This window comes from Notolabrus celidotus, chromosome 7, assembly GCF_009762535.1.
Source record: "Notolabrus celidotus isolate fNotCel1 chromosome 7, fNotCel1.pri, whole genome shotgun sequence".
NCBI classification, from domain to species: domain Eukaryota; kingdom Metazoa; phylum Chordata; class Actinopteri; order Labriformes; family Labridae; genus Notolabrus; species Notolabrus celidotus.
Genome location: NC_048278.1, coordinates 18250233 through 18392961, shown reverse-complemented (window position 1 = coordinate 18392961; position 142729 = coordinate 18250233). Strand labels below are relative to the sequence as shown.

The following is a 142729-nucleotide window of genomic DNA, read 5'->3' as shown; positions in this document are numbered from 1 at the left end:
TCTCATTAGGGACCTTCACCAGTCTTTTTGAAAAGTCCTGTTGTGAGGGTTAACAACAACTTGCTATGCGTTTGTTGCTCTGCTCCTCTTTCTTCTCGTGCAGAAACACAAAATGGCCACCAGCGCTGCTGCAAGCAGCATGCTGAGCACAGACATGAGCAGATCCTTCAACAAACCCCGCCTCCTAAAAGAAAAAAAGATCAGACTATCTGCAGAAATCTCCATACTCGCATAGATCTTGAGGGAAAACTGAAAAAAAGCTCACTAAACTAGCTCATTTCAATGTTAAATCCATATGGACAAGTTTAACAGCCAAACCCTGGTTTAGTGTCACTGCTGTTGTAAAGAGCTCACACCTTGTGGTCACCGTGAGCACTGTGGCCGTAGAGTCCACAGAGCAAATCAGATCCCACACCTCAAGAGTTCCAAGATGAGCTGCTTAATATTATTTGAACACAAGTTAAGATTACAAGGTGAACAAGGCTTTTCCTCCTTCAGGCTGTTCTTTGTGCTTCGGCCAAATGCCAGTAAACCTGATACTCAGTTGACAGTCAGTCAGAGGGTGCTATTGGTCTTTCTTTATGAACAACCAAACCTGAACATTTTGTCTATTTAAACACATCCTCTGTGGACGCTAAAAACGAAGTGGACAAACAGATTTCTGCTAGAGAGAGCAAAGGCTGCATTCCAACATTACTGCGCACAGTGCGCAGTCTTCCCCTCCCCCACCCTCACTGCCCTGCATCTGGATCTGGATCCACTGAAACTCAAAATGGCCACCTAGTCTGCTGCGCACAGCCACACAGAGTCCTTACAGCCTGTTGTATCTTGTTGCTGCACATAGTTGTATTTAATTATTTCAAATGTACATACTTCTTTTAAAGATATTTTCTATCTTTTGTTCCATCTACCATATTTAGCTCGGGGAAAAAGGAGAAAATGTTGTACAGCTCTAAAAAAAACCCCAGTAATTTACTTAATGCGGCTTCTGTACCGGCCCAGGTTTCATTCTATTTAAGCTTCACAGTCGAGTAATGTGTGAGCTGCTGAGTAGCTGTTCTATCTTTATTGTATTTATTAACAATATTTCCTCACTGTTCTAGCAGATCTAGAATCATGCTGACCAACATTATTGGGGTCAGTCCTGTTTCCATTGAAATCCTTCCAAACTAATCCTATCTAGATCTTCTTGTTTAAGCAGCAACTGTGTGACCACAAAGGTGTCTGTGTTCAAATTGTGCTGCTCCTCTAGCAAATCAACTTCGGCTCCACACCTAAGATGATCATATGTTTTGAGTGATCAGGACACAAGTGGACTGGTCCATGCACAAGTATGATCTCACAAGCTGCAATATGTGTGCAGTGAGGTCTGAGATCCCAAACCACATTTGGAGGTGACTCTGGGTATTCATGCCCAGCTTTCTTAGCAGTGTGTAGCCAAATGTGTCCTGTGCTACGAGAAAGGGCAATCTGGTCACTATATCCAGGACAAGTATGATGTTTAGTTAAGATGTATCGTAATACAAGGTGAGAAGTGATGCACATTACCGAGAGCTGTCTACTTCTGATCAAGTCATCACAGAGCCTTAGATTTAAACAGAACAACTCTCTCTCGATAATGTTTACACCTTTGTTTAGTGCAAAGTTCATCTTGAGGGCTTCAGTTGCTGATCACAGTCCAAGGAAACTCTAAGCTGTGGCAGGGGGCGCCCTGTTCTCATAATGTTGAAGGAGACACAGGTTTCTCCTGATCATTAAAGGGTTAGAGGCGTAGAAAATGTTTTGATGGATGCATTTAAATTAAAAATTCCATTAGCAGAGTCAGAGACTAAATCAAAGATTAATTTAGACCTACTGCAAATAAATTCAAACAAAGACGCAGTGCCATTGGTATGTGGCTGTTTCTGTGGTTCTGGAGGAGTGTGCTGTGGGTCTGTTAAAAGTGAAGATCTATTCCAGCAGACATAATCCTTCAGTATTTCAAGGGAACAGGCTATCTAAATTGGACCTTTACTGTGATAGTGTAGTCTTTACATGCCAGATCAAGTCTCATTTGTGCTAAACGCAGGTTGTCTGAATCGTTACCTTTATCAATTCAAATTCTAACCACACATTTAAATATGCTAGCAGAGGAGAATTGTCAACATTGCAATTCATAGCAATCTTATATACAGCTGGAAAACTAAAAGCAATCAAATGTACATCATGTATCATCTACCTGAATCTTTTTTCAAAATTTTCCCATATGACATCATGTTGGTTGTTGGAGTTACTTTGCATGACAGCTGATAGGTGATATTTCCTGTTGCATTCCCTTATGTATTCCTTTTTTTTTTTTTACATAATCAGCATACATGAGATGCAGTAAGATGTCAAAGTTTACACTAGATAAATGACATATGGACAAAGCTGATACAGAGCAATACAGATATGCCCATTTTTTTGTCTAAACACATTTTCTTATAAAATATACCGAAACTGTGAAGCACCAGTCTAAAAGCACAGCTTCTTTTCCTACAATTGCCGAGATCCTACGTGTGATTTGTTTTAAATTTTTGTCTCTGTTCTCTTCAATGAGTGGAGACTAGCAAGAGCTTGATAGAAGGAAAAAAGGGAAGAAAAACAGGGAGGGGGTGGAAGTGGGTAAAACCAGGAGTTTCCATGTGAATACAGCAAGCACATGGTGATTATTCTTTAGCCATGCGCTCCTGAGGAATGCTCATGTCATGGCTACTAAAAGGCTTTATATTGACTTGCAGACTTTAAAACACAAAAAAACCCACGTGAAAAATAAATGTACTTTACAGGAGTTCCACTGTAGACATGGTAATAAAAACATTTTGGTTAATTGCAGAGCTGATGTGTCTGCATGCAGTGGCTCTCTTTTGTATTTATTGATACTCTGAAAACCTCTGGAACAGGTTTTGGAGTAACTACAGAGGAAGTCAGATCGTATGAGCATAGCTAGCACACAGACTCAAGTCTCAAGCCTCTCAGAGAGCGCCAACACCCATCCCCCACACCAGCAGTCAGCCCCAGTCTGGAGTTTAACAGCCAAGCACGGACTGAACCATTGCAAAAGGGGGGGGGGGTTCTGTTTCACCAACAAGTGAGGGAGCTAAAGAGGTGAATGTCAAATTTAATGCTCTCTTAACAGGTCAACATCTGTAGATAGAAGTAAAACACTTGATAAGCCTGCCTGAAACTGGATTTTTTATAAGTGAATTATTCTTGTTGTGTTTTTAGTAGAAAACAGTGGCCCTGTAAGAGTAACACACTCTCCTTTAGCTGTTTGAATAATTGTATGTCTTTGCAGAAAGATCTTATTTAGTTTATATATGGAAATGTCTAATTCCTCTGAAGATAGGTAAAAAAAAGTGCTTTACATGAAAAGGAGAAGTTCAATGCTGTGAGCTGCACACACGGGTATGAGAAAAGCTATAGCTATAAAAATACTGTTGAGATTAGAAAGACTACCATCACAAACAACTCACACTCATACTCAATGATTTAGATTAACCACCTAGCTTACACTACACTTGCCCCTCCCCCACTTGTTCCCCTTAGATAGATTTCTTGCAGAGACTGTTACAGCACAAAATGGCTGCTACTGCTGCACGCACTCACAGCAGGAAGAAACCTTTCATCAACTCTGCAGAAAAACAGGGTTCTTGACTGTACCAAAATACTCACTCTAAAATTACTACTACTGCTCCTCTTTTCCCTCGGGGCTGTTGACTTCTTTTGATTCACAACCAAGCTGCAACCTCCGGTCTAAAAATATGAATCAATGCGGAAGTGTTAAAAGCTGCAGTTCATCGAGGATCCGCTTGAGGCTGGCTCCGGAAGTACCGGAAGTCACATACACATGAATCGGGAAAAGACAATCTTTGCAGCATTAATAAACATGTTTACAGCCTGGTACAAAAGACGAGTGTAGTCTGAATAGCTAATTTCTCGATGTCCTCTCACTGTGAGGGGGGTGAATTTTTTTCTAATTCGGCAATTTCGAAGATATTGAGATTACCAGTCTTCCAATGAGAGGCACAGCTGCCTGTGGGAACACTGTAGCTGTTGGCTAGGAGGCTCAAAGCCCGCCTCTTTACGTCACACTGGCTCGACAGAAGCAATATGGCTGCCGCAGCCGATTGGTCTCAAAACAGCTCTTCAGAAACAGATGGGTGACGTCACGGATACTACGTCCATATTTTTTACAGTCTATGTTCACAACACATTTTGTATCTAATACTTAATCTACAACAGTTCATTTATGTATTTGTCATCTGTGTTTAAGGGGGGCGTATTTCCTCCAAGCAGCAACCTCTGTCCACGAGAATTGAAGTTAATGCGGAAGTGTTAAAAACTGCAGTTTCTCGAGTGTCCACTTGAGGCTGGCTCCGGAAGTACAGGACATCACATACACACAAATTCAAAAGAGCCAATTTTTACAGCAGAAATAAACATGTTTACAGCCTGGTACATAAAACAACTATAGTCTGGATAGCTCATTTCTCGATCGGCTCACTGTACGGGGGGTAAATATTTCATAACGCGGCAATTTCGAAGATATTAAGATTACGAGTTTTACACTATGAGAGGCACAGCTGACTTGATTTACAGGTGGGAACAGTATAGCTGTTGGCTAGGAGGCTCAAAGCCCGGCTCTTTACATCACATGAGCTCGATAGCAGTTAGGTTGGGTTCAGCATTTCCAACATGGCTTCTGCTGACAATCGGTTTCAGAAACAGATGGGTGACATCACGGAAACTACAACCATTATTTATACAGTCTATGAAATCCTTACATAGTATTCGTACATCTAAAATAGTAATCAAAGTAGAACACGAAAAAAGCTGCATTTCTTATCTGTGGATATTACCACTGATTCACAGTGAATTATTTCTGACATCCATCTAAAGCTAGCCACACACTAGTTGATTTTAAGCTTGATTTAGGTCACGATTTGCCACCACTGACGAAAGTGATTCATCGCAACCGATTATTTATCCAAATTATTCAAGTTTTTGGTGGTAATACAACTACTTCACTGCCCCCAACAGTGTTGGATCATTCCTGATCTGAAATTGTAAATAGCAAACATGTTTAATATTCACTATTCTGGGTCAGACTGCCTAGGATGGAATACCCACAATAACCGATGAGAGGAGCAGACCTGGAAGCCTCACCAACCGTATGTTGCGTTCTTTGACAGCTCACGAGCATGTTTATCTTCTGAAGTTACGTTTGATCTCGTAAGCATCTTTGAGATCTCATGTCTGTGCAATCACCAATTACCACAAACATTAGGTGCCGTGTCCTGTCCACTACCGGCGGTGTTCCAGAAGTTCAGCTGTTTGACACTGAGGGCGTTTGAGCACTGAGAGCGCTGAAAATGCGGAATCACATTGAGTTTGAATAGAAAATAGCCGCTGCCAGTGAAAAAAAAACGGCGGAAGTGGAGATGGCACCTTAATCGTGCGGTCTAGCATGCTTAAGGAAACATCTAGCATGTAGCTAGCTTAAGTTTATCCTTTGCGCTTACTACTGTAGCCTTGGCCACATTTGTTGTGCTTCCTACTTGAGTCCGCCTGCTTCCAGCTTGGCTGTTGTTCTGTTCCAAGTGACAATCCACAGAGGGTGAGCTCGGCCATCCTCAAGGTTCTCCCAACAAACAGGATTTCTGATCAGAAATTATGTTTTCTATTACTAATATAACGAATTCAAGTCAGGATGGCCCCAATTGTCCTCTGAGCAGAACGGGGGGATGGAAATTCATTCTTAACACACCTCACTCTATCTACCACGATAATCTTTAGAACCACAGCATAATTGGGCCTTTGCTGACTTTTGTCGGAAGGGGGAAATCAGTGCCAAAAAGGCCTATTTATCTTGTAGTGTGTACACCTCAAAGTGTCTTTTGTCTTCTGTGTGCTCTTAGCCATTTTTTGACAGATTGCTGAATGACTTTTGAAACTGCCCACATGCATTTATTGGGGCTGGCTGGGGTTTAGAGGCATGGGGGTACGATTTGACGTCTTCAACTTTCCAAACCTAAAACCAAAGTAGCTTGGTGTTGGTTGGATTTGTATGATGATTCAATAATACAATCTCACTAGATCTGTGTTTGTCCTTTTCCGCTCTGTCATGGCACAGTAGCAGATAGGTTTCAATTCAAGTCCATGTGTTGACTTCCACTGACTCCGCTCTGTTGCGTTCTAGCGCTGTTTCAACTCTGTTATTTTAAGGCCCTTTGCAACAGTGCAAAATATTTCTACTTTTGCCTGATGCTGGAGCCATCACGTCAATCAGCACAGAGCAGATCCAGCAGCACAGGAAGTCAGGCATCGAAACAGCTTTAAAACATCTGGTTGATTTTCAGGATTTAAGGCGCTGTTTTAAAGCCAGATTGCTTATCACCTAACTACAACCTGTCATAAAGAGTACAGCTATGCCAGGAGGTATAAACCACAGGTAAGAGGTTTTCAGAGGCGAATAAAGACAGCATGAATGAGGAGAGGCTCATTGTGGAGGCAGAAAACCATTGATTAAGTAATTGCCTTGGGGAAATCCTCAATCAAGGGTCCCCTGCTGTCCGTTGGTCCTGCTCCTTGCTGCATTCTGAAAATGCACCCAGTGTGTGTGGATGGTCGAGGGAGCATAGAGCCGAACTGCAGCTGAGTGGAGACAGACTGGTCAAGGATTTTGGTTTGATGCTAGACTACCTGTCATGCTCCATCTTCTCGGTGCTGATGCATCGTGCTAAGGCATGTGGCAAAAGTAGAAGCCTTTCATATCGGCTGTGGAGGGCTCCAGCCTGCCAGATCTGAAAATGAGCCGGAATGCAATGGAGTGGAGACAGTGGAAGTAAACACACTGACCAGAAGTGACACCTCAGCTCCGGTGCATTGACAAAGCCGACACAGATCTGGTGGAATTTAGCCATTAAGGCACTGTTTGCAGTGCAGTATACAAGAGGGAAGGGCAGACTTGTGAACCACAAATACCTTTGACCTTCCTTGCATAAAGTGAAAAACAGTGCCACTGACAGTGCCAAGGCAACACAACACTTCCCAGTTGTGACAGCACAGCAATCAAGTTGGCGATGCAAAACCCAACCTTGAAAATTCAGCTACCCTTTTTCCTGATCTCTCTACTAAACCACATACCATACTGATGAGCCATGGCTGCAAACCAGTCAGGGTTACTGTGCCGACCCTTGTGCACTTCCAATGGTGTCTCTCTGGTGGGCCAGTGAGCACCAGAACTGGACTACAAAGCAATGGAAGAAGGTTGCCTGGAAAAACACGATGAGTTCAAGGCGCTGACTTGGCCTCCAAATTCCCTAGATCTCAACACAATTGAGCTTCTGTGGTCTTAATGTTAAATCTACTTAAGCCTTCTTTACGTACGCACTCCTGTATATTTCTAGAAATTTACAAGAACTCTGACACATTTTCTTCTCAAAGTTGCTTGTTGTTAAGCTCCTGTTGTTCAGCATCCAATCCCTCCTTGTGACAGTACAACTATGCCCCACAATCATGCCTACCTGAAGGTGTGGTAGAACAGTCCCAGGCAACATAGGGTATGAGAGTTTCTGCTCCAAGCAACTGAAATAAACTTTTTAGCTGACCCCTGTCAGTAACCAAGCAGAAAGAACCATGGGGTTTTGTAAGAGTTGAACCAAATAAGCACCAAAACCAACTGTTTTTGTATAATGAGATGGATAGTAGAAAACTTGAGCAAAAGCATCACCCTATGTAGACTTGGAAGTTATCTGTGGATCTTTATGGATTTCATTTGTTTGGTTTAAATATGTTAACTGAAATGGGATCGTTGGGAAACTTTCTGATGCAGCAGGAGGAACTGTCAGACTTTTAATCTGGAAAAGGGTTCGCCAACTCCAAGCTGTTGGATAGCACAGGCATAAGCTGCTTTGTTACTTTATGCTGAAGGGGGCAGAAGTGCCATGATAGCCGAAATGTAACTTGCTAGGTGAGACCTCAAATTCTATGTTTACTTGCATCACATGGATCTTTGTAGGGAAGATTTCACCTTAAGCCTCTTCTTATTGAGCTGGTTCACCTTTTTAATGCCCCACGGTTTGCTTAATATCACTGCATTTCCTTTTTGCTGTTACTGCAAAAGCCCTACACCTAAGAAACTCTGCTCAGCATCCAAGAATAGAGTCAGGTCAACTATCATTCCAACCCCAATGCTTGGATTTGCCATATATTCAGTACATAGGATGCAGTCAGTTTTGAGATTCGCTCAGACGGACGGTTCCCCTTGTGTAACAATTCATATTAGGCTCAGCAAAGTCTAAAACATGCAGTTCATATGCAGCTGTATAGCTCTTTCTAGTACCACTTGTTTTTTCTATGTGGAGTTAGCAACCCTGCTACCTACCAGTATTGTAGTTGGGCTGTGCCTAGGGTGACTTTGCAGGCAGTGGGCCTTCTACCTCACAACTATCAACCAATTTGCCCCAAATTCTGCCATCCATCTCCACTGGTCACTTTTTTCAATACAATTCCAGCACACTATCACTTTCTTTATATGCATGAATATGACCTAATGAGGAAGAGAAACTTAACAACGTTAACACCTTAATGCCACACTTCACATTGACATAGCAGCACAGATAAGAACAATATTATGCATCCGTAGAGCCGGAGGTTGCAGTTACAAGACCACAATTCTGCACGCGCATACCTAGTTCTCTTGTGTTGTGGTATTGTGGAGTATGGGTTTGGGATGGTTTGACTCTGGAAATAGAGTCATTGGCAATTCAATGCACTAGGTGGTCCTGTCCCAAACAACAATGGTCTTGACTGATAATAATTGCAGCCCCTCAAAAATGTGGTGCTGAATTTGCTGTCTTTTACCCCTTTTCGAACGAGGCAGTTTCAGGGCTGGTTCGGAGTCGGCGCTCAATTGAGAACCGTTTTTCGTGTTTCGACTGCGGGTGAACCAGCTCCTGGCCGGCAAAACTGGTTCCAAAGTGGCTCCATCTCTTTGCTGGTCTAGAACTGCAAACCGCTAACGTAAGGGGCGAGGTTGCCGCAATCCAAAACATAAACCAAACGTGTTTCCCCCATTGTCCTGCAGTGAAAAAATGAAAGAGACCAATGGATTCCAAGGCAAAGCAGTGGTTGGCCGAGGAGACAAGCTGCTGTTGTCCGCCAACGTTGTTGTTGTGAGGGAAAGTTTGCACTAGCAGAAAAGCAGTCCCGTAAATCTGACGTGCTGAGGTGCCTCTTCCATTGGCTCGAGCGGGCGCAAAAAACGGGTGTTGGTTCGTGGGTTCAACCAGCTCCAAACCAGCACGAGCACCAGCCCAGAAATACAAACCGGTTCGCGTTGGTCGAAAAGAGGTACATGGGTCACCAAACACATGCTACTCAAATATACAGTAGGACCAGACCGCCAAGTTCGCTCATCAAGAGCAGCACGAAGGCATGTCTACTTCTACTGAAAAGAATGAGAGGAAACATCACATGAACTTCTGTCAGAGAAAGACTGTTAATATGGTAATGTCTATACTAGCGGAAGTGAGGGATTAACAGTCAGCAGGGGCGCAACATGCAAAAGAGAATCCACATTTTGCAGCACTGATCGGCTTTATAGTCTCCCAGGTCAGGATGAAGTCTAGAGAGATATAACACCCCACTGAGTGACAGGAGGGACGGGGAGGACTCTGCTGCTTGTGCTGGCTTTACAGATGGAAATACAAGAAGAAACAACAAGGAAAAGGAACGTCTGTTTTTTTTCCTTCACTTACAGGATTTTATATGGTTCAACTAATACATTTTAACAACAAATAACACACATGGTTAACGTTTGGCAAGCTCCATAGCCTTTCATGTCTTGACAGTCTAGTCTAGGAGGCAAATTTCTAAATGCATCTGTTCACTTTCAATGGATACTCAAGGTCAAGGGCTGCTATAGCAGTCATGGTGACCTTTGTCTGTGGCAATGCTTACTATTACAGCAAGAGAGTCAGATGGTGGCGCACACAGAAGCAGCAGCTCGTGCCTATCTGTTGCTGTGTTACTGTTCTATTCTCAACCTGGTAAAAATACCTCTATCTGCATTTTATTCTGGTATATTAATCGCACAAATGTATCGGCACAGCACAGTTTTACTAAAAGGTGGACAAAGAGGACACCTATTAGGAGCTGCCTGATCCAAATACTGGAATAATATTTTATGTCTGTAGCATGATTAAAAGCTAAGATGGTTTGAATGCTAAAATGCAGGGTTTAAATAGACAAGATATTACCAACTTTAGAGTTGTAACATATATATATGCTATCCGATAAATCACCTAGTCAACCCTACTGTAGAGCTGTCACATAGGGCGCCGTTTCTCTTTAAGAAGCAGCTAACAACATATTTTGTCATACTCTGCTCAGAAAGAGAGAAGGGGTAATGGATGATAGTGTTCAAATTTGTTATTTCCGTATTCTGTCATCCTTGGTGACTTAACTCAGTAACTCAAACCAATGCTTGAAAATATCTTTTCATGCACACAGTAATTTTCATTTGCATAAGAAGACTATTAGGGTAATGACTACATGTAACTCACACGTAGGTGTTCCATAAGCTTTGTTCAGACATGATTGGTTTTTCCCAATGCCTACACAATATTTAGAAATGTGTCTTCAATATTATCAAGATAGACATTAGACATTCAGAGAAGGTGAGTTTTGGACCTCTTGTTCTTATTCATGTAAACCATCTGCAGAAACTGAAATTGAAAAAAGGGAGTGAAACTGTTCTCAATGATACTGTGATTTTAAAAGGGTGTTTTTGTCCTGCTCTCCCTCACAGTGCAAATGACTTTTTTAAAATGATCCAACACAAAGGATGTTTTAAAACAATTTAAACTTGCTATAGATGCCTTGTGATTTATCGTATTCCCTTTGTGCAAGAAAGAGAGGACAGCTGGGTAATAATTTATAAAAGTGCTCTTGACTGGGGGACCAGGGGACGTGCGTTGTATTTCTGTCTGGCCATTTTCTACCTTTTGCTGCTATTGCCCTACTGTTTTAAAAACAGCAGTTGAGACACATAAGAGACATTGTTTGAGATACAACCTTGTAAGATTGCCTCTATGTCTCAGGTACTTCCTGAGACATGTGATAGATATTAAATTGGTCCCTCATCAATATAACATGGTGCTTATCTAAAAAGGGGCTCAGTAGTGATAAGTAGGGCAATATTGCGCAGAGGGAACCTTAGCACTGAAAATTTGGCCTGTGTACTTGCACGACTAGATGAATGGATCACACACATTGAGACATAATGCACAAGGCAACGTGAGAGGGAGGAGAAGATTTATCTATGTGCAAGTCTGAACATATACCTGAGACAACTAATCCTGCCCAGATCTCTCTGATATTATTCAATCTAAAAACTCACCAATAACATCCTCAGGCTGACTGCTAGATTTTTTGAGCCACATGCGCTTCACATATAATCAGTTCAAATGTAGTAAAAATAAATAAATAAATACAAATAAGTATAAGAATGTTTATTATGATTAGTTTGTCCTTTTTCATGGTTATAAGCACAGCAAAGTATAAATAATAGCAAGAACGGGGTATTGTAAGGCTTTAGCCTGACCATATTTCTATAACTCTCATCATCAGCCTTCAGCAAAGAAACCAGCTGAAACTGGTTTGAACCAGTTCCTACCGACTAAGGAAGGTCTAAAAGAAATTGAAAACCTAGATAATGCGATTTATCAACACAATGACATCATGACGGGCAGGAAATCACTCAACAAGGTTTTTTAAAATAAATAAATATGTTTTTAATGTAATTACAGAAACATGTCACTCTATTTAAGAATAACAATAGTTAAGCCTAAGATATTTCTAATGGTACCCACACACCTTAGCAATGAAAAGTTGTTCTTATCATTTTGAGAGAAAACTGCTTTCTGTCTCACCTGCTCACCTGCTGTCCGCATGTCAGAGCTTTGCAGGGTCAGTCTGGTGCATGTAAAAATATTATGAGTATCACTGTACACTAATGGATGTAAGCCAGCCACTGTGCGCCACTGTTTTCTGCCGGGGACTTCAGCTAACCTACTGCAAACAACTTTTTTTGTGATTAAGAATTAAACAAGACTATTGAACTCTTAGCCTGCTGGTTGACTAATGATTTTTTTAATAATTACTATTATATTTACTAGCATCACAAGAGGCTTGATATTGACCATATTCCTAAAAGATTACACAATGTGCGCTTAATTAATGATTTCACCTTCTGCTCACTCTGCTCTTTCAGCTCAACACTATAACAGACATGCACGCTGTGCTGAATATCATCACATGACTTCACTGTTGTCGTAACTGTCCTGTAAAACAACAACTTGTGATTCAGTGCCATCAGCACTCTCAGTTGAAAACAGTTCAACTTTTGGAACACCACCGCGACTATCAATGTCACTTCTCGATCACTGACCAATCAGAATGAAGAAGTGCCGGGACCTCCTAAATCAACTTTGTCTACTACAATGGCAGAGGTCCAGAGGAGTAAAGTTATCACACTCGGAATTTCGAGGTATAATTTCCGAGTTTCCATGAATGAAAGCAAGTAAACAGACCCAATGTGACCATTTAGGTAAGCCGAGTTGCCGCGGGAATACTTTTGTGACCTAGCAACAGTAAACACTGGTGAGAGGCGCACTGAAACTGAGGTTGTAGGCACTCCCAGCGCAAAAATGGCGGCAGTGGACATAGCACCTTATGTTGCGTTCACACCAGACACAAGCGATCGCACTATTCGCTGGAATACAGACATGAGAATGTTTTGTGTTTACTCGCTCCATTCCCGCGAATGACTCGCTCAATTTGTGTGTACACGACTGCTCAAGGCCCAAATATTTGCGAGAAGGGGGGGTACCTACATGACACTAGTCTGTTTTTATCGCAGACATTGAATGGGGAAGCCAGTTATGCTAAAGGGGCAGAGCTAACTTCCTACTACAACCCATAGCGGGATTCATGTGACAAAGTTTTTCACAACTCACCACATAATCCTCCTGCCTCTCTGTCCTCACAGTGAGCCCCTGTTTATTCCTGATCCCATAAAAAGTTGGAGTCACAGAGTTTGGGGAAACTGCACAGAGATTGAATCGAAGTGTCCCATATAGTCCAGATGAGTGAATCTCCGCTGGTCCATACGTCACACCTCCATCACTGGGTGATCTGCAGGCTGATTGGCTATTGCGCTGTGAATCATTTGCTGGAGTTCAGATATTTCAACTCTCGCAAGTGAATTCGCTTCATTCGCGTCGCCCAATTCGGGCGATTCAAGCCGCCAGACCTCTACTTGCGCCTATTCACGGCTCCACATTGACTTTACATGTAATTCATTCGCACAAATGATTTTATTCGGGTCTCGTGTTAACACAACATTACACTGTTGTTTCGAAGGTGTAGCTAGTTGTACTGTGGATGTGACCCGGTAATATTACCACATTGGTTTCAATCATTTTGATACGCCACGTAATTCACATCAAGATTCCTCCTCACACAGCCGTGCTAGTGTAAAATCAGATCACAGGTGAAAACAATGTATTTAAATGCTTTCGGAAGGGTTGCAGGTATTTGCGAGTATGTTGGTGTAGCATCTTATGTACAGCATTTCTGCATCAGCACTAAAACAAAGTTGTGCCATCAATACGCATTTGAACATACACATTGCACCCCAAAACAGCGTAATCCAAGTGTGTGATTTCACATGCCATTAGGGTGTTGCAGGAATGCAAGAGGCACGATGTATAAACACAGCGAGATAGCTACATACAGAGTGCTGCTCCGCCCTGCCAAATCCTACGCTACGTATCGACACCCTTTTCACGTAATTCCGCCCCCCCGTAACAACTTCTGAGGGAGGATCAGAGGCAGAACAACTTTGCCCCACCATTACACCTGCACAAACATTACACATAAGACATAGCAGGAGCTTAAATATCTCATTTTGAAATATGTAAGAGCTCTGTGTGTGTGTGTGTGTGTGTGTGTGTGTGTGTGTGTGTGTGTGTGTGTGTGTGTGTGTGTGTGTGTGAGGGAGTCAGAGGCAATTCATGGCCTCCTCTTCAAGTTTGTATTCAACACATTACCTTTATAAATAAATGAAATGTACTGAAACAGATGTGTATGTCAAATAAAAAAGCCAATCATAATTTTGTCTTGTAAAAATATGACTGGTTGGTGGATTTCTCCGTCTGTCCACAAGCTTGGCCGGTGAGTTAAAGTAGAAAATGCAAGACCCTGGGTGGAATTCATAAAGACTTCTTGGTTCATTTACAAAAAATGAAGCAAGCAAAATTTGCTCCCTAACATCCTCAACAATCAAATATGAGTTACCAGGTGATGGTTATAAAACAACCATTTTAATATTGCTTAATTTAAGTAAAATTAAGACTAAAATTTGTCGTAACTGTATAGAAGAAATAATCTACGATCGGTCAGTGACCATCAGCTACAGCTGACTCACATTTAACAATTGATCTTTTTAAAGCCAAAATGTGGAAGTTGCTTCTCCTTTCTTGACATGAAGGGCATTTAGAGGTCTACCTATTTCAACAATATCAAGGCAGAGCCTTGAATGGTTCAGTATTCTTAGATAGTATGAATTATCATTTGCTCTGAAAATTGTTGCAGCAGTTACACAATTCAACATCATTTTCATTGATTTACTTTAATGAGAGGCAAATAAAGAATAAAATTAGCTTAGCAGAAATGAACAAACTTCAAACATATTAAGGAAGGCTTTGGAAAATGTAGGTGGAGCCTTTTGAGGCTGCTTCCTCTTCAGCGGAAAAAACAGCTTGTGTAATGAGTTGCAAATGCACCATGTGTGCACAGCCACTGGGTGCAGTGGGGGAGGTGAAAAAAAACAGGGCTGTACCATGTGCCCAGAAGGAGAAAAGCTGAATAAGCTTGTTTTATGTAAAATAAACTAAGTAACTAAATATGAAAAAAAAACATAATGAAAATGACAACCCCTCTTCAGAATGTTAAATTCCCTAACTGTAATTGACTTTTGGTTGTGAGATGATGAGGCAGAGCAGCTATAAAAAGCTGGTCAGTGTTGTGTACATGACTTCATGTACATCAAAAAAAGATACTGATTTTTTTCTGATTTACAAACTCACTCAACAGGGCAAAGAGGAGAACTGCTAAACTGCTGTTACCATTGACATTAAGCCCCACCCACATTCTAGGCCAATGTGGTGCATGGAAAATTACTGGGCTGAACCATTTTTGACAGAGAGGGGGGGACATGCAGGAGTTTTTTCTTCACTACATCTGCATTTTGCAGTATGTTGTTTTTTGCACCAAGTTTTAGTTGGCACCCAAAATAGGTGTAGTCTTCAATAATTTCCTTCAATCTTCAGGAGTGTTTAATAGATGACCAAAATAAATCCCTACAAAGAGCACAATAATTTTCTTTATTTACTTAAATTATGTAAGCTCTCTGTGCAGACAACTTCTCACTACAATCCCTCTTTGTTTACGCCTTACTCAAAATGCTAAACTCCCGAGTATGCTTGATGTGCTTGTCGCAGCTTTAGCATCCAAACATAATAGTCGCCATGAAAACATTGTCGGTAAACAACGCCAAGGCTCAAATGTTGTTTCAAAAGGTTATGGTCAAAAGTGATGAAATTACAATACATTTTATTTTACTACCTTTGTCACTTTACCAGGAGTGTAAGGAGCAGGCTATCCAAGAATCGGAAAAAAATCTATGTGTGTGTCCATATATGTTTGCTAGCATTTTTCGATTTAACGTGGCTGCGCGGTATCACATGCACTGATAAACATATAGGAGTTGTAGTTCTCAAATTAAAACCAGTGGTGATATCAAGAGTCTTTAAAAATGTCTTATTTGATTTAAAACATGTATAAAAAAAATCAGAATCTGTTCGCTCTTCAGTACTTCTACGGTAAAATTGTATGCTCAAATGACTTCTTCTTTAAAGTGCAATATTTAAATAAATAAGTAATATCCTCATTATGAAGACATCATTCATGTTGCATTCATTCAACAAGTGCTAGCTAGGTACTGCGCTTGCAATGAAGGCAACTAAGCAGGGCTAACTGCCACCAAGATTTAGAAAAAGTGTGCTATTATCAAACCAAGAGACAAAGTAATCCTAACCATATTAAAAGCAATTCAGTACAAGGTTTATCAATCAAAAGCCCAAGGATCAGTTTGTACATATCCATCATTTTGCACATGAGCAAAAAGCTAGCATGCTAGCTGCAGTACCTCGACTCACCGACTATTCACGTCGTCGAACGTTGTTCCCGCGACTTTCGGCGTTGGTGTGTAGCAGACTCTCCGCTCCGCCTCCTGCCGCTTTAAAACTCTTCCGTACCCTCTTCTACACAACCGTTTAGGTTGGGATGGGGTGTCAATCCACAAGATTGGACATAAAATGGAGAAAAGAAAAACTAAAGAGCTGTGCCACAGAAACGATACTGATCGTTTGCGGACTATACCGACTGGTCTCCTCCTTCGCTCTCCAACAGGCCCCTCCTCTTTTCGTGCTCAGAGATGATACGTCACCTACAGGCTCCTCCTCTTTTCGTGCTCAAAGATCCACCATGAGCTACGTCACCGGCAGGAGGCGGCCGCGGTTGGTAGTCGGTCTCAAACGCGTTGAACAGCAGTCGCGATTTCAACGCTAGTTTTCTTCTCGGTCTCTCTGTCTGATGCTCTGGGCTGCAGGGTTCAGGTCTAAAGGTAGGTAAGAGAAGCCCCAGGACCTGAGATCTCAGCTAGTGTGAATGACAAGACCAACACGAGACGTTCATAGAGCAGCAGCACCTCTGCTTGGAGTGACCAAACAGGAGTGTGGTGAAAACTACCGCACAGAGTCCACGGCTGGATCGAGGGACAACGGGGAGCAGAACATTAGCATGTGAAGGGGGGGGGGGGGTCTGCCCGCCACGGACAGAAACCGCGGGACTGAGGGGGAGGGGTTAAGTCCAGGAGGAGGAGGAGTCCAGAGAACAGTCTGAAAAAATAGTCTGTAAACTACTGTAAATAGTGTGGTTGTGTGTAAATTAATAGTACAGTACAGGACAGTAGTTGTGTTTGAGAGTTCTGTTTTGTATTCAATAGCCTATAATTTGAGGGACTCTCAATCCTAATTATCCTAATTTTACTCTAGAAAAATTAAGAAAAGATAAATAAAATCATTACTTTTTAGTTAAAACTTGGAGGATTGACTAAGATCATTTTTCTTACCTGCAAAAGACTATTAAGCCTTTGGTATATATAAATTATACACGTTTTTGGCCCATTTTTTTTGCAGGCTTACTATGATTAATTTGGTTCTCAAACAAGACAAAAAGGTAAAAGCATTTCCATTATTTTCAGTATAAAAACGAAAACCTAGTACATAAATGAGAAGCATGTGCTTTTTGGCTGTTAGTAGTCCTCTGACATTATACTGCATAATCATATGTCAGCCATTTTGTTGACTCACTTGTGTATGACACTTGTAGTTCTCAAGAAGGCCAACAGAGGGCGGGTCATGCTTTTTTTCATTTTAGGACTGGAAATGTTTTTGTTCATACACCCTTCCACTGACTGTAGACTCTCATAGCTTGTTCCCATGGTTGATGGTTAGCTGTGCTCTCACTTACATTGTGCTTTGCTCCCTTTCTCTCTTACACTTTGCACACCAGAGAGATACTGCTGTGCTAGTCCAAAAGAGAGAGGCCCGAAGGCTAGGCAAGTCCCTTTTGTAATCCAAAGGTTGAACAGATACAGCTAGGCTACACTTGATATGTTTAAAGCTGTTGTGCTTAGGGAACACTACAAGCAAATAATAGGCAGTACATGTAGCCTGATGATTAAATAATACATATTTTTACCCAGACACTGTGTAGTCATATAACCACTTAAAGCTCCTCAGGAGCAGTTGTGCAAGTGTATGTCCATGTTTTAGTTTTAGTTTGTTTGTATTCATTTTGGTCTCTTTTTGACAGATAAAAAATGACCTGTGAGCAAGATGCAGGGGATGTTTTGTTGTGGTTGGCATACATTTCTTGTTATTGTTCGCCCCCTTTCTTCTTGTGAATGGGAAATAAAATGAATGAGAAAGAATAAGCAGAAACTAAACATCAAATACAGCTAACATATAGTCCACCTCTTAACCCAGATTAACACGCGTGGAGAATTTGTCTCTGTGCTAAATGCTTTAAACATGTAGCTGTCTCCCAAGCATTTATAAAAATAAACCCGTAATTTGTACACAAGCGTAATAATGGTATGCAATAGAGGCAGACAAACAAGACAGTGTTGCACAGCTGAGGGCGGCATAGGCTTAAAAAAATGACTATAGTCTTAACGATGAGAAGGACGTTATGATAGAGAAAGCTTAAAAAAAGAACAATTTGTTCAGCAGGAATCTTGTCTGACTTTGCTCAAAAAGGGCCAGCACCCACCTCTACTGCACAGCCGCAAAATAGGCGGTGAAAAACAGGAGAACAAACAAACACCAGTGACCTTATCTCTGTCTGCTAACAAACGCACTGATGGTAAACAACATGCCTCAATACAACACAATGCACAGTTTCTTTTACTTGATTGGTTTCTGCAAAGCTATGTAGCGTTGACATAAAGACCATACAGTCGTATAATCTTCATATTTAAGTGCAACCCCAATTCTGGTTTCTCCATTTTAATTAAATGGTGGAAAATGTTCAACACAGAGCTACTTAGCAGACTTTTTAAATACACATTAGCAAAACTTTTTCCTGTTAAAACATAATAAGATGCAATGTATGTGGAAGAAAAGCGTTCAAGTATATCTTTTACAAGCTCGTTAATGCCACATTGTACAGGAGGGTCATGGCTAAAATCCTGGATATCACTTTTTGATTATGACTAGGGGCCCTTTGGCCAAGAGGAAAGTAAATTAAAGTGACACATTATAAGTAATGTGAACTGCAGATGAAACAGAACAGTGGAAAATTTTAACGCGCTTAACGTTCTCATTTTCTTGAAGCATCATATATGGACAATAAAAAGAGGAATAAAAAACACGTAGAGGTCCTTGTTCTACTGACATCTAGGGGTAGTGTTGAGCATTTAATATTGTACCGTCTGAGTGTGTTGCTTTCTTTGGCAGAACTCAACCTTAAAGTTTCAGTTATTTCTAAAACATTAATATTATGCACACTGATTAACATATATCTTTCCACCGATGATGTATGATTTTCAAGTCACAATGCGAAACATTCATTATCTGCAACAACATATACATTTACAGGGGTTGAGTATGTGAAGTATCACCTGGAGGCATGGGTGTGTCACAGCAAAAATGGGGATTAAGTGGTTAAAATAACAAAAGGTTTGTCCTCCTTGATCTGAAACTGACCAGCTACTGTGTTAACAATTTACATTTCAGTACAAGAAACAGTATACAATTTTAGCTTCTGTATGGCAGCAGGCTGAAAGTGATGAAAATGAAAATGAAAATGATCTGTCACATGAGGTACATGAATCTGCTAAAGGGGATTCATGTAAATTATTTTCTGTACACAAAAACAAACAAAAAACCTTGCCATGACTTATACATAGCCTGGTCAACTCAAAACACATAGGCCACATTCATACACAGAGCATAGCAATTCAAATATTGAATTTATTCAGCTGTCCATCACTGCTGTTCTGGTATGTGTAGAGCACAACACGTCCTGATGTTCCTTGTGTAAACCATACTGTAGAAAATGACCACCCACAGCAAGACAGCTTTGATAACTTAAAGCTGGGGTTGGTAGTCACGGAAAACTAGCATGAATTTGAATGTAGCATTTCCTCAGGACTCCATCTAACCCCCCCCATTGAGCTCCTCCAAAACGACGCTCCCTTTGCGACCATATGATGGTGACTGATTCAAAACCGGTCCTCAGCACATGGTTTGTGTTTTGCACGTCAACTCATGTCTCACTCAGCAGTAAGAAAACACCAAAACATTACCATAGTGAAAGTTAAAAACACAAACAAACATGAAATGTACGCACAGGAGGCGGGCAGAACGGCAGGACGGGATTTGATTGGTTTCATATTTTGGCTCCCAAAGGCAGGGATTGGTTGGTGCTTTCCCAGGTGTACTCCGGCTGTAGATATCGGCTTTTTAGCTCTTTTTTAAGAACACATTGTGTATTGATTGACATAAAGATAATTTCAACCAGTATGACATAAAGTGTATCTAAATCTGACTACCAACCCCAGCTTTAGGGGGCAAATTGTTTTTAATTCTCATTTTTGGTGGCTCTCCTGGGATGTTTGAAACCAAGCACTGCATATATGAAATTATAAACTAACCTTGTTCCATATTTAGGGGATTGATTGCTTTTAGGTAATGTATCCAAAATGCAACGACTTTCTCTTTGAGGGGTGTTGAAGTGCTGGGTAATTTTGATAACATCCTCAGTAGGCCGGACCGTTCAAGTTCCAAGGTCATCAAATGCAGACACACCCCTTGCTTCTCATGGTGATGCAGAAGGTTCTATTTGGCGTCTGTTGAAGTTGAACCAGGTTTCAATAAGCTCCAAGGTAACAGTAATCACAAATCTCCACAAAATGCTTGAATTCCTCTAGCTGTCAACAAAGTGAGCAGTCAGGACGTCAACTGTATCAATATAGCAGACTTACATTTTTTATAACTCCTAAAGACAATGAACAATCACCAGAAATCACAAAAAAACGTATGTACTTTTTTGAAAACAACACCCCCCCTCCCCACGCACTTTGCAATATACATTTTTATAGTGCCCCCATCTGACCACTAAGTGTAATGTGTCATTTTTTGTACCTTTTCTCAATCAAAACATTTTATTGTTCAACATAGTAAAAGAGAAGTAATTAATTACCTCTGGTCCCATATCCTTAAAAAAATGTTTCAATGATAAGCACCAGTCACGTGAATCTTTATCAACACCATCCCATAATAGACAGTTCTTGTTCGGACATTTTCAATCAACACGTGGCAAATTGATATTTCCTCATATATATATATATAGGATTCCTAATTGCACCTTGGAAAGCTGCATGTTAGTCTTTAAACATGTAAACAGAGAGTTAAGGGAACACGTGTGTAGGGAATTAGTGGAACCAGCCACTGATAAATATAGCCAACACAGAAAAATTACACAGGGACGGGTCAGTTTCAACATTTTTCTGTCATTGGCTGGTAGATAATTCACATTTCGAAAAGCTAATTTTCCATCCCATCTGGTACTCTTTTATTTTCTTGGGAACCTGTGCCTTTCCTCTTACTCTCCTCTTGTTTCTCTGTCAGGGACAGGATATTCTGCAAACACAATATAAGCACCAAATAAAGGCCAATTTCAACAGCTGGAATTTTATCCATATAGTCAAGGTCACAGCAGTGTGTACAAGTCTCAAAGTTGCACTAAATCTCGATATCTGCAAGAGAGACTTGGATGCAAAGGAAGATTCATTGTCAGGTAGGTTTTCCACTTACAAAGATGTTGTTCTGGTATATTGGCACATAGCAAAAAAAAATTAAGAAAATAAACCAATTAAAACAAGTCAAGGACTACTAAAAAATACACAATACAAAACAACAAGCACAATTGAATGGGTTGTATGGATATGTTCGGGGATTTCTAGATATAGACCATTAGTACATTTAAAAAAATATTCGTAAAACCTTTAAACCTACATGTAACGTAACCAATAATCTCGCCATAAAAGATTCTAGTCTATTTATGTCCCATGACCTGCAGCCTTTTGCATAAGTGGAGTGACTAAAACTCTGTGTATGGCCTGAGAGAGTTAGGCTGCAGTTTTTTCTAGGACTCCTCAGGGCCCTGTGGAGGTGTTTGGTACCTGAAGGGATGGTAGAATGTTGCAGATCCTAGTCTTGGTTGAGCAAATTATATGCTTCTGTCTGCAGTCGCAGCAGCACACCAGATGGCAGTGGAGGCTGTTAGGATGGACCTAGGGATTTTGGTGTAGAATTACACCATCATTAATTATCTAGGGCAGGTTGAACCACTTCAGAACTGAGCTGCAAAACTGAAATTAGTTTTTGTATTTATGTTTGTTTGTTTGTTTGTTTGTTTATTTTTGTAAAGGAGTCAATGTTAACCTCCTAATTTATGTCCTTGGTAATGCAGGTGCCCAAGAAGCAGAATCACTCCACAGTGTCAACTGGGGAACCACACAAGATGATAGGGGCATGGGGCGCCACTGGCCTAGCAGCCTAAGCACTGCTCCATATACAGAGGCTACAGCCCTTGTCGCAGCAGTCACAGGTTTCAACTCCTGGCCTCTGCCATTTGCTGCATGTCTTTCCCCACTCTTTACTCCCCACATTTCCTTTTTCTCTTGAGCTTTCCTATCCAATCAAGGCAAAAATGCCCAACAACGTACCTTAAAAAAAAGGTGATGGGGCAGGTTATAGGCTGAGTTTTTACCCTAATCTATAACTTCCAGAACTACTTTGTGCTTTTACACTGATCCTGCACAAGCATAATATTGGTTTCCCAGTTCATGTTTTTATATTTCGTTACAGTGCACATGAGACACAGCATGTAAACATACGGCTGGTTTCTTAATAGTCATTATTCTTTGTCTGCTAGCTTCCTGCAGTCGGGCCCATAAGCGTTTGGCTAGCTTACATCTAGCCTGTGAGCCTCTTGCCTGCTACAAAGCCTGCTTTCATTCAGTCTTATTCCTAGCCTGCTAGTAAATATTCTGCCAGCAACCAGGCTGCACCAGATCCGCCTTGCCATTTCATGGTAGTACTGCTAGTCCCTTGAGGAAAGTAGCTGCCCAGCAGCACAGACCACAGACCCTCTGCCTGTTTCCCCAATGTCTGTCTGGCTGACATCTACATGTCATTCCTTGTTGGCTACCCAGTGGAGTCCTGCTCCTTGCTCCCTGTTAGCTGTCCCTGATGACACCCTGACCATTACCTGTTTATACCTGGTATCAAATGGTGGTTTTGGTAATCGGATCAAGTGGACAGTAACTAGAAGTATAAACGCACCCAGGAGGCATTGAGGATTCATTAAGTTCTGATTACTCAGGCCCCATACAGAGGTGGTCTGGGACACAACTGTCCAAACTGCTCTGGTAGTGAATTCACATGTTACCTCAGCCACATTAAGGACTTCCTACTCTCCCTATATCCACAGGAAAACAGACCACCAATATTAGTCCCCGTGAATCGTTTTTGTTTTTTACCTCTCGTGTTATTCCAACATGTGGAGAGGTAGTGGAGTGCACTACATAAAGTCCGTAGTAATTCAGTAGAGAGACCGCTTTTTATTCAATATGGAATTGATTGCCTTCTGACAAGAGAGGAAAGAGTTTTGAATCAGAGCAGCAACGGATGATTCAGAGGCTTCATGTATATCAAGGGAGATTGGCAGACATCATTTGGATCTGTTTATCCGTCTGTCTGCTCTGCCCCTCACTTAGTGACTCCAGCCAGTAGTCTCACTCTAATTTTTTGAGGGTTTACATCAGGCTTTATGATCAAACACAAAGTTCTTATCACACCATCTCTTTGGTTCTAAATCATCTGCTCCTCTGTCCCTTGTGTTCCACATGAGCATAGCTTTCTCCCTCTTTTCAGGCGCTAATAAAGTTGAATGAAGCTCCATGTGTGTATTTGCTTATAAAGCAGGAAAGAGATCCAATCACAAGTGGTCAATGGAAATGCAGTTGGAGACACATGTTCTGGCCAGGTGTGGACATCTGTGCTCCGAGCTGTCCTTTTGCGATGGATTCAGCGAGACCACACCGCCATTGCCAGGTGTAAATTGCCTCTAAAGCCTGGTTCATACTTCTGTATAGAATCCATACAGTAGCATATGTGTTAGGTTCCAGTAGCTCTGTACCTATGCAGAATCCTCTGCACATAGCCTGATGTGCACCTCCTCAAAAAATGCCCCCCATTGTTCTGCAATACTGTTACACAAAGTGAAATCCCACACTGAGACAATTGACTGTATAATACATGGATGTAGTCTCCATGACGTCACCTTTCTATTTCTGAAGCTCGGATTTGAAATCTATCATCAGCAGGTGCCATATTGGAAATGCTGAACCCAACCTAACTTCTGTCAAGCTAGTGTGAGGTAAAGGGATGGAGTTGAGGTGGGCATGAGCCTCCTCGATAACAGCTACAGTGTGCCCGCCTGTCAGACAAGTCAGCTGTACCTCTAATTATGCAAAACCATTAATTTTAATATCTTCTAAACTGCTGAGTTGTTGGTCTGGATTTAGCCAAATGGTTAAGTTGTGTGCCTATATAGCAGGCGCTCCCAGTTCGATTCCAGCCTGTGGCCCCTTTCCTGCATGTCACTCCCCCACTCCCTCCCGGTTTCCTGCTCTGTCCACTGTCCTCTATCAATAAAAGGTGTAAATGGCCGAAAAGTATAACTTAAAAAAAACTGCAGAGTTGCAAAAAATGTACAGTGTGTACAGTGTGTGTCATTGCAGGAATTAGACATTGAAACTAAAACAATTTTGTTGTACCATGCTGTAAACATGTTTATTTTTGCTGTAAAGATTGGCTTTTTTGAATGGTGTGTATAGGTGCATTTCGACCAAGAGTTCCGGGGTGTTTTAGTCCCCAAAACTACTTTACCCTGAACTGAAAGGTTCTGTGCCCCCCAAGGAACTGCAGTTTTTAGCACTTCTGCATTTGCTTCATTATAGCCAACACTGATGGTCCCTTACTATAGCAGCCTCTACCATCAGTGAGTGAATGAGTATGAATGGGTGATGTGACGAGTAGTGTAAAAGCCCTTTGAGTGGTCAGAAAGACTAGAAAAGCGCTATATAAGTACAAGTCCATTTACCATTTACCATTCATTTCTCATGGCTGGAGGTTACCGCTGGGACACCATTATTACACTGCTGCAGAGTTCAAAGTTAAAACACAAAGGTGCAGTGTCGGCAGTAAAAGGCTCCTAACCCTGAAGCTCAGCAGTAGCATTATTTCCTTGCAGCAGGAGCAGCAGGAGCTGTCTGTTATGACCTCTTACACAATGGAACTCTGCAACAGGGCCAGAACAAAGTTCTGTTATCACTGGGCTCTTGTACTTATACATTGCACCACAAAACACTGCATAACATTGACGTCCCAACTCTCTTTTGGCTACATCAATGGCTACATCATTGAAGTGGTCTACCCAGTTGCTGGCACCCAGTGCTGTATACCCTATGCTGCTTTCCTACTGCCTGTCCTCTGGAGAGGCTCCTACCATCTGGTCAAACTTTAGCTCATTCACTTGAGGGCTTCTGCTTTCCCTATCTCTGAGGAGGAGACTCTTGTTCCAGCCCTACAGCAGACCCTTGTTCATTGGATGCAGTAAAACTCCTTCCTTGCTGAGCTGCTAAACTAACCATTTGTTAAGCTGCAGTCCCATGTTCCTGAGATACAGTACCACTGACCTACTGTGCTGCAAAAGTTTCCAGCACAACAGAAGTCTTGTGTTTCTGTGCTGCAACAGCAAGCTACTGCTCTTTACCTTCATAGTTCTATTTCCTGAGCTGCTGGGATTCCCAGTAGCTGTGTCTTAAAGAGTTTTTTGTTGCTGTGTTTCAACAGATTTCTTCTACATTGACTCCACAAACCCATCAGCCATCGTTGACTACCGGTTCCACCTCCTAATCCCTGACCTTCTGCCCAGCCTTTCTTTTGCCTGTCTCTTGAACTCCACTCCTCTTACAGGCTTTTTGTTCAGCATTTCTGTTGCATCACAATATTAATTTATCTGGTCCCCTGGTCATTTGTCCACCATTCTCCTCATCCCCAAATCTGCCTTGACCTGTGTCCTTATCATTAGGGGAATTGGCATACCACAAAAAAGTCCTACAACTTTTAGAGAACATTCATCTACAGTTATTCTCCAAGCTGGGACCAGCCCTTATCGTCACGCTCCAGAGTTGTCATGAATTTTGCAAACGTTTAGAGTGGTTAGAGTGACACTGCAGGTCTCTAATGGAGCGTCTCCACTAAGTGGTCCTGTTTTTTTCTGTACGGTCTGGTTTGGTAAACCATGATCTCAAGCATTTCCACAGCAAGTTGTTCCCATTGGTGCTTCAAATAGGAGGGTTGTTGGCTTTGTGAAGGCTTTGGAATTGCTGATTTTAATTTCAGAGTCTATGTTGACAGTACAGTCCTGTACCATACCAAACTGGACCAGACCGTGGAAACAAAGCATAAAGGTGCACTCACATTAGGCCCAGTTACCCTGGACCTTGTTGAAGCAAGGCCTGCACTCACATTGCTCCAGGCCTAATCAGGCCTGAACACAGTTACCTCTTTTACATTTGTCCTCAAGTTGTAATACGACACATGCATGACTTTAAATCATCAAGTAGCATCCCTTTTTTTCTTTTCATTGAACAGGGTCTCAGAGTCAGCAGAATGTACAATACTGGGTCTGAATAATCATGTCTGCCCTAGTTTCAAGTGGACACCAATGTGAACTCTTTGCTACCATACTTAAAAATGAAATGCTGAGAGAAAAGTTTGTACCCATGCACCTATGTCACCTCTGTTTTGCATACCACTACTTGTGCTCATGCATGAGCAGTCGTATAGTACCTAAGACCCCTTCATCCAGGCATGCCAGGGCCAAGGAAATGCATCATGCTTGAACAACAGTCACAGAAACTGGACTTTGGGGCTGACATATGCTTGGACATTGTACAGACTGACAAGTGTGAGTGTGCACCAAGGTTGTCCTCCCTGCTCCATCCACCTGCCCTGCCCCCTGGCTGTCAAATTGATGTTTCCTGCCCAGCATTCAGCTAAACCAACATTTGACTTAACTTGAATGAATACGGAAATTGTTGCTGTTTATGATGGATAGGTGTGCCCAGACTTATGGTGAAAAACAGTGAAGCAAGCAAATTAAAATATTGTTGCCCCATTATTATATTATTGCATAATCAACTTTGTCAATTTTGGTATAGGAGCTCAGGCAAAAGGTGCAAATGTCAAGTCCCCCTTCATGGTGGTCAGCAGAGGACCTCAGGTATCTTTTCTTGGAACATTCTATTTATGTTGTTTATTAACAATGTTGCCGCAAAATATTAAAACTTTAAAAAAAAGTCATCTACAAGCCGGGTTCCAAAAAAGTTGGGGTGATGTGTAAATGTTAATAAAAACAGACATTTTGATGATTTGCAAATAATTTAAACATTTAATTGAAAATACTACTACAAAAAAAACATCTAATACTTAACCTGGAAATGTTTTATTGTTTCCTGAAAAATATATGCTAATTTTAAATTTGATGCCATTAACATGTTTCAAAAGAGTTGGGACAGGGGCATGTTCACTAATATCACCTCTTCTTTTAACAACACTGAAAACCATTCTTGCCTTATATAGGATTTCAGCTGCTCAACAGTTCGGCATCTCCTTTGTCGTATTCTTTTCATCACGTGCCAAATGGTTTCAGGGGGTTGACATGTGGGGACTGCAGGCAGGCCAGTTTATCACCTGAACTATTTTGCTGTGGAGCCATGCTGTTGTAATACATACAAAATGTGATTTGGAAAAAATCTGTTTTTATTAACAGTTTACACAGCATCCCAACCTTTTTGGAATTGGGGTTGTATGCTGATGACACAATTGATGTATTTCTCTGTGCCCTCAAAAATACAGTGACAGACTCATTTTAACCCAGTCCAACAAGCTCTAACTTTTCTTAGACTGATGCTAAATCCTTGAAAAACCACATTCCCTTGAGAAATTCACAAGACAAGATTAAAATCCTACTGGTAAGCTGAATTGTCCCCATTTGCCTATTTGGATGTAAAAGTAAAAAAAAAAAATGGGTATCTGGTAAGTTCCTTATTTAAATTTGATGTTACGCAAACCAAATTTCAATGGTGAACTGGTGTCTTTGTTTGGTTTTCTTCTAGAAATAAGTACCACCTAACCATGTGTAATAGGAAAACAAATCGGAAGACTACAATATTACCTGGCTTGAATTATGAAGACCCAATCCACACTTAAACATCTGCTTGAAGCCATTGGTTGCTATGCATCATACTGTTTTATCATGGATAACAGATGTTTAACTCAACACTGTGACCTGTATAGCTTTATCTTGTTGCATCAACAAAGAAAGAAACAGTATTTTATTTATGGAACACTGATTAGAAAACTCACATTACCAAACAAGTCTTTGGTCAAAATCTGACTCAGACCGGGCAACATGATCTCAAAGCTAGGTCTCCTACTTATCACTAACACACTTTGTGCATAAATGTCAGTTTATTTAAAAAGCGACAAATGTACATATATTTATATGTTTACATATTTAAATATTTTAAGTACTTTTTTTTATCAGATTGAAATGCTGCTGGATGGAAATGCTGCCGAAGTTGTGTTGTATTACTTTCTCACAATGACAATAAAGTGCCTATCCAATCCTCCTTAAATATACCACTGTTTGATACAGAATTCTAAGTAGGTATATGTTTATGCACATATTTGTTATTTATTTTCACTGTTTCAGGACAAAATATTGTCAGTCTCTATGGGGTCGATCTGCCAAAATAAAGGATAAAGAAATTAATCAAAAATTCTGTTTCTACTGTTGTCAAGGGTCATAGTTTGGTACATATTATGATTTACATAATCTTATTGTGGGTAAAAAAAACTTTCAAAAGAGCATGGGAATGTGCTTTTATTAAATAAAGAATAAATTACAATAGGACATTAATGTATAAACAACTCAATGTAACACTGAAAATCATATATCAATGTGTCACAGCAACTTTGAAAAGAAAAGTGGTTATTGAATAAATTTACACTTTGAGGTTCCACTGACTCAGATTGGTGAGAGATGTGTTTGTTTCACTCCATCAGTTTTGTTACAGGAGTTAAGACAGCAGTGCTTTACCTCATGATATAGAAATGTATTTTACACATCACACATTCAAACAGTTGCAGTAATGTGTGATCTGATTGGCTGTGAGCAAACACGCAATATGGACACAAGCATGCACAGATAAACACTGTTTTGACTTGATTGAAACAGTTGACTGCACTAAGATCACAAACAGCTATTCTCAGTTTGTTGCACACACATCTCTCATTAAATCAAAATTGCACATGTCAAAACATTAAAAACTAGGATTCAACATAAATCAAATTTAAATTGATATTTATCAGTAATTGAATTACTTTTAATTTGGCATAATTGTACTGCACAGTACATGGTAGAACAGTATAAATGTTTTTGTTTTTCTGAAAAATACTTTGTAAACATGTTTACAACTTAAAAAAAGATTTGTAATAATTACCCCAATACTGTTAGTGCATTTCATTGTGGTGGCATTACTTACACTTCTTGTGTAAGATCTGTAGGGTTACATTAGTTGTCACTGAATGGTGGACTGAAACTGTAAAATTCATTATTAAACAATTAAAATGTACCTACAAATCTCATCAGTCAGAATGTCTGAGGGCACAGAGCCAGCCAGTGTGTTCGCCCTTGTGTTGAGTCAGTGCATATAAACAGCAGAGTGCTGCCACCAAGTGGCAACCAGGGTGACTTCATCTTTAAAAAAAATAGCACAATAACTTGTCACCAGATTTATGTCTTACTTTGTTCACTAAAACTTTTCATGGCACCACTTTTGAAACAAAGAAAATATATATATTTTTTCTTATCAGTACACAGATCACACCAGTGATCTCATGTTTGGAATTGGAAAGTTTTTTTTTTCCATGAATAGACAGTAGGTACAGTAAAAAGGGAAAAGGCAAACAACCAAACAAAAAAAACATAGCAAAAGTGAGTGGTCTTTAAAGACTGAGCCTTTATATAAATTAATCTTGTTGAAAAAAGCTTGTTTTTTAAGTTACATTTTTAAAGAATGACATTTGCCATACTGATGATACAGGTTCAATTACATGCAGCAGGCTGCTTGATAAAAATCGGTTGTTCTCATTTAGCTGTGAAATTAAATACAGAGTTGATCTGAAACCTGTAACATTTTAATCAACTTCCTCTGTCAATACAAATGGAGTTGGCCAAGTTAACTTGAGAACAAATGTATTAAAACACAGTTTTTTCCCTCTTTACCCACTGTTATGAGCCAAAGTATGCTGGGCTGAGATGTCCCAAATTGTTAAGTTTGCATGCGCATACAGTGAATCATAGACTCTGCAGTATGCACAGTCATGCATCTTGTGGACTCTCTAATTACAAGCACACACTGCTGCTCACAGATTTGAATTTCCCATGTCACTGCTGTTTTAGCTTTTCCCATTTTAGTGTGCAGGTCTGATGGGAATTTAAATATATAATCAAATATAAACAGGGTGAGGGAATATTACAGAATTTTCAATTTGTCTCCTTTGGTGTGGGTGAGGATAATAGACCACAACAGCTTGTAGTAATTCTTAAGTCCTCCTGAGAGTAAAGCCACAGGGATTTTTTTTCTTCACATGAAAAAAAATTCTGCTTAGTAATTTGTAGAGTCACCTGCAGAGCTGACTAAAGTATCACAACAATACAGGAATTATCATTTTAATAATTCCAGTAAGTCATCTTATTTGTCTAAAATCAGACATCAGTTGCTACAGAACACCTTAACTAAAACAATAATGTGGCACTTTCTAAGCGTGTACTACCTGTAGGATGTTACATGAAAAGGCATTGGCAGTAGATAAATTGTAAGTTTTATAATGGCACGATGTCTCTGGGTGGGAGCGTCTTTTCATTTCAATGTTCATAGGTATGAAAATAATGATTTTGATGGGACATGATATGATGTTGGAGGGGCTTGATATGTGTTTGTGGGGATGGTGTGGGAAAGGAGGTGTAGAAGGTGATGGGTGGAGTTTATAAAAAAAAAGATTAAATCACACCAATTGTTATAGATGCGGAAGTTTTCCAAGCATGCAGCGATGCTGTGGTGACACAGATTAATACTCTGTAGACTCATCAATCAACTTCATTGCACACTTTTTCATTCCCACTCTGTCAGATTGGTCTCCTGACTGACTAACTGGCTACAGGTTACTTTCTTGGGTGTCATTGGAAGATATGGGGTGCAGACCGCCGTTCTCGTTCAGTCTCTTCGCACGGTAGGTTTCATAATGAATATTATGAGTGACCTCCTTCAGATCCTGGAGGTGAGACCTGAGAAAAAGAGATACCAAAACACACGGAGGACATGTTACAAGTTATGTACTCCATGTTTGAAACTCAGAGATGTCAGTTATTGGGATTTCTAAATACATCTAGTTTCTGTTCAGGTTTAACAAAGAGCTAAACTGTAGCTAAATTTAAAAGGTTTGACTGGATCCAGGAAGCAATTTCAACCAAAGCATGTATTTTATCAACTTTTTTATTAAAATGTAATCAGAACAGTACTGGTTCCTGCCTCTGAAATGTGGATATGTGATGTTTGGCAGCCTTTTTTGATTATAAAAGTGAAAGGTTCAATTTAAGGATTTTAAAATGGGAAAACTTTTTTTGTGGGTTTTCACAATTTTCCGTGTCTTACATTTCAATTCATCACTTGATAAATAAAAGCAATAATCATGAGAATTCTGCATGAAGAGATAATAACCAATCTCCAGAATACTCTCATCCCATTGCACTGAGTAGCTTCTTCAAATCATATTTATTGCATTGTGTTGAGATTATAAAAATCTATCAATGAGAATATATACCTGATCAGAAAATCCCTCAGCTGAGAAAACTCACAATGGTTGGGATTTTCGACTGCAATAAGAAAATTGGACAATATCACATTTTACATGTCAAATCCTTCAGCCAAGACCATGAATGATATTTCTGAGACAAAGTGTCAGTTAAAACTATTTAAAAATTGAAAACATAGGCTAATTATCGCACCTTCTATGATTCCCCAAGGTGTCTTCCTCCCCAGAACTCGTTTGCTATTCACTTGATATTCTTTGTCGCTTCCCACCACGGCAAAGGGCATGGCCTCCTATGGACATAGACATTTAAACAAATGGGAAATCAGCACACAGAAGAGAGCTGTACAAGGTTTATGAGATGAAATAAGACACAGAATGCCCCAGTGCCCTGACATTCAGTTTGGAGAAAGTGATGTGTGACTGTGGGAAAGACAGCTGAAAGCTAGAGGAGGTGGAGGACAGACTCATTTTGTAGAAGAAGAGGTACATTATTGAACAAATGTGTTCAAAGGAGAGAAAATAAGCACTTACTCTAATCTTGTCATTGTCACTCTTGTCCTCCATGTCTTCATCAAACTCTTTCTGTGGGTAAAACTCAATTCCAATTGTCTCCAGCTCCTTCCTTACCTACAAAACAGGAAGTAACACGCATCTTTGACACACTAACACTGAAAAGAAGCACTGATATGTTGACCCGGCTAATTTATCAGCTGAACCTCAGTGGGATCATGTTAACACCTACCCGCTGTTTAAACTCCTGCCTCTCTTCAATGGTCATAGTGTCTGCCTTGGCTATGACAGGAATAATGTTGACTGCGTGGCTCAAGCGCTTCATGAACTCGACATCCAGCTGTCGGAGACTGTGACAGACAGACAAATAGAAAAACAGCTTAAAGACAGCACACAGATAAAAAGTGTGTAAGCAGGTGGATTTAGGAGCTTGGATTCTCCCAGAGGGGTTGTATGCTACAGTTAAAAGATGATCAGGATAACAAAGGGCAAAAAGGGGGCACAAAGATTTTATTTGTCATGTTTCATAGGTCTCATTACTTTTCCAGAGTCTTGTAGCAATTACAAAAAACTTACAGTGTGAACGCTACAGAACAGTTGGCTTATTAGCAACAAAGACTGTGTCCCAGTTCTTGTTTGTCTGCACACAAATCATCCTCTCGGTCTCAATCACCTTGGCTAAGAAGGACGTGATACACTGTCTGTGATACATAAAAGACTGTATCTTTTTTTCAATTAAAGAACAATTTCACAGTTGTCAGCAGTAGCTAATTGTGAGGTGTTCAGAGGAGTAAGAGGTGTGTGTGTTGTGTACAATATTAAGTAGCACACATGTTTTCAAGCTCTGTTTTTCTAAAATTAAGTTTTATGGTTCAGAGGACATGAACTCTGTTATTTTTGATTATATGCTGCAGATAACTTGTCTTAATCCATTTCGTCAGATATTTTGTCCAATCTCTAGCACTGGCTAAGTTCAACTCACGAGTAGGGGTGTAGGACAATATATACACCAATATATTAAAATATTTCATGAAGTGGTACTCTATCGATTCTTTGAAGGGCTGTATTGATATTTTTTCGGTACTTTACATGGTGACAGAGATTTTGTGTTTTCAGTCAAGTCAGCCATGCTCTTACAGTTTTGCCAGTTGATGGTTCATGAGATGCACCTTTGAGCTATTTCAGAAAACTGGTTAATCATTGGTTGATCTAATGCTTCACACATTTCACTTTGTCAGAGAAAGTCAAGATTCACCTGGGAGCAATTTACCAATTCAGGATAGATTTAGAAAAATAGTCTGATGGAAATGTACAGAAATATGACTGACATATTCTGACAACATGTTCAACCATTTTGCATGTGAAGACTTATGCGATGAACTAATGCCTAAATGTTGTGGAGGGTGAGACTATTCAACAGAGACCCATTATAATACATTTTGATCAACATGACATAAGCAATGTATAATGTAGGAAGCAGCAGAGAATTGTACATAATCATTTGCATGGATGTACCAAAGCATCTGCAGCTTGTTCAAAGAAATGAGAAACTGCTTTTTTGATGTGCACAAGTGACACAATGATGTGAAGATTGAACAAGTAGTTTTGAGAGTTTCAATTCTGATCAGATAAATGTACCAAAGCGACTGAGAAAAACTGTAATTACACAAAATGTGCAACCTTTATACCTTTAAAACTGATAAATGATAAATAAATGCAGATCCAACTCTCTGTTTCCCACACATAGACGATACCTGTGCGGGCTGCCCAAGTAAAACTCTTTTAAAACATTCACATTTGTTTACAAGGTTGACAATTTTTTTATTGTTTTTTTCTGTTTATACTCTGTATAAGATCACCATCCATTACCAATGAGTAGGATGATATCTCATTGCTTTCTCCCCCTGGGTCTGATAACCTGCAGTGCCTGATACATGCTGCGAGTGAATGTGAGAGGTGATTTGGAACATCTCTCCTGTTATTAAGAAGCAGTGTCTACTGTTAAATGTGACCCTTCTCATACCACTGTTTTAACATTGGTCAGAACATAATCTGACAGCTAACCAAATAGTAATAAATAGATGACATAACGTATTAGGACAAAACTAAGAGTTAATTTGCAAAACAGTTAATTCACTTTTGAAAAACGAAAAAAATGTTTCAAAAAACATTTTTTCTGTTACTAATTTTTGGTATAATTAATCAACTGAGGTTGGGTGGCTTTGACTAAGTCAAAATGACTGTACTAATCAGAGGTATCTTGAAAATGTAACTTAATTAGGTATCTAAATAAAAAAGAAATATGTTTTTTGAAAATGAAAAAAAAACAGAGTCTGTTTTTGTAAATGAAGTCCTCAAATATAAATAGGTTAATGAATCATGACTTATGAATGAATTATATTCAACAGCACCCCATTGCCACCACTACAGGTACAGTGTCATTCTGTGGGAAACACCGCAACTGTCCTGAGTTTGAATTCATAAAAATAAACTGTTTTTGTTTAAGAATATAACATTGTTTGTTTTACCATGAGAGATTTAAAAAAAAAAAAACTAAAAATAGACTATTTAGGAAAAATATTCAATATATATGACCTCGCTTGTAGTATATCAATATATCGCAATTTATAACACCCCTGTATCAGGTTATGTGTCATATTGCCAGATTCTTGCCAATACACAACCCTACTCACGAGTGTCCAGTGGGGGAGATGAAATAAAGACAGCAGTGCACCCTGGTGTCAGGGATGCGCTTTTTCCGGGTGATGTTGACCTCCTCCTTTAAGAACTTCTCATATTGCTCATTGATGTACTTGGCAATGGGCTCCCAGCTGTCAACACAGAGGAAACGATCCACTTTACAAAAAAAGATTATTTGAGCACAAAATAAGCTTGAGGCTGACAAGTGCCCGCCTAAACTACAAGTACAATGTTGTAAGGTGACAGGTGAGTTATGAGGCTTTAATGATTCTGGAGATGAAAAACCCACCAGTTGTCATTGTTTATAAGGTCTCCAAAACCTGGGGTGTCAACAACTGTCAGTTTCATCTTCACACCACCCTCCTCAAGGACTGTAAAAAAGCACACAAAAGGAAATAATCAATCAAGTCAAAGTTGTTGCATTTGTTCATGAAAACTCTACAAATATGATGAAACTAGTATTTATTTGATGTATGTAGTATCTGATATCTGAGTATGCTACATATTAACACACGTCTGGATATATATATGAAAATAAGCCGACAACAGAGATATTTTTTACAACTACACGTGATGCCACATGCTTTTTGTGTCTCTCTAGTGTTGTCTCTCATGGGCAAGAGCATAACAATGTCAGGTCCAAGCCAACTGCAGGCGATGTGCTCACAATCAGAGTCATCATGTAGCAACGCAGACTGAGCTCTGTCCAATGGTTTGTTTCCCTGGTGCTGTAAAATCAGTGAGGATGTATACAAGCTCAGTCTATTTCCAAGTCCCAGACGTCAAAATGAGCCGACACCTGTAAGTTACATATGGAAGAGTGCCCATCCAATATAATCACACCAGAGAGCTGTCTGCCAAAGTAAAGGATTTGATGGTAACACTGGGGGAGGAGTGCAAAAGTCAGATATTTTCATTAGCTACACGTAGCATCTTTTAATAGGATTAATTTTCCCTGTATTCCCCTCTAATAAGTCATTATGATAATAATAATTGATAGGACTTATAATAAGTGCAACTTTTACACAAACCAGAGCTTCAAACTTTTGTTTCCTCCAGCAGAGGGTTTAGCTGCTTTGATTTTAATGAGAGGGAAACAATCTTGGTCCCTTGCTCAATAACATTGTTAGCAAACCACAAATTCAGCCATGTTTACCTCTTAATGTCAGTCATCAGTGGGGGTTATCCACTGTTACTGTGGAAACCCAGCTCTCAGTGCTGAGACTGTTTGGCATAACAGTACTAAATCTTTTAGGCTTCAAATGAGGTCTTTACCATTATGCAACTGTCCAGCTTGTACAGAACTAGAAACCATAAGAAAGCCTAAATCCTCTTTCATCTCTTTATGAAACTAGCTAGTGATGTTAGAGACTTGGAGCTTTTCCTACTAGCTGTAGAGCTTGTGTGTCTTGTCTTGATTGTCTTACTAAAATGAAAATGTGGCAGACAGACAAATATAGACTGGCTGGATGTTTATAGGTTTGCACTCTGACAGGGTGGACACTGATTCAAGCAAAATAAGAGAGCTTGTGTTCGATAAAAAGATGCATTTCACAAGCTCAGCCTATCAAACAAATGTCAAGCAAAAAAAGCTCTGCAGCACCCATACAGCATGTGTGTGTGAAAAAACACCACCAGAGCAATAGACGACAAACCTGTCAGAAAAAAAGGCTATCCAATTGAAAAATCCACACAGTTTAAGAGTTTTCTCCCAGATTTAACAATTTGTGTCAAGTTAAGTCTGCTGAATGAGAAATATGGTGAGGCCGCTCATTACTGAACTCCAGCATGGAAAATTGGGCACAATGAAACACTGCACATCACTGCTGATACAAGAAGTTGGATAAGTCATCTGTTATGTAACACTGAAACTAATTATATAGCTCAGATAAAAAAACTTGTATGCACATGTGCATATGTGTCAGACTTCAACCATCACAAAGGATGGAAACAACACACAGGCAAATATTCCAGTCTGTTAGTCATTTTAATGTCCCCTGAATATTGCTTTTGTTGTCTGTGGTCCTTGAAAAATGCTTAACCGTTTGGCAGCATTATTGTGATATGTTGTGTTATGGTGAAGGGGATTATTGGTATTTGTGTTTATGTTTGTAGAGTTGTGAAATTAGGTAATGCTGTGGTATTTGGTTTGTATTGTGGTATTTGGTGGTATTTGGTTGTGCTGTGCTTTGTAGTAATGTTGTGGTTTCTGACTGTGTTTTGGTTTTGGTGGCGTTATGGTTTTTCGAATGTGTTTGGTATTTGGAAGGTTGTGTTTTTTGGTTGTATTGTGGAGAAAGAGGATGCTGTGATTTGTGTCTATGCATGGCTATTCTGCTCTTCTTGGTTTTGTTCCAGAATTCCGTATTGTAATGGTAAATGCTGAAAAGTGCTATGTTCACGGTGGATTAAGAATATATAAGACTAATTCTTTGCTAATATGGAACTGAATTTTTTCCTATCTTGAAGTTTGGTCTTTGAAAACAGAGTAAGACACAGACACGGGGGGGTGTTCCATCCACTAAAGAAAATCAAGTTCACATAAAAAGACCTGGCTAAAACCATCTCCCAATCAGGCCTCGAATCGTTCCTCTAATGCAATGCAGCGCCATCTAGTCAATGCTGACTCAAGACAGACTTGCATAACCTTGCTTTGTGCGTGTCCTTTAGTACTGATGAAACCCCCATTAATGGATCAACGAAAAGTAGATCAAATGGCTCTAAAAGACAGAAAGGATGTTACATTTTGAGCGTTGTTCTATTTTCTAAAGCATTGCAAATCTGTATGAAATTTGCTGCAGGAATACAGTTTATTGCTCCTTCAAATGTATTAATACATTCATAGTCAGATCAGTACTGTGCATCAGTGATATGTCTAAAGTAAGGGGGTTACCAACCTGTAACAACACAACTAACTAAATGCATTTAGGCTGTTGGTTAGCCTTGTTAGATTAAGGATGTGAGTGTGAACCCCACTGACTTAGTAACCCTTGACCTGCACATTCATTCTTTAGTATTATATCTCAACATAGCAATCCCAGCGGCACAAAAGGAACATGGCAAAAAGACATAATGACAAATAAAACAATTACCCAGAGTGGTGAGTAGTTTGTGATTAAATGTGGCCAAATATTTGTCAGAATTAAGCTATAAATGAGTAACATTGCAGCCATCACAAAAACAGATACAGGACACAGCTACAGGTGGGAGGTGTCCACCTGAGGACCGACACAGACAGAGGAGCTCATGCTGAGCAGCATCTGGGAGGCCACAAGTTGAGGGATTAGAGAGAGGAGAACATCTTCAGAAATGATTTTATAAGGTGCCTTGGACCAATATGTTGAAGGTGTTGTCCACTACTTTCTCTCCACAGGTATCAGTCTCTCTATAGTAATAACTAATGGTACGCCCAGGGCGTAGAATTAACACCTGCCAAGCACCAATGGTGGGTAAAAAATGTGTTTGGTGTGTAAAACAAAAACACACATCCGCCAGTGGCCAATGGAAAATTGTTGTATTGCATGTGAGGTTTTGTTTTCGTACTTTCGCCCATCTCTGCCGACTGTCAGGCTATTTTGACCCTGTACTTGTGTTGTGATTTGGTACGTCGGGAACGGTGTGACGTCAGCTACTGGGGTTCTATTCATTCCCTTTGCTTGAAGAAGCATGGCGGGAAGAGCGTCTCGAGGAAGCTGTGGCGACAAATTCCCGGCTTGAAGTCATCACAAATAAAAAAGATAAACAAAGAGGCAGAAGACGATCAAGACGAGGAACAGACAGCTTTTTTATTTGGCAGGTGAAAAATATTTTTGGCCTGTAAGTTTTTGGAGGTCACTAGGCAGATGAGGTAAAAAGTTAATTTTACGCCCTGGGTATGCAATTTTGAAGTTAGTCGTTTTGAAGTTAGTTTAGTTTTCCCCTTCTGATGGTGTGTTGTTGCAATAGTAACATAAGAGGCTAAGTGGTAGAGTCTGTTGTCTCTCAATGGAAGGTTAGTGGTTGCATACCAGTTCCCACAGTCACATACCAAAGTGTCCTTGGGAAAGACACTGAACCCCAAACAGCTCCCAGTGACATAATCAGCAGTGTGTGAATGCTAAAGCTAAAACTAATGGTCCCCTACAACAGCTTCCTCTGCCTTTAGTGTATGACTGTGGTGTGGATGGGTGACTGTGATGAGCAGTGTAAAACGCTTTGTGTGGTCAGAAAGACAAGAAAAGTGATATATAAGAGCAAGCCGGTTTAAATCAGAGTGTTTGACTGGAAACTGTCACACTGACAATGCATTAGATGACTGTAAAATAACAGAAGACTCAGACCAAGATAATTGCCATAGCCAATTATTTTACAGTATACAATACGTATCATTTCAGGGCAATGCATCCAGTAGGAAAGATGGTTTTTAACAGCTATGAGTAAACCACCAGCTCTGACAGCAAACACAGAGTCACTGTTAATAAGTGATTGAAGCCTCTCACACAAAGTAGTGTCTCCACAGAAAGGGCAAAGGTTGCCAAATAGGTCTGTAATTCAATTATAATAAATGAGCTCACCAGGCTGCAGAAAATTTGACACAGATTATTTAACAAGGCTAAGTAAGATTTTTTTGATGACGGTCAAAGATAGCTCATTTTCTCTGTCAAATCAAATGCTACTATAAATGTCTCTCTCTAAAGAGAGAACAGTCGCTCTGTTTCTGCACTCACCATGAGACACTGCTTTAATCTCCACCGTCTTGGGGATCTTCTCATCACGGGCCCACCCTGCGCTCTTCCTGCTCACCTGGGACTTGAAAAGGGTGTTCACTAGAGTTGACTTCCCAAGACCACTGTGACCTGAGAGAAGAAGAAGAGCAAAACTGCAATAAACAGGACTAACATGAGGTAAAATAGGAAAGAAATAATACTGAAAATGAGTGACAGAGTACTCAGATAGGAAGGAAGAATTATTTGCTTTTTCTTTTCTCCCAAAACAAATATGAACCTTAAAAAATAAAAATGATCTCCGGATTTGTGACTTACCAACAACCATGACATTGAAGTCAAATCCAGTCTTCATGGTCTTCTTCCTCATCTGCTCGATGATGGTGTCAATTCCAATATAACCCAACAAAGTGGATCCCCCGATGGAGCTGTGGGAGCCCCCATGGGCATGACCTCCGTTATGTGCTGCAGTGTGAGCCCCAACGTGACCAACGCCATGACCCACACTTTGACCCACACTGTGACTTATAACATCCCTCGGGCCGTGGCTCCCGATGGGCACTGGAATGGCACTTGGAGGGGGAGCAGAGACGCCTCCTCCAACGCCTGGAATCTGCGGTGGAAAGGGACTGGAGGGGGAAGGAGCTCCCACATTCGGGGGCTTGGCAGGGACTGCTGGTTTTGGTCTCACTTCTGGGGGAACTACGTCTGACATGTCTACAGAGGAAACAGGATAAAAATAACATTTTCATTAACAGAAGGTACTGCCAAATGACTAGAAAGTAGGCCAGTAGGGCCATCTGAGGTTTCTCTACTCTTTTACGTGTTAATGTTACAGCAGTCTGAAAGGAATGGATCACACAAAATGCTTTAAGAATATTTAACCAACATATAAATTTGTGTACCATTCTTGTCCAAAGATTTCTTTGAAATAATGTGGACATAGTTTCAGAAGATGAGGGGTTAGGTTTTGTAACTTGATGCACAGGCACTGACCTTATTACGCAAGTTGGGTGTTGGCTAAATCGTATATCCACATTACATACACTTTCTCCACAAATAAAGTGATAAAATTCAGCATGAAGGACTATGTGGGATAATGGGACATACAATCTGGATCTGTCGTTGATAATCGTTTTTTCAGAACATCATCCACCATCCACCTCATGGCTCATGGATAGTCCATATCAATTTAGTAACAGATATCCAATAAAACAGGTACTGTATCTTTTAGTTTGTTCAAAAAAACACCTCTCTGAACATCATAAGTAAAGTTAAATAAGAACATCTGTCAAGTGAACTGAGACTTTAAGTGAAGCTAACAATACAAGCAGATGGTAAGAGCAGCAGACATGAGGTTGAGCCAAGATGTAGAAAACCTCAGCCCTGCAGGGAGTACACATGGAGCAGCCTGCTGCCTTGCTTTAAGTCTCAGACACAGATCATACAGGTCACAGAGGCAGTGGCTGTCACTTTGACTTAATACACTCAGTATTCATGGAGATCTACTCGCCCCCTCTATGTGCCCTTCTGCTCCTCCTTCACACATACACTAATACATGAACTGATTGTTTCAGGATTCATTACAAGCTAATTACAGCAGGGACATCACACTTTGAGGCTGAACCTTCACGAGCTGATGATGCAGAGCTTCGTGTTTGTTCTCTAAAAACCCTGATTTGTGTTCTGTGTAGACCCGCAGATTCACGATCAGTGTGACACAATATGGCTTCACATTTAAGAAAACGGCATTATTTCTTTTTGTAAAGCCACACACGAGGCTGGCTCTATCACAGCAGGTCGAGCCCATTGTTTCTCTGCAGACATGCTGGAAAAAAACGACGGCAGCTCCATGTTAGCTGCTAGCTTCAGTCTTCGGTCGGCTCACAGCGCGGATGTGTCACACTTACCGATTCACGTTCAATTGAACCGCAGGCGAAGGAAAAACACCGTGTTCTGCTGACTGGCTGCTCAAGAGTCGCTCAAGGTCCGAGAACAAACGATGTGCATCCAAACACGGAGATAATAAGAAGAGCAGCGGTCATGTGATTAGTCCGGGTACCTCTTCTTCTCTCCTTCCCTCTGGCCGTGAGCCCCCCTTTACCGTTGCCAAGACGACAAGAGGAGAGGGAGTGGAGAGATGCAGTGCGCCTGCGCAGTGTTACTACCTCGAGGGGAGGGATTTTTGGTACAGTGTTGTCTGTCAGAGACTAATATTTTAGGGCACATTATTATAATTAGAAACTGAATCATATGTACAGAAATACTTTCAAAGGGAAAAACGAAGGCCTATGTCTTGTAACACGGATGCTCCACTGAGATCCATTACTGGAGTGAGTTCAATAAAAAGACAAGCTTTAACAAGTCTAACCTCTCTCTTTATAAAGCTGCTGTTATGTTGAGGGTCAGATTGATCCATTTTAAAGTTAAAAAGAAATAAAAAATGTTAAAACTATTATTTCGCTATAAAACTTCTTCTGCTTGGCTTAATTCGCATAAACAACATACACAATGAAAATGGCTCATTTCACACATTTGCATTGCACATCTGTGAGAATTAAAGAACACCATTGCACGATACATATTGATTTAAATGGTTAGTAATGGAGCTAATAATGAGATTAAATGGTTATTGGGTTTTTTGGGTTTGGACACTTTTGGATCATTAAATATGCCCTGGGTCAAGTTGGCCCAGGAACATTATTGCTGTCCCTAAGAAACAGACATAACAGGAGGGTTAAATATGCCCCGGGTCAAGTTGACCCAAGAACATTATTGTTGTCCGTAAGAAACGAACATAACAGGAGGGTTAATTTAACCAATGAATAAATGTTACCTGTTGATATTGTAAGTAGAAATCATCCTTAACCAGTGAGACTGGTCCCTGCCTTTGTTACATTACTTATGTATACCTACCAAGTGGAAACCTCCGGTCTAAGAATATGAGTCCAATGCTGAAGTGCTAAAAACTGCAGTTCATTGAGGATCTGCTTGAGGCTGGCTCTGGAAGTATCGGAAACCACATACACACCAATTCAAGTCGAGTGTACTCCGGTTAGCTCATTTATCGCTCGGCACACACTGTAGGGGGAGTGAATTTTTTTTCCAACGTGTCAATTTCAAAGATATTGAGATTATGAGTCTTCCAATGAGAGGCACAGCTGACTTGATTGACAGGCGGGAACACTGTATCGGTTGGCTAGGAGGCTCAAAGCCCGCCACTTTACGTTACAGTCGCTCGACAGCAGCAATATGGCTCCCGCCCCCGATTGGCCTCAAAACAGCACTTCAGAAACAGATGGGTGACGTCACGGATACTACGTCCATATTTTGTACAGTCTATAATACTTACATGCTGTACCTAAATATATCATATTATTACCAGAAATGTTTACTTGCAGATCAGTGTAGCTGTATAAAAAATATATTGTTTCACTTGTGCATGTAATAGGTTCATGACCCAAACGACAGGAAAGCCAAAGTTATGTAGCTACAACCACTCTAACTGAGTAAAAACACACTTTCAAATTCAATTTCACAATGGTAGCAATACCTAAATGTCAAAATAGTCATTCCTTTTTTTCTTCTCTTAAAGTAGGATAATAAGTTTAATAAAATAACTTTAAAATGGAAAATTAGCTTATGCATTTAGTGTTAGGATATATTTAGTTCCTGGATTTTTGTTACTGATACATTTTCATGTAAGAGGCTATCTCGATGCTGAGCAATGGCACATAAATACACTGAATTAAAAAAAATTGTGAAACATTTGGAAAGAATAATGTAGAATTCAATGTAAAGCAAAAGCGCCTTGTGAATTAATTAGTAATTGTACTCAGATTTATCTGACTGGTAGTGAGACCTGTGAGATCATATTACTATTATGAAAATATAAATCTCAAGTGTTGCTAGATGGCTGATAATAGAAACATCCAACAACTTTCAATGGACAATATTTTTACTATGTTTCCTTACTTATGTCTTTGTGAACAGCTTGTAAGCTTATCAACAGGTATACCCGAATAATGATTTATCAAACTGTCATCTGATGACTGTTAGAGCTAAAAGCCCACGGAAAAGCTGGTAAGAATACCTATAGGGCTCAGTTTGTTTTCCAAGATAGTTCCCAGATGGAGCCTCTAAAAGCTATTCATATCTTTATATATATATATGTATATACTTTATTTATGCCTTTTCATATTTTAAACAGACATGACATACAATTCATATCATATTTAGACTGAAAACACAGTGGTCATGAATATACAGAATTCAGCCTGTGGCAAAGCTATGAAAACTGTTTTTTAATTAAAATAATCATGAGGTTTGTATCAACTGCATTTTATACTCTAACAAGCCACATGATACAGCTATAGTTTTTAAAGCTAAGTATAGGCTCCTCACTCATAATTGGTAGTGTTTTGTTTTTTAATCTATCTTTGATTTTACCTTTAAACATAAAAACAACAGTTATTACAAACATTTGGAAGTGTTGCTGTGATATTTTTGTGTAATTTAATGACTACTATTTACAGTTTTTTTAAAGGGAGAAAACCACAGCTGTGTTACTCACACTTTATCTCAGTGTTGCTCTGCTTTCATCCTTCCTCTGACTTTCTTCCTGCATGTTTTTGTTGTGTTTGTTTGTCTCTGTGGACTCATTTAGATAGTCTGCTAACTAGTGCCATCATGTCTCTCTTCAGCAGGTCTGTTACTCTGCTGATAAGGAGCAGTCCCTCAAATCCCTCTGCTATCCTCTGTGACCACCCACTTGTTTGAGTTCCCGCCCCTTTAAGAGAAAAAAATATTCAACTCTTATTCTGAACAGACTAAAAACAAGAAGGTGACTCAATGCCTTGGATGTATACATCAAGTAATTTGTTAAGTTAAAACTATTGAGTGGTTTGGATTATATCTGTACTTACCTACGTACACTGAACCTGGGTAATACATGGTGACATAGTAAGGATCTTCTGCGTCCTCCATGATAAATGCTCTGCTTGCTGGATAGTGATTCAGTTGCTGTTGTGAAAGAGAAGCTGTTGTTGCTGTTGTCTCTTTTGGTCTCTGGCCTGCTTTGTGGTCTAACAACCCCTTTGAACTGATGCCAAAACTGTTTGTGCTGAACGGGCATTGTGTTACAGAGGATTGCCAGCCTACATCACACTTCTCTGAGGGATTTCCTGATAGATTTTCAAGCACAGCATGGTGGTCTGATGGTGCAAAAATGTCAGTTTGATTCAGTCCAGTGTCAGAAAGATTAACCTCTTTATTGCTTTTATACTTTTTGTGACCAAACTGATGATTCTGTGATGTAGCATCATGTTTTGATGTGGTGCACTCCACCGAGGCCGGGCTGGAGGCCTCTTGTGACTGAGGAACCACCAGACATGTCTTTGGTCGATTTAATCTGTGTGCATACTGAGGAGCCTCTGTTTTCTGATCGATTGCCCTTGACTGGTAATCCTTTGAAAAACAGTCAGACTGGGAAACTGGGCTCTTCACATCAATCTGTGTGGTTTGACTGGACCAGAATCTGTGTTTCTGAGGAGGTTTGATGTTTTGAGGAAAGAGTTCTGAAGATTTCCCGGCAGTTGTCTGATTTTTTTTTTCCACCTGAGGTCTTCTGAGATTAGAGCTCGAAAGAAATGTTATATTAGTTTTAGTTTTGTCGTTTGAGTCAAATCGTCTTCTGCGCATCTCAATATTGGGAGAGACGGCTGAATGATTGAAAAGAGGCTCTGTGGAAAGTGACATCCGTGGAATCACTTGTCTCTCTGAATACATTCGCTCCTTTGATTGGTCATTGTAGGTAAATCCTCTGGTTTGAGTGTGAGCAAAGTCTGCACGTTTCCTGTGAAAGTTGAGCCCTGACTGAGCAACCTGTCCATCAAACACTGGCCGTGATTCCCTCTGAGCACTATCACCAAACATAGTCTTGTAATTCAATGTTTCTGCTCCTATATCCTCACTTTGCAGAAGCTCCTGCAGCTGTTTGATGCTTGACTTTGGTTTAGGCATTGCACTGATATCTTTATTTCCACACAGAAGCTTTGGCTTATCTCTTGCAGTGTGCTCTCTCCTGCTTAAACAAACATTTCCCTGCATTGAGCAGGAATTCTGAGGCATTCCTGTTTGCCTTTGTGACTCTCTGCATGTCATGGAAGAAGTTCTTCTCAAAGCAGGATGAGTAAAGTCTAGTAGAGCTGCTTGGTCAAGAACATCATGCTTTGCCTCATTTGGTGGTCTCTGTTTGCTGGACTCATGCTCGACTTTGGGATTTGATATGGTAATGGATCTAGCACGTCTTTCTTGAGCAACTGGAGAAGGTTGCTTTCCTCCTCGGCTGTCTGAACCCGTCCCTCCACACAGTGAAGTAGGAGATGGGCTCAGTCTGGGTGTTGGGACAATGAGAGTTGGTGATGCACTTGGTTTTGGTGGAGGCTGGTGCAGTAATGGAGAAGGATCACACAGATGTGAGGTTGGGGGATGATGGGAATCTCTTGGCTTTGGCTTCAGAGTGGGAGAGGAATTTGGCTTTGGGGCAGGAGAAATGGAGATACTGGGCTTTGCCCAGAGAGTTAGAGGGCTACATGTTTTAGGTTTAGTCCTTGGTAAGGTTGAAGCTCTTTCTCCGTAGTGTCTCTGTGAATGATGACATGATTTACTCCAACAAGGTGGACTGGATGATTTAGAGGAACAAATAGGGACAAACGATCTGGGGCAAACAGGGAGAAAATAAAATGAGTTTAGAACAATATTTACTGTATGATATGAAACCGAGCTAGAACATAAGTTAAAGTTTAATTTACCTGTCAGACTGTATCTGTTTTGAGTTGGGTCTTTCAGAGATGAGTCCTTTCTCATCAAATGATGGGATCTGAATGGGTTTCTTCTTGATGACAGGGGACGACAAGGAGAGAGGAGGTGGCACACACACTGGTGGGTGCTCTTTCACTTGTTTGTTGGATGCAGACACTTTCGGGATGAAAGGTGCCAGGCGGTTGAAAACACTCATTCTGATATACATAATTTAGGAGGAAAGAAGTGGAATGACAGAATAATTACATTTATGATAGTCTTGAAAAACAAAAAAACATGCACAATAAACTGGAAGCTAAATTCTCGTGAAACCAAAAAATTGCTTCACTTGAGAGACAGTGGTGGAATTAGTATTCACATCTTTTGTAGGACTAATTCTGAAATAACAACTGCATACAAACCTCACGTAAAGCCAAGAGGTATCAACAAAATGCAATACACTTTAAATTCCTATGCAAAGTAAGTAGGCACATTATTTCAAACTTTAAAATGTATACTTTTTTAAAACAGAAATGGCCCTAATTAGGATTATAAGATAATAATTCATATCATTAAATTGTTAGTAGTAATGCATTAAAGAATAACATTTAAGAAGGTCAAGGTAAAGTCCATTTTACATCAACTTTGAACCACATAACTACTAAATAACCATATGTCTGTTTGTTCAATGTCAAGGTAACAAGCAACCCTGTACTGCAGTGCAATAAAAGGAACAATATTTCCCTCATGAGTAGAGTGTGAAAATGCATTATACTCTAGAAATATATGTAAGTACAGCAATCAAGTAAATGCACCGGTTAGCACTCAAACAGAAATTTGAAACCCCCACAACTCTGTTCTCAAACCATATGTCACAACAAATCCATACAATGAAAGATAAGAAAGCTTTTTGGAGTTACTTTGGAGGAAAGCAGACACTGACCTGCTGTTTGGAGCGCTGTCCCTTCTGTTCACACAGTGAGGGAGTAAATAAGTCAAAGAGTGCAGATGGGGAGCACAGCAGTAGGAAGTGGTGGGCACACAAGTCATTCCCTCCATTCCTCCAGACTGAGGCTGCTCTGTTTCACTCCCACTCTGCTCTCTCTCATGTTGTTTTGTTCAGGATGAATCAGTCTGAGAAGTCTCACTGTGGTCTTATTAGACAGTCTGATAGTGGCAGAATAACTTAATGATAAGAATAACTACATGAAGATTTTATTAGCTTAAGCAAAAGAAAAAAAAAACTATTGGAATTGAGTATTGTCAGCTTATTCAATGTAAAATGTGCAAACTTAAGGAATATTGCTCCTCTGTTGTTTTATTGTTTGTATACATACTATTAGATTGTTCATACTGATGCATCATTTTTCCAGCAGCATCTCACTTTAGCTGCATGGTCTGGAGCTTGTTAAACTACTTTACATGCAGGTAGCTGTTTCAGTCCAGTTCATAACCTAAGAGTCAGCCCTCCTCAAGTGGGGTCTCCAGCTAAAAAGAAGTTGAAAGCTTTAAAGCACCTGAATGTACCATTTTTTCTTTGTCATCATAACTAGAAATATAATATTTGCTATTAAGGAATTGTTTGTGTATTGTGTTATTGTGTAATTTTATTTGTTTTGTCCTAGAACAGTGATTTCAATTCCAACCTGTGAGAAGTCTGTAGGAAACATGTCTCTGTTTAGTACTTCCCAAGTCCATTAAATATCTTATAAACTAGTCACGTTCTATTAATGTCAATATCACTTTTGAAAATAAAAATAATAAATAGTGCAAGATTTTCCTCTGAGAAAGTGGAGAAAAGATAAAAATAGAAATAGGAACAATCATGTAAAGTGGAAATAGCGTAAATTTGTACTCTGCAGTACTATAGTATTGTAGTTAGTTGTTTTTCACTTGTGCACTTCAAACATTTCTAACAGTTATATCAGATATTGATGGAATCATAATAACAGCAAGTAAACCCAAAGATGTGAGAGTAACTGTTTTATTTTGTATGAACAAAGGAAGCATATGATCATCAAAAAGGGTGTCACACCCAGTTTCCTCACCATGCTGTCAAGTAAAAACAATGAAAAACCATAATATACACTTTAGGCATTACCAAATACTGTTTTTCTGTTTTCTTGGTCCATCTAAGGTAACCTTGGCACTTCGAATAGATCCCTTGTATTTATTCAGTACACATATATTTTGGATACAGTCACTACTACACCATTTTTGGCACATTGGCACTAACAATCCACATGCTTTTCAGCAGCTGCCAAGCTGACACCACCAGAGGGAGGATTAAAACCCTCCCCGATGGTAGCAAATTCATTGCACTTAATGTCATTCACTGCACTAAATGAATGCACACCATAAGTAGACTTCATGAAATATGTAAAGTGATTGTCGAGATACAAAAACGTATGTAAAAGTAGGAACAAGTATAAGATGGGAATGAAATTTACATTAAGTTACAACCACTTTTCTAAAGGGCAACATGTCCTCAATTAACCGTGTGTAGTCTTCTCCTCCTTGTGCATTTGGTGTCATTTTCAAATTCTTTTACACCCATCTGCTTCACTTTCCCCTGATGTCTACAGCCTAAAGTGTGAAAGAGATCAGAGAAAAGTTAGGATGAAAAGACAGGGCTCCCCTTATCAGATCATCCCCCCTCCATCTTTCTCTTCAATTTCCTGTCTCCATCTTTAAGGTGTTGGCTCCTGTCCCCCCTCCCTCTAGTGTCCTGGCAGCACCCCTGTCCAGATGGCGCGCCCCGCTCCACCTCGCCCTCTCGATCATATCAGAGCATTGCTATCGTCATCTCTGCAGTTCACGCTGGCTACCAGCGGGTGATGCCGGACTGTTTTGTTGCTCCACTTGTGGGCATCCTGCAGCCCAGGCTCCAAGAAGTACAGACACGCTCCAAACCCTGCCAGCACCAGCACCGACACTAGCAAGTAGAGGGGGACGAACCAGTCCAGGAAGAGCCACGACATCACTGCTGGCAAAGGGGAAAGGATGGGAGAGGGAGAAAGAGAGGGAGGAGGAAAGTGTAGAAAATGGATGAGAAGAAGAGGCATGTCGGAGGGAGAGAAGGCAGCGAGAGGAGAGAAAATAGGGATGAGCTGAGTTACTTTGTCATTGAAATCTTTGCAAAGCCCCCTCTCTTTGGGATGAAAAAAGAAACCTGCTTGGCACCCTAATGTCCTAATATTTCCCAGAGTCTCTCTGCTCATGCAAATTAAAACGAGGCACAGAAATCAAGACATTGCACAAGCAGCGTGCTTTCTGTCACTATCACATACATTATCTTAAATCTGCGGACACACACAGGTGTTGCAGCCTCACTAAAGGATTCAGGTAGAAAACAAAGCCGTCATGCTTACCTTTCAGTGCAGCAGAATCAGTTTGTCTGTCTCTGTTGGATGGTACTCGATGTGCAGCAGCCGAGACTCAAATCAATCACCAGATTTCCTCCAGCGCTGTTCTTCCGACTGCTGCATGTGAGGTGTCCAAAATCACAGGTGCTCTCTGAGAGGCACGAGAGACAGGAGCTGCATGCGGCTTCATTCTCCAGCTCCTGGCTCTGACGTTTAAAACCGAGGGGTGGGGGTTGCTATGGCAACACCCCTGCTGATGGCTGGGAGGATGGAGGGAGTGGGAGGGAAACTTATATAACTATAATCTCTTTTTTTTGTCTTTTTTTTGGAGGAGTAGGGGGGGGGGGGCAAGCCCTTCAGATGTCTCTGGATGCTTGCCGCCTTTTCTGCTCGCTGCGTAAAATCAATTCCACTCAATTTAACGCCAAGGCCGTCGCACAGTTTATGTGACATTGAGAGAGGGAGGGATGGGGGGCATTTTTGTGTGAGCAGCACCTCTCATATTTGCCGTGACTGACAGCAGCTGTAGTCTTTAATGGAGTCAGTCCCATGAGTAAAAAGTGGTACAAAATATCGTTTTTGTCTCAAAAGCTGAATTCAGAGGGGTTGGCTTACATCCTGAGAAGTTGTCAGTGTCATCTTTTTTAATGACTGGCATTTTTAGCATTAGATTCATGAAAAGCTGCCGAGTCAAGAAGATCAGCCTCAAATACAGAGCTTTGATATTTGTAATGATGACATCTGAAGTCCAGGCTGAATAAGTTACATGAAAAAAGTAAGATATCATGTGACTGATGTCAGGCTCTATTCAGCTTAGAGCTTTTACATAAATCAGATCTGGTTCACTTTAGAAACCATCGTTTTTCAAATATTCCACTTAAGTAAAGTAGTAAGATTGTGTGTCTTGTTTAATCTAATACTAGTTATTTATTGCACATATTTCTCAACTACAGTATCACAGTCCCTGGTACTTCACAGTCTTTTAGTCTAGTCATTAGTGTCCACACTATTAATCAAGACAGAGGGCAGGTGATCCATCATTGAATAAACTTTTAACAACAACAAATTAAAGTATCATAAACAAGTCATCATTTTTAAGGAAGCAGAGAGAGTAAAAAATGTCATGAACACCCACAATCATAAAAAAAACAAAGACCATTACACAAAACTAAACAACACTAGTATTTTTAGGGAACCAGCAGCCATGTCTTAGAGTTTCTGGTTGTTTGCGCATTAAGATGATTATTCAATGTCACAGAGGAAACTTTTTCAGGATTATTCAAAAGAAGCTAATCAGTTTGGAAAAATTCACTGGGAGATGAGAGCAATTTGATGAAGCTTGGAGTGTGAAATTTCACTTTGTAAAGTGTGTTTGAGTATGTATGTGTTTGTGTGTGTGTCACAATGCTGACAGCCGCCATGTAATCACTTTAGACACAAGCGGAGCAACTACTTCAGGATTATTCAGGTGGACGTAATGATCACCTGGAACTGTAACCACGGTGTGCTGAGAAGACGAGATAAAAACAGAATGAGTAGTTCACATTTAACATTTAAATTTTTTTTAAATTAAAGTGCATGATTTAAATAGTCATGCAATATTTTGTACACTAACTTTTTACACAAAAAAACTAACATAAACTCCCTTTGAAGGATCTTTTCTCTTGTGTCATACTTTTAATTACTGCTTTCAATCATCTTTCTCATGTGAACTAAACTGAATTTTGATTTGCTGAAATTTGGCATAGATCTTTTCAAGCTATGCTTATTTATTCATCATTTTAGCTTTTCACTGCTGCTACATGTCTTCACTTTACAAAATATCTGACTTTAATGCAACCAAAATGTGATCATATACATAGATTTCAAACTCAGCATATTTTCACTGTCTGCATGATTAGCTTTCACCCCAATGAAAATATCTCATTATTAATATCGCATTAAACTTTTTCCCATAAAAGTTTAATTCTTTTTTTCGGATTCAAACTCACATTTCTGTCACAGTATCTTTGCAGAAGTGTGGAGTCCCTTTCCTTTTGTTTTGAATCATGAAAAGAATAAAGGCCTTTGTCTGCTCTAAAGGAAAAGAGATTTGACAGGGTTGAACATCAAGCTGTAACAAGATAATGCTTCAATTTCAGTGTAATGATAAACAACTTACAAAACTACTAGAACAGAGGATTTCGTCCTCGATAGCATTGCCAAACTCTGATCCAATTTGCAGCACACTATGGGCCTGATCTACCAAGATCCCAAATAACGGGCACTAATTTGCGTGTGCAAACTATAATTTTGCACGTGCTATAAGTGGGCGTGTTGCGGGTGATCTACTATGATTGCGTGCGCAAATGACAACGGGTGCAAAAGTGGTGCGGACCGCCATATTTTAATGAGGATTTCGCGTGTGCTACCGGCTGTCACCATGTTGAGTTTGAGAGAACAGAGTGGCTGTAAACAAAAAATGAAGTTTGAAGCCATGGAGTTGGAGGTCTTGGTGGAGGAGGCAAATAAACACATCGGTGAGCTCCAGCAGAGACATCTCAGCGTTGCCAGAAAAAATGCGATTCTGGAGGCAATCTGTGAAAAGGTGAATGCTGTGAGAAAAAACTGAAGATCTGCAGATGAAATAAAAAAAAGATGGCAAGATATCCGCAGAAGAAAAAAGGAAAAACTTCCCCTTAATAAAATCTCAGCTCATTTCTAATGTTGGACAAAATTGGTCCAAAATTAATTTGCTTCGTGTGTCTCGTTGAATATAGAATGGAAAAAAATTGCGATTTCATTATTTGAAAAGTGTTTTATTAAGTTGTCCGTCATGACCGTAAAAGTAATGTTTATCTCTTTTTTCTTTAATAGAGAATCTTCATCAGATGTCTGACAATCCCCGCCGTACTCCTCAAATCAGCTCAGACCAGAAAACAACTCAGCAGAGCCCCGCAGGCGTCCAGATTGTTATGATGACATTGATCGGGAGTTGCTGCAGCAACAAAAAAATTAGAAGGATGGGTTACAGGCCATTGCACAGGAGGTGAGAGCTGTGTCTAATGTTGTGCATGCGTGCTCCGCCAGGACACTTGGGCCATCGTTGTGCACACGAGGCAGTGGGTCAGTGCTGTGTCTGGGGTGACAATGGCCGTCAATGACCTGGCAACAGTTGGGAGGTTATTCATTGGTAGTCCTTCAATTTAGCCGCCGGAGAATGAAGAGGGAGAGGAGAGCACAGGAGATCAATGTTCAACAGCACAAGTGGACACTGGGAGACGCCAACACTAACTGCGATGGTGCGCTGGAATGATTCAGACGCAAGAAAATGCAGTGTTGTGAGGAGTTTCTCCATAGGAGATATGGCATGTCTCCTTTTTGTGACGGGCTCCAAATCAGCCCTTAGGTCATCCACCAGCTCAAAAATGGCATTGCTGGATAGACGATATGTTTCTACTATTTTCATTTCTGACAGTTCAATATGTTGACAAACTATGACACTCGCACGGAAGATTCGTTCTCTCCATCATCTGTCATTGCATTTATGCGTCCTTATCGCCACAATAACCGCAGCCATTTGTGCGTAACGCTGTGCCATTTTGCACCTGCCTTTCAAACGTGCTAAATATAGACGCAAAGACACTGCCCACTATCTGTTTCAGGTTTGATAAACACATTTTGTGTGCTAAATTATTACATTTGCATATCCTCCTCCCAGTATTTTGCGCGTTCTAATAATCTGCATATATTCTGTATGTATATGACGGCAAACACACTAAATGGATTGCGAGTGCTATTCTGCTCATTTGACAGACGCAATCCTCGGTGCTCCAGGTTAGCACATCAGCTTTGCGTGCGCTATCAAGTTTGCACGTGTTTTTATACACGCAAACCTTTGGTAGATCAGGCCCCAAGTATTTCAAGCAAGTGTATCAAACACACACACACACACACACACACACACACACACACACACACACACACACACACACACACACACACACACACACACACACACACACGTACAAAACTAACAGAAAAGATTTGATGAATGTGGGGCAACATGAATATTTGGGAGATGAAGAAGCTACCTACATAAATGACTCTCATGTCTCTGGAGAACACAAACCCTGCAGAAGAGGGACACGTTGAGCTGAGCTGGTAGCAGATGAGAAAAGCAAAATGAGATTATTCCCCTTAGAGAGGAGAAGAAGAGATAAAGGCAAACCTTCGACTGCAGTTAGACCTCGCTCTAACAGGATGTGGACAGACTGTTCAGACACGCTTGGGTTTGTGGCCAACCGCCTGGAGAAATAAAACACTTATTAGTTGACAACAGGCAACTACTGGGAACCTAACTTCAACTGACATCAGTCAATTTACATGATTAAGATCTTTGCCCAAAAAAGGCTTCATCTCCGAAGCGCAGGGATAAACTTTGACAAGTAAAGTTTCCCTCACATATTCTGCACCACACTTCCTTCATTAATTAATGGATTCATGGTTATTTTATTTTAATTGGCAATAACCTAGAGTGTTATCATACCTCTTCATTGCCTCCTCATAAGTGTAAACTTTTCTTTGCTCCTCTGTCCTTTCTCATTCTCAAGCATCTCAGGTATCCTCTTCCTGATTGTTGTAGATATTTCTGTCTGCATTAAAGGGACAGAAACAGTGATGTGAGAAGTCAAAACCACTGACAGGAATGGAACACAATAAAACTGAGGATTAATGATATAACTGCACACTGCAGCTATTGTTTCATTTATTTCCTTGGACATTGTTTTCATTTCCCTTTGAAGTGTAGAGAAAATAAAACTGTTGACGTACTGGATCTTTTGGTACATTTCTGAAATTGTCCAGTAGTATGACGGCATCCACCATCTCAGGATATAGAGCACTGAACCGTGGAAAACATATGACACACCACTTAAACAAATGTTGTTAGAAAGTAAACTAAAGTATTATCTGTATATTGTGTAAAAACAGAGTGATGATGTATGTATAGAGTTTTGTTACCATTGCCCCAATGTTTGCACCTGTAAGGGGGTCAACAAGAGCTCAAAGATATTCCTTTAATGACAGAATGAATATAAGCAGACTCTAACATCTGAGATGCTGTAAATGAACAATGTTTTGCATTTTTCTTAAAACATGACTCTACAGCTGAATCAGTTCTCTGTGTTTGATTATTAACTCTACACTCAACAGAAAGCGATAGCATCTAAGTGGTAAATAAAAAATTACCCAATTCTAAAAATGTGGGCTGTAGTTTAAAGAAAAAGAAAAAAACAACTAGTCACTTATATTTACATTTGGGAGAGGGAATAAAATAATTTGGTTTCAATGTCCATGAATCAGATGTATTATCTGTATTTTAATCAACTCACCCATACTGTGGCCTATGATGGAAAATTTGGTCCATTTGAGATCTGTGGGAGGATTTGAGTAACAAGACATGAGAATAAAGGAGCACTAACTGCTGTATTGTTTTTTTTTTAATAACAGCTTTGATTTTATTGTCACAGAGACCTGAGGAGATTTGTCCTCACAACACTGAGATTTGAGTAAAACAAAGGGCTTCAAAGGCTCTACGTCCTCTTAAACTCACACACCGGCAACAACTCTGCGTACTTCTTCAATGAACGAAATGAAGGAGTGGAAAACTCCAGGAGGATGATGGGAGGACAGGCCGTGACCTGCCTCGTGAGAGGAAGTGGAGAGAGAGAGAGAGAGAGAGAGAGAGAGAGAGAGAGAGAGATGATTTACACTTTAGAGTACCTACAAAATAATTGGAGTAAAACTTCCTGTTTTCTATCTTGCGTGTGAGCAGGAATTGCAAAATGGTTCCATTTTCAAAAAGAGGTACTCATTGAGGTGACTTTCACCTTGATCTATAAAACATAGTAGGCTTTTGTTTCTCATCATGCCAAGACCTACCACAAGCCTCTTAAACCGACATCCAAAACCCAACAATGAAACAAGCAGGTAGTTTTTGTTTTTACAGTAGAGTGTATTACAGTCCAAACGTGAATAAAGTCCTTCTAGGCCCTTCATCCAGGCCTTCCAAAAAGTAGCACATTTGTTCAAATCTTCATTCAGATAAAATAGAATGCATGGTTGTGACAAGACTGAGGTCTTGCATTTTGCCAGCAAACAAAGAGTTGTTGTCAAACATACAGTGCCCTATCAGCCCCAAACCTTACATTGTTGATAACATTCCCAACCTGATCACACCTACACATATTCAATCATATTCATAGAGAAATCTAGTGGTAAAAGTTGCAGTGAATTGGACATTAAACGTATGTTTAATGATGTGAGTGTAAAGATATTCAATTAAATCCAACTTGGACTAAGTACTGTAGAATAGATAAAGGACACAGTTTTTTTTAACACTGGTCAAAATGAGAAGGGTGTCGTGACACCCCCAAACATATTTATAATCAATTTCACATTAGAAACCTGTTAAGTAAAAGCTGGATCAGTTTCCAGCCCTGTCATACTTACCTTTGGGTAGAAGTGGAATGAGAATGTTGAATGAACCACAGTTGTCAGCCCAGCCGTGCAGGCACAGCACAGGATAACCATGATAACCATGATCAGGACCCCAGACTCTAGCTTTGAACTCTCCCCATTGGACTGGAATAGAGATCTCTGAGACTGAGACATACACATACACAGAACAACCTGTAAAAACAAGGTAGAAACGAGGCCAGTAAAATGTTCGAACTGTGTTTAGCCTGGGTTGTCATGGAAAAATACCTGCTTGTTTAATTGTAGAGGATATTTCAGCATTTCTTGCATCCAAATAAAGCAAATGCAAAATGTAAAGTGGCAGCAATGTGTCTCATCTGAACTTTGCTACCACCTTTAGATTAGAGTTTATAGGCCGTTTATGGCCAGTCATCATACACTCCAGAGGCAAGTCTTAACCTTTAAAGTCAGATGATAGTGTAATACTGTCCTCTGATTTGGTTCCATTGTTAAAGCTTGTCAAGAAATCTCCTGCAATGGCAGTAAATCTGGGAAAAGGTGAAAACTGATTATGGGCTGTGTAACATCAGTTTTAAAAATACTTGACCAGATTCTCACGCATATACATACATGTGACAATTAAATGTACCATGCCTCATGTCCAGAGTTTCATAGAAAGATAGGAGACCATACATGTATCAGTCTGTTCTCATGTGCCTCTAAGAGAAGTCTTACTGACCAAAGGGGTGTCTCCAGACTCAATTGTGCACACACCCTTTTTGCCTCTATTATTCATATCTACTTTAAATACCAGCATTTAAGCACAATACAGTATAATACATGGGTTTTTTTTTTTTATTACTTTAAACAGTAACACAACTGAGCAGTAGAATATAAATCTTAAGCAAAACAGGAATGCATGCCCATTGTCACAATTTGAAGTACATCAACAAGTGCAGGAAAAATCCTACACGATCTACCATCGAAGTGTCACGAAAGAGGAGAATCCAATTTGAGATCATTTGGACAGTAAGAAAGGATCAGCAGTATCAAAAGGCTCTGAGAGCTCGATCTTAATCCCATCACAATGGGATGTGGTGTAATGTACGGAGCAGACAGTATGCAATTTACAGCCAGTGAAGTGATAAGACCTGAAGCCAGATTGAAAAGGGGATCATCCCTGAGTTCCCAGGATCCTGTTCAGTAACACTCAAAGAGATTTGTAAGGGCTTTCTTTGCAGTGTAATTGTAAAACGAGAAAAAGAAGGAAGAGAGATGTTCCAAATTCTGTTTGGGTGGTTAAAAATCTGTTCAGCTTCTTTGGAGAAATCGATGTCTATAGTGGAGCAAGTCTTATTTTACAAGCTGAGCTTTGATGAGTATAACATCAAAAAGCTATAGGTGGGTGATTCATACTTGTTGGCCCACTCACTGAATACTGACCCAGTGAAAAAAAATGCTGCGAATATTAAACTATATGAAGGGAGCATTGCTGCTTTTTAAGAACTGCACACAAAGAATCTGATAAATTATACTGTACATTGAAAATAAACTGATGTCTTCAAGGTATTTATTGCGTGCAAGGATTGGGTCAGGCTGCACAGCTTGAAAGTGCATCTGTAAGGTTAACTCGGGAAATACACTAAGTTGCTTGCAGTTACATGGGAATATTATTATCAGACTCAAATCTGTACAGTAACCTTAAAGCTACAGGAAGAAGCCAGTTAGCTTATTATAGCAGAACGACTGGAAAATGAGTGAAACAGTAAGCCTGGCTTTGTGTGATTAGTCTATGCAGAACACAGACCTCTGAAAAAACAAACCTTATTTTTACTCTAAAACGTTTGTGTAAAAACTAATAAGTGAGCATCAGACATGCTTGTAGATGGTTTTATTGCTTCTTTGACCAAGCAAGGCTAACTGATCACCCATTTCTATGTTTTATGCTCTGGCCTCATACTGAACAGAGTTTATTAACTATTGCCTTCTTTAAGTAATACACTTCTCCTTTACATTGGTCCTGGACCCTGTGGAGGTGGTGGCTGACGGGAGAGTTGTTGCCAAGCTGTCGTCTCTGATGGACATTTCTTTCCTATATATATTCTTGTTGAAATTCTTGTATTGTACACCTTCTTGTTTGCTGCTGTAACTCCATGAATTTCCCCGTTGTGGGACGAATAAAGGAGTATCTTATCTTATCTTAAAAGACAAAATTCTGGACCTTCTTCAACAGATTGTTTTTGGAGTCACTGGTGTGGTCAAAAAGCAACTTATTTAACATTTAATGTTTACACAATGAGTTCATTAGATTTTAAAAATCTCAAAAAGATTGTTCCTTGTCCTTGCCTGGAATTAAGAAAGTAAGGAAGAATAAAATTACTTTTATAAATTATTTATCCTTTTAATATTTTTCATTTATTTCTACAGTCATAGGAGCTGGACAATTAAATTTGCTAAATCACTCAAAGCATGACAGTTTATTTTTGTCCACATTTTATTTGTTGAAATTCATGTAAAATGAAACATTTTGCAGTATTTCATTACAGAAGTGGGCCCCCTGTGGAAGGGAGCACCTCCACTAACATCATGACCAACAAACACTCTCTCATGTCATTAAACATTAAATGCAATTCTCATAGAAAAGTATAAAATCTCCAATAAGTGTGGCTTTTTACAAGACAACGATACACTCTCCAAGTCCATCATGAGACAGGATGCATCAGGATCTGCAGGGTCACAACCTCTGCTCAACCATTTCCTGCGACACCATGATACGAGGTAAAAATAAACTACTTCTACATGCACTTAGAAAGACGCTGAAGTTGAGATGGAAAAATCCGTCTCTGCTTCCACCTTGAAATGAGCATTTAGACTTAGTTTAAAGTTAACTCTTTGAAAATGGTGACCTCGCACTGCACTTTGAGAGGGGAACCAAGAGTCAAACAAAAAAAAAAACACAAAGATAAGTCATACTTCTGTGACAAAGCTCAACTTTTGTGTCTGCAATCACTCTTATCTGATTTAATAAAGAACAAAAAATATTAAGGGCTGACTTCTTATTATCAGCCTGTTCTAGAGTGGAAAAATGGCACATGAAGGGAGCATGTGAGGTTTAATAAAATTGTTAATGTAAAAAGATTTGACTCACAAAAAATTACAGCACATCTTTTCTCAAAAGCACAGTTTCTCTCCTACTCCAGTCTACTTTTACTCAGTTGGAATTGGCACATGAAGTTTTTTATGTTCTTTTTGCACTGCAGATAGTACCTATACCCTCTGTACATGCAGTTCTTGGCTGAGAGTCACAGTGATTCAGTTAACGGCTGTGTCTTACCTGTGTTTGACTTAAATGCAGAACAACAAGAACAGACAAGGACTTTCCTCAATGGGACAAACTCTGTGAGCATTAACAATGTTTTTTAGTTCGATATTAAAATGTGAATCCATACAAAGTGAGAAACTGAACATTGCATCATTCACTCATTGAAAATTATGTATCTGTATACCCTTAGCTGGTCTACAGTCTCCTCTGCAATTGCTTAAAGGATGGTGGTTCTCTCAAACTAATCAGAGGTTTGCAGTGCTTTAACTTCACCTTTCAGTATTTTCTCAGCTTGCTTCAAATCTTGGCCAAGTTAATACAAAAAATGGAACAGGAACCAGGTACTATCCAATTACTTTGCTGATGAAAAGCACAATTTCCAACAAGTGAAGTAGAGTCAAGTTTGGTGGATATGAGGTATTAGACTTCAGTGTGAGTGTGTTTGAAGCTCATAACTTGTGCTCAGGACAGTTTGACTGTGAGAGCACTTTACTTTGCAAGAAGTCAGACACAAACGGAGCGACCACTTCTGGTTTATCCAGATGCACGTGATGATGACCAGGTACTGTCACCACTGAGTGCTGAAACAAACAGATACAAAGGAAAAATTAACTTGAAGATACAGAGAATTGTTGACCGCTAAAAGGTAACAAGATCACAACAAACCAGCTCAAAGATGTTGATTATATTTTGTACTCACGTTTCGATCCCGAAAATTTTGGAGTAGTGTTGAGGTAAGCTTATCTTGTGCTGTATTGGACAGTATGTCAGAACCACCTCCCGCTCTGGAAAAAAAAGACCATTTTAATGAGTTTAGTTAAATTCAAGCTGATAACACAAAAGATGAAAAGTGAAGTATGTTCCTTATTGTGTTACATGTAGTCTTCACTCTAAATGTGTGCTCAGTATTAAAAATGCAGGCTTTCACTTTGGACAGAAGTTGGAAATACCATTAATGCAAAGATGTACCCTACTAGAAAACAGAGCAAAGGAAGAAGAAGCTGTCCTCCCCATCCATTCCCAATAACAGGAGGAACATGAAACAAAGCAGGTATGTTTCAGTTTTCATTTTGATACAGATTCTACTCCTTTTATTGTTTATTAGTGTACCTCGCATCACTTCAATTTCCTAGATTGGAGTTCAGATGATCAGTCTCATGGGGTAAATTTTTGCAACTACTCTTTTCATAAACCAGTAGGCACATTAAATCTTCTGGGGAAAGGCAGTTTGTAAAATTGCTGTTTCTACACAGCTGTTCTAATGCAGTACTGTCAATGTGCATGTTTTTGTAAACACAACTACTAAGAGGTTTGTGACTGACGTCTATAAAGATTCATAACATGTTAGAAGAACACTTTTCACAATGTTTGTTAGCTCTGTTTCTGCAGATAAAAATGTATCTGTGCGCTAAAATATTCTCATGACACTGTAACGTAAAAGTGCTTGATGTCTTACAGAACAAGTAAAATAGAGGCTTTGATCTTCGACAGCATCACCAGACTCTGCTCCAGACTGGTGCGCGAAACGTTTTTCTGAAAACACAAAATAAAAACAAACCTGTACTGTATACATTGAGTTATAAAGCTCTAGGGGATTTTAAAAATGGGTTTCAGAGGCTAAAAGTGACTCACAAAATTAACTCTCAGGTCTCTGGAGAAAACAAACCCTGCAGAAGAGAGACACGCTCAGCTGGCAGCAGATGAGAGGAAGCAAATTGAGATTATACCCCTCAGAGAGGAGGAGAAAAGATAAAGACAAACCTCCTTCAACTGGAGTAAGACCTCGCTCCAACAGGATGCGGACGGACCGTTCAGACAGACTTTGGTTTGCAGCCATTAGCCTGAAAGAAGGAGAACACTCAGAAATCTGATAATTCCTATAAATATCCAGCACTTGGAGGGGTATACCTTTCAGCTGCCTTCTCATAGGTGTAAATTCTTGTCTTCTCTTCTGTTTTATTCTCAAATTGAAGCATTGAATCCATCCCCTGCCGCATCACTTCTGATATTTCTGCCTGCAGGGAGAGAAAGACAGAAACAGAGGGGAATAGAAAGTACAGTGGCTTAAACATTTTGAGATGGAAAAATGATTTGTTCTAGGGGAATAAAGTACTATAAAGAGAAAAGGGTCATTTTAGAAGACTACAATTGCACATATAGGAGGAAAAAAACTGATATTCATCGAGGTTATATTCATAAATTTACCAGACAAAAAGCATTAGTTTAGTGTGTTTAATTAAGGCGTAGTCACAGCTGCTGCTGGCTTTGTGTTGAAATGAGTGCAACATATATTTCAACATCTATATTTGATTTAATCTGTTAACCCTCTTTCTTTTAGAATTAATATATCCCATAACTTTACACCTGAAAAAGATGGAAAATACAGTTAGGAAATTAAATATAAGGCAAGATAGTACATTATCTTCTTATCTTAGGTCTGATACAAAGGACATTTATCAAGTTCAGTGCCCAATATTTCTACATCCAAGCTACTGCAGCTGTAGTTTTTTACTGAACCTATCTTATAGATTTTCATTTCCTAACCTTAAGATCTTTCAGAGTTTTCATAGAATATTATGTGGCTCAGTTGTCAAAAATGCTTCTTACTGAATCTGTTGGTAGGAATCCATAAGTGTCAAGAAGAATAAGAGCATCCACTATCTCAGGATACAGAGCAGTGAACTGGGAGAAACACATTTGTGCAACATCATAAATCCGCACAGGAGTTAAAAAGGCAAAGTAGTGTCTGTTATGTTACATGAGAAAAAATAAGACCCTAGTGAGACACCAAGATTTACCATTCCTGCAATGTCACCGCCTGTAAATAAAAAGAGGATAAACTCTTACAAAGACGTGGTGAGACAGCAACATATACCACATGGATTAAATTCAGCTTTAAAGCAGCCCTCACCCATGCTGTGTGCTATGATGGAGAACTTCTTCAGCTGCAGTGCTGTGGGAGTTTATTTCACAGATCATCAAACAAGCAGGTTTAGTGTCTCTTCACAGAACATTTACAAATGTTTTGGATAGTCAGAAGTGCTGCTGTGATTCAGCCAGTGTTACAAACAGAGTTAGATAGCCCTGGATTCCCCTAACTTTATGCAAACCTAGACTGATATGAGCATTTATACAGAACATTTTCGAACTCACTCACCAACAGCAACTCGGCTTACATCTGCCACGTACGCCACTGAAGAGTAGAAAACTCCAGGAGGACGGTGGGAGGACAGACCGTGACCTGCAAGGTCCACTGCCACGTATCTGCACTCTGGGAAGAAGAAAGCATATAGGTGTGATACTCAAAGAAATTCACGTGGCAGGTACATATTTCTCAAAATACTTACTTGTCAGTTTCCTGTAAATGAAGCAGATTAAATAGAGGGGACTTTCTGCTACCTGCACTTGCCTGATGAAGGTGTAAACAGTTAGAGTTTAACTTACATTGTCACGATGACCATTTTGAGTGAGTAAATTATTGACATACTTCTTGCATCAGCTCCTCTTGTTTCTGAGAATTTGTAAGGGTAACTCATTGTATTGTGCAAATGTTTTTTTGCTAGATGCTAGAATAGTAAATGGTTTTCCTCTTCAGGCTAACTGCTAGTCAAGCTAGCCACTGTCTGCTGTCAGAGGAAAATTACTTAGTAAAGATGTTGAGTAACCGTCTAAACTATTTCAAGTGATGAGGGAAGCCAGTGGTGGCTAGTGTCATCACTAAATCTTTAGTTTTTCTCCAAATAAATGTATGTGTTACAGTACAAAATGTTCAAACTTTTCTGTAAATTGCATTCTATCAGATCAAAACTTAGATCGCAGGATTCTGATTCTCTTCTTTAAAAATTAACTAAAAGATGGCTTGGATTATTTTTCTGGATCATCTCTTAATAGTAGTGGAACTACCCCAACTTTTATTGGAGTTAAATTTTAGCCTACAACTTATTTACTTGAGTATAAGTTAAAGTTTAGTAGACTATATATACACTCAGTACTGACATGTAAGAAGAATTGTAGTGTTGGCTGGTCATTGTAGAGCTAGTTTAGATGGGGCAAAAAGAGTAAAACACACTAGTCTCTGTTTTACATTGCTCTTTACACGGAACATCTGATAAAATAACTTTATATTAAATCATATTAAATAAAAGATCAATAATCTAAAGAATCACTTCCGTTTTAATTACATAGAGTTTCATTAGGCTTCTTATTTGCCAGTAGAAGTTTACCTGTGGGTAGATATGGAATAAGGCTGTTAAATGAACCACAGTTGTCAGCCCAGCCATGCAGACACAGCACAGGATAACCATGATCGGGACCCCAGACTCTGCCTCTGATCTCTCCCCATGGGACTGGAATAGTGATCTCTGAACCTACAACACAGCACAGTGGACATTCTGCAGCTCAATGGGAATAGAGATGATTTCTGTCAAGTCAATTTGCTGTTTAAATACTTCAAACTATTGCACTGACAACACACATTAACAGCAAACCAAGCTGACTTATGTCTTATTTATACAGTCTATGGTCTTAAACTAATGAGCTTCATTTTATTTTACCTTGTTGACTTATAACAAATCGTTGAATCAACAGCTTGCTAATGCAACTATGAACTCCAAACAACATTCTGCAGCTATGCTACTTTTACTTTAGGCATCTAAAGCCAATTGGGGCTGTCAGCAGTGCACAGCCTGTTTAAACATTCACGAGCAGTCGTTTTACCTTCTTTATCCATTGTTTATGTTGCACAATATGAAAGTCTTGCAGCGGTGCTTACGATCCTAACACACTAAACGACCTTCTCTCCTTTCCAAGTCTGCGAAACTCATCTAAACTTCCGTGGTCTCCGGCGTCTGCAGCCGGAACATGTTTATTGACATGGACTCTGATCCAGAGGTTCCGTTTCTCCCTCAGAGTAGACTTACAGGTAGCGTCCCCAGCACTAACAACCTATGCTAACAACTGATTAATGCAGCCCAAGCGTAGACTGAGGCAACATGACAAGAAACAAGGCAAAAGTGGATATGTCTAAATCTGTAATATCATGTGGTCTCTTGATGCTTATGGAAGAGGATTAGGGCCACTGGAAAAAAAGAAAAGGTCAAATTTTTTTTTTTTGTCATTAAATTCTGAGAAAAAAGTCAGAATTCTGCAAGAGTACCCTACTGCAGGCAAGATGGCGCCGCCACAACATCCACACCGGAAGTCCATACCGGAAGTCCATACCGGAAGTTACAAAGCTAAAAACGTTGCAATAACACCCACACCGGAAGTCCATACCGAAAGTTACAAAAATAAAAGCCTTGAAAAACAGGAACGTGAACGCAAAATAAAAGCCTTCAAAAACACGTAGGTTTACGCGTAATTCTATGAACTTTTTTGCACTTACATTTTAATCGTATCAGTATTATTGACTAGTTGATTGACTCCAAAAGTGTATAGGCTGTTGAGAATTTACTGTTTTGAGAAGTTACTTAGAAGCCTGCACGAATCACTAAGTTATAGTGTTAACGTCTCAGCCATGCACAGCCTTTTGTTCCGAGTGTGTGTTGAAATACTTAAAGCTGATTATGATGCTGCCGTGATGACATCTGCATATGCCTCTCTTGTTTTGTCTGGGTCATATGCTATTTATGTTGTGTTAGCCTGACTGTACCTCAGTACAGTTTGCTGTAGTGTTTGTTCCAAATTACCTTGCATGCTGTCTGCCTATGTGATCACATGTATAGATTAATGAATGAATGAAATACAGATCCAGAGTAGATCCACAGTCACGAGAGAAGAGCAGAATGTTATCTATGGTGCAGGGGCGAGTGGAGGAGGAAAATGTAGAGGTGTGTGGTGACTGTTTCTTTTTTAACATAATTTGTAACACGTTACAATGACACAGTGACAGGGGTGTTCATTAACCACAAGAACAAACGGAGGGAATGGTTTCTCCTTCTATTTTGAGACATTAGATGGGCGTAAACACTCTGAGCTTGTCAAACAGTTTTATTCAGATTGAATGCTTTATGCATGTACACCAATGTCTTAACAAGATCACTTTATTTGGCGTCCATGAAAACATTGAAGTTGGAACCTTCAATTAGAATGACTAGAAAAACTGCAAATGTATACATAGCTACTGTTTCTTTCCATCCAACCCCTACTTGAAATGTAGAATTATACTTTATTTTATGTTCTTTTAATGTTATATGTATGATGTCTTAACCCTTTTGTATTGATAATGTTGTACTTGAAAAAGAACAATACACTTTTGCTATTACAAACTCCAAATCAACATAAAATATTAGGACTAAAATATTTCAACTTGAGGCACCACTGTCAGCCACTGATGATAGATGTACAGTACACATTTCTGGGGAGCCTCTGTTGTTTTTGTGGTGAATATAGATCTCTGTGTACAGCTTGAGTGTATTTTCCCTCTTACTTACAGTCTTTTCCTTCTCATCCCCTCCCCCCACACACACTAACACTCTACATTATTCTGTTCTTCATACACAGCGGGATCTCTCTCACTCACTCTCTCTATCACAATTAGCTTTCTGCTAATTGATTTAGCAGCGACAGACTAATGCAATCAATACGCTACACGAAGAAGAAACTTCCAGTTCGAAGCATCCGGCATTGGGTAGAGAGGGGGTTAAAGAATCACTTCCGGTATGGACTTCCGGTATGGACTTCCGGTGTGGATGTTGTGGCGGCGCCATCTTGCCTGCAGTAGGGTGCCTCTCGAATTCTGAGAAAAAAGTCAGAATTCTGGTGGATTTTCAAAATAAAAGCCACCTGAAAATATAAAAAATGTGCCTGGTAATTCTATATTTGGCATAACAATAAATCTCAGTTTCCACTGATATGTTTTGATTCAGAGTGAAAGGAGAAAACCTCAAAATGTGATGCTGCCCATCACAGCTACACCTGATTTAGAATTGCAAAGTAAAAGTAATTGGAAATGTAGTATATTAGTGATGATTTTGGATATGTTCAAAGTGAGATTCTTTAAAAAAAATCTGTTTCCATTGACTAATTTCCGTTCAGACTAACAGTAGACAGACTTCTGACTGTAATCTCAGTATTCTGACTTTCTTCTCAGAATTCTGGATTTAATCTCAGAATTCTGACTTTTTTCTCATAATAATAATAATTCTAATAATAATAAAAAATTTGAAGTTAATTTTTTTTTTCAGTGGCCCTAATTCTCTTCCGTACTTGATGCTGGCTCCAGAAGCACAACAGTTCGTGTAAGGTCAAGTAGCCTCAGAAAAGTCACATTTCACAGCAGAAATAAACATGTTTACTGTCTGTTACAAAAACGATTAAAGTCTATATAACTAATTTCCTTGACGAGATGACAGCTATGTGGGAGACACATTTCTATGTAACCCAACCTTAAAATTATATCAGGCCAGTATGTTGGTTATGCATTATTAGGGTTGTGGTCACTGAGAAACAGGAGGGAGCTGTTAGCTTCAAAATAGCTATTTACCATTAAGATCATATTGTTGTCAGAAAAGAACACAGGATGAAAACTTACAATTCAGTTATTTAATATTGTGTATTTGACCTTGCCAAAAGAAATACACTAGCTCCCCATAAACATAAATCATAAATATAACAAACAAATTCAGTCCATTTATGCTCACATTCATCAACAACTGGTGGTTAAAATGTTTAATTACAACATACATGAGAGTTTAAGGCCATAGAATCAGAAATTTAACCAATAATATATTTAGAGGAGGATGATAAATAACTTTACCCTCAAGAAATCTAAAGTAAAAGTAGTAGCAGTAGTAGCCTATATGTAAGAAAATGGTCAGAATTATCCAGCCTTATCATTTGGCTTCTTATTGTCTGATAAAAATAAAACTCTCATTGGAGAAGATGAAAGAAACAAATTTGCTGAAAGTGGGTAGGTTGTTCTTCACCATGATACAGCATAATACAACTAATGTGTTGTTTTTCACTCAAGCACACACTGTGTCATCTTACTTTCTTTATACTCACAACCTGCTGAGATGAAACACGAGGTCGGAGACTTAAGAGGCAGTGTACAGTTAATAAAATATTAACACAAGGCAACAGACATCTTAAGACATCAGACATGCAGTGCATTTCAAACACCCCTCAAAGACAGCAGGACAAGGTGAAACTACTACAGCCTGCAAACACCTCTGGGGCAGAAGGTAGGGAACAAGCCAGGAGCAGAGTTCAGCAGCTTGAAGAAAAACTGACAATGCCAGACAACAAAGTCTAAAACCAGCAATTCAGAGGGTTGTTTTGACACTGTAAAACTATGAATACAATAAAATCTGGCACTTTTATATTTCTAATATAATAAAATATGAAGGCTACATTTACACTCAGTGGTTACACACATCATCCATTTACAGTTGAATGTAGGCAGTCATACACCAGCACAGTCACAGACCCTGTACAAAAATCCAAAAAGTGCAAGTTTTTGTTGACAGTTTTTGTTGAGTATGCTGACATACTATATGTGTGCATTGTTTGCCAGATGCACAGCAGGAGAGAGGAGAATGCTCCAGAGGGTCATCACTACCGCCCAGAAAATCATTGGCTGCCCTCTCCCCTCCTTGGATGCACTCTACAGCTCATGGGGCCTCAAAAAAGCAAGAAACATCCACAGGGAACCATCACACCCAGGACACCACCAGTTTGAACTGCTGGTCACCGGCAGAAGATACAGGACAATGAAAACAAGGACAAACAGCCTGAGAACAGTTTTGATCCAAAAGCCATAAGTGCACTTAACCCAAAATAATGCAAATGTAAATTGGGGACTTGGCAATAATTTCAGTGTTGATTGTGTTTTTAATTATTGTCTACTGTTTTTATTATTTTACTACTGCTCTTCTTATGCATCTTTTGCACTGATAAGTGAGTTGCATTTCAACTTCATTGTACAATGTACGATGACCATAAATATCTATTCTATTCAACATTTTTGTGTGGATTAAAAAAAAACATTTTTATCAGATTTTGTGATCTGATTTTTTTATTGGTTTTTTTTTTCAGCATACGCATTTATGAAATTCATGTTGGAGTTGACGTTGAGACAGTTCAATTGTTATCATTAGTAATCAGGTGGACATATCTATATCTGTGTATAGCTGCTTCTTAACAGAATCCCTTTCCACTCCCTCAATCCATGGTGACCGACCCTCCCATCCTCATCCCAAGATCTCTATTAACAAAAGAGAAGAACAAAAATAAACATTTTTATCATTTAGCTGTTTCGTGCACTACAGAAAATTGAGTTCTTTTATATATTTTTCATCTCCCTATTAGCATGGCTAAAGCTCTGTCTTTCAATATATTAGTTTAATATAAAAAACATCAGGGCTTAAAGTCATTATTGAAAATGACAACATACAATGACCTTTTTGTTTTCTATTGTATAATGAATATTTACAAACTCACAAGATCACAACTGACCATAACATTTTATCTTGAACATTAGTATAAAATCTGATTAACTGCCTCAGGTTTTTCACCCGAGTAAGCTTCTGTCTGATGTGAAGACAAGTTCAAAAGAGAAAATGAAAAAAAAAGTGCAGGTGCAGAGTTACAAGACCTCTGTAACCTGTCCATCACCAGATGAGGCTAATAACTTGAGGCCACATTAGCCGTTATCAGTACAATACAGCTAGAATACCTGAACATCTTACCAAAGCGTTGAAGGTGGAGTTGCGTTGAAGGTTATGTTGAGGTCAGGTCTTAACAAGAAAGAAGAATACTTGTGAAACATCTCTTCTGTATTGTTATTTGTAACATTTATTTAGTTCAGATCTAAGTAGGTGAATTACTTTTTAAGCTACTGCCCTGCAGTGTCATGACATCATCAGCCTAGCGTCTTCAAGTTTTAGTTTCCCCACTGATGATTCTCTAGAAGTGTATTTTGTGTTTAAGTACATACTATCCTGCATGGAACCCCAGAGTTGACCTTTGTCATTAATTGGTACTTGATGGAAATTCATTTAATAATTTGTAACTGGTTGTGAAAACCATTTGATTTCACTGGATTAACAAAGCACAAAAGATAAAACTTGAACACCAACCACAATATGGCTGAAGCTCTTATCAGTCTCTTCATGTTACCCAGAACCCCTTCTACAATTTTACAAAGGCAGCATAGGCCAATGCTGAAGCAGCAAGATGGCTCGGTGAGAGTTATGAACTTAAAGGAGTGTAAACAGTTCAGTATAAATTCACAAGATTTAAAAAGTTGTTAAAGTTAGTATTGTTATAATGTAAGGCAAAGTTGATTCTTGCTTGTATTCTTCTATAACCTTGAGCTCTTTTCATCGGTTAAACTGTCTGACTGAGACAGCACATTTGTCTGGAGGAAGTCAGACACAAGCTGAGCCACAGCTTCAGGATTGTTCAGATGGACGTGGTGATCCCCCGGTACCTTCACCACTGTGTTCTGAAAGAAAGAAAGAAAGAAAGAAAGAAAGAAAGAAAGAAAGAAAGAAAGAAAGAAAGAAAGAAAGAAAGAAAGAAAGAAAGAAAGAAAGAAAGAAAGAAAGAAAGAAAGAAAGAAAGAAAGAAAGAAAAAAGAAAGAAAAAAGAAAGAAAAAAGAAAGAAAAAAGAAAGAAGAGACAATTACACAAGTGTGAGAGATTAAGTGTACCATTTAAGAGTCACATTTATAGTCAGTGAAAACATTTCGGGACACCTGGGAGTTGAAAAACATTTTGTGTTTTGAATCCAACTCTTCAGGGAACTCCCAGAGAGAAAACACCTACAAAGGACGTTCAAGATCTATTCATGGGAACTCTAAAGAGGCTTGGCAGCTGGTATGGCAAAGTGATGACAAATGACAGCAACAAAAAGATGGAGAACACTTTGGATGTGGTTGTGTTTTTGTAATGAGTTGTGGTTTTCATAAAAGCAAAGTGGAAAAGAGATTTTCACTATTGTCAGCATTTTTTAATGTTCCATTTTTGAAGAGTGCTGCTGTTGCAAGCTGTGGCACATGTCTTTAAAGATGGCAGCTGCTGATGCCATATTGTCTTCTGTGTTCAACCAATCAAGTACACCGTCTGATTCTACTACCTTACATTTCATCACTTAGTGTTCCTCTTCAACAGTGAGTGCAAACTGTGAAGTAAGAGCCAAAGGAGTTCTTACAGTCAGAGAATAAAATCATTACCCATAAACTGTTCTTAAGACTTTGAAAAAGGTTCCTTTGGTTCTTCACCTTTGACCCTTTAACCTTGACTAGAAGACAGTGTCCTCTGGTTAAGATCTCGCTTCATCAGTTTAGAAGCAACATAACCATCCATTTGGGTTTGTGTTTCTGTGCCCTGCACTAATATAAATCCATCCATTTGTATTACACTTACTATTGACGAGGTCTATATACAACCCCTTGTAAAGGTGATTTGGATCCGACAGGGAAAGCAGACTCAGGCTTTCTGCTGGTTCACCCCTAAGAGCCACTGTTTGTATGGTATTATAGAAATATTGAGTATAGCTGGTTTAAAAGACATTTTCATAACCACAATCACAGGCTGCAACAAAATGAAAGTCAAACCTGCAACTCTGTTTTTCTCTGAAATCTGACTTGGAAGGAAATCATAATTGGTGACATACAGTTGGTGCATATTGTGCTTTCTCTTCCTTATCTGCAGCATTTGACCAAGTTCCAGTATGTAGGTCAGTGTTGAAGTTCTCCGCTATGAACATTTCTGCTGCCTTTGAGACACTGAGCTCATACTGCACTGCTACTTTGCATCTGTGCAGCTGTCTGTCTGTCTACTACGCACAATTACACACAGAGGCTTAACAGCTAAAAATAAACACAGAGATGCCAGCGCACCTACTTTGCACCAACAGTAAAAGTACACTCACATTTTTGTCTCTATAGGCCTGGAGAAGTGCTGTTAAAAAGTCCTTCTGATCTGGTTTACCGAATTTTTTCTCAAAGCCTTCTTCTGCTCTAGAAAGACAAAGAATAAAAATACACGTTTATTCAGAAATCTACAGTTTAGTGTTACTCCACCAAGTAAAGTGCATGTAATGAAAATATGAAGTATGGTAGTGTCTTACAGAACAACTAAAACAGAAGCTGTTATCATCGACTGCACCTCCAGACACTGCTCCCAAGTGATGCGGAATATGTTTCTCTGCAAACAAAAAAATATGTAATATATATATTACGGGGGCTAAATGCATTTATAAATACAGCACATGCATTATTTTGAAAACACTCAAATGTAAAGTGAACATTTTGTGCAGCTCAGCAGAAGCTCACCAGATTAATGCGAAAGTCTCGTGAGAACTTCACTCCTGCAGAGGGAAATTTGTCTTCATCATTAGAGTAAAATTATTCAAAGATAGACTGTATTTTGTACTGTGAGCAGGGCTCATTACAAACATAAAGCAGAGAAGAGGAATATGAAGATGTACCTCCTTCCACTTGAACTACACCTCGCTCTAAAAGGATGTGCACAGACTGTTCAGATAGATCCGGGTTTGCAGCCAATAGCCTGGAAGCAAAAAAGGGTTTTTTTTTCACAGCAGTTTTAAAAAGAAAAAGTTATTTGAGTGGATGTTTGATAGTCTTTTTAAAACACCAAAAATATGACAGTGAAACACCTCTCTGCTGCCTTTTCATAGGTGTAAACTCTTCCCGTGTGCTCCTCTGCTTTTTTTTCATACTGAAGCAACTCGTCCATCCCCTGCCTCATCACTTTAGGAATCTCTTTCTGCAAAAAAAACAAAAAAGACATGAATAAATGATGAGAAAAATGATTCAAAGCCACTGACAAGAGCAATCTATAGACTGCATGTGTCTATGTGAAATACAGGGAAACATGACCCAGAGGGGAAAACTGTCAACAGTGACACAATTTTAATAAACCCTGATACATCAAACTTTCACAAAAGCTGGGTCCAGAATCTGTGGGCATTTGTTTCTCTCTATATATTTAAAAAAACAGATGAACACCAGCCTCTTATGCACTTCTTGTTTGATGATTTCTTATGTTCTACTTTGTCAGTATATTGACAGTGATATCTTTCTATAATGTTTTGATGTCTTGTGTCTGTTGTTTTGACAAGGTTCCTCTTCAACATGACATTCTGTATATCAATGAGAATACATGAAGAAGTAGAGGTAGGATTAAAAGATATATCCATTCATATGTTTCTGCATGATCATGGGGCTGAACAGATCTGTGGCCTACTATATGTGTGTGCTCTACAATGGGAGCTGCTTACATAGATTTTTTTGTAATCAACACATTAAGCTGAGCAATGTTTCTTTCTTTCATATCAGCTGCTCTGTATGTTGAGTAGAGGAGCCGGGGTTTCTGCACGGTAAACTTAAGACTTTAAATACTACACACAACACAGTTTAATACTATCTTGTCCTGATGGTGATTACAAAGGTTATTCCTCAGAAGACACTTTTAAATTACTGTTGCCTGGATATGGGGAATAAAATTACAGAGACACTTAGGGGCAACTTTTGCACTATCTTCCATGAGCATTTCATTCAGGTTGCTTTGTACTTTTCATCACAGCAGAACATCAAAACAGCGAAGCATACACTCTAGAGAGAGATTCGTGGAATTACATTTTGAGCTGGTTACTTACATATAAAGATGTGAAATATATGCAGGGACCATCAACATAGTGCAGTACTGAATATGGTTATTACTTCACACTGGAGAAGTGTAGCAGCAACATAATCAATCACACACCAGTGGTCTCCGTTTGGTTATTTACAACGTTTACTCTAAGGGAATATACTTTAACATAATCATGGGCTTACTGACTGATAAAATTATTCTGGACTCCTACAGTCATACTATGTAAGCAAATCTCCCTCCAGAGTGAGCATGCTGCTGTTTCTCATGTTCCGCTGTCCATGTGATCAAAAGTAGGAAGTAACCTGAAAGTAATGCTTTTGTGAGATTGTGTTTCTCAAAATGACCCTTAAATGTTTTTCCTCCAAATCCCCTAGATGCAAAATGTCTCCTGACCACTTGCAACAGATTTTTGCATCAGGGCCAACTGACCTTTGCAGATTAGACAGAGAGCAGTGAAAATGCAAATTAAAAAACACCCATGATTATCAAAACTTTCCCCCCTCTTGGTCCAATCTGACTTATGTTTGCCATGAAATGTTTTCGCATTCTCTCAGATAGTTTAGTATGGAATTAGAAATAAAAGCAAATCCTTCATGGTGTTTTTTTAAGCACAGCCTGAAAGGTAAATAATGACATCCAAAGTAAAAGACTAATGAAAAAAAAAAAGCATTATTCATGTGGGAGGACTGTTTAAGTTGCCCTACAGCCCTCTTTTGACTGTGTTTAAAACTGTTTAAGTACCGAATCTGCAGGTAAGAATCCATAGGAGTCCAGAAGAACTACAGCATCCACCATCTCAGGAAACAGTGCACTGAACTGTGGTGAACACAACACAGAGTAAAAGCACACAGTAGAGTTAAATTGACTCTAGAGTCAGTACATGGTGTGAAAATAAGAAGAGAGAAGAAGCAGTCAGACTAGACTCGATCAAGTACCATTCCAGCAATATTTCCACCTATAATGTAAAGAGAAATGTTCATATAAATATAACTTTAAAAACAGTTTTATATAAACAAACATTTCTGTTGATGTCATTCTGCTATACAGCTGTACTCACCCATGCTGTGGCCTATGATGGAGAATTTGCTCCACCGCAGAGCTGTGGGAGTTCATTTCACAGATCATTAACCAGCTCGAGTGTCATACCAAAGAATAAAAACACTGTTTATAGTTGAAAAAGAAATCACTACTGTGTGTTTGACTGCACTACAGATGCACCAAGACTGTGTTAAAATACTTCTTGAACTGAAACACACCTTCAACGACTCTGCGTACATCCATCACATAGGAAGGAAAGGCGTAAAAAACTCCAGGATGGCGATGAGATGACTGACCATGACCTGCCAGGTCCACCGCCACGTATCTGCAATCTGACACAAGACGAAAGGACTGAGTTTCACCAGGTTACCTTTATTAAACTAAAACACTTAATGCTTCAATAATTAAATGTACGGTTATTCAAATCATGTTTCTGCAAGCAGTAATTTCAAGGGGGAAGGCAATTTTTTTGTCTTGAGTGAGAGATAGAGCAAAGAGCAGAGTAGGAAACTGGGGAGAGAGTGTGGAGAATGAAATGTGGAATATAGACAAGGTCCAGAATTGAACCTGCCCGCTCTGAGGAGTATAGCCTCTGTCCATGGAGGATGTGATTTAGTCCCTGAGCCAAAAACAAAAAAACTCAGGAAGGATTAAGTACTGATTACTTTCAGGGAGTCATTGAGGGAATGAGGGATGTGGCAGTTGACATGGTATATTCAAGTTTAAACCCCAAAGCCTCTGTAATGTACCTTAAGTATCAAAAAGTTCCTCATCATCATACATCAATGATTAACCAGGTCTATAAACTATAGAGCCAACTGATCTGCAAAAGTACACAATGTATGGAAAGTAGTTGAACGTGTTGATTTATACTACTAGTGCACGTAAGTAACAGACAAGAGAAAGTTAGGAAAGGTAGGAATAGTTGTTCTAAGAATGAAAAGTTAAGCTTAAGAGCTAAGATCAGTTTTAAGCTATGGATGAGTAGCTTCATGTAACCACAGCAATTATTTACCTTTAGGAAGGAGGGGAATGAGGGTGTTGAATGTGCCACAGTTATCAGCCCAGCCGTGCAGGCACAGCACAGGACGACCATTGTCAGGGCCCCAGACTCTGCCTCTGATCTCTCCCCATGGGACTGGCACAGAGAGCTCTGACACTATAACACATAACACACTCTGGTTTGGTATTATTCCAGAAAGAATCTTTAGCCGTCTATCCTCTGTAGAAAGGAAAAGGTGTTTTACAAGAATTTACTTTTTTTTAAACTTCTTATTAAGTTAACATTCATCCATGAATTCTTTCCAAAATTGGAAATATAAGCTCTTAAATCTAAAATGACTTTTAAAGACTTAATTTACCATGACATGACTGAGAAAAATACAGCAGATTCTCCCAAAGATGCTAAAGGAAATAGACCTACCTTACAGTCTATGAGGCACACACGGCACTACTTTTTTATTGTATCTGGTCACTATATAATTTGGTTGTGCATGACTTTTTACTATGGCTTTTTTGACATTCTTTTTCTTAATGTCTGTATTTTGTTGATTTAAATCACTATGTGACTGATGTTGGTTAAGTTTTACAGAAATACAAGTGCAATTAACACAAGAGTATATTTCTATTAATTTACTTCAATGCAAATCCGAGTTCACGTGCCTTTCTTAGTAATACAATAATAACAATGATAGATTAACGCTAATGCTATTTATCACTGTCATGTAAAGGAATATACTTAAACATCATATTTGTAAGAAAGTACAAGTTAAATTTGTATTACCCCCACTGTCTTTGGCCATGTTCACTGGCTGTCCTGATGTATTCATTATAGAGCATTCATATACAGCACTGAGGCGTTAAAAGCAGCTACACTGAGCACTTGCACAACTGGGAGCAATGTCTTCAATTCCGCAATCATTAATCTGTAAAACATTTATCATAGTTTTACAACTTCCTGGCAAACACACATTGTAGACAGCTGGATAGACAGTTAGCCTACCTGCTTGCGTGATAGTCCTGCAATGAAGGTATCTGACGCCTTTCAAAGCTTGCATCATCTTGGAGAACGAGCCCGTTTAGCAACTGAAACTATTAAATCCTAAAATAAAAAAGTGGGAACATATTCGCATAGCACAAAATAAACTTGTGGAAACTTGAAAGTCAAATCTTTTATCAGCTATTTCACTTTAAGTCCTGACTTCCGGATTCCAAAAACCACATGTCAGGAACTAAAGCCGCTATTGGCTATACGAACATGCGGAGCTACAATTTGAACCAATCACCGCGAAGAAGGGGAGGGGCTTACCTTTCACACCATTAACATTAGCTTTAGAAGGTGAGAGTCTTCAGTGCCCACAATTAAACACATACTCGGGACAATTTGACGTGGCTTATAGCCAGGAGGGGTTGATTTTAAAATCAATTCAATTTATACAACTATTAAAAAAAATCAAGAAGAAAGTAAAAAAGGAGTCAATATAATAAGGCGTTATGTGTCTGCAATGTACAGACCAAATATTTAATTAAGATGTAGTGAGTGCCTCTCTTGCGCTGGTAAAAAACCTCAGGCCCACCCAGGTGTATGCTGGCTTTCTGCCACCTACCTACCTAAATAACCTCAGGTGCCCACAGTTCCTAATTACCAAACAAACAAAAACAAACAAAAGAAATACTAAATATACAAAAAAATCTAAATATACTAAACAAATGACTAGCAAAAAATATACCCCCAAAATCTAACTTAAATTACCTATTAAAAGAAAGTTTTGGATAAATCTAACAACTAATACTACTTATTAATTCTAAAATTAATAAACAACTAAATACAAAAAATAAACATATAGCTCCAAAAACACCTTAAGTCTTCACCAGGCCTGTATAAATATATGGGGGAATAAGAATAAAAACAGTGAAATCAAATCAGAGGACAATACATTAAATCATGCACCAGTTAAAATGGAAGAGTGTATAAACAATCATACTGCAGCCAACAGCCACATATAGTATTAATAAAATATGTTAACTATGATGTACACTCATAAACAACAATGTGGCTAGTGTAGATAGGCTACATAATAAAATAAGTTATGGTCAGGTATGTTTTAATGAGTTATTCTCAGGAGTGGACAGAGTATTTTGACAGGGGTGGCCAAACTGGCGCACTGACTTCTGCAAGGGTGGCATTAAGTATGCTTGCACACTTCATGAATGGCATTTTTACTTCACCTTTTATACTTTAAATACTAACATTAAAGTATCCACATTGTGTTATATTCCTGTGCACTTTTTGTTTTTGTTTTCAAAAGTGTGGCAACATTTAAATATTCTTAGTTTGAATCTTTAAGGACAGAATAAGAAAGCTGCTAGCAGCCTGTTGCGGCACAGCCCAAATAGTTTATTCACCTTAAGTACTGCCTACGACTAGGCAAATAACCTGTCACTGTTTAGGATTTAGGGGAGGCCAATCAGATTTTAAGGTCACTCCTGGCCACCCCCTCATGGAAATGCCCCTGATTATTCCTTAACTGTATCCTTAAGACAATTGTTCTCCAGAATTCATTATTAACCTAATGGAAATACATAAATCTGTGAGTTTAATATATATTCACTTAGTTTTTTTTCTTGTATTGTTTTATCTCAACATAAACCCTCAACTCTGACCCAAACACTGGTTGCATGTAATCTACACATAAACACTGGCATACTCTGCATGTATGTATGCATGCATGCATTTTGTCTCTAGTAAATATATGTATTTTAATCAAATAAGATCATGCAGGTCATATAAAAGGCTCAATGGGATGAAACTGTTAATCCAAAAATAACATAAGTGACATATCAGACAGAGCCAAATGTTTTCCAGAATAAGTTGAGAGGTGTTGTTGACATCTGAAGAGACAGATAGGAGGGCTGGAATAATTTGATGACAGGACAAAGGAGTATAAAAGATCAAGTCTGATGGTCAGACCAAAAACAATTGGGTAGAATTACACAGGATATTTTACTACTCTGCAGGTAAGTGCTGCTATTTTTTTTAAGAAAGATTTTATACAGGGATAATTACTGATTCAATTTGTGGACTCTGGGTATAGTCTACTTACAGATAATAAAAGCAATAAAAGAGACAAAATGGACTGATAAAAACCGACTGAATTCTGAATAATTGGAAAAACTTTGATCTACTACTCTTTGTCACAAACTTGGTCAACAGAGAAAAAGTTCTGTAAGAGAAAATGTTGCTCGGTCAAAACGTCTGCACAAGAGAATTAAAGTACAGTTCAACTTAGTCTAAGAGACAAAACACCTTTTTTGCTCTTTATTAAAATTTTGTACCTTAAGTAGCAACAAAACCAACTGTATCTGATTTCCCTCTATTACCGGCCCAGAGGGCGGCTAAGGTCATATATCTACCTTTATCTATTATCATGTTTCCCTTGAAAGCAGCAGTTCTTGGCTGTTGGCCATCAACGCAATACAATGCAATGCCTGCTGGTGATTTTCTCTACAGTCTGTGACAGTGTTTTTATTAATCCCATTTTTGATTTGTAATTTTTCTATGATCTGCCCCTTTGTCCCCACAGATCATGGCTGATTTTGACATGGTTCTGAAGTTCTGGGGTCCAGTGGAGGCGGACTATGCTGCCCATGGGAACATGGTTCTGACCCGGTCAGTGACTCTGAAAAGATAAGATTACTTTTTCCTGTAAGGCAGGTAGTACGCAGAAGTGAAGCTGGGTTCTTTATAAGACACAATGTGGATAGATTACTTTTAAAATTTCACACAATTGTTAACATGTACTGTTTCCTAGTTGTATGTTCACATTTAGATATCTGAATGCTGTTCCAAATATTTCTCAGCAAACCAAGACTACTTTTTTGTATAGATAGCATTAGAGTAAATAGCTTTGGTGGTGTTTTATCATCTTTGGTGAATTATCATGTTTCCTTTCTTCTCAGTTTATTTACAGAGCATCCAGATACCCTAAAGCTGTTCCCCAAGTTTGATGGCATCGCCCAAGGTGACTTTGCTAGTAACTCAGCTATTTCTGCCCACGGTGCCACTGTACTGAAGAAACTCGGGGAGCTGCTGAGGGCCAAAGGCAGCCACGCTGATATCCTCAAACCCATGGCCAACAGCCATGCCACTAAGCACAAGATCCCTATCAATAACTTCAAGGTGAGGTTGATGGCTGCAAGGAAATATCTTAAGAACTGTCTACTTTTTAGTGTACTGCAGTTTTTGGCATTTGAAACTGGCTAAAATTGATTCAGCTGATGTTTGTGTCTTCCTCACAAATAAGTAACTTGTCTTAATGACAGAAAGTTGCATCTGTTGCATCCTATTTACTGTGTTTTCCTACATTTTTTTGACTGTTTTGGTCTGTGTTCCTTCGTCAGCTGATAACAGAGGTCATTATTAAAGTCATGGAAGAGAAGGCAGGACTGGATGCCACCGGTCAGCAGGCTCTGAGGAACGTGATGGCTGTCGTCATAGCTGACATGGAGGCCAACTACAAAGAGCTCGGCTTCACTGGCTGAAGATTCAAGTCACAAGTCCTAATATTTATCAAAAATTAAGGGGTTGAATTACATATGAGCATGATCATAAGGACGAAGAACATGATCAGCTTTAGTTAAGTTAGATGAATCCTGTCCAGAATTTTCCGACTGTAGTGTACTCTAAATCTTTCTCAAGTTTCACCAATAAACAATCTATCACTCTACTCTGTTTAGTATGTTTTATAAGAACTCTAAGTTTGATTCCTTTACTATGTAATCACACACTCATTGAGTCTGTTATATAAGCCACTTGATATGTCATTTATAGTAGGATGAAAAAAGTAACATACAGTATATGTTCTGTGATTGCTAATGGTATTAAAATGAAAGACTCATAGGCCCTCATTAAAATGTGTGCCTAAAATGCTTAACATCAAAGTCTGGACACACACATGCACTCACACAAATACACCCCAAAAGACCCCACTTAAACTTGCCACCCTCAGTTATGTCCTCACAGACCCTCATGCACAGTTTTATCTTTAATAAATTGCTAACGCCTGATGTAATGTGGACGTGACGGTGCAGAGTCTTTGGCAGAGTCACAGCAGTCATATTCTTGATGTTATCATTCAGTCACATGTTTACTCTGCATCAAAAACTGTTGATGTTTTTCTCACACCTCACCTCACATCTGCCAAAACTTAATCCTCAACGCTGCTTCTGTGTGTTTTAGGATACTAGAGTCCCTGATAGACCATTCAGTGTGAGGCTACTTGTAAACCCTGAAACAAAGTTCCTTCTCACAAACTACACACGTCAGTCAGCTTTATGCAGGTAAAAAAAATGTCTTTCTTTTTTATTGGAATTAGAGTCCTGAAAATCTGTAAGCAATCAGTATTTCACAAGGGAATAAACACACACCTACACACAGATATTCATGATCTTGAAAAGCTCTGAGACTTATCTTTTATTCTTCCAGGACAACCAAAGGCAAATTGTAAACTAATAGGACCCAATTTCATGGCAATTATTTTTCCAATGAACTATACATTTGGTCTCTGAAATGTAAGACAATATTTAAAGTGGCTAACAAATACACAAGATAAACTTTGTTTTTTTACCACTATGAAACTGTGGACATACCATGATCTCTTGTGGATCAAAGCCTAATTTATAGTTAGGTGCAGACGTTAAGAATCCCCTGGGGATGAATCAAAATAATTTTGATATAGTGACCTCAGCTTATGTCTGTGATCTTGTATTGAGAACACATACCTTTCAGACCAATGACATGTTTTTGTGTCTAGTGCAAATGTTGGCATGCTAACACTCTAAACTAACATGGTAAACGTAGTTAACTTGGTACCTGCTATGCATCTATATGGTAGCATTATCACTGTGGGAACCTGTTCTTGCTGATGTGATCATGGAGCCAAACTGTTGTCACATCTTGAAATGGTTTATATGTTTCTAATAATTCTCAGTTTTGGGGCAAGAGACTAAAATCTGAGCTGTGATTGACTACAGGAGCACCAAATCAAATATCTCTGACTCTCAAGAGCACCTGTGATGATATACATTTAACAGGAATGCATTAATTACAACACAAAATGTGCAAATGGTGCATCAGAGGACACTCAAGGTAACACAGTGGCCCATGACCTAGTTCACCCTCTGTCTTTCCAGGAATAGAGCCAAATACTGTACCTGATTATTTGTATTGCCTGGCCAAGAGTTTCTGTTAAAGATGACTTCAAGAACCAACAGAGTTATGTTACCCTGCGTTATCAACTGTTGGTCCCATAGTGATCACTTCTTACTCATTTTGTTTGTGAGCGCACGTCATTGTAGTGTCCGGTTTACACATATGATGGATAATTGCCATGATGAACTAATAATAGCGTTTGTTTTATGCTTGCAGACGTGACAAAAGGCACGATGCCTCTAGTCACATTCTTGGGTTGCAGCTCTGTCCCCCCTGCCACCCTTTTCCCTCGGGACTCTGACAATCACACAGTACTGGCATGATTTTTGTATTAGGAGCCTCAAGGTCCCATAAGTTTGTTTCCCACTGTTACTAAATCTCAAAGAAGAGCTGGACAATATGTTTGATTATTATTCTATAGTTATTCTCTTAATTATCAGGATCTGAACACAGGGGTTCTGCAAAGTTGACAGTTGTGAAAAAATATTGAAGTATTAGATTACACTGATCAAAACTTAGTTCAAAGTCACTTGGTTCTCATGTAAAGTAATAGATTATGAGTAAAAATGTATCCATTTGAAACATGTTAAACAATCATCTATTTTGTATTACAGTTTGCTCAAAAGTCAGTTATTTGTCATATCCATTAATATATTATTGTAAAGTAGTAGAGTACATGTAACATAAATGTTTTCATGAAAAAAAAAGATGTCCATAAATGTCCCTTTTATTTAAATGTTACATATTAATCAAGAAAACGGTTACTCCTGATGTCTCTCAAATCATCATTTGCGTTTTAATAAAAAGCATTAGATAATATATAAGATAACAGATAATTCAAGAGTCGGTAGAGTTGAAAGATGAAAACAAAAACATAGTTCCTCTGTAGGAAGAACATAGTATTGTGATTTTGTGCAGTGTTGAGATTCAGAAATATTTTGAAGCATTGAGTCTCATTGAGTGTTTTACGATCTAGCTGATTAGACCTCTGTTTAGTTTGAAGTGGGTGCAGCTGTGCTTCAAATCAAACCAGATTCCACAGTGAGCAGTGTACACACCTGCACTGTGATGAGATTAATTCTGCCAAACTTATTATGAGAATCACAAATACTATAGGTGTGAAGATTGGGTGTGTGTGGGTGCATGGGTCTGTTAATCCCTTAATTTTAAAATAGGAATAATCTACCATTTCTTTAAGCCAGTCTTTAAGAACATTTTGCTAAAAGTTTATTTCAAAAGTCACTGCATTAAAATCCCCTTCATCAGGGAAAATAATGAAAACTGAATCTGAAATAAGATAAAATAATTGCATCTGCTCATTTGAAAAGGAAAGAAACAGAGACAGCATTTATAATGGATTAACAACGCCTCACTTTCCCAGCAAGCCATGACGGATCAATGGTGAGAAATCATGCACCACAACAGCATCCTCAAACTGAATAAGCAAATTTAATTGTATTATTTATACATGTCCCTGCTGCGACATGTTGGAAAGTGTATGTGTGCTCTTTACATATCAAAACACAAAGTTGTTCATGAACCTCCTCATCATAACTACTTGTGTGGTCTCCAGTTCTGTTATAAGAGGCATTGTTTTTAGTCAGTTTGAAGACCGCTCAGTTACCAGTTCAGCACTTCAGGAAAACACATCATTGTTGGAGGGAGAAGACAGAAACAGGAGACAACAGAAAACACAAATAATTTTTAAAAGTTAAAAAATAGAGGAACTAGTATATGTGATATCAGGCCGAGAGCCCATCTCTTATAATAATATAATAAATATAAAGATGAAAAAGTCCCCAAAACAGCCACGTGTACTAATCAAAGGCTGGCTGGTCGATGTCGGGGGGCACAATACAGCGAGTCAGGTTGGACAGGTAGAGAGCAGTCGTCATGGGAACAAGGCCGGACGTCACCTTCAGGATGGTCAGCAGCCTCTCTGCAGCATTGGTCACACCTGCTGGTGTCTGGAGGAGAAAAAAAAGATCCCACAGGAAAACCTTTTAACACTCTAGAGAAGCCTTTTTATGTTATTGTCAACAACATGGTGAACCAAAAACTGCAAGAACCAACCCCAGGATTTACAGGGCTCTGCAGAGTTAACTGTGTCATATCAAGATGTAGAGGAGGATTTTGCATACCACGTAAAATGCAAGTTGTTTCCCTTTTATTACATAAGATTGTTTTGGTGCTTTCCAGTTGTATTCAGCATTCATTTTTAATTGAAGAGTTGATTTAACTGATGTGACTTTCTTAGACTTTATATTTATTCTGACATGATGTGTCATGGAGATTATTTGGTAATGAAACAAAAGCATATTGCGACTTTAAAAACTGTTATTGCTGCATATGGTAAGAGAGGAAGAATGTATAAAACATTCTTAAATGTAATGACACTACAGAACCACACATGAGTTTATCTCTTAAATTCTAAATTTGATATAAAACATCTGCAAAATCTTAAATAAAAGTTGATACAGACCTGATCCTCTGCAAACAGTAAAGGGCAGTGGAGTGATGCTGCCAGCTTTCTGACAGAGTCCAGGCGCTCTGAGGGGACCAAAGCATTACGAGCTACAGAAGACAGATAAAGAAGAGGGCAGCCGGTCAGACAGAGACACCCAGAAACAGTGAGCTCAAAGTTTCCCATTTCTCAACAAAAAAATTGAGGGGTGAGTTATAAATGAATAAACAGACATATCAGCACCTCATTTTATCCTACTTTGTTCTCCATTTGTCATTTAAAGAGGAGAAATCCTTCACTGTACCGTTAGTAACCATGAAGCAGACTTTTCCAAGAAAAAATCCAGAGTCCAAATATTTCAGAGAAGCCTCTGCTGACTGAAAACTGTGACAAAACAAAAATAATGTTAAAGGAGGAGCGACAATGTAGCCTTGTGTTTGAACTATTCATTTCTTATTACAGTCATTATTACTGATGAAACACAGAGTTGTTCCAGACAACTTTTTGCAGACAAGATAAAGTATTGACTTGGAGCTACTTGCAATTTTTGACTCTAATGGAACAACAGCAAGACTTTTAAAACTCTTTATTACCATTAGTTAGCTTTAAAAGGTGATCAGACGTACAGTGTAGCATTACCTGTCACAGTCTCGGTTTCATGACTCTGGTGTCCCAATAAATGTTCAAATAACAAAAGTATGCACACAGTTCAATTCTTTTGTCCTCAGAAAGCAGTGAAGCAATCACACGTTGGCATAAAGGTTAAATCCTGTTTAGTGCCACTTTGCTCTTTTACCCAGCAAAGCCTTGGCAGTAGAGTGTCTCCATCTGAAACAATACTTTAATAGCGATCGCATATCTCTTTGCTAATTCCACTCCAGTGTCAGCCATTAGTACAAAACATTGTGTAAAAAGAAAATTCACTCTACCTCTTTCATGGAAAATACAACTTGAACGCAGGCACTACAATTTGGATTAAAGAAATAACTAATAATGTCTTTGATAGTCTCATTTATGTTCGTCTAAGTTTACATTTCTCAAATACCTAATTTAAATAAAGATAACTCAGGTTTAATTTGTGTGTGAATAGAGAAATAATTGAGGACAACATGTGTATGGAACTCGTTCAGTTTCACTCAAGCGAACTAAAACTACAACTAAAAGAAGGTATGAGGAGGTAAGGTGTGTATAGATGGTAAATAAATGCATACAGATGAGATGATAATACAAAGATGTGAAGATTTGAAACGTACCTAAGCTCTGAGGTCAGGTTGATGATAAACACTACCAGTTCGATCCTTGGACGAATCTCCTCATTCTTCTTGGGCAGCGGCAGATTCTTTGCTAGTCTCCTGATTGGTGCAATAAACAAGCTTGTTTTCAGGCTGACTATGAGGAGCTACAAACTGAGCTTGTAATAATATTTTGTGTAGTTTGTAGGGGTGTGCAGATCTATGAGGTGCCAGTGTTTAGAAATTGCACACATGTTCATTTTACACGACAACTCCAGATTGTTATATGACATTTGAAACCCCTCTGCACTGGTGAATATAACACAACATCCCTATTTATTTAGCCGTACTGTTAAGTCCACCGTCAGACATTGGAGCTTAAAAAAATGTTTCCTCCCTGATGCATAACCCCTCTTCATGTGACCATTATTTATCAAAGCAAAGTTGACATTTACAAGAACTTCTAATATACACTGAACGCGTCTATAACAAAATCTTTGGTTCTGTTTCCAGCTGTGTGCTTTATCCTGTAACAGGTTGCTTACTTCAGCAGTACTCACACATTTACAGTGACAGCAGTCTCCTCCACCAGAGCGTCGGCCAAACTCTGCTGAAACAGCTCCTCAAACTCCACCAGCTGGAGAAAAAACATCCTGAGTCAGCACAAATCTAGATGATAGCTTCGCTTTCACTTTGCAATAAAAGGCACTGACATCATAAATAAAAAGAGCTAAACCCACACTCTTACCCCCCCTCTAAAGTTTCTATTATTCATATGTCCATGATGATGTGAGTAGAGTAAGTACTGTACAATTGTACTGTACTGTATTCAAGTACATTTGTTTATGACAATATTTTTCTTTAGTGTTACGTTATGTTTTACTTATTTGTACTTGATTCATTCATTCTAAACAAATCTGATTCTATTATGTGACATGTTGAAAGCTTTTTCTTTAAATTGTTTACCAAGAGCAGCTACAACAGCACTACACCAGTATACACACGGGTATTTCCTGACATCAGCTCAAGGTAACCCACTGTTTCGGGTGAACTCAAAACAAACCATTGACTGGATGCTGACATAGTTGATTGATACCTGACGGGGAAGCACAATCTTTAACTCCCTGATGGCTCATGAGGATAGGAGGAAAAGCTTGACATTGTTTAACTACCTCTTATGGTGGCCCTGAATGACAAAACTAATTTACAAAAGATGAAACACCTTTACAAGGTTGGAGACAAATTTACATATTGGAAAACCTTTTTACATTTTATAAAACAAAATTACATTAGCAAAACACTTTTACCAAGGCCCAAACAAATTTACATTTAAGAAAACAAATATACAAAATAAAAAAAAACACACATTTATAAGCGGTGAGACAATTTTACAAACGACGGAACACTTTTACCATTCTTGAAATAAATTGACATTAATTTTTAACGGAAAGGGAATGTACCAAACACCGGAAGTGATCCGGTACCAAACGGAGTATCAGTACCAAACAGAGTACCAGTACCAAACAGAGTACCAGTACCAAACATCGCTCCGTTTGGTTTCAAACAAACTAAATGACCCCTCAATGGATCACTCTCGGATCACTTCCGGTATTTGGTACATTCCCTTTCCGTTAAACATGAATGTAAATTTGTTTCAGAAATGGTAAAAGTGTTCTGCCCTTTGTAAAATTGTCTCACCACTTGTAAAAGTGTTTTTTGATTTTTTAAAATTTGTTTTCTTAAATGTAAATCTGTTTTGGCCTTGGTAAAAGTGTTTTGATTTTGTAAATTTGTTTTCTTAAATGTAAATTTGTCTCCAACTTTGTAAAAGTGTTTTTGTAAATGTGTTCTGTCCTTCAGGGCCACCGTAACCTCGTGTTTGAAAATACCTTATATAGCCTTCATTTATTATTTTGCGTGGGTAGTTGTGTTTGACTGTTCACTCTTACAATATTTTTTTTGCAATTGATAAGAGATAAAACCTGAAATTAGCTGTCATGGTTTGTCAATGAGTGATGAAGCTTGTAAAAGCAGAGGACTACTCACACCGTTAGGTAAACAACAGCTGGATTACGGAAACTAGTTGACTTCGCATCGTAGTAAGCAGGAGGGCGATAACACCGATATATTGTTATCCCCCTCCTCAAACGCAGTCCTCGGTTCGTATACCTGATGCTGTAAGGAGTTCGAGCTAATAAAACTCACCAGTATGTTCGCTGTGTTCAAACCAGGCAGCTTACTGAATGGCTTCAGTGACGACATTCTGATATGAACACTTTCCACAGTCCAGACTATCTTAGTTCTTCTCAGTCCACGAAGGAAAACTCAGTGGTCGCTCCTTCATGCAGGTCAACTCGCGCTTCTTTTCCAAACAGGCGTGTGACGTCAATACGTCTACTGCAGGGACACAGCTACGTCATGACGTTTTTGATTTGTAATCTGTTGTTTTCCGCCACCTACAGACTGATAGGCGTTTTGCAATTCACTCATTGTGATATTTTCAAGTACAGACTGTATAATTGAGCAAAATGCAATTTCATATATTCCCGATGTCTCTCGTTAGGGAACATCAGCTTAAAATGAATCACAGCAGCAGGTCAGCATCATAGACTATATACAATTGTCAGCATGCAGATTCTGCAGCAGGTCATGCACATGCACATGTAAAGCAGTGGCGGAGCCAGGGGGTGGCCAGGGGTGGCCATGGCCACCTCTGAAAACTGATTGGCCACCCTGAAATTCTTAAACATGATTGGCTATTTGCCATGTCAGAGGCATTACTTATATTGAAATCAGCTATTGTGTTGTACTGAAGAGACAGTAGTTTCTTTGCATTTGAATATTATTTTTGTTGATGCTTTGACTTTGGACAATCATCTTCATTTTGAGTCCTTAAAGAGTTCAGTTCAGCAGATTTAAATGTTGATACTCTGTTGAGTTACATTTTTTAATGTTAACGTTAGAAATCTACAAAAATGTAACATTTTCAAAATTATTGTATAAAAAGAAGTTAAAGTAGATCTGATTATTGGAGGAAACCCTACTAGTTTGGGGGTAAGCCCCTAATGTTTTCCACGCCTGGCCACCCCTTTAGAGTCAGTGCCCCAGTTTGGCCACCCAGGTCAAAACTGTTTGGCTCCGCCACTGATGTAAAGATGTTGCATCAAACTGAAATCGATTGTTCCACAATTAATGCCAAGCAGACAAAACTCTTTTTTGCATTCTTACTTTTTTCAAAGAATTATAAATACCCTTAGCAGCCCTTAATTCTAGGACCAAACAACCTACTTAAATCACGACAAAACAAAACAATATGCAACCGTAAAAATATATTTGTAAAGGCTCTGCATACAGTATGCCACTACATGACAAATTGCATTCTCAAACTGTAGCATTTATTTTAAATAGTAAAAAACACATTTTTTTATATTTGCCAACAGCAAGCACCAGTCTATTAAAAATTCCTCACACTGTAGGCGAACAGTCATTTACTGATGACGGAAGCTTCTGTGCAAAATACTCACCTGGATCCACTCAAATTAACCTTCACGTCAATATCAGAGACTTCAGGAGCAATTTAGGGTACAATTACCTGCCAAGGTACAGATCAACATGTTCACTAAAGAAGACGGGATAGAACTACTCTTTTAAATTGGTGAATGATCTGTTTTAACCCATACTTCCCCAACCAAGACCGCCTGAACATTTCACTTAAGTCAAAGAAAAGGTAAAGAGAAATCCGTAGAAACGCATCGTATTGGAACGGAATCAGAATCTTTTATTCATGTAATGATGGCACAGCAAAGAAGACTCCCCCAGTACAACCAGGTTGTTTCACAGCAAACGGGACACAGGTTCCTAGGCCTTTGAGTGTGAGGTTATAAGGATTGAATTTATTTGTATGCATACATATGTCAGGAAACATTTGGATGACATCTTTCAGGGGGACAAAATAGTTTATTTTCAAAGTACCAGCTTGTCACTGCATCTGAAATTAAGGTAAAGCTTAAGGATGAGTATCAAATTTTTCAAATGAGATTGTTATGGCTTGTAGGCAGCAGTTAAAACACAAACATCTTAAGTGCCTCAGTCATCAAGGCTCATCTCAAACATGACCACAAGGATTATGTTACATTAGTGAACCCCAACCTGTGTAAATGAATCCAGAAATACAGAAATGGGTAAGATTCCTAAAGGAACAGGAAAAAAAGATTTAACCTTAAACAACCAAATAATGATGAGAAATAACAGCACTTCATGTGAGCCAAACAAAAGAAAAGACTCCTAGGTAGGGCTGGTGTCTCTTCACTCACTCGTCCCCCATCACAGTCAAAGAAACTGTACATAAAATCAACAAGATGGCATAAAAAAATGACTACACTGCTTCCAGGTCACACTAACATAACAATACAGAGGCTTATAAAAGTTTGTTGCATGTTTTCTTGACCGCCACCACTGAAGTTGTTCCCTCGTTCCCAAGTTAATTTTCTTAAGTCCACCCCTGCTAATGTACATGTCCTGCTTTTGACATGAACGCACATACAAAGCTGAAACACACTCGCACGCATACACTCATCTTTCCATGCTCCTGGTGACTAAAAAATAAATCCAAATGAAAGACTTTGGAGGGCAACGTCCAGTTCATATCTCGCCGGACTCTCGCTCCTCAGAGCTGGAGCGCCGTTCACGCTCGTAGGAAAGGGATCTCTCTCGTTCTCTGGCCTTGGCTGTGTCTGCTGAGGGGGAGCGCTCCCAGTCCTCCCAATCTTTGGCCTCCACCTTGTCATTATGGCATCCTTCTGCTGCAGCCTCACCACCCTTCTCCGGAGACTGGGAGCGCTCTCTTTCTCTGGTGTGACTTGATCTGTCTCTTGAGGACCTGGGGTAAAAGAAAGAGAGAGGTCAGCCACTGATTCACTACATCTGGAGAAAAAAAAAAAAAAAAAAACACTTCTAGGATATACTCAACACTCATTTTCTAGAAAGTTCTGTGTTTACAAGGAGGCCAGACCAGCACAGGTCTAACCAGTTCCACAGAGTCGAACAGGATACCTCTTTGGTACAAGAAAAGAAAGGAGTTCATGTTATTGTCTGTGGTCACCTAGATAATTAAACTCTCGAAATATGTTCTCTATTCTCTCTTAGTTGATGGCTTTTGTGTGACAGCTACAACAGTGATGTTGATCAAAATTGGTAATCATGTTTATTTATTCACTAATCTAGAGCTAAACTCATCTTCAAAGATCTATCATTAGTGATATGAAAAAGTTCAGAGGATCAAAGACAAGTGGCTGGAAATGGTGACTGTTGAGAAATGACTGTATTTACAGTTCTCCATTAAATTTAAAATGTGCATGTTAAGGATTCTGGTTTCTGTTTGTAGTGTACTGGTAGTCTGAGAAGTGTTGGCCATTTAGGTTTCAGCAGGCTTTGGTATCTGCAGGAAAACAGTCGGTGTGAATAGCAAAAGTTGGCACAGTAAAATGTGCAGTAACGCCATTCCCGCTCTTTCCTGCAAAAATGTGACAACAAATTTGTTCATCTCTTTTAACAAATATTTGCATGCAAGTGCAAATAATGATCAGGTCTACATCTAAAGTTTAACTTCTTAACAAAGAAAACTGTTTTAAATGTTAATACCAGGATGTTATCGCTGAAGTCTTTCAGTGAACTGTCTGGTTGAACACAGCAAACATTTTGGTGACTATTTTTTTATTTGCTCAAACTCTACACATATACAGTATACTTCTGTATATGTACACTTGCAGTGTACTTCTGCATGTAGAAGTAGTTGCCCGTGGGGCTGACATAGATCAAACAATCGTTCTTTATAACCTTCAGTTAATACTGATTTGTTGAATCAATGCAGTTGATTTTCTATTCATGTTTTCTAAATCCACTTAGTTCTTTTGTTCTGAATCTGAGCTGACTTATAAACAGTGGATACATGATGTAAATGTGTGAAACTGTGTTAAGTTGGTTAATGACTACTAATGTTGTCTTAACAATGCAGCTTTGAGTGATGTTCTAAAGCCACACCTCTTCCTTTTGCGCCTGTGAGAGTCGGAGCGTGAGCGATGTCTGTCCTTGTGACGATGTTTCCTCTCCCTCTCTCTCTCTCGTTCACGCTCTCCACCTTCTTCTCTGGAGCGAGAAGAGCGGTGACGCCTCGAACGATGAGAAGAAGAACTGCCTCCATCCCTGAAGAAATACATAGACATTATATTTCAAACACATTTTCAGTAATGGAAAGGTTGCATGTTGTGTAAAATCTTTCACTTTTATACTTATCAAATCACCAATGCAGACATACCTGTAACGATCTCCACTTCGAGATCTTGACCTACAATAGTAAAAACAGATAGTTTCAGTCTCTAGACAGCACCAAACTCTAAATGAAGAAATGAACAAGGGAAATCAAACTGTTCCCTACCTTCTTCGCTCCCTCTCCCTGTCTCGTTCTCGCTCCCATTCTCTCTCTCTTTCCCGCTCCCTCTCTCGTTCCCGCTCTTGCTCCCACTGTCGCTCTTTTTCATCTTCTTTTTCCCGTTCCTCTCGTCTTCTCGTTCGCATCCTTTCTTGTTTTTCTACAACTGCTTTCTGGATGAGATAAAATATTGCACATGAATCAAAAACACTGGCAGGCCATGTTCTATGAACAGATATAAATGATGATCTGAAACTAGTGCTCAATGAATCGTGTTGATGAGAAAGACAGTAGTTCCGGAGCAGTCCTTACCCTTAGCTTTTCAAGCTTCTCTCGGATTTCAATGAAGCCTAGATGAAGTTTCCCCCCGAAGTGGTCAGCTAGACGCCGATCGTTGTCGTGTAGACCTAGGTAGGCAGAACACACCTCACATACCCGAAGTTTTTGTTGTTGAAAACTGGAGGCCGGCATGGAGTTTCTGTACACATCCTGTGAGAATAAAAGGTTATGAGACTACAGAACAGAAGCAAACTCACTCCAGAAACACCAAAAATAAATAAGCATATTTGAAAGCTTTGTGTGAGTTATTGTGTTATTGTACTTTTGGCTACGGACATTGGGTAGTTGATGAAATTCATTGGTAATGTCATCAATAAAGCCCACATCTTTTCAGGAAAGATTGAGTATTTTTGGAAACATTGAAGTAAAGTAAGACATTTTGTCTAACGCAATAAACATAACACTAAAAGGCTTTCACTTTCTGACCTCTGCTTCCTTTTTTAAGGCCCGTGTCTTCTCCACCATTTCCAGGACTTCCTGGGCTTCATCTACATTCCCCTCTCCACCGAGCTGCTCCGCTCGGGCCAGAAGCTTCCCAATCTCTTCGTTCAGCTCATGCACACGTTCAGCCTTTTCATAGCCAGAGAAATAGAGAGAGAGAGAAAAAAAAACAAAGCAATTAGCTCTAAAATGTAGCAGTGAACAGATTCCCTGATTTATGAAGACCATACAGCTTAAATATGAATTTTCTCAGGGCATTTTACATATTAAAAAAAGAGCCATCCATAACATATCAAGAATGCAAAGTAGGGAGTTTGTCACCTTTGCAGCCACCTCAGCGCTGATCTCATCCTGCGTCTCTGCTAGTCTCTTCTTGGCCAGCTCAGTCCTGCGATCGCAATCAGCAATGAAGGACTGAAGGTGTTCAGCAGCCTGTGGAAAAATAAAAAAAAAAGTATTTTTTGCAAGTTTATTTCACACTATGAATTAACTAATAAACTAAAATAAAACAAAATCTGATATGCTTTAACAACATTTTGGACTCTTCACTTGGGCAGACACACAGCCAGCTGTTTATGCTGAAACCATCAGGACATGAGGGGAGGTGTTAGCACAATGTGATGGATGCACATCACAGAGACAGAGCTTGGCTTCCAGCATGATGTGCTGGTTATGAGTCAGTTTCGGGGATGACTGTTCTGAAATGACTGAAAATGGGGGCCATCAGTTCAAAATTTCACGAGTTTTTTTTCTATTCATCATCCTGTCTCTTGCAACAATCTGATCATCAGGTGAAAAGTGGAGGAGATGATAACCATGATGCTTTCTTCTGGATGCATGTCATTACACTGACACTTTCATACAGTCTGAATAATTTACTGTCATCCAACTCGCTATTCTTGGTCTGACATGAAAGCAGTATTGTCACTTTGGATAACAACTCTGAATACATTGAAACAGTTGCAGGAGAGCTATTTGAAAGATTAAGGGATGCAATGATGTAATAAAATTGAGACTGATCGTAGATTAACAGGCAATATCCTTGATGAGGATATACAGTTTAAGTCAGGGTGTGTACCACTGAAATTATCAGGTATTGAGACCAAATATAGGACTGAGGAAGAAAAAATTGCTGCACGAGATCCAAGAAGTTCCACCTGTTGGACATATGATCTGAGAGTTTTAAAACGCAGACCATTGGGTTTATTTTACCACCAGGCAGGATTTTCAAACACGGATCAAATATGTGCCATCTCTTCATCGTATACCATAAGGACTAGGGATGCACGATATTATCGGCACGTTATCGGTATCGGCCGATATTGGTTTTAAAATGAACTATCCGACATCGGACATTTAAGTTAAATTTGAATTGAAGCAGCAGTCTGTAAGATACATGTAGCTGACTAATTTAGGCACATTTACTATCAAAGAGTAAAACATTTTATTTAATTTGGGTTTAACTGCTGTACAGTTGCACTGTTCACATGTTCCCTTTAAACTGAGGATATGTTTACTTACTATATCAATTGTAAAATCGGTCAAATTTGCCCTGGTTGTGGGTATTGTTATGATTGTCTCAGGGTGAGCATCATCAAAGTTTTAAGTAGGATGTATCTTTTTGTGTGAATTTTGTTTAAAAGCAATCGTCATAAATAAATATGCAGTTTTAAGTATTAAGTATTTTTTATTATTTTGCACAAGAAATGAATATTACATAACAAATGTGATAAGAGTATCACTATAATACTGAGTAGAATGAGTTGTAAAATATCAGCATCTGGGATATCGGCAAAAAAAACAACAATATCGTGCATCCCTAATAAGGACGATATTGATCAAGTTTAAGGTGCACAAAAGTTTGACAGTAGTCTGAATTTGCACATGTCCGAGTGTCCAACAACTGCCCCTAAGCTCTGTTAACGTATGATTGTACGGTTGCTGAACACAAACCTACAGGTTAAGCTGAAAATGAGTTTGTTCACATCCAAATGTCAAAGGATTTTAACCTGATATTGAGGGGTCAGTGTTTAAGGCTGCCCTCGACAAGTTGATCATTTAGTTAAACAGTCAAGTGGACAACGGGTTTGGAGTTTTTACCTGCATCAGAAGTAGAAGCATAACTCACTGTAAATCTCTAGGTGGCCTTTCAATTTTCATTGCCTGCCAAGTTACTTTTTTATTAGGAGCACAATTTTCAGCAGAGGTAAAAAAAAGAAACTGAAGCATAATGTCAAATATCTGTGTTGGTCAGACATTCTTTGGTGGGATTTCAGGGGCCGTGAGCCGAGCTGCTGCTAACATTAACTCACTAGCAGATTCAAATATTTCATATGGTTCAATGATGTGTTGAAACATGACAAACAGCTCAAAGTATTTTAACGTTCTGATTAGAGATGCAATGATTAGAGATCATGTAAGTAGGATTAGTCTGAGGAATAATCATGGCTTCAGGATTATCGCAATGTTTATTAATTCATTAACTATACATCTGCATCTGATGTACATTTGTGCACCAATTTGTCAAATGATGAATGTCATATTTCATGCTCTCAGATTAAAAGTTTCATCATTCACATGTTAGTCATGTACATGTACTGTCAATACAATACCGTCATACAGATTTGAACACAATAGTCAACTTCAGCTGGAAACGTATTTGGTGATTTTATCCATTATGACATACCTTTTCTAATCCTATCTCCAGGTCGGGAATACAGTTATTGATATGTCAAGCTGTTAACATGACCTGATTCTACCCTATTCTGATATTATGAACCTCTGTGTCTCTCCGCTTCAGTGAATATTTGTGGCAATAACAGTTTTTTATTTTGTTTTCCTTTTATTATCAGGATTCTTCTACAATACTTGCGTATGTCGGAGCTTTTTGAAAATACCCAAACTTGCTGTAACCAAGATGCAAGGGCACTTATTATTCATCAAATATATCATTAAAGTGCAGTATTACACTGTGACAGTGCTGGAGAGAGAGAAGGCATCAGACTGATGGACAAAGTGAATATGAATACGTACAGGAGCGCAGTCGTAAAACAAAAAGGAGACATTATGGATCAATACAAGATTGTGGAGTCTGGCATTGCTCTTTATAACTATTCGGTCTATCAATGTATGAAATAAACTGCAGACTGGAGTCTCTGTTAGCAAAAAAAACAGTGACAGCTAAAACCTATAAATGATCCCTCCACCGATTTAACACGCATTCAGAGATCAGCATGTTACTTTTTAATTTTCAGACGCATCAGTAGAGATGCCCTCCCATGTAGAGAATGAACAGGATGCACATTATGGAATGTTAATTTTTACCTATTTTCCTTCTTTGGCAGTTTTGGCAGCACCTCTTCCACTGCACTGGACTGATTTTGAATTGGCATTGAGACTACATTGATGTTATGCCACTGCAGTTTAAAACTAAAACATTGGTCTTCATGAAAACACTATTCAACTCGGACTGGACCAGGGTTGGTACTAGGAATGCACCGAAATGAAAATTCTTGGCAGAAACCGAAAACCGAAAATGAGGAAACCAAGGCCGAAAACCGAAAAACTAAAACCGAAAGAAATTATCATGTCAATTATTAGTGGGGATTAGGCCATGCATTTTCTGTTTGTGTTGCACAGGCATTATCTAGGCCATTTATAAGCAGACACTTGAAGCTAGTTTGTATAGCAGTTTGAACACACTGGGTTAAAAGAGCTCAAAGTTATAGACAGAAATGTCAAAAATGTTACAACTGTCCCCGGTCTCTCCTTCCATTGCATTTATGGATATGACTGTGTACTAAACTCACTAAAATCAAGGATCTCATTGAACATATCAGACAACCAGGGTGCATGTCCCTCATCTGGTTCAGAGAGACGAGTCCTTTTTTCTGCGCTCTGCGCGATCAGCACGATCATTTCTCGTGCATGCTGCTTCATTCCAACGTCTAAATAATGATCGGATCACGTACAGTCGCGATGAAATGCAGAGGATCCGAATAGATCTCAGTGAAACGTGTGCTGACAGACTCTAAGAGTGTACTTTTCATTGTTTTCACTCCGTGGTCCGTCTCAACCTCTTTGCTTAGAAGACTCTTTAGTGCTGCAGTTAAAGGAAGAACGGATGCAGACATGTTGGCCCTTAACCCGACAAGCTCGTACTGGCCGCAGATTTTGCTTGCGTCATCACAACATTCTGTTTCGGCCGTGTTGTTTCGGTGATAAAAGTATTTCGGTGGCCGAATTTTCAGTGTATCCCTAGTTAGTACAGAAATTAGGCAGAGGTGACTGCACTTATAAATACAGGAAAAATCCTGCACAGATGTCACTCACATACTGTACAAGCCCTTTTTTGAGAGTGACAACAGAGACACTCGGTGTAGCGGAGCCTTTACAACGAATTAACCGTTACATTTTACAGAGCAACTTAACTGGAAAATAGTCAACACCAGATGTGGTTCAGCTGACAAAATTAAACACTACAACTCCACCATTATGATGTCTTCTACGTTGACACTGAACGTGGCATAGTGAGCATATTGCTGTTCCAGTGCCTGATTTTACACAACTAGCTTAAAGACAAATGACTTTGCCCCTCTAGTCCATATCTGTGCCTTTATGGAGACAGTGAGGCATAAAAGAGACGTAACTGTCCTGCCTTGAGTAAAATGGGCTTGTGTGTTATTGTGACTCACATCTAGTTCAAAGAAGTACTCTTGCTCCTTCGATGCAATCTCATAGTCCGCTCTGAGGGCCAAGTCATGAACTTTCATACATTCTCCGAGGTCCATTCTCTGCAGGAATGAAAAAGACATTAACATATTGTGTTTATTTATTCCACTCTTTGATCCTGAGATCTGTCAAATATATAATTATCTGCTATTGAATGTTTAGAGCACTATACAGGGCATAATACAGTCTGTGGATGTCATAGCCTTTCAATCACAGGGATAAGGCCAAGTCCTTCACACTTACTGTATTACTTTATTATATCAATAAAAACTATCTCTAGTTATCAAGGGACAAAAATGAGTGTGTTCACACACTGGTGTGTGGTTCACTGTGTTGATCTTGCACTCATAGATACCTTTAGATTTCAGGTATTCAGTGTCTTGACTTTACAGTGTAGTCCTTAATGTGAAGGTACACAAATTAATTATGCAACTTAAAGTTACATTCAGTTATTTACAGGCAACACCAGCTAGAAATTCATTACAATAACATCAGCTGCCCAAAGCCAATGACAGATATAGATATGACAGATGTGACAGAATAGTTTTAGACTATAATGTGTGTGAAAAGGTGCATAAAAAACACGGTACTTACAGTGCCAGACAGAATGTCATGTGGACAGGAGTCTAGGAGATGACTTTTGCAGACTCGCTCATCTGTGAACTTGATTCTCTGTCTCATTGAATCTCCTTGTAAACAAAAACAGAAAATCGTACATAAATTAAACCTTGAGGTTCTAGTTTACGTCACCCAGATCCCAAATAAGTACTGAATCACTGACTGGGGTGCAACCTCGCAATGAATGAGTCACACATCTGTAACATCACCAGTAGCTGCCCAGTAGCTCAGAGTTCGAGAGTTTGATAACAGGACAACGAGAAACTGAGCCAATGCGTCAATATCACACTGCCTACGACCCATTAGCAGGATACAACTTAAGTGTTTTTAAAGGAAGGTTATTACGACAACTTCCCGTGCCCTGTAAACTCAAACACAACAGGTAGCTAACCGGCTGGCTACCATCATGTAAGCTAGCTAGGTGGAAAAGCATGCTTCACTCTCGCCGTCTGGCTGATTGGTTAGCTTCCATGCTAAAGCTAGCAACAACACAAACTCGAGTCCTGGTTCAGTCAGACTTTAAGTCCTGCTCACCGTCTCTCCCCGTCCCCATGAGCTGGTCTAGCATAGCTCTCATCTGTGCCTGGGCCGACATGTTTGTGGGTGTTCAGACAGGCTCCTCGTGTGTGAGTCGCTCCTCGCCAGCTACAGTCCTCCTCACACATGCAGCCTCCTCAGCAGCAGGCCTGCCTGGCTCGTCCACCACCGACACCGACAACTTTTCCCACAGGGAGAAAGAGACCCGCAGTGCCCGCGAGCTGGTTGGGTATAACGTTGATTCAATGTACTGTCTTTCAAAACACTTTAAAACTGTTGTAAATGTGACTTTTTGTAGAACGGTGGCAGACTTCGGGTCGGTAAAGCAAGTGCAGTGGCTGTTTCAAAACTGCTGGAGTCCTAGTCGTGTCGTATGGCGAGTTGAGAGGGCGGTGACTGAATGCGGACGGGGTCCGAAAGCTACTAAAATCTGCACCTAAATATCTTCTTCTTCTGTAACATTGCATCTAATTGTATTTCTGGCAAGTCAGCTAGAAGTTGGCAAGTTTATTCAATGTCCTTTCTTCCGTCTTTCCGCTTCCCCTCGATGCGCGTGGCCGCGGGGCGCGCTCTCGTATCTCTGCCTCGAGGAAGTGCTGCAGTTCGCGCGCGCTGGCCGGTTTAGTGACGTTACAGCTCGCTCTTACCACGAGCTTTATCTAACTTGAGAAAAGTTAAATTCAGTGATCAATTAGTGTACCATGTAACAGCTTGGTGGATTTCATTAACTGTAAACATATTTTGGGATCCATTTTCTAAATTTTCATTTAACTTCCCACCGTCACTTTAGTTTAATTGTAACCTGGGACACCACCAGGGTTTTTAGGCCCCATGAAAATATTAGTGATGGGAGGTTCGGCTCTTTTCAGAGCGCCGGCTCTTTTAACTCGGTTCCCAAAGAAGAGTCGACTCTTTCGACTCCCGAACGGCTCTTAATTTAGGATCTTTTGTAGCCGTGTATTTAACCTTAACTTTGCAAAAAAAACAATGGTTTGTCTGTTGAAACCCCTTTTGTTTTTATGAGAAGCTATATAATTGCCCAATTTTGTGCATTTATTCTGTTAAAAAACCATTCTTTAGGGTTAGGATTAGGATTAGGATTAGGGTTGGGTTGGGTTAGGGTTGGGTTAGGGTTGGGTTAGGGTTATGATTAGGGTTAGGGTTAGGGTTATGATTAGGGTAAGGGTTATGATTAGGGTTAGGGTTATGATTAGGGTTAGGATTAGGGTTAGGGTCATGATTAGGATTATGATTAGGGTTTGGGTTGGAGTTAAGGTTAGGGTTATGATCAGGGTTAGGTTTAGGGTTAAGGTTATGTTTAGGGTTATGATTAGGGTCATGATTAGGGTTAAGGTTAGGGTTAGGGTTATGATCAGGGTTAGGTTTAGGGTTATGATTAGGATTAGGGTTATGATTAGGGTTAGGGTCATGATTAGGGTTAGGGTCAGGATTAGGGTTATGATTAGGATTATGATTAGTGTTAGGGTTATGATTAGGGTGAGGGTTAGGATTAGGGTTAGTTTGGGGGTTAGGGTTATGTTTAGGGTTAGGGTTATGATTAGGGTGAGGGTGGGGGTTAGGGGTAGGATTATGATTAGGGTTTGGATTAGGGTCATGATTAGGGTTAGGGTTAGTTTGGGGGTTAGGATTATGATTAGGGTTAGGGTTGGGGTTAGGTTTAGGGTTAGAGTTAGGATTAGGATTAGGTTTAGGATTAGGGTTAGGGTTAGGATCAGGATTAGGGTTAGGGTTAGGATTAGGGTTAGGGTTATGATTAGGGTTAGGGTCATGATTAGGGTTATGATTAGGATTATGATTAGTGTTAGGGTTATGATTAGGGTGAGGGTTAGGATTAGGGTTAGTTTGGGGGTTAGGGTTATGATTAGGGTTAGGGTTATGATTAAGGTGAGGGTGGGGGTTAGGGGTAGGATTATGATTAGGGTTTGGATTAGGGTCATGATTAGGGTTAGGGTTAGTTTGGGGGTTAGGATTATGATTAGGGTTAGGGTTGGGGTTAGGTTTAGGGTTAGAGTTAGGATTAGGATTAGGGTTAGGGTTAGGATCAGGATTAGGGTTAGGGTTAGGATTAGGGTTAGGTTTAGAACCAGAACCAAACTCATGCAAACAGAACCAGAACCAAACTCAAGCAAACCGAACCAGACCCGAACCAGAACCGAACCAGAACAGAACAGAACCTGAACCAGACCAGAACCGAATGAGAACCAAAATCAATTTAACAGAACCAGAACCAAACTCATGCAAACAGAACCAGAACCAAACTCAAGCAAACCGAACCAGACCCGAACCAGAACCGAACCAGAACAGAACCGAACCTGAACCAGACCAGAACCGGACCAGAACCTAACCAGAACCGAACCAGAACCAAACTCAATTTAACAGAACCAGAACCAGAAACAAACTCAAGCAAACAGAACCAGAGCCAAACTGGAGAAAACATTATTAATGTCCTCCGGTTGGCATTGAGAAAAATCTGATGCCTCAGCTTGGATGAGCTGATCTGATTTCTCCTCTCAATGAGCATTTGCGCGGTCTTCGAGAAGACTCTCTCGGAAGGAACAGATGTAGCCACGATACACAGCCTCCCCTCCATTACCACATGTGATTGGCTGCATGGCCGCCATGCTGACCAATCAAAACAAAGTTCTGCTGTGAGCAGAGCAGGGGCTGAGCACTGTGAGAGCTAAGAAAGGAAAAAACTAGGAGCCGGCTCTCTCTCGATGTGAGCCGGCTCTTCTGATTCACTATAAAGCATCGGCTCTCAGAGCCGCAGCTTTTGATCATGACACATCACTAGAAAATATCACACTGGGCCCCACCATTTCACTACTGCTAATAGACAAGTGGTGGGGCCTCCCTGATTTTGAAGGACATAAGATTGTACTATAAGGTTACACTGGCTGTTTGATTGATAGCGTTCTTGACTTGGAGTTTGGTTAGTTGGTCAGTTGTTTAACAGTATTGATAAATGTTACCACCACATTTATAACGTTATAGTTCATGATACATCAAGAGTAAGGTACTATGGTAAGTTGAAAACCATTTTGTTATATTCTGAATGGACTGATATTATTGTGTTGTTGCACTTGCAGTTTTTGTAAAACAAAAGAAAACAGACAAATGAACAAAAAGTAAAGAATGGTCATATGAAAGTTGAGAGGGGGGACCTTGCTTAAAATCTAAATTGGTAACCACTGGTATCACCTCTAAAATGCTTAACCATGAGAGACCGTTTGTTTTGTCAGAGGCAGTACTTGTGTTAAAATTGATTATTTGGCAATGTTTAAACAGACTGCTGCTGCCTCTGCATTTATTTTGTTGGTTCTTCAGTTGTGACTTTGCCATACATCTTTTATGATTCTTTCAGGGTTGGGAATGTTTATACATCCTTGTTGTGATAGGTTTGTAAATTAAAAATCCAACACAATAATATATCATCTGTATGATATAGACTGTATTAAATATGGACGTAGTATCCGTGACGTCACTCATATGTTTCTGAAGCGCTGTTTTGAGGCCAGTCGGCGGCGGCAGCCATATTACTGCTGTCGAGCGATTGTGACGTAAAGAGGCAGGCTTTGAGCCTCCTAGCCAACAGCTACAGCGTTCCCGCCTGCCAATCAAGTCAGCTGTGCCTCTCATTGGAAGACTCGTAATCTCAATATCTTCGAAATTGCTGCGTTAGAAAAAAATACACCCCCCGCACAGTGTGTGCCGACCGAGAAATGAGCTATCCAGACAACACTCGTCTTTTGTACCACGCTGTAAACATGTTTATTTCTGCTGTAAAGATCTTTTTTTTTGAATTGGTGTGTATGTGGTTTCCGGTACTTCCGGAGCCAGCCTCAAGCGGATCCTCGATGAACTGCAGTTTTTAGCACTTCCGCATTGGACCAGAGGTTGCCACTTGGTATGATACCTAAATGTTCATGGTCAATATGATATGTTCATATAATCTGCTTGTGATATGTTCAGTGGAGACCATAGACTGTAAATAAAAATGGACAGCCTTGTTCCGCCTCTTCCTTTCGTACTGTTCTGAAGCCAAAAAATCCCGCTCCTGGGCGCCGCCATTGTGCAGCCAGAGCCTGTGAAGCCCCTGTAACAAGCTCCGCCCTACAGCGTAGAGTCACAAGACGCTGTGTGTCCTTTGAAGTTTCACTCTACGGCGGCTGTGAATCAAAGGAAACACGGAAGTGAAACACCGTTTCTTAAACTCTAATAACTAACGAAAAATAAGCTTTTCAGAAAAAAGAGTCCTTGGACACAAAACAGTCAAATAATAACTACATATCACCACAGCATACGGAGGGGAGAAACATTCGTACGGCCTGTATTTATTTTTTAAAGTTTGACTGCTCCCCCATTCAAATGATTGGGGAGACGGATTTTTTTTACCTATACTGCAGCCAGCCACCAGGGGGCAGACACACTGCTGAAAGCTTCACCACCAGGGCCGTATCCGGCTCGCTTGGTGGAGACAGATAGGACAAAATAAATATTATTCATTCGTGAGTCGGGAACACGGGCTGTTTCCGAAACTGCCTGCTACATACTACTTACTAACGTAGTAGGCAGTAGGTACTGCCTACTACATACTGCGTTTGAATTTAGTATGTAGTATGACTGTTCTATTCGATCTGTGCTGCATTACGCTGGGCCAGACGTCACTAGATTTCCAGTTTCGGAAAGCGGAAGTAAACAACGGCGAAGCCTACTATAGAGAAACTGCTTCTTTAGCATCCATTTATGATTTAAAAAGTTAGGAAGTGGTTTGTATGTAAATCAATAACTTTCACCGCACCCAAAAACGGATTTCCTCCCGTCAAAAAAAGAAGGAAAAAGAAAAAGTGGAACGAGCGCTGTGCATTATGGGAAACAGTACGCAAGGCAGACTGGTCCGATGCATACTGTGAAATGTTCCTGAATCAGTAGACATCCGGGGAGTTTTGGCATACTGCAGATTTTGCTCTTTTTCACATACTGCTTACTTCATTCTGACTTTTGGCCAAATCAGTACGTACTGCTAGTATAGTAGGCAGTGGCGGAGCCAGACAGTTTTGACCAAGGTGGCCAAACTGGGGCACTGACTGTTAAGGGGTGGCCAGGCGTGAAAAACCTAGCTTACCCTAAACCTAGTAGGGTTACCTCCAATAATCACATTTACTTAACTTCTTTTCATAGAATAATTTAACAAATGTTACAAATTTGTAGATTTCTAATGTTACGATTAATAATGTAACTCGACAGAGTGTCAGCATTTAAATCTGCTGAACTCTTTAAGGACTCAAAATGAAGATGATTGTCCAAAATCAAAGCATCAACAAAAACAAATTTTCAAATGCAAAGAAACTACTGTCTCTGCAGCTTGAAACACAATAGCTGATTTAAATATAAGTAATGCCTCTGAAATGGCAAATGGCCAATCATGTTTAAGAATTTCAGGGTGGTCACTGGGGTGGCCAATCAGTTTTCAGAGGTGTCCATGGCCACCCCTGGTCACCCACTGGCTCCGCCACTGATAGTCGGCGGTTTCGGAAACAGCCACAGTCTATGTAACCCTTACCTCAGTTGGGCCACCCTAGCTACAAAAGTCTGGATGCGGCCCTGTATCTCTCTGGTTGCCACACATCGTTTTTATCACCAGTTAGTAACTTTTAATAAGGTCAGAACTGCCAAATATGCAGACTACAAACACATAGATGAAAATATACATGCAATATAATACTGATTTGTGTAGTTTAGTTATAAAAAATATGTTTGAAAGCTGATGTGTGTCTCTTGTAAAGGAGTTAAGAAATCATCCCAGTTCCTCCCACAGAGACGTCACACCCTGCTGCTACTGATACTGGAAAAATGGCGACCAGTCTACTGCGGCTCCCACTGCGACTCTCTACCAAAAACATGGGAATGTTGAGTCGAAACACCGGCTCGAAAACATCAAACATATCCAGGACAACGCAGAGCCGGACTGCAGTATCAACGCCGTCGGGGGCAATCTTACCGAAACCGGATAAAGTGAGTTTTTATTCGGTTTTATTTTGCCTTGTTACCGAAATATGACAGGCACCGGAGGCGGGACCTAACACTTGATTGACACGTAGCGCTGCGAGTTGAATGACAGAGCAAACGCTGGGTGAGCCAAGCCAGCCAATACACGCATGTTTACACACAAGTACGCTTCAGGAAGTAACCAACCCTTAGCTTGTACATTTTTAGGAAATGTATGCTTTTCAAAAATCCATTTTGTGGAAGCTAAAGAAGTGTTTTTGTATACGATGCTTTTCCTCTGATTGATTGATTTGTTTGGCGCGGAACAATGTGTCCTTTTCATTACAGAGAACTTGCTCAGCATTTTGTCAAGACAAGAAAGGTCAGGGAAAACATACGATCGGCCTACAGTAACACCCATAGTAATAATAGTAGTAATCAATTGTACGGTGCATCTACAGTTTATTGTAGGACCCTAAAGCTCCTGATCGTTTCAGACCTCGGGATATTTTTAATGGGGCACGTTTAAGCATGACTGAAAATATATATTTTGTTAACCCTTAGGCATATACCTTCTTCAAAATAATAACTACAGCCGAGGGCATGGCAAAGATACAGATAAATGAAAAGTGCATGTGAAACCAGTTCAAAAATGAAATGTATTGGTTGTAATCCTACCTGATTTATACAGTGTATAGTAATATATCAGATAGTCTAATAAAGGCCCAATAAAACTTGATTTTGACAAAGGCCACAATTTACATAACATGATTTCATCTTAGTAATAGAAAAAATGGCTCACCTGCCAGTTCCATTTTAGTTGGATTATTTTAAGTGTAAAGCCAACGAGTTGCCAAGAAAAAGTCCTATCTGATTGACTTGTAGTAGCCTATTTGTATGTAGTATGTTGAATGTTTTTGTAAAGCCTGTTGGGGACATGTTTGTTTTTGTCACACAGTGATTCTATGTCCTAAAGATCCCATTGTGTTGTGAGGGCTGGAGATGATCCCCTGTCATTTTAGGCAATATGCACGAACCCCTGTGAGCAAAGCTTCTTTTCCCCGCTCTGCTATATTAACTTTGGAGATTAGGTTTTTGTATTTAACTTCTGGAGAAACAGCTGCCCATGATCACAAATCTGGACCAAAATATCCATGGGTAACCTGAGGTGGGGATTAAAATTGTTTGTAAACAGCACTGTTCATGAAAATAAATTTGCTTAACCTTCCTTCTTTCTCTTCTCCAGACACCCTTTGGTCTCACCCGCCTGACAGTGGTGGTGGTGCCCTTCCTGTATGTGGGAACTCTGATAAGCAAGAACTTCGCTGCTCTCCTTGAGGAGCATGACATTTTTGTCCCTGAGGATGATGACGATGATGACTGAGCTAGCTTCAGAAATAATCACCCAAGGTAAAGTGTGCTCTAGCTGCACCTCATTTATGCCGTACACACTGCTAATTTGACTTTTGATTTAACATATCTGCTAATAGCTACATGTGAACAGATGTAAAGTTTGTGGCATGTTTATTTTGGTCATGACTGGTAACAGTAGAACACAGATGCTATTTATGTTTTATTTACATCCACAGGGTGCTGTGTGATATGGACTGAAAGCATACCAGCCAGTGAAAGGAAGACAGGGAAGAATGGGCAATGTGACTTCCACATGTATCCAACCCCAGCTTCTACCTCTCCCTTTTGCTATTTATGTTTACACTGATTCAGTTTTTTAAAATATCATATCATGTGAGGCTATCAAATGACTACTTATGCCTTCACTCTTGTTTGCATGTTTGCATTTGTCAACTGAATAAAGTGAGTCAAATAAACACAAAGAAACATTTGTTGTTTTTTATTGATAACAGTTTTTGCACGGTGGTCTCCAAGAGCTCAGAGGTCCCCATAATTCTTGTTCTTGCGCTTCTTTGTGGTATAAATAAACTCATAACAGCACTTAATATGAATGCACTGTAATGATTTTTTGGTTACATTGTGTAAAGATTTTCTATTTGCTTGTTGTCTTTGTTCTTAAAGGCATGTTTTTTGACAGTTGTCCTCGTTGGTCAGGTGTTTCTCACTCCCTCCTGAAGTGCAGCGTTGGTCAGTCTTAAGTGTTCATTGAGGGAGCCCATCTCCAACTGGCTGTGACCCTTTGCGTCACTTAGTTGTACATAGGTCTCCTTATATCGCTCACAAGCTGCGTCTTTCTCCTAGAGAAAAGGTTTGAACATAAATGGAAGATAATTGAACCTTTTAAGTTAATGTTCATGCTAAGTGTACAGCAGATAGAAAAGTGTTCTGTATGGTTGTCAGATCATAAAACCCACCCTGGTAAGAGACTGGACTTCATCCTGTAGAAAGCAGATTTCTTTTCTGAGATATTGCACCTCATTATCCTTTGCTCTAAGTAATGTCTGAAAGACAAAATGCGGAACTTTACTATTTGCATTGTAAAGTACACAGAAGAGAAGTTATTGTCTATGTAACAGCAGGAGTGGAGAGTATGTTTACTGTTTTCAGGTGCAGGCCTTAAGTATATATTGAGGTACCAGTACTTTAGTCAGTATATTTGAAATAAGGTAGTTTAACTTGTGCTGTAGTTTTTTAATTTCATAGTGGTCTATTTCAAATTTTTAAACTTTGGATTTCAGGTAGTCTACCCATTGTTCACTGCAGTTCAAGAGATTCAGTGTTGGACTATTCCAAAAACTTAATGTGTTTCAGGCAGTAGGTGGCAGTATGTGTTGCACTCAAACATGTCTGACCACAGATGCTTGACTTAAATGAGGCCACCAGAAAATATAGAAACACTTTGCAATGTTACAACAGAGGGGCATCACGTGGATACAAAATGATGACATTTCTGTCATTATTATTATTATTATTATTATTATTATTATTATTATTATTATTATTATTATTTTAAGTGGGCTCAAACCCCCACAGCAAATACATCAAACGGTACTTTTCTGCTTTCCCATGATGACAGTTATGCCGACATTTGTCCTTCCAGGTAAAGTCAATGATTCAAATGCATTAATAAGGACTGGGTTGGGGTCAGTGGGAGGATATTACGAATTAGAATTAACGCTTTTTTTTCTAATGAGAGTCGAAATCAAGGATCTAATTTAGCTGGTAAAAATAAACGGATTGCTATTAATACCTCTACTTCTGATGCAGAGCGCTCAGTGTTGACAAGAGTTGCTGTGTCCGACCTCTGGCCTGTGATGAAATAACGCATGCGCCTGATCTCTTCGGCCAGCTTGGCTTTCAGCTCCTGGAAAAAGATTATAAGCTCAAATGAAGGTAAAGAGAAATACCAGGCATGAAAAAGAATTACTTAGCTTATACATTTTCCTCATTTATAAGTCCCAATGTAAAAAAAAAAAAAATTGATGGCAATAACTCAAGAATTCAGAAAGTATTGTGTTTAAACATAAAATAGGCATGTATACACCTTATTTTCTCTGCGGAGCTGCTCCAGGTCTCTCTCCTTTTGACTGAGCTCAGTCTCTCGGCTCTTGCTGCTCTGCTCTGTGCGGTTCAGCTGCAGGCATGTCTGAGAGTATCTCTCTGACAGCACATCTAACTCACTGTGCAAAACATCCGCCTGAGGCCTGAAACACACAAACAAGTCAATTATGAAGTAAATTATAATTCAGTATTATGCAAGGGGTCATGTTATATAGAACATCTTGAGCCTGCAGTGTGCAGCCTGTGAGTCTCTGTCTCAGTATGATAGCGGAGTGGAGTGAACAAACTTACAAGTGGCCTTTGGACGGAGTGTCCATGTGTGCAGCTCTTCCCACCAGCCCACTTGCCTTCTCCAACTCTCTCTCCAGCTCTGCTCTGTGAGATGCTTTTAAGTCCTCCATGGCTATATTACGGAGATATTCAAAAGGTAGTGCAAACTGTTTTTGCTTTAACCACACAGCATGGAAAAAACACAGAAATATACATTTTGAAGATGAAGAGATCAAGGATGTAGCACAGACTCTCTCTCTCTTACTTACCTTTCGAAGCAGCCAGTCTCTCCTCCTGCAGCAGTTTGTCTCTCTGCTCCTCCAGCTCCCTGATCTCCTTCATGTGTTTCTCCTGCAGCTCCTGCAGTGCTTTCCGATGGGCTACTTCCATTGCTTCTAGTTTGGCCCTACAGGGGGCCCCGGGGCCACACGGGCTGTCCACCTCTATCCTCATGCCTGCACGCTCCCTCTTAATGCTCTCCACCTGCTTTCGAAGAGAGAGGGCCTGGGGATTGTAAAGGAAGATGTAACACTTAAGACAAAGCTTTTGAATTCAACATAATTTCTTATCTGACTTGTGATTCTATTCATCACTTTCAAAGTTTTGTATGAAGTGACTTCATTTTCTTTCTTACCTCCTTTTGAAGCGCCTCAGCTGTATTTGTTTGAATAGTTTGGGCTCCGTTTATGGATAAGCGTGACACATCACTTTCTGATTTGGTGACAGACTGTTTGGTGTCCTCTGGGATTGACTGATTGGTCTTGGGGATGTTGAGAGTCTGTGATTCCTGAGGGGTGCTTGACTGATGGGCCTGGGCTCCAATGAGAGACTGTGCGGTCATGTCCCTAAACGACAGCGTCTCAAATTCGACCCACTTCCTACTGACCTCTAAGTCCATGGCCTCAATAACAGGCACAGGTACACTCCCGCTTTTCAGCTCCATGGAGTCCCACCTGCTGCCCATCTCACTGAGCGGGATGCCTTCCTCAAACCATTTGTTCCTCTCCTCCAATCGCTTTGCTTGTTCACGGTCCCAGCCCTCCCCCTCTTCTCTCTGACTGGCTTGAGACAAGTCTGCGTCCAGATCTCCGTCTGCTGTTTGGGGGCCGTGGTGGTGGTATTGGCGGTTGGCCTGATGGGAGTTTGCAGTTGTGGTAGTGTTGGTGGCAGTGGAATGCTCATAGCCAGAGTCCTCACAGGTGAACTGAGCAGGGGGTTGGCATGGAGACGCTCTGTGGAAGAGGGGGTTTTCTTTCTCACTGCTGTTGTCTGATTGGCTGAAGTTAGAATGAGGGAGAGACATGAGGGTAGAGTTACACATCAGAAGAAAGATGATAGAGGGTTTGTTACAGACAGACCACCCAATCACATTGTCTACATTTCTAAGTGGTGTTCAGGAATTTTCAGGTCAAGTACAAGACAAGTTTTTGGTTCGTATTGAGAGATTTAGCATAATTTGCTAGAAGACCATAAAAAACATAAAGTATTCTCCACAAAGGATAACTGTTTTGTAATTTTCAAAACACTAAAAAGGATTAGTTAGTAATAAAAGATGTAATCACATACTGACTGATTATGTTTATGAACTTGTTTTCATTTGCTCTTGCCCTGAAGGGGGAAACGGTTTCCCTCATAGGAATTTTAACATAAGGTATGTGCTGCCAATGCCTATTGTCTCTACAAATAAGTATAGTTTGGTGTTTCAGGAAAAACATCCTCGGCGTCAGCTGCTTTTTGTTGCCATATTCTCAGTTGAAAATAGTTCCCCTTTGGACAATGGCACAGGTCTTTACTGAGGAGAAACTTACTTCACTTGTTTATTCACGGTTACAATTTTCAGGTATCGAGCTGCTGCTAATGTTATGTAAACTTTTCTACTGTTTTAACATTTCTTTGTTAAATTCCATTAAATGAAAGCAAAGATGAAGCTTAAACAGACTGAATGGTCACTACTAAGGGAAGTAGGAGTGACGTGGGACAACTTTTATAATCTAGCAAGATACAGTATGTTCTGAATTCAAGGTTCCAGGAGCTGCTAGCGCATTAAAGGCTATTAGTGGACATAGGCCCTACCATTTTCTGCATTGAATACATAACATTTTTAGATTTTTGGTACATTCTGTTTATGGTACTTAGTAACAATTTCAGTGTAGGCTTTTAGTGGAGAATATTTAAAGTAATATTGCTACCCTTACTTAATTTTAGTATCTGAATACTGCTTCCACCACTCTCTCTCAGTAAAAAGAGACTGGACTCACTGCGTGTTGTTCTGGATCGCCTGCTTTAGTAACTTCACCCAGTTCCGCCGTATTCTGGAGGTTATAGCAGAGAGAGTGAACACTGCTCTCTTTGTCTGAAGAAGATCAAAAGACAGTGCAAAGACGCACACACAGAGACACACACAGTGTTAAACAGGAAGCAGCCAAACATGTCATTGACGTGGTAACAGGGGAAGTGTATGATGGGTATCTGACTGTCCATCTGTCTGATGGTCTTTTGTACATGAGAAAATGAGCAAAACACAAGAGCAGTAAATACATACTTGTATTTGGAGTCCATAGTTCTTTTCTACATCACAGTCTGACACATTCACACATGATGCCAGGTCTATTTCTCCGTCCACATCATCCGACTGCAGTACAAGACAGTAAGAGATTACATTTAGTCAGGTCATAAACATTTGCAACCCAAATACCAAAAAAGAATATTTAAACCTGCACAAAACTCTTTCCAATGACTCCATTTTGAACAGCTTTAAGGAAGTGTTCTCTCTAATTTAAAACTTGCTTTCACATAAACGGACATACCTCCTCAGCCTCCGAGTCTCTGTAGTACCTCAGCGTAGTATCACCCAGAACAAACCAGTGCTTCCTCCACTGAGCAAAACATAGGTAACACACACAACATTAATTTCTTGATTTTTGTTAGTGTCCCTGACATCTACTGACATATTCACTGCTATGATATGTGGACATATTCATAGACAGCTTGTGGTATTTCGTATTGTCTGTCAGGGTGTCAGATTGTGGTTAAAACAGGAAATAGAATAGACATTTGCAATAATGTTCTCAAAAATCGTATCTGAAAAAGAAAAGTAAAGACTTCTATTTTACCTCTCCATGCTCATCCAGTCTGGACATCCACCCCTTCAGAAGCAGCACCTGGCATGAAAATATCAAGAGGAAGCTCTTTGAAGGCATTCAGTAGTGGTTTCTGTCTCATACTTCATGGTGAAAGCGGAGGAAACGGAAACTGTCAAAAGCAGACAATATTTCTCTGCCAGATAATTAAATCATTGTGAAGCATAGACGTGAAGGCTGAACACTGAAGCATGCAAAGTGTGAAACAAGAACAAGAAAAATATGACGATGAGTAGTTTTTTGCAGAACCTCATTGTTAGAATTGTTAAACTGTGTGAAATAGGAAGTGAAAGAGGAAGAGTTGAAGCAGGGTCTGATAGGGCATGTTAGCAGAAAAACCCTTACCATGCACGAAGCATAGGATCCAATATGCAAGAGGAGGGAAGAAAGAAAGTCACATTGACTGAATGATGTGAAGTGAAATGATGGAAAAGCTCAAATGTGATAGGACACATTACCCTCATTTATTTCAAGGAAACTATCAAATCGTTGCATTTAATTCATAGAACTTGAATGGAGGATCTTGAGTATTTCAATTAATTATTATAAATTTCTCTGAATTGTTAACTTAAAAGTTTTAGGAACAACTCTGCAGAAAACATTGGCTCAAACCGGCCTAAAATCTAAATATATAGATGATAAATCACATGAACACGCTGCCCTAAAACACAGAGAGCTAACAGCTGGCTTTTCTCCCTGCAAGTTGCACTGTAGAGAAAAACCTGAGTTAAAGGAGAAAACTGACCCATTTTCCTACAAAAACTCATGTGATTTGAATGGGTGCTGAAAGTCATGGGACCCTGCTCACCTGTGTCTGCGGGCGATCAAGAGAGGCGTGCTCCTTTGACTTAACAGATCTGTATGTTCCACTCTGATAATCTGAACTTGAACTCTTTGGTAGAATAAACAAACAGTTTCACAAGTTTTATTTAAAACATGGATTTCTATAACAAAGTTTCTGCAATAATAGCATCATACCTGTGTATGAAGAGGGGCAGTTGACGGCCTTCGAGATGATCGTCCGTTCTCAGAGTCTCGACATTTCTCTCGTCTGTCCCTGCCTCTCTCTCGTCCTCTCCCCCTCTCATCTGACTCAAACCTTGAACCATAGATGTCTGTTTCATCCTGATACCTTCACAAACACATTAAATAAAAGGAAAGGATACAACATAATCATACATCTTTCACAAACCTAACTTACTTTGTATTTTTCTGACTGAACTTTCAAATTACTTTGTGAAGGCATCACACACACTCCTATTTCTTTACTTGACTGAGGTGATTTGTTACAGTCAGATCAATGATATCTTCAAAGTCTCAAGTGTGAGAGCTGGATTCTACACTTAAGAAGGCTGCACAGTAAAAAGGCTCTAGGTTCAAACCTCTCAGATAGAATTTTTCTTGTTATCTATTTTAACATGGATAATTTACTTTAAATGTAACTGCCCTTTTGTTCATGTTCTTTTACATGTTGAAGTGGAACTATCACCATCCAGTCTAGTCTACAGTACCATAACTAGTACCACCAACCTGTAAGTCCTAAGCTTGTGATCCCTACATGGGCTGGGGCTCTGGTTTCTCCTCTTCAGCCCTGGAAGCTCTTCCTCTGACTCCAGGTGGATCGTTGGGATATTAGCCAGGACGATGTAGTCTTCCATGGTCATCCCCACCTTAGTTCATAAAGATTTATCAATATTTTATATGATAATGTTGAATCTCTGACAGAAAACACATCAAGGCTGAGAAGCTAAAGTCATGCTGATGGCTCTGACGTTAGAATGTTGTAAAAAACGAGAACAAATAGGTATTAGTTGTTGTTTAAAATTTACAGGCAATTAACAACTCCAATTCCAGGCATTGTCTGGATGGCAGCAAATGCTGCTTTAAAACCTCTGTATACTGTTCAGCATTAATGGTGCCTTCCCAGATGTGTAAGCTACCATGCCACAGGCACTTACCCATCCCCATACAATCACAGATGCTGGTTTTTGAGCTGTGAGCTGATAACAAGCAGGATGTTCCTTCTCTTCTTCAGATCAGAGGACACAATGTCCATAATTACCAATGAGAATGTCAAATTTTAACTTGTCTGACCACAGGACAGTTTTCTATTTCAGTCTTTTTCAAATGGCTCAGGTCCAGAGAAGTCGCTGGTGTTTCTGGATCATGTTTACATATGGTTTCCCCTTTGCGTGGTGACCTGGTCACCCATTTAACATGTAATTTTGGATGCAGCGGCAAACTGTGTTCACAGAAAATGGTTGCAAAAGTGAATTTGAGCCCATGCAGTGACTTCCACTACAGAGTCATGTCTGAATTGGGGTGGCATTTAACTATATTAGCACACTAACATTTGCTAATGTAAGCCAAATACAAGGTACAACCAATTAATATAATTACTTGTAATAACTGTAAACTATAAACTATGTAAAGTTATAACTTGTATGTAATTATGAGTGTTAGATATATTAACATTTGTATGCCATGAAGGCAATGGAGGAAAATGTGAGGGGATCATTAGAGTCAGTAAGGTTTGTCCTTACACAACTTGGACAAGAACAAGTAATGCCTTATAAACTTACCTCCTCCACTTCCACTGCGTCCTTCTTGGGTTCAGAGATCAGTAAGGCATCCATGCCTCTCCTCATGGTACTCCTGCTTCTTTCCCCACTGGCATTATTATTTCCCTTATTGCATCTGTCAGTTTCTGTGGGTACAACCGGTGAGAGTGAACCACCAAGCACCTGAGTGTCTACACCTCTTAACTGATGTCTTGATGCTGAAGAACCTCGACAGGGCTGAAGGCTAAGTAAGGAGTGTGAGGACCCCTGCCAGGAGCCTTGAGAAGGACTCAGTTTGCTTTGTGTGCTGTAGCCATTTCTGGGCGGAGATACCTCACGACTGTTGTGAGACAGAGTGTTGGCCGAACTGTTGACAGCTGTTCTTGTCCGAGGAGATGCTTGAGACCCTTCATTTGAGTTTTTCTGTATGGTGGAGGATCCACGGCGGGAGAGAGACTCCAGGTTCCTGTAGAGTCTTTCAGAGTCCAAACTGTGTTTGTTGGAAGCTTGTGACAGACTCCTTGAGGCTTTGCTGTATCTCCTTTGAGCATCGTATTCACCGTTCTGCAAATGGAAGGAATCAGTATGCCTGTGAGATGGAGTGGCTCTAGAAGGTGAGACTGTCTGAGAGATAATGGACTCTCTCCTGCGGCTTGGACTGGTCATGCCGGATGTCTGCCGAGATGGGCCATGTGATGGGAGCTGAGAGGAGCCATGAGATGTGGAATGGGAACAAGCTTGACTCCTGGAGAGGGAGCTCCTTCGCTGGGTCATCACAGGAGATTCAATTAACTTGTAGCGATCTGGACTCACAGAGCTGTGTCGGGTTGGTGAATTCCTCTCTGACTCAGTTCCACGTCTAAAGTTTGAGTGGTAACTATACCTTTCAGGGGATTCACTTCTCCAAGATTCTTGGATGAACGTGTCTTCATTTCTCCGCTGGGAAGGCACACCCAGGTTGACATTCCTGTAGGGGACACAGGCTTTAGGCTCGGGAACATAGTTGGTAGGGAGAGGACGTCCCCTCTCGTAGTAACGATAGTGCCGTTTGTTGGCTTCCTCCATCTGCCGCTGACTATCCCCTCTTCTGTCTGGAGAGAAGTAGCCACTCTCTTGTTCCCTGTCTCCTCTGGTATCTGAAAATCAGGTATGATCAAGACTGATTTCTGTAGATTAAGACAGCAGTAAACCTTTAAAATTGCATTTTTGACATACCCGACGGCCGGCGTGACCTGTCTCTGCCACTCCTCTCATCCATCCAGGCGCTTCCAGTTCCACGATGAGGAGAAGGGTCCAACCGAGTCATATCTCTTTGGGCTAGACAGTTCCTCCCTGCGCTGAGGGATCTGCTTCTGTCTGGATAGTTGCAGGGACTTGGAGAACTGGAGGAAAGTAATTAAGAAGCATCACTTATGCAGACAATGAATCTGGTGCAAACACAGTGTTTTCCATTCTAATATATTGTTGTGGCAAAAGGTTCCCAGTGGGCCAAAAAAGCTCAGGGCCTCTTGCAGTGACTTACATCAATACCCCTCTTTAATGTACTGTACTTGTAAAAAACTTGAAGTTAAACACTGAAGAGTAGTGGAATCAGGTGCATACCAGCATGCAAATAAAGCAATAAACTCCACGTGTGTATACACTCAATACGCTATGGAGTACGCCTCCATAGGAAACTGAATAATCAGCTCATGACCTCTGCTTTTATGTAATTTCCAAGCACTTTCTGTTGGGCTGGCTTTTGAAACCTCTTTTTATAATAGTCAAAGTCAGTACGGACCCGAATACAATGGTGTCATATCAAAACTTTCCTGTCCATCAAAATTTGATGCTGGTTCAGGATTACATCATCCTAAATTACACCATCCTTGGTCTGTCGTCCTGTGCACATCATCCCATACAAATTTCCCCAGTAGACTCCATTAACTCCAACCCCAGGATGAATCATATCTTGTGTCCCCAAGGTGCTGATCTAATTTGAGCCTTTAGCAGGTTTGCTATGACACCGTTAATCTCAGTCAAATTATATTTTATAAAACAGCAACAAGCTCACTGATATGAGTAGAATGACTTCAAAATGCATTGCTAATGCTAGACAACATTTTGAAAATAGTTTTTTAATGCAAGTTCAATGGTTTTGCATACACTAGATTAATTCGGTTTGAAAAAAGTATTTCAACAATATGTATTTTTTCTGTAAATGAGAAATAGCTTTTTTGCACAAACAAAAACACATATCGATGCTCATGTGAAGTCATTTGCCCAATTGCTAAAAAGTGCACTGGATTGGAATTGGACACCCTGCACTTAATCAGCATCATGAGAGAGGTGGTGGTTTTTGTGATTTGGAGTTTTGGAGTACAAACGTCTCTGTTGCTTGTGAAAGGCCAACATTTAAACTGAGATTTTACTACAGTGTGGCCTCTTTCATTGGCCACTCACTCTTTATTTTTTTTTTCAGGTCGAAATCTTTGTCACCTGTGCAATAATGTCCATCCCTTAAATACAGTGCTAAGATATGACATGACGTGTTTGCCTTCACGCCTTTCTAGCAGAACACTGCATTGTAAAATAGTCACATAATAATCAGATATAAATGCATGTAAATGCAGCTTCTTTTGTAATATTCAGAGACATACTGGTCATAGTGGCTAAGGAGTCTCTCCTTCTGAAACAATGTTATATCATTTTATAAATGCCCTCACTTTAAAGGCAAACTGTTCTAGCTAAAATAAGTGCTTTCTAAAATTAGGATAGGGGATACTCTCACCTGGATTGTATGTCAGGGTCACAGATATTAAGTTCCCACTCAGGACTCAGGCTGTGGACCAGACTCCATTCGTAGGTCCAACCACCGCTGATGTCATCACTACTGGCATTTGAGGTCACCTCAGACAGCACATGATTATCATCATCTTCATCCTAGTTTGTGCAGCACAGAAACAGATTTTTAAAGTATTCGGATATATTTGTAAGTCTCAAACTTTTGTTTTGAATATTCAAAAAACAAGATGGACTCAAATTGCATTAAGTTTTGACAGCAATGTCAAAATTGAATAATTTGACTGTTGACGGTCTTTGTTTTTAAATTTCCCCCAGCATTCAAAAGATCCAGTGTCTCAATCAGTAGCTCTGAAATAAGAGAGTAACTTGCACCACATTATGAGCCTGACAAAAGATTATCACAGCTACCTGCTGAATGATGTCTTTTATCTTCAATGTTTCAGAGAATAAACAACACAAGCAATGACATTTAACCAGAAAACACCAATATCCAAGGTCTTAACATGAAGGCACTTACCACTTACTGTGACTTCTCATTGTCTTAAAGCCAAATCTTCAGTGAAGTCTTTCAGCAGCTCTCCTTCCTTCTCCCTATTCGTTCTAGCTAAGCCAATACTTTTAGTCCACGCAGGACGTAACTTAAGCTAGTCTCTGGTCATGCTCATCATTATTTCATTGCTCTAGTGCTTTTGCATCACCAAGACCGCCCATTCAACTTCTTTCTCATCTTTATCTTAATCCTACTTTTAGTTTTATTTCACCAACAGGCATCCTGCAAAGGCATTTCCTTGTTTAAGCTCCTGACTTTTACAGTAAAGCAGAATCATTTTTGATTTTGAATCAGCACAGCATTAATATTTTAGTTATAACTTAGATAAGAAAGAGTTTTCTGACTGTATTCCACTATATCATTTAAATTAGGTAGGCCAATGCTGTTTCAGGGGACATGTTTGCATGTATTGAATGGGCATATCGGATTACCACCCATTAGTAATTAGCTCTTATTAATTTATGATTCAGAATCAAATGCCACCTTGTCGTGTTATCCTCCTCCCTTGTCAGCAGTAGTTTCACTTTGTGATTCAGTTGATCTTGTGAGCTCAGTGTGCATTATATGGAACATCTTTATTAAACCTGTACCATTGGACCATTGCAAGCCATTAAAAGTACTTGACCCTATCGTTTATAATTTCCAAAGATTTTGACCATTGTTTGATCGTTGGAAGCAAATGGAGGTCACTTGAGGGCTAGAAAAAAAGAGTTGCTCTGAAAAGGTGCAAAATACAAATTAATGGGTATTCACCAGTACTCTCATCTGTTAAGAGCAAGAAAAGCCTTTACTATCTGCAGATGAACCCCCAGAAGGATGGGTTATCTGTTTATCTCTGTAGCAGTACCTTTTATTACGACAACATTGGATATTTATTTCTAATGCTAACCATGCAATGCTCATGAGAAGAAGCATTATTATCCTTTGCTGCATGTTAGCTAGCAAAGGAAGAACTGTCACAGGAATTTCAATGGCTGTAGTGAAATTCAGTTTGGGAAATCCAAGATAAAAACTGCTGCCTTCCAAGCCCCCAGGAAAAACTCAAGACCAATTAAAGCCAATTTTACATAGTGGCCAAACCATGTAATTTCAAGAAGTGGGCAGACACATGATGCCTGCTGGCCAAAAAAAAAGACTTATTACCATCCACTTGTATGTACAAAGAGTTGTCTTTTAAATCAGCAGATATCTTTTAGATTCAATAACTTCCCTACATCATGCCCTTAAGTTGTATAATATACCAACAGAGCTGAATCCAGTCATTTTCCTTACATAATGCATTAGGGCCCCTGAGGTTAGGACGAAGGGTTTCAATGCCATTGCTGTCGTAATTTTCATAACGGGTCGTCATGTGAAAAGCCATGCTGATGATCTGGGATATTTAGCTGAGCTGGTTAGTCTTATGTATGGAAAGCGTAAGTAGACATGCATCCATATATATAATTTATTTATTGCGCTTTCATAAAACTGAACCTGACCTAAAGCCATTAAATATGACTGCTTTTTGGGGGGCAAGAAGATACTTCAAAATTTTGATAGTAAGTTACCAAGTTGTGGTGTGTTTTCAGATGTTTTCTGTATTTTCCATGACAGCATTTTTTCTTTGTGTTAAGTTGGTGTTTGTTGTTTTAATTAATTTAAATCCAAATCTAGAAGGGAACTTTCATACCAATAATACTTTTTTTTCGTTTCTGTCTTCCAAATGGTGATTTTATTTGAAGCCCTCATCTTTTTTTTCTCATTCTTTTTCTCTGTCATTGTGCCTTGCAATCCTTGCAATGCCTTTCCCACTTGCTAGCTTGATAATCAGTTAGCCTTGGTTTACTTTTGGTGGCAACAGTAGGTCAGAAAGCACATACGTATTTTTGGTAGTAAATTAAGCTTTTTAAAAAAGCACTTTAAGACTATTGATAACCAAGTGCTTCACAAACACACAGTAGGCACTTCACCCTGTAATTTATAATTTCCACACAGTACTATTAGTATTGTTATAGGCCCTGCTGTGTGCACACACTGCCAGTAAAACCCATAGTAGCCCAGAGAGATGGGTTGATTTTGAGATTGCATGAACAATGATTCTAAAAAATCACTCCTGAAAGAGAGTCTTTGTTTTTTACAAGTGTTCTGAGGCATTATGTCTATTTTCTAGAAGTTTTTTATATAGGTCTAATTTTGTTTATAAAATCTACTGAGTAGTTTGTGTACGTACCAACTCTTGTGTGCCGTCCTGTGCTGCAGCAGCGGTGGTGTCGGTGCTGAGGTGCATATGATCCGGCCTCAGACAGCAGCCACAGCGGGAGGGGTCAAAGGTGTTGGGCCGGAACTGACGGCAGTAGTAGTCTACAGCAGAGGTCGCTATCATGATCCAGTAGGATCCAGCCTGTCATTTGTTGTATTTGACTGGATATTCTCAGGTACCTATGCAAAGACACAGACTGAATCATTTGTATTTATTAAGATTTGAGTCATCTTATTTCCCATGGGGATCGGCAGGGTTGTGGGAACAGTTTATTTGCATAATATGAACAACAACTATGATCAAAAATGAGTTATGATTGAACAGGCTATGAGAGGTTATCATTAATTACTTTGATACCTTATTTAGCTGCATATACACGGATAAACAGTTGTACAATTGAAATAATTTTGGTGATACATTTATTGTACAGAACTTGTCACCTCCTTGTCAACAACAGTACACAGTCTTGTAAGGAGAGTTTGTTTGCATAGTTTCTCAAATTTCCTGTCCACTGAAACATACACCTCTACTGATGCGATAGTTTTACACATCAGAACAGAACATTGTGACAGTGTATAAAGTAATTGTGCAATGTACAAAGATAGGTAACTTAAACAAGCTTCATGTAGAAATAATTAATGACTTGACACTTACCTTATGAAGGCTGTAGACAAAAATTAGAAGCAGTGTTATATATTGTATTTCCAGGATGAGATCCTCCATAGAAAGCCCAGTTTTGAAAATGGTTTGCTCCAAGGCTAAAGAGGCTGGAGTCTCTTATCATAAAATAAACATCCATTGGTTCCTACATTGGCACAATATGGTGACTGTGTCCTATCACATATCAACATCTTTAGAAAGTGAGACAAAGCACTGACTCCTCCTGACAGCTGTCTTATGGATAGTGGCAGACTTACTTGACAGATGGTTGCTCTGGCAATTTATCCACCAACAATGATGAACAAGATTTAAAATGTTTGAGAATTACAATAAAAAGTAGATTACAGTTTTTAGATACAGTTTTTATACATTACAGAGCAGGGCTGTGTACAAAAAGTAGATTTGTGTTAGCAGTAGCACACATAACCAAAGACATGAGATCTTTTGCTGAATTTATTAAAAAGTATGATTAAACTCATGAAGCCCTTTTGTTATATTTGGTAACTGAGCAAATAAGTTATACCCAAAACCTAAAACTGGCAAACGTATTTAAATGACCATTTCTGTGAGATCAAAGACATTAGACTAGTATAAGGTTATAGGGGTAATATCAAGGCAAATGGGTAATGAAAGAAAAATGGGCAACACAAAACAAGACTCAAGAATCAATTTGGAATCCAAAAGTGTTGGAAAGATACCAAACATGTTAGTCTGATGAATAGAAATGTGCGCAAGACAGAGACCTATAGAACTAGTATTAGTTTCATTTGATGATCCTCGAACAATTTATGAATAGAATAAAGCACCTGCACGGAGCTGGATCATAAACGTCACACAGTTTATATATACTGTATTTACATATGTACATATGTATTTACGTATGTATGTATGTATGTATGTATGTATGTATGTATGTATGTATGTATGTATGTATGTATGTATGTATGTATGTATGTATGTATACATGTATGTATGTATGTATGTATGTATGGTGTACTGTATAGTGTACTGTATATTGAACAGGTGGTTATGTGATGCAGAGCCCTGAGAGAGTTAGCAGGACTCTGATACAAAGCAAAGGGATTTGGTCTTACCCTGAAGGGATTCTAATGTGCGTGACCTCCATTTACTATTCATTATCCCGCTTGTCATCCAGCCACCAACTAAAGACACTAACAAGTTGACACAAAATAATAATTAAAAGATGGTTTGTTGTTTTAACAATGTTTTATTTATGCAGCCAAAATTTCGTTTCTATGGTCGTAACACTTTTATAGCAACAGATTCTAATCAGCCTCCTTGTGGTACAAATAAACATTAACTGAAAATTTCAATTCACGGTCAAGTTAAAAAATTTGCCTGCTTATTGTTGAAAAGTACATCCACCGAACATTTCCATTTAGGGTGAACAGCACTCCACCAGGAATATTTATGATAACTTTTATGTCCTCATGAAGCTCTCCTTCCTCTTGGGACTTTGTAGATGAAACACATTCAAACAAAAATTAGGCAAATGTCACAGCCTTTCACACCACTGCTACATTCACTACTGCTTATGTTTCTTTGTAGTGATCAGTAACTTTGAGATGGTAGCTCCACTGTCATTGTGTAGATTGCAGGACAGGATCTCACTTTTGCTATCTGCTATCAGAGATGGTTTGGGTCCAGTAGCTCCTATGAAAACAGTTTGCAGGATCAGTTGAGGTTGTTACCATTTGTCAGTGCGTTTGTGTACTTATGTGTGACTAGGTGCATGTGTCTGAGTTCATGTGTGTGTAAGTGCACATACAGTGCTGGGACATAAACAAACTGAAGACAATCATATACATGCAATGGCTTTGATGTACTTTTTTTTCCTCTAAGTTTTTAAAGTTTAAGGAGTTCATTTATGCAAGCTTGTATTTTGTCATGCAGTTCTGTGGAATTAAACCTGTAAGGCGGAGGAGTTTCATTAAACATTTTCTGGCAAATAAAATGACAAAGTAAGATATTTTTGTCCTCCACTGTGTGTCACACGCATTGAAACTACATTTAGCTTCTCGGTTACCAGTCAGGGAAACGGGAGAGTAGATACAGTATCCATGGAAATTCACTAAAGTTTAGCTCAAACAACTTAAGGAACTTTTTTAAAGTAAGTAAACATTGTTCAAAGACTTTTTGAAGCTACTTTTTTCACACCCACATACTGTACATGTCCACTGTGAACAAAAATATCAATGAATAGAGGCTCTCTGCACCAATTTTTGCATCAGTAGACTGTAGATTAAATATTTGAATAGTATTAAATCTTAAATGATGAAATAAGTCAATATTAAATTAAGGTATGCAGCCTGAAACTCTCCTATGCCCTGTCTTATCAACCCCAGTGTCAGGGTCCTGGTCGGACCTGCTATAAAGCTCCTGTGTTATATAACTCCTTGTTGCAGTATCCTGCTAACAGTACTCTCTGCCATTACACTCAGTTAGCATTCCCCACTGAGTCCCCACTTGAACCCTTTAAATTCCCCTCAATTAGTTAAAGGTGCTCCTCCATACTAAGGCTGTTTTCACCAAGTGGCAACCTCTGGACTCAAACGATGAAGCCAATGCGGAAGTACTATAAACTGCAATACATCGAAAATCCGCTTGAGGCTGGCTGCAGAAACACCGGAAACCACATTGACCTGAGTGGGAAAAAGACGATCTTTGCAGCATTAATAAACATGTTTACAGCCTGTTTCAAAAAACGGCTTGGCCCTACGAAGCTAATCTCTCTAATGGCACACACTGTATGGGGGGTGATTTTTTTCTAATGTGACGGTTTCAGAAGATATTAAGATTGCCAGTTTTGCCCAAATAAGGACATGACTGACGTGACTCCCGGTCGGGAACTCATAGCTATTGGCTAGGAGGCTCACGCTACGTCACACTCTGCCTGGTTGAGTTCCGCATTTCCAATATGGCAGCTGCCGTCGATTTGCTTCAAAACAGCTCTCAGGAACAGATGGGTGACGTCACGGATACTACGTCCATATTTATACAGTCTGTGGTTTTCACACATATGGCTCATTTGCTTTGATCCCATTCAGATGGAAAAAAATGATACTATGTTAACCTCCATATACTTTTTGGACATTGAACTGATATTTGAAATTATTTTATGAGTTAATAGGAACTAATATATTTAATGCCTCACATTAACATTGCTGATACTGATATATGAAAAAAAAAATATTAACTTTGCTTTGCTTTGTTTTTCTTCATTTAACACTTGTATCATGTAGTCCACCCTTCAGAGATTCATGGACATGTTGGGGCATGTGCTGTGTGCTCAGCTTTTAACGTGTATTTGTTTTGGGTCGGAGTTACAAATATAGTCACGTGTTATTGATCATTTTGCTCTGCATCACTCTGTCTGCTGGAGTAGAAATAAAATGAAAACACTCAACAAAAAGCAAAAAGAACAGGGCTACATAACAGAGTCTTTCAAAAGAAGAACGATCATAGATGATTAATTAAATTCCCACAGTGATCACCTCAGCACAGAGGGCAAACATTGATCCAGCACTCCTAAACTTGATCCTACCCCTCACCAGAGGCAAGTATTGATTGTTACCAGTATTTCTGCTCAGAACAACCTCCTGAGCTTAACAACTTTAACCATCTTTTTAGCTGTTAAATCGACAAGCCCACTCATTTTATTAATCTATAATTCTTGTTTTTTTAAAGCACTGCAAATAATTTTTGTGTCAAATCCTGCTGCACCCGAAAAAAAAGGAGTGGCTGGTCACAGCTTGTACATGAAAGATTTACATGGGTTACAATATATATGAATTCTTCCCTGATAGCACACTTGATTCATACTTTAAATGCAGTGTATAATAAGTAATGAGGAGTTTCTAACACACTCCAATGCTGATGTATGCATACATAGGAAGAGATTTAAGTGTCCTCAGATATTTTGGTGAACAGTGTGCAGAGCAGAGGAGAGTAAATTACAGCAAGAAACTGCTGCTGAGTCAGTGGATCTTTGAAGATGGCAACAGATGTTCATATAAAGAAATACATAACTTAATGACATCACAAAGAAAACCCCAGAGTAGAAAAAACTGTCCAAATCTGGTGTTGAAAGTGGCCTCTGAAGCCTGAAGGGGTTATTTCAACATATAGAACAGCACAATTCCCCATCTTTAAAGTAAAGTTTGCTAACACAAACTCTGGCAGTGTTCACAAAAAAAAAGGGGAGAAGTCATTTTTTAAAAGCAAAATGGTACACATGGTTTGTATATGGGACTGATTACAACCCTTTCTTCTTAATCTTGTCTACCCTTTCTTCGGTCTACTTTAGCAGAAAAATGTTGACCTGGATCAGCTCTCAGAGTGAGTAATGAAGCATCCACCTGCTTCTGAGTAAATTGGCTCTTGTGGTGTTTGAGGGGGAGTCAACAAGCAGGGCCACAGAGACAGTCGGCACTACAGAAAATAGCGCTGCTTATCAAATAAAACAAAAGACTGGGGAGTAAACTTATCATAATGGTTTTCAGGCAAATTCCATAAATGACCATGTAAATTTCCCTGGGGAAACAATGTGTGCGTGTGTGTGTGTGTGTGTGTGTGTGTGTGTGTGTGTGTGTGTGTGTGTGTGTGTGTGTGTGTGTGTGTGTGTGTGTGTGTGTGTGTGTGTGTGTATGTATATATATATATGTGTGTGTGTATGTATGGTGTACTGTTTGTTGAATGGACACAATGAAAGGACAGTCCAAATTGAGAGAGATATACAGAGGTGCCTTACACTATTTATGCCACTAAAATGCATCCATATCTACCACCTAGAATGCTTATGTTTTTACATGGCCATGTTTTGGCATTGAGGAAGGTCTGTCTTTCACCTTTCTTAGCTTCACATCTCACAGCATGTCTTAATACTCTCAGCAAAAGTCTGTTTTTTGAGACATTAACATTATAAACTCATTATTTAAATGTTACTATCTTTATGTGCAACCCACACATTTCTCATGTTGAAGTGTCACCCCTTTATGCCTGTAAAACTTTCATCAGTTATCAAACTGTTGTAACACATAGAACATTATGTTCCTTCAACATTGTGAGTTATTCTCAGTGCTCCCACTCCTTTTGTGTGCCCACTTATTTAATCCCTTCCCTCCAACCTGTGCAGACACTTATAGCTAAGTCCTATATTACTGTACCCCAAAGTCCCCACGTACGCCACACAACGCCCACCTGTTGTCTCATGGAACTACAAAGAGAGGGGTTTTAAAAATAAACCGTGTGGAGATAGAGAGCAAGCATGTGCACTTATGAGCCAATGAAAGTGCAGAAAGAAGAGAAAATAAGGTCTCCATGGAAACTAAAGAGTTGTGTCTAATTGGCAATAACATTTCACAGAGGTTAAAAAAAAAATAATGCCATATGGACATGGCTAACACTGTGCTGCCATGGTCAAACAACATTGCCATTATTCATGTATTAATGATTTTGATTAGAGAGACTGGTGGTGTTTTTAAATCTGTCTGCTTCATTTCTCTGGACGCCACTTCTCTTTTTTGTCTATTTCTAGGATGAATGGTTACCAGAAACGAAAGCAAGAGAGATTATTTTGGCACAAAGGTAGCATACCAGATTGATTCAGCATCCCACACAGACACATGCAAGCAAATGCACATACACAGGCAAACAAAACTAAACCAAGCTGCCAAAAGAAAATCCCTCTTTCCATGAGAACTTCAGTATTTAGTCCTACTGGACTTAAGCATGGACATATTCACATGTCATCTCAGAGGTCCCATAATATATCCTTACTCTGATTCTTCTAAAACTTGTGCAATGCAGAAAAATATCCAACAGTTTTGAACACAAACTTCCAGCAACCCAAAGTAATCTCTTAAATAACTTTTGTTTGACAAACAAATCTCCAAACCAGAGAAAAACACAGAATGTAAGGCAATTTACTTTGAGACACAATCAAAATAGCAGCTGATTATTTTTCCTTAGATAAACTGATTGTCAAGCTAAACATTTTCTGTTATACTCAATAACTTGATTCCTCACTTTCAGAGATACTGGATGAGTGATGGTTAAAGACATATCACTGTTATGTAACCTTGGTGAAACCTGTCACACCACACTCATATGATGTCACGAGAATAACTGGAACTTAATCACCTCTGTTGACATGGGATTGCATGAAATGAGGCTGAAGAAAGATGACAATGAACTGAGAGAAATTAGAGCATCACTAATGTTTAGTGTAATTTTTCCAATTATAGCTCTTTATGGAGTGTCAAGGAAAAACATTAGATGAGAGCTGCACTCATGGTCAAGTTCAAGGTAAACTTTCTTAACCCAGATGGGCAATTTGTTTAACAGCCAGCAGTGAATATGCTATCAACAATTCTACATGCAAAGAGCACAGAAATACACATGTCAAGAGAGATAAAGAATCACATGATGCTAAATGATTTCTTGAATCTGTTTCCAAGACTAGTGGTGATGTATAGTTTTGTTTGAAAATCCTTTATGACAAGAAACAGATTTTTTTGTTTTTTGGTGAAGTTGAAGGAAGAGTATGAAAATTAGTGGGAGTTGTAGAGATCACAGCACGTATTCTCCTCAGTGTCCTTAAGATACTTGCTATTTAATTTAGAGTGTGCAGAGCACTCTGTGCTTTCATTGGTCAATGATGTGACTGAACACATTGTGAAAAGTAGAAATCAAAATTCAACATGCTAGACTTTATTGTCGGGAGGTTGTGAGGTGTCCCAGATGTGGCCTTGATTGTCGTTCACTATGAAACAATACACTGAAAAAATTATAGATTTTCGGGGCTAACGGATCCTGAACCCCTATGTCTATTGGATCGGGCAGCATTCATTCATATAACATACAGTATGCCTTTGGCATCAGAAGTTCTGACTCTCATTCCAACCCCAGCTTGATGAAGGTAACAGAACCACATAATCTGCATAAAGCAGGGATCTCCTCAAACATGACACTTCACATCTACTCCCTACTACCTGTTTCTTCTCAGCTGCCCTGTCCAATAAAGGCAAAAATGCCCCAAAATATAACTCAAAAAAATAAATAAACAGTGTTCACAAACAGGTTCTTAATAATCTACAAAGGCTCCTATAGCCTCCTGGCAACAAGTCCTAGCAGCAGCTTCCACAATGGAGGCTCTGAGTGAGGCCCATGCAGTTTCTCTGTTCCAAACATCCCTAATGATGGATGAAAAATCTTCTGGCAGGTTGGGGTTGCAGACAGGGGCCTAAGCCAGTTGTTCCTGGTTCTACACAAAGAGATCCTCCTAATTCAACCAATCATCAGGTAGTGATACGTTCAAAATTCTACATCTCTCTTTGCCCAAGAGTCCAAGACATACAACCACAGATCTGGTTATACAACACTAAAGTGGATTATTGGTCTTTAACCTTGGCAGTTCTTGTAATAGGTAAACCTATGACTCAACATTTCATGGTGTTTTTTTTTTTGGCCAGTCCATGAATAGCACAGAAGTCAAAAATAGGACCACTTTGGCTCAGGTCCTAATAGCCATTTCTTCCACCCCACACCAAGCACTTAGTTTGTAAATCATTGCCCACGAAAGCACTGAAGTCCCCCTAGCAGATCTACAGAGCCCCTAGGTAGAACCCTTTCCAGTACCACACCAGGAGACTCCGATAATGCCGCTTACAGTGAACTGCTGTTTAGTGCGGAAGTTTAAACAACAAATTTAAAATATATTAAAACTCTCCATTCATATGTAGAAAATGATAAATTAATTTAAGAATTTAAGTGTAGCTCAACATTGAGTCTATTCAAAAACGAATTGGAATCTGAACCAAGATCAACACACTGTAATTTGTATCTCAGAGCCAGTAATAAAATCCTGTAAAATTGCCTAAGACAATTTTAAGTTCCAACTGGATTTCTTTTTTTAATGTTGTGCAAGTATCTGTTTGAGTGGGTTGAAGTCTAAATTATACAATCCACATCCCAACGCTCTGGGAAAAACAATAGCATATATAAATAGGAACAGAAAATAATCAGATCTCTCTCGCTCTATCTCTCCCTCCCTCTCTCTCTCTCCCTCTCTCCCTCTCTCTCTCCCACACACACATGCACACACTCGCACACAAACATACAAGGATAGGAGCAGATGTACAACCACCAGGCAGCAGCGAGTGGACCATGGATCAACAAGACAAAGCTCAGACTGGAGACATGTACAAATCTTTACGAGAGAAATGCAGGAGCAGATTAACTAAAAAACTGTTTTTCTATTGATGGGAAACAGAAGAAAAGAGAAGAGGACGGTGCCAACAGTGAACATACTCAAATACCGTCTAAAGAGGATGAAACCAATGGTAGTGTTCAAGTGACTCAGCTAGCAGTAACACCTGGGTAAGTTTTTAAGTCTTCATATTCTCATTTAATTTGTCTCCACTTTTTGTCTCTACGTGGCAGATCTAAAACCCAATCCTACAATCCAAAGGATTAGTTTGTTTTCTTTTTTTTGTGGGAAAAAGCAACCTTCAAATTTTTTAAATCTTTTCATGACCTGAATTTAAAACAGATTTTGTCAGAGTTGATCAGTTTAGTTTTAGTTTTGCAATAGTCATCTATCAATGTCCTCACTACTTTACTCAGAAAAAAAAATCAATACCAAAACAAAACGTTCATGTGGCTGAGTAAGTCGACTGTAAAAAATGTGGGGAGTGTAAACAGATAGAGGAAAAGATTTTAAAGGCCAAAATCATTTTCAAGGTTAGGGTAATTTTCAGCTCTCCCCCACCCCCACCCCCACAACACCTCATCCCACCCCCCACCCCTCTTCACTCTCAGCTGTCGATTATTCCTGCAGGCTTCACATTGATTTTCAGCACTGGACAGCTCCTATGGCCTCAATGAAACCAACACACGTCACAGCTGGTGCTTAGTTTGCAAACTGCCCCGTCATAACTTCTGCTTACACTGTGTGAACCATTGATTGGCATTTAAAGCTTCCTACTGCAGTGATGCATGTGCAAAGATGGAAACTCCACTTTTAGCTGCGTGATTTTCAATACACATGACATACGCATTTCTAGGCTTGGCTTTTTGTCATGCCACACAAGTATTTCAGTCTATCATTCCATTCATTTTTTTTTATCCGTCAGTTAGATCCTAAAGTATTTATATTCTTTTTTCTGCCTGCAACTTATTCCTCCAATTTATTTTTTATAGTTCAAACTTCAATTTATCTTTGCTATGGGTCCTAATTCTAGATATCATATACTGTCACAAGAGTAGCCCAGCTGTCAGTCATTTTAAAGGAAAACAAATAAAAGTTTACCAGCATACAAGGTCAGCCAGTCACCCTTGTATGTTAATACATTAAAAGTTAATCCTCAACACATTTGACATATAAAAGTAACAGAGCATTTTTTCAATGGTGTGATATGTATTGTATATACCATCAAATTCTTCAAGTGAAACATCACTATGGACTAAATAAAATCAACTTTATTTATAAACCACTTTACACACAACTCTGTTGATAAAAAGTGCTTCACAACAAACTCACTGAAGACAACAAAAAGCAAACGAAGGAAAATACAGGAAGAGAAAGAAAAAAACTAGATTATGCTTTGTATGTAGGAACTAAATTTGAAAAGTAACAAATTAATAGAATATATAATACAATATATCTCTGCCAGGACAAGGTGAAGTAGAAGAATAAGTAGTAGAATATGAAAGTACTGTGGAACAAGCATTTTAAAGGGAAAGCGTAGCTCTAGGGTAAATTGTGGTTACATTTTACCACTGTTTGGTTGTTTTTTGTAGTTTGATTCAGTGGCATTTCTAGTATGTGTGTGCGTTTGTTGCGTGTGTGTGGATGTGTGTGTAGGATGACAAAAGGTCTGCTCAAAATAAACTCATACCACTAACAATTTGCTATTTTTTCATCTCCGTAGGATTGAGACAGTGCGTAGACTCACTGCAGTCCCATGGGACATGTGAGCCATCTTTAAATATCAGCTGTAAGAGAACGTGTTGTGCAGAGACACAAAAATATATAAAATCATAAGAGTAACACCTCCAAAAAGAAGAGCATGATCAAATACAGCTCTCTTTGTTTGCACGTGGTCTGTGCCCTTGTACAAGGTAGTCACACTGAGATTGTAGATTGTGTTTCATCATGCTTATGGTGTGTATATCTCTGTAAATATCATCACATGTTGTAGTGACATTCCCTGACGTAATAATCTCTTCATCTTAATCTGTATCCTTCCTCACACCTGTCAAACGTGATGACCTCATACCTATAAAACCCCTCCCTAACAAAATTTCTGGTTTCTTCCTTTCCAGTTTCTTCATTTTGTTTCCTTGTTTCTTTCTTATCTTGCTTTTTTGTTTTTTTGTTCCATCTTACCCTTCCACCCCTCCCCTTCTCATATCATCAGATCTCAGATTACACACAAGGACTTAAGCCAGGTCACACAGCAACCACCATCCACCTTTTGTATTGCTTGGATTTGGAGATTAAGGGATGAAGTAATCTGCTATTTGAAAAGGGCTTCCTCCATCCTTTTCCTTTGTATTGGATTACGATATAATATACGTCAGTATATTTCCTCTGACGTATTTGAATAAGAGCTACATCAGGCACGAGAGCACCATTCATGGTCCTCCACACAATATAGCCACAGTTATTTGAATTTGTGGTTACACTCAAAGAAAGTGCAGAGATGTTCCTATGGAGACGGCTAAAACTGTGACTATGATTAACCATTAGTTATTGCTACTTCTCCCCCGAGGACTATTTCATCTAAGAAAAAAAGATCTGCTAGCCAAAACAGCTGAATGCAAAAAGATTTACAACTATGAGCATTTGTAAGACAATTAAATATCTAACAAAAGCCTACAAATACACGCATTGTAAACAACCCATGACACCAAACGTCTTTGACGAGTTATGGATAATGTTATGAACAATTTAAAACTAAGCATCAACTTCTGGTCTTGAGATATAAAGCTGATACAGAAGTGTTGGAAACTGCAGTGCCTTGAGTGTCCACTTGAGGCTGGCTCTGGAAACCACAAACACTCCCCATCTTTACAGCAAAAACAAAAATGTTTACAGCCTGGTTTAAAGGATTATTTTGTTCTGAGTAGATATTTCTATATTTGTAAATACTGTACAGGGGGTGAGTTTTTATTTAGAACCGATTTGTTTTGAAAATATTCAGGTTACGAGTTTTTCATAGTTAGGAGCACGGAGGACTTGACTGACAGGCAGGCACACTGTAGATGTTAGCGAGGTGGCTAAATGCCCACCTCAACTCTGCCTCTTTGCCACGACCAAAAGTTAGGCTTAGTCAGCAATTCCAATATAGAGAGCACCATCATTGTGAGCTCAAAACTCCCTTTTGGAAACAAATGGGTGACGTGACTGATACTACCTCCATGTTTTATTCAGTGTCTATGTCAGTCTATTTATAAAACCAGTAAAATGGTCATGTTTAGTGTCAGTGCAACACATGCCTAGATTTGGACTTGGTGTGATTTTTTAAGTCATATCTCAAACTGCATGTGATTGACTTGTCCATAGCTATAAAAGGTAGTTTGTTGGATTGTCAAGCAGACAATGAAAAGAGACATGAAAAAGACATCACTTCAATCTATAGTTATTTTCTAGTACATACAGCTCTAGTAAATGGACATAAGTGTAAGCCTATGTATGGCGAAGGACATGTCGTGCTTGGTAGCTTTTGCCATTTGTATGAAATTATGTAACGCTGTAAGATATATTGCTCTTGTGTCACCTGTTGGTTCTCATGGCAACAGCACATTAGTGTTACAAAGCATCATATTAACAGCTTTTTTTTCTTCGTTTTTGATTGGGTAGGTAGGCAAAGGGAGAGTTGATTCAACACCTCTCAAACATTTTAACAACAATTGAGCCTATTCAGCTTTACAAAGCTTAACAAACATGCATGTAATGTCCTCACCAGCTGTCTGCTGCAGTTTGTTATGAACACTAATAAATGGATTTTGGAGTCTTGTTTGTAAGCATGATGATGAGGATACATTTCATTTTGGGGGGTAATCACTACATTATTCTTATAGCCAATCAAATGGGATACAATAAAACTCACAGTAAACATAACTGGTGGCTACACTTTGAGAAAAACAAGAAGATTTGATTAATTTGCCATCTTGATAACAGTTCATGCAAGTTCATTTTTGTTTTCTACTGTCCTCTTTACTATGAACAATGTGCTGCTTTGATAAAAAGAGATTATGTGAACATGGGGAAAGGAAAAAGGCTGAGTTGAAGTAGCAGTAAAAATCACAAAGCCTGTAATCAGAATAAATTTAGCATTGTAGATTTTTTTCTTTCAATTATTTCACATATTTTCAAATATGATTTTAATTTGACTATAAATTGATATATTTGCTTGAACTTTTATTTTTCTACTTGTTTTCTGTAAAAGAACAAGAATGTAAAATTTTAAGAAGTCTAATCTAATGAGAAACTCACTAAATGTTTGTCATGAAGCTAATACAACATTAAGGTTAAGAACATTAAACACAGCACCAACTGGTCACACAATGATTAAGTGATTCTTATGAAAACATGGGTTGCCCTTCAACAATTGTATCAATTGATATGCGTGGACAAACAAACATATGAACCGTGTTGTGTTGTTCATGTTGCACACATGGTGCTGCTGGTGTGGGGCTGACCTGAATGACCCAGCATATTGGCTCCAGTCTTTAAGGACTCTGCGAGATATTGTTGTGTTCCACATAGAGGACTCTTTCCTCCAGCTGTGGAAGTCATTGAGCTGACGTAATCATCTGCCCTTTTGGGATTATCCAGTCCAAATCACCCTTCATCCAGCCAATCAGCAGCCAGATCGTAACATCTGTCCTTGGTGTAACAGGAATAAGAGTCTGGAAGGAACACACACACACACACACACACACACACACACACACACACACACACACACACACACACACACACATACATATACACACACAACACACACACACACACACACACACACACACACACACACACGCACAAGAGGATAGCACACATTACATGACATCAAATCCCATCAAATCTGTATGTGTGTGTGTGTTTCTATTTGCTTAGGTTTGTTATTGCCGTGCCAGTGATATCGAACAAAGGCTTTCCAGATGCAGTTGTCAAACATTTCTCCAAGACAATCCATGATGACTTTGATTAAAGCAGCCCTGTAAACTAATTTAACAACCAAAGTTATTCACACACAATAACACATAGACCATTGATGCCATTTTGTATTGCGTGTGGTTGTCCTTCTATTGGTTATGCAACCTGGTGCTTTTTGGTTCTCCTGTTCACCAGCGTGCTGACATAATAAGCCACGCACCCTCCAACCTTGTCATCAGGCCAAACAGCAGATCAATTGTTCCTCTAACAGTAGATTACCACTGATTCATCTCTTTTTTAGACCTCTGTCCACTCCACTGCCTGTCTGGTTTTCCACCCCTGGTTGGCCTGAAGGTCCCTAAGGCTAACCAGTAGCAAGGCCCCAATCAATAAGCTTTCATTACACAAAACTGTCTGGTCTGCCCCATGCATTAGGGCAAGGCCAAAATTTGCAGGGCAGATTTTTGATTTTTCAGATTTTTTGCCAGGCAGGCAGCATGGCTCTATGGATTACACTGTCATCCTGTCAGCCAGTATACTGCTATCATCTGGACTAATATATCTAAAACTATTTGATAAATGGTCATTGATTTTTTTCACAGAAATGTATGGTCCACAAAGGTCATATATTTTAGTTTATATCACAGACCTTTCCACAACTATGAATTTAAAAGTTCTTATTTTCGGGAAACATCTCAATACCTTTTTTTCTGAAGTGAAAAAAACTGTTATAAACTTTAGTTTGTGCCCCTTTAAGGATAAACTTGAATAATTTAGATGATTCTTTCAAATGTATCTGATTCCATTTTATGACGAAGTATTTGAACAACTAATGACTTCTCCACCAGCCAACTGTACTTAGTTTTAATTTATTACCAGATGTTAGCATGCTAACAAACTGAACTAGTGACTGTGGTAAACAACCGATCACATTAGCATGCTAACATTGTTACTTTGAACATGTTAGCATGTTGGCACTAATGCAAAGTCCCACATTATGAGTACAGCCCCCAGCTAGCTGAAGTACATTTATGTTTACCAAATGTTTGCATGCAAACACACTGAACAAGGTGAAAGTGGTAAATGCTGTACGCCACATTAAACATTAGCAGACCAACACTACCTATGTGAGCATGTTAACATTAGCACATGGTTCCTATGTGTGTATGGTCCAGCCTCCTGTGCTACTAGCAATGCTTTGGACCCTCACCTTGTATTTATGTTCTGTCAGAACAATGATAAAAAAAGATATTGTCAGACAGAAATATCCTGTGAAGGCCCCTCATGCCAGAATATAATTTCTACTAAGGTTTTGAGGTTGTGGCCCTTTATAACTGGCCATGTAGATTAATCTGATTTTGTTCTGTGCAATACAACACATCACATCTTCAAGCTATCCATACTAAAGTCATATAAATGACTTTCCATAATGGAGACTACAAGCATAAGAGGAACCCCTAAATGCATTATTTATCTTATGGATTACTTTGTGGGCCACTTCTAAGCGTATTCAAATTTACATTTGTGGTAAGTACGTTAATATCTCTTATTCTCTCTGTTTACAGAAAATGTATTACAAGAAGGCAGCACTGCTAACACACACAAGACAGACCTGAGCTCATACTGCCTCCCTGTCCAGCAACAGTACTTTAATGGTTGGAACTGCCCGCCCCAACCTACATTACTGCCCTCGCAGACACAGCCTGATGATCACTGGTGCCATGGGAGCGGTGCGAGTCAACAGGTAAGAGAATATAAGAAATCCAACAGGTTTAACGACCAAAACTGCTTTATTCGTCAAAATGAAAATTTAGATAGGTCATGGTTTTGTCTATACATGAGTAACAGCTGAGACTACAATATTACAATAGGTAATATCTACTAAGCTATATGAACAAAATAATTAATAGTTTAAAGCCATTTTAAGGAAAAAAATACATATTTGGGTTGCAAGGTTGTGAAAATGGACACTGTAGTCCATCAGTCAAATACACGGTTCAACATTCGACCTTCTGGAAAATGTCTGCAGGGCATCTGGATGACAACCCATTTATTATTAACAATTTCAACTACAGACTGATGAAATAGATAACATATTAAAAGAAACCCTTATCACTGAAAAAACCACAGTGGCTCTTTCTTTTAAAGGACCTAGAATATTTTATTGAGAAATCAACCCTTTTCTTGTGACTTAATTAGATGTTAAATCTTTTCTGTTTCCTGTTGACAGTGGATTAAAAGTAAGACACTCCAATAATGTATCAATGGCTTGACTCTTAGTACAGAGACATTTACAGTATAAAGCAAAATAACTTTCTTATAAAAGTACTGAAAACCAGATTTTCTTCCATTTATTAAAGTTCACAAAAATCTTAACACTTTTCCGGATCCAACAACCCCCCCCCCCCCCCCCCCCCCCCCCCCCAAAAAAAACCACTTGTCCAGTTATAGTGTAAAAGGTGCAGTGTGTAGTATTAAGTGGCATTTAGCAGAACAAACTTCTGAGAACTGGAATATAATATTCATATTGTACATATGTTCAAATTAGTGTCACCTGTATTAAAAATGGTTTTGTTTTTGTTCACTTAGAATGAGCCTATTATATCTACATCAGGAGCGGGTTCTCTCCCACAGTGACAGCCATCTTGCACCGCCATATTTCTACAATAGCACAGAAAAGGCAAACTAGTAACATCATTTTGTATTCAGCCAATGGCTGCCTGAAATGCACCAGGGGTAGATACAGAAGAGGTCAGCGTTTTTTGCTGTTGTTCCCAAAATCATTTGTATTGACAAGATGTTTTTGTTCGTAAAAACTTGACGAATAGAGAATCATTTATCATGGATCATAGCAACCTCTTGTCCTCAAAGGCCACCGTCACTTAACCAATGGGGGGAGTGAGCAAGGGGGCATTTCAATCTGTCTGCTAGATTTTGCTTAATATTCCTTTTGACTACACACCTTTAACAGACATACAACTAGTAAATGGATAACTGTCACTGTTTGGATTTCTCCACATGCTCAAGCAGTGTGCATGGAGCACTACCAAGAGTTATACTCCATAATTAAACAATCATTATTGACAGCTACACTGTTTGGTGACTGCTGCCTCCAAAGCCAGGGAGCACATTAGTTATTGTGGGATAACAGGTTACTTAAGAAATATCTGTTCAAAATGTGCTCTCAAATCAACTGTGTGGTATTTCCTAAATGTGTTTTGTTTAATCCTGAATGTCAGAGTTAAGGCTAATTTAAGCAACCATGTCTTTATTGGCATTCGGGAATCCAATAAAGATTCCCGAAAATTGTTTGATAGTTCATTCTCATTGATAATTGATGGTGATCTTATATGGATAAAAAAAAAGGTAAAACTGGTTAGTGATTATACTTAGGCAGCCTGCTGTATGAGAAACACTGAAGTTTGTAAGTGATGGCTGTATTACTATGCTAGTTTCTCTTCTGTGCCTCCAGATACAGCATCGTTTCCACCGATGAAGATGCCCTGAAGATCTCCAGCCTGGGTCTCCACAATGGCCACAGCCCTCTGGCTCAGCAGACACTATCGGGGGCCTGTATGCGGGGTGAAGAAGATGGTGATGAGTGTCCAGGAAGTGATGAGGGAAGAGGAGCTTTGTCTCTTAGAGTGACAAATGAACCCGTCATGCACAAAAGCTGCCGTAATTCGCCCTCATATCGACTGGGCCTGGATCTGAGCGTTGGCCGCCTGCGCAGGTCGCTTTGTGAAAAAGAACGGTCAGTGCAATGTGGTGTTCAACAACATGGAGGACAAGCCTAGACGATACCTTGCTGACATTTTCACCACCTGTGTGGATATACGCTGGCGGTACCTGCTGCTCATTTTCACCGCTACTTTCCTTCTGTCTTGGCTGTTGTTTGGCTTCATCTTCTGGGGAGTGGCGCTTGCACATGGAGACTTTAATATTCGTATCCCTGTGAAGGAAGGGGATTCTCGAGGCAGCACTGATGATGAGAAAGATGAATGGAGGCCATGCATTCTCCACATCCAGGGTTTCATTGGGGCATTCCTCTTCTCTATAGAGACCCAGACCACCATTGGATATGGTTTCAGGTGTGTCACAGAAGAGTGCCCAGTCGCTGTGATAACTGTGGTGGTTCAGTCCATCATGGGCTGCATTATTGACTCCTTCATGATTGGCACGATCATGGCAAAGATGGTGCGACCCAAGAAACGGGCACAGACCTTACTGTTCTCCCATCATGCCGTCATCGCTCTGCGAGATGGTAAGCTGTGCCTGATGTGGCGTCTGGGGAACATGCGCAAGAGCCACATTGTAGAGGCACATGTTCGTGCTCAGCTCATTAAGCCACATGTGACTGCAGAGGGCGAGTACCTCCCTATGGAGCAAACAGACATTGATGTGGGCTATGATGATGGGCTTGATCGCCTGTTTCTTGTGTCACCACTGGTGGTGGTTCATGAGATCAACAAGAACAGTCCTCTGTATAACTTGAGCCGTGATGACCTGCAGAAAGAGGAATTTGAGATTGTGGTCATCCTGGAGGGGATGGTGGAGGCCACAGCTATGACCACTCAGGCTCGAAGCTCCTACTTGGCCAAGGAGATCCTGTGGGGTCACCGCTTTGAGCCTGTGGTCTTTGAGAAAGGTGACCGTTACCACGTGGACTACTCTCGCTTTCATAAGACCTACGAAGTGCCATCCACGCCTAGCTGCAGTGCCAGAGAACTGAGCCAGATTATGGGTCGAGGCGGGCAGTCCTCATCCTCCAGCTCAAGTTGTTCCAAGTCCCCATCCCCATTTGCCCCTAGGGCAACCCGCCACCTGTTGGGCCCTCACTCTCCCAGTGCTTTCTGCTATGAAAATGAGGTAGCGTTGTGCTTCGGGGATGAAGAAGATGAGGGGGGCGTAGCAGAAGAGGTGGCGAGCATGATTGTAAGAAGTGACAGAGAGGTAAAAATGAGAGAGGACATTCACTTGGGTTTCAAAGAGACATTTGTGGAGCAGCAGACGGTGGAAATGCTTTGTGTTCTGGACTCAGAGAATCAGATCAGCCTTGACAGACTACAGCCCACCCTACCTTTATACATCAGCAGAGAGTCAGGAGTTTAATCAGTCGTAATGGTTGCCCTTCCATTTCATTCCTCTCTTCTTTGGTTTTCATCCAACCAAAGCACTGAACTAATTCAAAACACCAATGGAGGATATACATCTGACTGGCAATTTGGTGTAAGAAAAGAATGCTTTTGCAGATGCCACAACATCCACTCCTCTTAAACTCATTTCTTGCACTGATTTCAGATATGGTGCATTTTCATTTGTAACATCAGCATCAAGAGAACGCACAGCTCATCCACTTTTAGACATGGTGACCACTTTTTTCTCTCTAATCATGAGGTTTTTTGTTTTATTGCATAAATAAATATGACAGTGTAATCTACAGTTAATTCAAGCTTTTTGTTCTTGATTTCATTAATTTTTTGTAAATATGTTTTGTTTTAATTTTAAATGATTATGCATCATATACAGATAAATGCTAAGGGAGAAAACTTTGTTTATATTAAAGAAAGACAAAAATGCTCAGCTTAAATAAACTTATTTTTCCTGCGTAAATAAATTATTTATGTATTTTAATCATTTGTCGTCCTGCCTGATTTTTGTTATTTTTCATATTAAAGAAAGAAGCTATTTTGTTTTTAAAAAGTTGTCAGTTGGTTCTCTAATTGACAACAAGTTGAAAAAAAATCCAAACCCTAACCATGACACAGAATATAAATGGCAACACAAACATGTAAAAATAAATAACATGCACTTTATTCTAACTTTTATCATTAAATATAAACCCTTTGCAACAGTTTTTGTTTTGTATGAATAAAGCAGCCAATAAACAACTTACTTTAAATGATGGTAGTGTCTCATTTGAGCTTCTATTTGTCATTTCATCACTAATTTAACACTCCAACCATGCTAATTACCACCTGTTCCTAATTGTACAAGAGCACACACCGGTGATTTAGTATTAAACAGAGTATGGCTGGATTTCAGGGCAAAGCAGGATGAATTGTGATACCTGTCATTATTCCGTAAAGTTTCACAAATTTACTATAATTAGGACAGTATTTACTCTCAGGTACTTTTGTTTAGAACCAAATGTGTGCAAAATTATTGACACAGGCTATAAGCTTTAGCTATTCTTTGTAATACGTTTCAATTGGCAAATGTTAGCATGCTAAGATGCTGAACTAATATGGTTGAAAAATTACATTTCCCCTGTTCATTCATCAGCATATTAGCATGTTGACATCAGCATTTAGCCTCTAGGGGCATGTAGCCTGAAGACTTCAGGGACCCACCATCACTCTGACTTGTAGACTTGTACATAGCCCTTGCACTTGTGGGTTTTTCGAGATTTACTTTCACTTTTCCACATTTTTTCTGCTTAAAAAGTTCGCTAAGAGAAGCACTCAGTCGCTCTAGTAGGACAACTAACTTTAAATTGTGTTAATTATTCTCAGATTCAGATTCAGATTCAGAGAACTTTATTAATCCCAGAGGGCAATTTGGTTTGCAGTGTACCAGCTTGTCGATAAACAACACAAACACTAACAAATAGACAAACAACACTCAACATTCAACATGTCAGTGACAACAGCAGTGCAAGATGGGGCTTGTCTGCTTCATGACTTTGCTTTTATTAAGTATACTGAGGGGTAAAAGACAATTAAATGAAACAACAAAGTTTCTGGTGAACTCTGAGCCTAAAAACAAAAAATAATTGGGAAAAGACATTCAGTAGACTACATCCATTGTAATCTAACTTGCAGCTAATATAAATGCAGTCTGAGCTAACATCAGTGAAGTCCGTGCATCAGCGCTTGGGGATGCATAAACACTAACAGATGAGCACACATATGTTTAGTTTAGTTTAGTTTAGTTTAGTTTAGTTTAGTTTAGTTTATTGATTATTCATTGTGTCATGCACCGTAAAGGTGCCCAGCCCATATGGACTTACAAGACACTACAAAAACAAAACAAAATAGAAGCAACAACATAAGAAGAAACAGAAAAAGAAGAGAGCAGTTACAATACTGCACATGTCCAACAATGACCTAAAGTAATTCAAAAGCACAGTGGTACACTTCAGACATTTGACAGTAACAACAACTAAATCAGACATAGAGTGTGCTCATTCACTGCTGAACAGCATTTAACACAAACTGAGCAAACTGAAACACTTTGTGTGTAAACAGGAACTGAAGTCTATCTTCAACAGACATGGAAAACAAATCAGGAGAGTTTTCTGATATATGAAAATAACGGGTGAATTAAAAATGAATCTTTTACTGAACATACCTTCAAGGGCTCTCAGTTGCGTCAGTTCTTCCAGTGGACGGGGTCTTTAAACTTTCCTTCTGCCAGAGTTTTAGCATTTTTCTCAAATGACAGGTTTCTGTGTTCATTTTCTGTAGGTTTTATTTCTTCCTGATTTTAAATAGTTGGGGTCTAGTGGGGTCACACACCTTTATGTACTTGAAATTACATTTTTTCCAGAATATAAATATTTATTTTTTTAGTCATGAACTTTGTAGACATTAACATGCCATCTGCCTTGATTATAGTGGGATCAGGTGTGATCGAGTTGGACAGGGTACGTTCTGTGAGTGTTACACTGCATGCACGCATCCTATTTCTCGCTGTTGTTCAAGCGCCTCCATGTGGTCGAATGGATACATCGCGGTAAGCAAAAGTAACAGTTCTACACAGGGATGATGTAGTGATTATTTCACCGCTTCTGCAGTATATGACTTTGTTGGCTTTGATCCATCGTGTACTGAAATCCCCATCAACATATTTGAAACATGACATAGCCATCTATAAATAGACCCGTTCAGTCATCTTACAAATATGCACCCTGTCCATCCAAACACTTGATGACAGTCATTCACTGCTGAGAAGGTCAAAACCTGCCCAAGTGCTTCATTTATATTTGACTGGATGTTTGGATCAACAGCATTTTGGCACAATATTTTCCTGCTAGCCATAACAGCTTATGACCAAACTGTTTTGCTTTTTTATCAGTGCCTATCAGTAAGAAAATTTGAATTTTTCATTTTAATCAAGACTTATTTTTAGAGTTCAACCTCAAGCTCCTTGGAGTTATTTCATGAGGTCAAGTCAAGTCAACTTCTTTTATATAGCATATTTAAAAAACAAACTAGGTTAGCTTTATGAAGTTAAAAGAGTAAAACAAGAATGATAATACACATCCCAATAAGCTCACAATTTAAAATGTTCAAGAGACGAGGTAGATCTTATTAAAGTGATAAGCTGTTCCACAAGTTATGGGGACATTACTGCAGTTACCTAGTTTTTCAGCCTAGTTTTACGCACATCCAGTAACAGTTGGTTGGCTGATCTCATTACTTCAGCTGGAGTGTGAATACATAAAAGTTCAACAAGGTGCGACAATACAAAGCCACTGAAAGCTTTAAAAGACAAAAACACATTTTAAAATTGATCCTGAAATTGACTGGGAGCCAGTGGCTGTAGAGTAACATAGGTGTGATCTGGGCCTTCTTTCACTTTACAGTCTGGAGGCAAGCAGTAAAGTTTTTAGCTTGCTGCAGGTGTTGAACATCTGACTGGTCAACATTATTTTGAGAGTTGTGGAGGTTTTATGAGAAAAACACAGACATATGTACCATCTGCAAAGAGCTGAAAGATGAATGGAGGACAATAAATCAAGCTTTTTTGAATCCCTCTAAAATATAATTGTGTTAAATTGAGTAGATTTAATAACACAGCTTTCAGAAATTTTAGTTTTCAACAATGAATCAATCTCTTTTTTCCTATTCCTTATAAAAAATATATGTCTGTTTGATGGAATGCATCTGGGTGTGTGTTGAATGTTCATTTTGTTCATAAGAGTTGCACAGCAGATGTTGTTGTACAATTTGCAATGACGATAAAGGCATTCCAGAACTGGCTGGACTCAATTGAGGGAAAGTTCACATTTGTTCAAGTCTGTCTTGAAGCAAAACTTGACTCCTTCTTAACACATTTGTACCTCTCTAGTTGTATCAGTTGGATGACGAGTCTAAAGACATTGTACTGTGATAAGGAGCTGTGTAATCCCAACCCATTTCAGTTGACTTGAATCATGTAATAGATTTTGTTTATCTCCACTGGGAGAAATTCGGTTGTTCTCTCTCGAGTCACAACAGCACACGGGGAACAGATCTGAGGCCTGCTAGTGCATCTTTAACGCACACACACACGCATTCTTAAAGAAAGAGCACCTTGAAGAAACCCATACTCACACACAGGAAGTACTGAACCCTGGCAGTGTTGCAGTGAGGTAAGGATGCAAACCTCTGAGCCACTGTTCCTCATTAACATGATCTTTTATTAGGGTGATGTCATGCTCTAATCCCCCCTGCTGATTATTTATTGCCTTTAAATTACTTTACAATCCTCAGAAGACTCAACAAGGTGGCAGCCTTGAGGCTAGAATTTTTTGCTTTGGTAACTCTCATTCATTTTTCTCTCCTGTAATCAAATCAACCTCTCTTTGATTGGTTAAATGTCTCCTCCCGTCCTCTC

At 39.4% G+C, this 142729-nt stretch overlaps 11 protein-coding genes and 1 long non-coding RNA gene across 28 annotated transcripts in view; 3 read left to right on the top strand and 9 right to left on the bottom strand.

The window, feature by feature from the left end:
- The window catches only part of atf7ip (activating transcription factor 7 interacting protein), a 36187-nt gene extending 19201 nt beyond the window's left edge, over positions 1–16986 (bottom strand). For 3 of the 10 annotated variants that reach the window (XM_034687140.1, XM_034687143.1, XM_034687142.1), the window contains exon 1: positions 16308–16935. The gene's annotated coding sequence lies outside the window, so the exon portion shown is untranslated. Of the gene's footprint in view, positions 1–3693; positions 3726–16297 lie in introns of those variants that run through there. The other 7 variants (XM_034687137.1, XM_034687141.1, XM_034687136.1 and 4 more) reach the window with 5 other exon arrangements.
- Positions 16987–30034: 13048 nt separating this feature from the next.
- sept3 (septin 3) lies at positions 30035–41762 on the bottom strand. The gene is made up of 10 exons (XM_034689002.1): positions 41557–41762; positions 39965–40363; positions 39650–39778; positions 35233–35314; positions 34937–35074; positions 32476–32593; positions 32265–32360; positions 31927–32023; positions 31743–31794; positions 30035–31206 (listed from the first exon to the last, which is right to left on the bottom strand). The coding sequence occupies exons 2-10, from the start codon at positions 40359–40361 to the stop codon at positions 31077–31079; spliced, it is 1239 nt and encodes a 412-aa protein (XP_034544893.1). The 5' UTR covers positions 40362–40363; positions 41557–41762; the 3' UTR covers positions 30035–31076.
- Positions 41763–48417: 6655 nt separating this feature from the next.
- LOC117816178 lies at positions 48418–50281 on the bottom strand. Its single transcript, XR_004631903.1, has 2 exons — positions 49819–50281; positions 48418–49433 (listed from the first exon to the last, which is right to left on the bottom strand). It is a non-coding gene; the product is annotated as an uncharacterized LOC117816178 (long non-coding RNA).
- Positions 50282–51803: 1522 nt separating this feature from the next.
- Positions 51804–57067, bottom strand: LOC117815546 (serine hydrolase-like protein). Its single transcript, XM_034687310.1, is given in 9 exon segments — positions 51804–51888; positions 53890–53924; positions 54023–54099; positions 54341–54389; positions 54392–54446; positions 54625–54694; positions 54814–54833; positions 56305–56457; positions 57011–57067. Coding segments are annotated over 9 exon segments (546 nt in total). The 3' UTR covers positions 51804–51858.
- Positions 57068–58747: 1680 nt separating this feature from the next.
- Positions 58748–64798, bottom strand: LOC117815820 (serine hydrolase-like protein). Of its 2 annotated transcripts, XM_034687762.1 has the most exons (12): positions 64310–64798; positions 63817–63960; positions 62751–62864; positions 62505–62546; positions 62392–62411; positions 62201–62275; positions 61502–61608; positions 61355–61434; positions 61226–61260; positions 61050–61126; positions 60294–60378; positions 58748–60174 (listed from the first exon to the last, which is right to left on the bottom strand). In XM_034687762.1, the coding sequence occupies exons 1-12, from the start codon at positions 64320–64322 to the stop codon at positions 60043–60045; spliced, it is 924 nt and encodes a 307-aa protein (XP_034543653.1). In that variant the 5' UTR covers positions 64323–64798; the 3' UTR covers positions 58748–60042. The 2 variants fall into 2 exon arrangements, with proteins under 2 accessions (XP_034543653.1, XP_034543655.1); XM_034687764.1 differs by lacking the exon at positions 62201–62275 and having other exon boundaries at positions 64310–64761.
- Positions 64799–67573: 2775 nt separating this feature from the next.
- serhl (serine hydrolase like) lies at positions 67574–76481 on the bottom strand. Of its 4 annotated transcripts, XM_034687759.1 has the most exons (14): positions 76257–76481; positions 75270–75413; positions 74473–74586; positions 74274–74315; positions 74152–74171; positions 73958–74032; positions 72219–72328; positions 72030–72109; positions 71875–71909; positions 71670–71746; positions 71472–71559; positions 69904–70040; positions 69283–69330; positions 67574–68798 (listed from the first exon to the last, which is right to left on the bottom strand). In XM_034687759.1, coding segments are annotated over exons 1-14 (1029 nt in total). In that variant the 5' UTR covers positions 76315–76481; the 3' UTR covers positions 67574–68797. The 4 variants fall into 4 exon arrangements, with proteins under 4 accessions (XP_034543650.1, XP_034543652.1, XP_034543651.1 ...); XM_034687760.1 differs by lacking the exons at positions 67574–68798; positions 76257–76481 and adding an exon at positions 76038–76208 and having other exon boundaries at positions 68823–69330; XM_034687758.1 differs by lacking the exon at positions 67574–68798 and having other exon boundaries at positions 68824–69330.
- Positions 76482–76567: 86 nt separating this feature from the next.
- Positions 76568–80005, top strand: mb (myoglobin). 4 transcript variants are annotated; one of them, XM_034688285.1, is made up of 4 exons: positions 76568–76592; positions 78838–78923; positions 79214–79433; positions 79655–80005. In XM_034688285.1, exons 2-4 carry the CDS (start codon positions 78841–78843, stop codon positions 79793–79795), a joined length of 444 nt encoding a protein of 147 aa, XP_034544176.1. In that variant the 5' UTR covers positions 76568–76592; positions 78838–78840; the 3' UTR covers positions 79796–80005. The 4 variants fall into 4 exon arrangements, with proteins under 4 accessions (XP_034544176.1, XP_034544173.1, XP_034544174.1 ...); XM_034688282.1 differs by lacking the exon at positions 76568–76592 and adding an exon at positions 77589–77844; XM_034688283.1 differs by lacking the exon at positions 76568–76592 and adding an exon at positions 77996–78271.
- Positions 80006–82893: 2888 nt separating this feature from the next.
- pane1 (proliferation associated nuclear element) lies at positions 82894–87567 on the bottom strand. The gene is made up of 6 exons (XM_034688805.1): positions 87366–87567; positions 85721–85797; positions 85182–85280; positions 84233–84312; positions 83947–84038; positions 82894–83431 (listed from the first exon to the last, which is right to left on the bottom strand). Exons 1-6 carry the CDS (start codon positions 87420–87422, stop codon positions 83282–83284), a joined length of 555 nt encoding a protein of 184 aa, XP_034544696.1. The 5' UTR covers positions 87423–87567; the 3' UTR covers positions 82894–83281.
- A 1348-nt stretch (positions 87568–88915) lies between these two features.
- Positions 88916–98849, bottom strand: zgc:158803 (LUC7 domain-containing protein). The gene is made up of 10 exons (XM_034688791.1): positions 98251–98849; positions 97693–97787; positions 97062–97160; positions 92689–92799; positions 92353–92496; positions 91900–92076; positions 91594–91760; positions 91474–91503; positions 91200–91361; positions 88916–90039 (listed from the first exon to the last, which is right to left on the bottom strand). The coding sequence occupies exons 1-10, from the start codon at positions 98309–98311 to the stop codon at positions 89802–89804; spliced, it is 1284 nt and encodes a 427-aa protein (XP_034544682.1). The 5' UTR covers positions 98312–98849; the 3' UTR covers positions 88916–89801.
- On the top strand, positions 98319–106103 carry smdt1b (single-pass membrane protein with aspartate-rich tail 1b). The gene is made up of 4 exons (XM_034688792.1): positions 98319–98500; positions 104093–104289; positions 105509–105672; positions 105852–106103. The coding sequence occupies exons 2-3, from the start codon at positions 104128–104130 to the stop codon at positions 105644–105646; spliced, it is 300 nt and encodes a 99-aa protein (XP_034544683.1). The 5' UTR covers positions 98319–98500; positions 104093–104127; the 3' UTR covers positions 105647–105672; positions 105852–106103.
- Positions 106099–140941, bottom strand: LOC117816496 (myosin phosphatase Rho-interacting protein-like). Its single transcript, XM_034688789.1, has 21 exons — positions 140480–140941; positions 136571–136697; positions 132670–132879; positions 119251–119459; positions 116478–116629; positions 114923–115089; positions 113729–114843; positions 112677–112816; positions 112125–112278; positions 111955–112038; positions 111120–111167; positions 110814–110882; positions 110549–110638; positions 110265–110359; positions 108641–109283; positions 108276–108510; positions 108028–108139; positions 107720–107879; positions 107426–107539; positions 106590–106676; positions 106099–106472 (listed from the first exon to the last, which is right to left on the bottom strand). Exons 4-21 carry the CDS (start codon positions 119401–119403, stop codon positions 106326–106328), a joined length of 3765 nt encoding a protein of 1254 aa, XP_034544680.1. The 5' UTR covers positions 119404–119459; positions 132670–132879; positions 136571–136697; positions 140480–140941; the 3' UTR covers positions 106099–106325.
- LOC117816497 (ATP-sensitive inward rectifier potassium channel 12-like) lies at positions 128269–138700 on the top strand. The gene is given in 4 exon segments (XM_034688790.1): positions 128269–128340; positions 134692–134870; positions 136599–136857; positions 136859–138700. Coding segments are annotated over 3 exon segments (1731 nt in total). The 5' UTR covers positions 128269–128340; positions 134692–134778; the 3' UTR covers positions 138239–138700.
- Positions 140942–142729: the final 1788 nt, after the last annotated feature.

Coding starts and splice junctions, on each gene's coding strand:
- sept3 (XM_034689002.1), bottom strand. CDS start 40,361: ATGTCAGACGTAGTTCCCCCAGAAGTGAGACCAAAACCAGCAGTCCCT. Junction 35,315..39,649: donor GATTAAAGCAGTGTCTCATG/GTGAGTGCAGAA, acceptor GCTTTTTTACAG/TCCTTGAGGAGGGTGGTGTG. Junction 32,594..34,936: donor ATCTCCCCCACTGGACACTC/GTGAGTAGGGTT, acceptor TGTCTGTCACAG/TCTCCGACAGCTGGATGTCG.
- LOC117815820 (XM_034687762.1), bottom strand. Junction 61,435..61,501: donor TATGAGAAGGCAGCTGAAAG/GTATACCCCTCC, acceptor TCCTTCTTTCAG/GCTAATGGCTGCAAACCAAA. Junction 61,261..61,354: donor TCTTACTCCAGTTGAAGGAG/GTTTGTCTTTAT, acceptor TCTCTTCTGCAG/GGTTTGTTTTCTCCAGAGAC.
- serhl (XM_034687758.1), bottom strand. CDS start 76,314: ATGATGCAAGCTTTGAAAGGCGTCAGATACCTTCATTGCAGGACTATC. Junction 74,587..75,269: donor CATTCCCCTCCTTCCTAAAG/GTAAATAATTGC, acceptor GTCTTGTGTCAG/ATTGCAGATACGTGGCGGTG. Junction 71,747..71,874: donor GAGACTTTCGCATTAATCTG/GTGAGCTTCTGC, acceptor TTTTGTTTGCAG/AGAAACATATTCCGCATCAC.
- mb (XM_034688282.1), top strand. Junction 78,924..79,213: donor GGGAACATGGTTCTGACCCG/GTCAGTGACTCT, acceptor CTTTCTTCTCAG/TTTATTTACAGAGCATCCAG. Junction 79,434..79,654: donor TCCCTATCAATAACTTCAAG/GTGAGGTTGATG, acceptor TTCCTTCGTCAG/CTGATAACAGAGGTCATTAT.
- pane1 (XM_034688805.1), bottom strand. CDS start 87,422: ATGTCGTCACTGAAGCCATTCAGTAAGCTGCCTGGTTTGAACACAGCG. Junction 84,313..85,181: donor AACCTGACCTCAGAGCTTAG/GTACGTTTCAAA, acceptor GTTTTGTCACAG/TTTTCAGTCAGCAGAGGCTT. Junction 83,432..83,946: donor TACTGTTTGCAGAGGATCAG/GTCTGTATCAAC, acceptor TTTCTCCTCCAG/ACACCAGCAGGTGTGACCAA.
- zgc:158803 (XM_034688791.1), bottom strand. CDS start 98,311: ATGTCGGCCCAGGCACAGATGAGAGCTATGCTAGACCAGCTCATGGGG. Junction 97,788..98,250: donor CATGGGGACGGGGAGAGACG/GTGAGCAGGACT, acceptor TTTGTTTACAAG/GAGATTCAATGAGACAGAGA. Junction 91,504..91,593: donor AGGGAGAGGGAGCGAAGAAG/GTAGGGAACAGT, acceptor TTACTATTGTAG/GTCAAGATCTCGAAGTGGAG.
- smdt1b (XM_034688792.1), top strand. CDS start 104,128: ATGGCGACCAGTCTACTGCGGCTCCCACTGCGACTCTCTACCAAAAAC. Junction 104,290..105,508: donor TCTTACCGAAACCGGATAAA/GTGAGTTTTTAT, acceptor TCTCTTCTCCAG/ACACCCTTTGGTCTCACCCG.
- LOC117816496 (XM_034688789.1), bottom strand. CDS start 119,403: ATGATAGCGACCTCTGCTGTAGACTACTACTGCCGTCAGTTCCGGCCC. Junction 110,639..110,813: donor GAGACTCGGAGGCTGAGGAG/GTATGTCCGTTT, acceptor CTTGTACTGCAG/TCGGATGATGTGGACGGAGA. Junction 107,880..108,027: donor ACTCCGTCCAAAGGCCACTT/GTAAGTTTGTTC, acceptor TGTGTGTTTCAG/GCCTCAGGCGGATGTTTTGC.